At 40.2% G+C, this 109,600-nt stretch overlaps 5 protein-coding genes and 1 long non-coding RNA gene across 14 annotated transcripts; 2 read left to right on the top strand and 4 right to left on the bottom strand.

Moving 5' to 3' along the window:
* Positions 1–3,228: 3,228 nt before the first annotated feature.
* RAB3IP (RAB3A interacting protein) lies at positions 3,229–35,720 on the bottom strand. 2 transcript variants are annotated; one of them, XM_054080414.1, is made up of 11 exons: positions 35,606–35,720; positions 27,171–27,446; positions 26,702–26,963; positions 19,853–19,948; positions 17,222–17,299; positions 16,629–16,832; positions 11,789–11,917; positions 9,416–9,528; positions 5,937–6,036; positions 5,765–5,834; positions 3,232–4,563 (listed from the first exon to the last, which is right to left on the bottom strand). In XM_054080414.1, exons 1-11 carry the CDS (start codon positions 35,695–35,697, stop codon positions 4,481–4,483), a joined length of 1,503 nt encoding a protein of 500 aa, XP_053936389.1. In that variant the 5' UTR covers positions 35,698–35,720; the 3' UTR covers positions 3,232–4,480. The 2 variants fall into 2 exon arrangements, with proteins under 2 accessions (XP_053936398.1, XP_053936389.1); XM_054080423.1 differs by lacking the exon at positions 19,853–19,948 and having other exon boundaries at positions 3,229–4,563.
* A 5,566-nt stretch (positions 35,721–41,286) lies between these two features.
* On the bottom strand, positions 41,287–49,470 carry LOC128854184 (uncharacterized). Its single transcript, XR_008453154.1, has 3 exons — positions 49,126–49,470; positions 45,998–46,092; positions 41,287–41,390 (listed from the first exon to the last, which is right to left on the bottom strand). It is a non-coding gene; the product is annotated as an uncharacterized LOC128854184 (long non-coding RNA).
* Positions 49,471–49,605: 135 nt separating this feature from the next.
* BEST3 (bestrophin 3) lies at positions 49,606–71,140 on the top strand. Of its 5 annotated transcripts, XM_009566138.2 has the most exons (10): positions 49,607–49,756; positions 53,382–53,551; positions 55,166–55,260; positions 55,838–56,071; positions 61,446–61,600; positions 62,290–62,367; positions 62,766–62,918; positions 66,087–66,167; positions 67,488–67,639; positions 69,842–71,138. In XM_009566138.2, the coding sequence occupies exons 2-10, from the start codon at positions 53,400–53,402 to the stop codon at positions 70,746–70,748; spliced, it is 2,007 nt and encodes a 668-aa protein (XP_009564433.2). In that variant the 5' UTR covers positions 49,607–49,756; positions 53,382–53,399; the 3' UTR covers positions 70,749–71,138. The 5 variants fall into 5 exon arrangements, with proteins under 5 accessions (XP_053941185.1, XP_009564433.2, XP_053941204.1 ...); XM_054085210.1 differs by lacking the exon at positions 62,290–62,367 and having other exon boundaries at positions 49,606–49,756; positions 69,842–71,140; XM_054085229.1 differs by lacking the exon at positions 53,382–53,551 and having other exon boundaries at positions 69,842–71,131.
* A 3,416-nt stretch (positions 71,141–74,556) lies between these two features.
* On the bottom strand, positions 74,557–84,371 carry LOC104063965 (cathepsin E). Of its 2 annotated transcripts, none has more exons than XM_009566253.2 (9): positions 84,278–84,371; positions 83,925–84,102; positions 81,748–81,865; positions 81,160–81,278; positions 80,496–80,695; positions 79,669–79,791; positions 78,831–78,975; positions 75,809–75,907; positions 74,557–75,723 (listed from the first exon to the last, which is right to left on the bottom strand). In XM_009566253.2, exons 1-9 carry the CDS (start codon positions 84,331–84,333, stop codon positions 75,544–75,546), a joined length of 1,218 nt encoding a protein of 405 aa, XP_009564548.2. In that variant the 5' UTR covers positions 84,334–84,371; the 3' UTR covers positions 74,557–75,543. The 2 variants fall into 2 exon arrangements, with proteins under 2 accessions (XP_009564548.2, XP_053941219.1); XM_054085244.1 differs by having other exon boundaries at positions 74,560–75,723; positions 84,252–84,371.
* Positions 84,372–86,450: 2,079 nt separating this feature from the next.
* On the top strand, positions 86,451–93,269 carry LRRC10 (leucine rich repeat containing 10). Of its 3 annotated transcripts, XR_008447408.1 has the most exons (3): positions 86,917–87,883; positions 88,967–90,761; positions 92,910–93,269. XR_008447408.1 is itself a non-coding variant. In XM_054051542.1 (2 exons), exon 2 carries the CDS (start codon positions 89,072–89,074, stop codon positions 89,906–89,908), a length of 837 nt encoding a protein of 278 aa, XP_053907517.1. In that variant the 5' UTR covers positions 86,451–86,469; positions 88,967–89,071; the 3' UTR covers positions 89,909–91,598. The 3 variants fall into 3 exon arrangements, 2 of the variants coding, with proteins under 2 accessions (XP_053907517.1, XP_053907524.1); XM_054051542.1 differs by lacking the exons at positions 86,917–87,883; positions 92,910–93,269 and adding an exon at positions 86,451–86,469 and having other exon boundaries at positions 88,967–91,598; XM_054051549.1 differs by lacking the exon at positions 92,910–93,269 and having other exon boundaries at positions 86,909–87,883; positions 89,227–91,600.
* On the bottom strand, positions 92,361–106,648 carry CCT2 (chaperonin containing TCP1 subunit 2). Its single transcript, XM_054051532.1, has 16 exons — positions 106,528–106,648; positions 104,634–104,708; positions 104,109–104,174; positions 103,899–104,010; positions 103,002–103,078; positions 101,889–102,001; positions 101,142–101,344; positions 100,959–101,059; positions 100,745–100,872; positions 98,654–98,757; positions 96,860–96,979; positions 96,206–96,334; positions 96,012–96,115; positions 94,895–94,994; positions 93,288–93,429; positions 92,361–92,668 (listed from the first exon to the last, which is right to left on the bottom strand). Exons 1-16 carry the CDS (start codon positions 106,528–106,530, stop codon positions 92,638–92,640), a joined length of 1,608 nt encoding a protein of 535 aa, XP_053907507.1. The 5' UTR covers positions 106,531–106,648; the 3' UTR covers positions 92,361–92,637.
* Between the last annotated feature and the right edge of the window lie 2,952 nt (positions 106,649–109,600).

Raw genomic sequence — 109,600 nt, 5'->3', positions numbered from 1 at the left:
AAACAACATTCTAAAAAGTTAAATTAGTAATTCTAGTTAAAAGAGCTCATAGAGTTAAAATATCTGAGATACCTTCTACCAAAAGTATCATCACAAAAGCCAGCAGAACCTGGCCCCAGAACCCCAGCCCTGACTCCCCAGGGGTCTGCTATCAAGTCAGTCCCTAAAAAATTTTCTAACTATAAGGCTTTTTTATATAATTCGGGTCCAACACTATTTTGAGCATTTAACAGCTATACGATGCTGTACTTGAACAAACAGCCTGATGGAAACAAACATCTTCCTGAATGCAAAGTCAAGAAAGTTTGTTCACTTTGGATCTCCATGACTTAGAGTGAACTCAAGAAACGTGTTTTGAATTCTCTAACATCTATAAACACCATATTTGCTGTCTAGCAGCCCTAGACTGTGGTTCACTGATTAAAATTTCTTGGCTTAAAAACATTTCCTTGATCAATGATGGTGAATCTTTAATTTCCTAGTTTGAAATTAGAAATGAAAAGTTTGAGATGCCACCTCTCACACAGGCCACGGCACCAGGAAAAAAAAAAAATCACTTATTTAGCACAATGTAAATTAAAGGCACCAAAAGAAAAACTGTCTACGTTATCAAAAACAGAAAAAGTAGTTTTCCAAGTTACTTGAAGAGCAGAATCACATGAATCACAGGTAATAGAAGGAAAACAAATACAGAAAGAGAAGCTTGGAATTGAAAGGTTAATATATAGTAAAAAAGAAAAGAAAAAAAAGAAAAAAAGAAAAAATGAGAAAAGTGGGAGGAAGGGAAAGAAAGGATTTAGTAAAATGGTAATAAATACATAAACCTTTGACAGCCATTTTGAATCACATCATGGCAGGGCCTGAAAAAGTAGTTTGATTATGGAACCCATTAGAAAGTAAATTTTGTGATAAGAGAAAGGCAGGAGATTAACAGGACCTTGCTAGAATGTGAAATGCCTTTAGGAAAAAGGCAAAAGGACAGAGCCCAGCCAAAGGACAAAAAAAATAAAGAGTTGAAATTCTCAGAAGGATCCCAATGATACTGTCAGAATTACCATTTTCCTAATTATAATCAGGCCTTTTTCAGAATGATACTAGTGGAAAGAAAACCCTCTTTAGCCTGACATGATATGATAGAGCAAGGAGAGCTCTCTAACCTCATGAAAACCACTAAGATTTCAAAAGTGATAAATTGCATGGAGACCTCAGCTACTTCCCACTTTTTCTTCCTAGTAATTACCACGGCGCTGCTGCAGGCTCTGCTGGGTCCACTTTCCCATTGGTCTTCTAGTTGAAGCACAAAGAAAGAAGCATTGCAGTACCACCTGCACCATTTCATTCTGGTATCACCAGAATGTGATAAACAGAGAACGTGTAAACAGAGATTTAGGGATTTCCTTTCTTCTTCACTTAAACCGAAACAATTACTGTATTCTTGCTGCCACCAGAAACTGTCAAGACTTTCTCTTAAAACTTGACTCTTACCTTCAAAGAACTGCTGCAAAGCTTCATTTTCTCCTACCACATCCATGAAAAGCCAGTATAAGTGTTTTGCTTTCCTACTGCTTGAGGAGTCCCACCGAGAAAAATGCACTGTCTTCTGTCCTCCAGATGATTACTAACGTGCCAAGGAACACATTATGGTTTTGTCAGGGGTTTCAATGACTTTCTCCAAGCTGATTTCATTCCTTCATAACTAGAGACAAAGCTTTACTTAAACTCTGCTACACATAAAGGAGAATCTGACAAGGGTCCAGAGGCAAGATGAAGGTGACGTGTTTTCTTCCGTTCAGAATGTCTAATGTTCTTGTTTGAAGGACCTTTGGTCCCAGTTCTAACCACAATTACACATGCGCAAGAAAAAATGCAGCAATAAAAATTACTTATCTTGTCTCTGTACTTTCACACAGGTGATATAACTACTGCTACTGGTGAAAGCAACAGTAATCAAAAGTGCAAGAGGAAAGCCATCACCAGTTTCACCATATGCACTATCCCATTTAAGAAGCTGAGTGTCAGACTATCCAACTGCTCTAAAAAATTTATCTGAAAGCATTATAGGGAAGTAGAACTCCTACATCATCATCATCATTATTATTATTAAAACTAAATTACAGATTAACCCGTTTGTCTGTGGTAACATTGAAAAACATATAGGAAAGCTGAACACTGAACAAAGGTCTGTTAAGGCCAGTAGCAAACCCAATTTCACTTTCTTTACATTGATCTATGTATACTGAAAATTGCCCCTGTTCTGCCACCCCTACAAACAGTAGAAAAATATTCAGGTCCTTTAAGTAGGCATCTGTAAGAGGCATTTGGTTGTGAACAAAGCTTTCAATGGAGACAAGAAGTCTGGAATATGGCCATTTTTTAAGACAGTTATATTCAACAAATAAGTAATTGTTGCAAAAATTTTTAAAAACCCCAGACACTCACAGCGACACAAGATTCTCATGATGGGTAGCTTCTATTGAAAATAACAGAAAAATCATTTTGGGGAAGGCACCTGAAGACAGGAGCAAGCTGATTAATATTTACAAGATGTTGATGCAATGGAACCAAACGGTCATTACACCAAAATACATTGGGTACATTCTTTGTAGTCCCAAGTACAAGAAAATCACCTCAGCATAATAAACTTTAGATACTACTTGTCTTGACTATCACAACTAGAAAAGACCCCTTCTCCTGCTTGAATGAGCAACATTTGTAAAGAATTATTAATCAGAAGAGCAGCAGCTACCAGCTATTGGTTTACTACTGTTAGGTCATCCTAGAAATACTTTGATTTCATTATGTAAACTAAGGATTAACAATAATTTAGGAAGCCTTTATGAGCCTAACATAAACCATAACCCAACAAATACAGTTTGCTTTCTAAGAGTGAGTAAAACCAGACTTCCTTAGCATTACTGAAACAATCAACAGTCTTTTTAATAACTGAAGGTGGAATTCCAGGTTTCTACAGTAGGAATTAGTACCCAGAGACAGAGGACTGATAGAAACATTTCACCAGCATTGAAAAAGCGCAAGTTGGACATACTCCATTAGTAGGTAAAATACTTAGGTTCAATAGTTTGTTTAATCTTAACTTTTAAATGCCTGGTCAAAGCCAACATTTGCAAAGGGTTTTCAGGCACACACACACACAAGCAACGTATGATATTGAATATCACTGCTCCTTTATTTAATTTTGTAAAAAAATGGAGAACATTCTAGTAAGACAGTGACTGTGTTGGTTTTGTTCTGCATCAAAAAAAAGATATCTGTAGCCACTGAGATTCTTCATGTTACAGAACCACCTATAAAAACTTGCCTCTACTTTTAACGTTTGTCAGTTTACCTGCTAATGCTCTAATCTTATCTGTAATTGATAAATGGCCACCATTATCAAGACCTAGTGTTTTTCCATAAGGGCTTTTACCTAGCAAGTCTGCTGCATACCCACAACTATGTTCCTTGTAAGTAACCAACTGCCTGCTTTTGGCTTAGGCTATGCCCGAGGGAAAAAAGAATTACTTGAGCGACAGAAAAAGCATCTTCCTTAATAAGTCATGATCCTTTATTGGGTTCTCTTTGTAGCAAATTGTGTGTGTGAAGAAACTGCTAACATTATCTAGAAATTATCATCAGCTCGTTAAGAAATCACATAGTAGATATTTTACAATTTCAAGGACAGTTGCGGGAAATTTTATTTATAAAACAGTGGAAACTGGAAATCCCAAAAAAAAAACAGAAGAAAAAAAGACATTTAAAGGAATGAAAAAAGTCTAATGGAAGAAAACTAGAGGGGAAAAGAAAGTTTTTCATAGTCAGGGATCTCAGGACAGATTTCTAAACCAAGGAGTGACCAAAGTAATTGTTCGTTGACGTTTGAAAGGCACCCTGCTTCAGATAGAAGACACGCAGATTTATTGTGACTCTTCAGTATATATGTTTCTCTTCTAACATTGTTTTAAAAATTAAAACCATAGGAAAGCAGCCCTTCAAAGAATTCCAGGTTCCCCTAGCTGTCTGTTAACTGCACTGGCATGCATGAATAGAGACATACATACATGTACCTAAACACTACAATGAGGAGAATGTCAGGCATTTATTCCCTCTTCATAAAAATCATCTCAGTTTTACAATCTGGAATAACTTATCAGGGAGGTTCACATCATCCTGCATCTCAAAGAACAGAAGACAGACACTGCTTTAGACTACACTTTAATCAGAAGTTTTGTTTCTAAATGTAAATTACAATCACTAATACACCCGCAAGTGCTTACCACATTTGTTCAACTAAGTATTATATGTACGCATATACAGAATAAGTCAGTTTAGAACAATCACAGTACTTCTTAGTGCAATCTGCAAAAGGAGAAAAATCTTGGACCCACTTTGTGGAAATAAATATCAAGTGACAAAAAAAAGATTCAGCAAATTTAATTCTGTATATTCAATGAAGTTCATGCATGCGCAAGAGTAAAAAGATTTAGAGCTCTTCCTTATAATAGCCGAGTTTGGCTAGTGACATCTCTCTTCTCAGCTGCATAACTTCCCAGAACATCTGATCCACTAAAAAAGACAGAAAATATGAATTTAGTATGTTAATTATATTTATCTCAGAGGTATACAGGCTGCCTCCCTGTACATCAATTTAGGGGACCTTTAAAAGTAACAAGCATCTAGTAAAACCAGAACTAATATGTGTGAGGGATATTTGTGCTTGGTTGTAACAAAAATCAGTAAAAGTACTTATTTTAAAAATTCTAAATGATGGTCCTATAAAGAAATTCCCCAAGTTTTCGATTATTTCCCTAAGAATTGGGGAACAAAAATACATCAGAGTACTTCTTGTCAGCTCCAATTAATTGCTGTTAGCTGCTGATTTGGAAGTTAATTTCTTTATCTCAATAGCAAAGTAAACAATTTTAGTTAAAATTTATAAAGTTTCTTTTTGGTCATAGTAAAACTTTAACTATAAACTGAATTAAAACTTAAATTACACATTTTCAAGATCATCTGCAATGCTAGTATGCCTGTAAAAATTACACCTGAAGGCTTTATTAAATCTAACCTAGTGTATGAAATAAGTGAATTTGTGGTGAATTTCATGAAAATAACTCCCTTTGACAAGGAAAGATATGTTAACAGCATTATTGTTCGTAAGGAGTAGTCTCTCTATTACCCTAGGATGTTATAAATGGAAACAAAAGATTCGGGTGGAGCTAAAATACTGAGTGCTTGAAATTGGGAAACATCAGAAAAGATGAGTATAGGTGAGGCAGATCACAGTGGTGTTTAATTCTAGCCAAATTCTGGATAAAGCCAATTCATTCGAACTCAAAGTCTGGAGGAATGAAAAGCATTAAAATGCTGTTTCACTCTGATTTCAAAAATGCAACTGAATTAAAAAAAAACTAAAATATTAAATTTTAAAAGTGAAAGCATTTTTTTTCATTAACTATTGACACAGAGCTAATGACACTTCTTCCAATCTCTGTCCTTAGCAAATCCAGGAGCCTAAGTGACAGGAGTACATTTCAAAAAGACTTTAAAATAGACGTTACTGCTTTTCAATTTGTCATTCATAACAGAAACTCAAGAAACCTTTATTGGAGGGTGGGATATCACCAAATTCTTTTAATTAATACCTACCAACAGATAACTTTCCTGTATTGTCAGGTTGCTGCTATTGTACACAGAAAACAAGTTCTAGGCACACGCACTACATAAATTTATATTTATTCTATGTCAAATAGAATTGCCTACTCACCATCTTGCTGCTTCAACAGTCCTTGCTGGATGTATCGAATATACGTAAAGAAGTTACACACAGAAGTGATCTGAACCCATATAAAAATAAGGGTGGTCAATATAATTCTGTACAATGGTATGGAAAAATAAATAACTACTACTCAAAATGAAGTCACAGTAAATCTACTTACCCTGTAACGACAGAAAGGAGAAATGTAGTAATAGCTGCTTGAATCTCCTAATTTGATTCTATGCTTGCATGACTTACTTTGTCCACTGAGAGCACATTTCCTACAAAACAAAAAGTTTGCATGATTTAATAAAAAAATCTGACATTAATGTCTAAACACCTGCATGTGTTTAAGTTGTTAATGCAATTGCTTCATACTGGAACAGATACCTAAGTCTCTGCCTTCATTTTACAAGTCCCGATTACCACATTATGCTGTTAATTATTTTAGCTCCACAAGGACTAATTTTGTTTCAATACCAGTGCAGTGCATCATGATGAATTTCTGATTTTTAAAACGTTCTTCAGCTTTGGACATGTTAACCAATATTCACTAATTCAAGCTGGCCTGACAATGCCCCTGGAACAGTGGGATTTCTTTAACTCTTCAAATGTGAAATTGAATTCTGTTTGATGTTGCATTTCATTATAAAAGATATAAAGCCATACAGAATAGCAGTCACTTCTCTGACACATTCTAAGACCAGCTTTGAATTTATACCCAAATTGAAATGACATTTTATATTCAGAGTATAAAATAATTTGACACAAGGCAAAACAGGCTGTCTGGCAATAATTCTTTCCATTACCATTATAAAAAGCTATGGTAAGATAATCAGATTTACTTCTTCTGGTGTATTGCAAGTATGTCGTATTCAGGAATGAGGAAAGGTCGGTCACCACCATGAATCGTTCCCCAAAAACAATTTGGGAAACAGCAAAGAATTTTAAAAAATTTCCTCCAACATTCTTTCTAAAAAAGAAGGCTTGAATCTCTAGGAGAAACTGCTATTAATACAATCTTAAGTGTAAATAAAAGAAGAATTTATTTGGAATTTCTATATTGCAGCATCTCAGATGAACTGGGTTGTCATGGCATCCACTGTTTCATTGATGTTAAAAGCTGCTAGCTCTTCTCCCTTCCATTTCTACCTCATGGAATTAGGGAGCCGAAGAACAAGCAGCATTTCAAAACAAAAATTACTAAGCATCTATGGCTCTAAACAGGGGCTCAGAGGCCCTTTTAAATAGCCTGCAGCTGGTCCATAGAACCATGCAAGACAGGAGAAAATTGAAGACTGTATATGATTTTCCATAGCACTTTATGAGGACTGACAGCAATCCATTGATCCAAGAAATTCTGTAGTAGCTGAAGCAAGCGGATTGCAATTTCAGTCAAGCTTTTGTGAGAAGACAGGCAGCCTTTCAACACTAGGAAAATAAAGCCCTTTTTACCTTCTGGCTATAGAATTACCTTCTGTACATTATCTTCCATCACACCAGGCTAAATGCTGGCATGACAGTTACTACTAATGACTCAGTTCTGTGCTGTACAGCACACATGCAGCTTAGCACTTTGTTCCCCATGGGGACAATTATTTGAATCCTGTGGGGAAACCCAGCTGTCTTTTGTTAAGGCAGCACTTACTACACATCATCACAGGCACCATTCAATAACTTCTGTATATCAAGAACCTTTTTTCTATTATCACAGCTCTCCACCTTCTGCTCCTTATTTTACTGTTGGGCTATTGCATGCTATTTTATGCATCTGTTCCCCCACCCCTAGGCAACTGTACAATAAAATAACTCCCTTAAAAACAGTACTCTAGTTTTTTATTATTTACTTAGAGTTTGTCTGTGCTTTGTTACCTGTTTAAGAACATGGTTTCAATAAAATTAGTGCTTTACACTGTGTAAAAATAAAAAAATATGAAACTGCTATTCTGATCCAGTGAAAACTGGAACACTCGTTTCCCATCCAGTGCCAGTAATGACATAAAAGGCAAAGCACATTCGCTGCCAAATTACACTTAAATACGGCATATTCCTAACCTATTACTTATCTACATGAAATACCACAGAAGTTTTTGTTGCTACACGGCAGCAGAAAAAGGGAGAAAGGAGAATGCCTGGCTTTTTGGTACATCTAAAGTAACTAAATTACAATTTGTTCATTGTCATCTCAAAATATTAAACTATACCTAGCCAACTACTTATGGATTACATAAGTTTTCATTACAAATCTATCCTACACTGGAGAAAACAGGTTAAAAATCTCAAACTTTCGAAGGATACAAGCGAGTCTCTTGGTTTTGAGTAAATACTTCAAGTCAAGATATAAGGAGTTGCTTGAACCACAATGATTTTAAATCAGTTTGCCAATTGATCACATATGACTTGTTTCAGTAGCTTCTGGCTGCCCATATTGTCTACTGCATTCATGGAAGACAGCTTATAGCTCAGATCTTGGACTTGACATCACCACCCCTTGAGCAGCTCCGTTATTAGTTGTGGGCTCTTCTGATGAGGGGCTGTTAGAGCTCAAAGTGTGTCTTCTGGTAACAGGAGTATGCTGAAGAATATATGAATGCCTAAATTTTGTAGGCTAGAAAGGATCGAAGACTAAGTTCATAAAACACAATTTTCATTTTATACAGCTTCTTTAAAAAGAAAGTAAATGATTTTGTAATGTGTTAAATGTATTTTCTCTTTCATTAAAAAAGAGAATAAAACCAAGAACTAAACACGAATAGTGACAAGAAAGGGGGAAAAAAAAACACTTAAGAGCCAGATGAAAATACTCTGATGCAAGTTTTCTATCAGAAAATGGCACTGTCAAAACAAATATTACAGAGAGAATTGTCAACTTGCCTAAGAGAGATCCAACAGAAAAATCAAGGCCTTCAAGATTTTGAAGGCTGCAGATTAACACTCGCCTTTCTTGCCTAACCCTGACACACACTAAAGCACACTACAAATACTTTCCTTTTCCTCCACATCCATCAAAGCCCAGTGTCTCAGGCAAGCCCCTCCCATCCAATTTTAAGATCTGTACCTGACAACAAGTCTTGCTTCATATTCCTCTAGGACCGTTCCAAAATTTCTAAAGCAAACTTCCTGTCATTCAAGCATACTTCCTGCTTCAAACTCACCATCAAAATTCAAAGAATTTACTTCATATATTTCCTTTTAAATCCTTCAGCTACTTTTGTCAATGTGCTACACATGTCCTAAATTTCTTACACCACAAGTATTCTATGTCCAACTACACTACCTATACTAGCTCGATACCTCATTTCTTTCATGACACTTTCCAGGTGTTAGCTTCTACTTAAAAGCATCATTTATAAGTATCAGGATGGTCTTCTCCAAATAAGTGAATGTAACTTTTGCAGTCAATACATCATAAGTAAACAGGTCTCTCAAAAAGAGAATGTGTCTTAAAGGTTTGTTCTATATAAATTTTTTAAAGTTTAATTTATTAGTTCCTTACTTTCCCCATAAAATTTTGTAACAGCAATCCTGAAGTCTTAGATTTTAGGAAATAAAGTTTAAGATACACAAATTCAACTGAGGTGATTAGTTGATAGCAGTTTTCTCAACCCAAGAGGTATCTTAAATGAGTCAAGATTCCCCCTGTCTGTTAGCTTAACATACTTTGGTCCCCCACATTCAACTGCAGAAGCTTTCACAAATCGAACAGGTTGCAAGCCAACAGGTTCAATGCTCAGAGTGTTGTTTTCAACAGCTTCCAGAACAGCTGAGGCCAACTGCAAGAGAAATTTAGAAAGCAGTTAAAAACAGCTCTGCATTATCCAGTGCCTCAAAGCAGTGACATATTCCTTCTATGAAGTTAGGAAGATCAAAAAAAAAAAAAAAAAATCACCAAACAAACTCAATTACAAACAAAATTTGTTTCATCATGAGCAAGAGGTTCAATTTCCTTGCTCCTGTTTAAATTCTACCCTTCAAATAACCCTGCCCTCCCCGAGGCTAGATAACTGCCTTTACAGACAGGAATGCATTCAAGCACGTTTAAAATGCTAACTGTATTTCAGCCATTCCTCATAAGCTCAAATAGCATAAACATCTGTACACGCAGTGTTCTTGTCAGAGATGGGATACAGCACAAACTTTGTTTATTTTAAAAAACTGCTCTAATTTTATTGTGTTCTATGGAAACAAACAATGATCCAGCACACTTCCTTATCTTGCAAAAGGAGTAAATAGTATGTCACCTTTTCAGCCAAAGATGGCTTCAGAAAGGTGTTCAAACAAGACTGAACAATATATAGAAAAGCCAGCATAATATATAGAAAAGCTAGTTGCAACTTTCAAACAGTATTCTAGTTAAAACATCATCTTCATGAATCAAAATGCAACTTTCCTCAGGCTTATGTTAATTCTTTATAAACACACAATCACTAGAAATATGGTCACTTTACTTAACTGGACTCAAGACTTGCCTAGGACTACAGTTCTAGTACGGACAAGTAATAGCCACTACTTGATTTCAAAGCAAGTACAATTTATGTCATTAACAAAATCACTCTGTGCCAAGGTTAATTGTTACTGGGTAGAGATATTTTTCTGCTGTACTTTGAATGTTTAAAACCAGAATGTTACTATTAAAGCACTTCCTATGGATTATTCTTTTTCTGACACTTCCCAAAAGAAAAACACTACATGTGTACACAAGAGGCAACTAAGAATTAATGTAATATTTTAATCATGATTCAAAAACACAGCATGTGTATGCATTGCTCAGTTTAACTGCACATTAGTTATCAATATTCAAGTGAAAACAGAAGTTGGTCACTCTGCACAGCACCTGGAAACAATAATCTATATATCAATAATTGATATTATCGACAAGTGCTAGAAGCCTCATTTTTTCTTTAAGAGGAAATACAAAGCAAAAGTGATTATATCATCACTGAAGCAGAAAAAAACAAAATGAAGTTGCTGGGCAAGATAACTGGATGGCCTACTTACACATAGTAGAAAAGCAATTTAATTCCCATAGGAACTGAGTAAACTTTTTAGTAGGAGAGGTTCACATGGTGCTGTACACAAACTATAATGAACCGATATACAATTAACCAAAAGATCATGCATGCTTATGGCTAGCAAGCAACAGTAGATGAAAGGCATGAGAAAACAACGTAATACCTCATGGAAACTATAGATAAACATTATGAAGAAAATACAGCACTTTCTATATTAAGTGTTTAATTTCATTGGGGAAAAAAAATCAATTCCGAGGGCTTTAAAATCTGTTGTTCTTATTTTAATAGAGATTAAGAATATAGTCCCTTTCCCCTACTAGAGACATATATTACAACTACAGCCTATAAATGCTGCTTAAGAACAAAAACTAAGTAAAACAGCTGAGCTGGAATCAGTTCCACGTTATTCCCAGGATGGGTAAAACTCCTGTCTTTATTCTGTATGGGAGAGTGTGTGGGAAAAACACAAGGGAAAAAGTCTCACAATTCATTTCATCTAAAACCATATTCCCAAACTGCCCCTTTTGAACCATGTCAGATCCTGAAGTCTAGTTCTTGTAATTCAAACCTCATTTCAAGAAAACACTCAGACCATGCTTGCAGCCTGTTCCAACTGATGAGAAAAAAAATGGTCCACAAAACTGAATATACTGGTCTCTACTGCCCTCTATGCAAACAAGATACAGCAACAGGACACTCTTTCTACAGAGCAGTATATTTGAAATACCAGAAAAAAACACACCATCAATTCCTACAAACATCAAATTGCCAGACAGGAGCAACATCTGAAGGAGCAGGGTTAAAAGGACCACATCTAGCACAGCATAGATGAAGTAGTTAAAAAAAAGGATCATTTCAATACTCCAGACTGAACTTCAACACTTCTCTGTGAAATGTCATATTCTAATGAAACAAGAATGATTAAACTTCATATGAAAACATTTTTAATACAAGCTATTGATTTTATGTATCATATCCAAGGGAAAAGCGTCAATGATCACATTTAGATTATTTTCATTACCTCACTTTTTGAGAAGGTTAAACATGGAAAAATATCTTCCCGATAAATTTTGTCCAAGAAAGGACAAGTTCTGTCCATAGTAGGCTCATCCTTCCAAGATCTGAACTCATTGTACAAAGACAGGTCAGCCTAGAACACACACAAAGATTCACATAATTTAGTACTGTAATTATCAGTGTAATTATTTAGTGTCTAACATTTGTAAATAACCACAGGTAAATCATGAACATTAAAACTAAATGCTTTCTATGACACCATGAAAGAACGCTATCGTGCTCTAGCTATGAATATCCTAAATCCACTTGTCTAAGACTGTAAATATAAGCAAATCAAAACATATAATTTTCAAGACACAGAGGTAATGCATTCACTGGTCACCACAACACCAGGGACAAGCTAATTACCTCTCCCCCATTTCCTAAGCTTTTAGGGTAGCTTTGAAAGAGCTTAACTGATTGTTTAACAGAAAATCGAAAAAAAAAAAAATATTCTTTTTGATGCATCTTCACCATAGTATTTTAGTCCATAACTATTTCTTTGAGTTACAGAGAAGCAGAGAAATCAACTGCAATCTTAAAATTCTTATATATTCACCCTGAATATAACACAAATGCTAGAAGAAAACAGACATTTAACACACTAAGTATATTAACAAACAGGAATTCAATATACAAATCAAATAAAACTCTACTCTTAGTCTTCATTTTTCACCTGCATGCCCAAACTCTCTCCTACACCATGCTACAACAGGAAGGGAAGGATATTCACTGGGCATGATTTATGACCGTGCTCCCTCATAGCTCCCCTAGTCAATAGAGAAATACAAAACCAATCCATTAAATCATTCTAGGAGTAAACCATGCTCTTCTGTGCTACGAAGGGATGGGTTTGTCTGCTTTGAAAACACCTTGTTTTGTCATCTTCATGTCGAGACCAGCTTAGCAGTGGGAAGGCACTTATCTAGTTTGGCTTTCAGGAGATTACTTGTAGGTCACTTAAAATCTATGTGCGCACTACAGAACAGCCTGTCCCATGGGCTGGCTTCCCACTAACAGCGGAAGCAAACCAAGGTATTTATTCTCAGAGCACAATATCTGGTTTAGGGTTACTTGAGAAGGATCCTGCTCATGAGCAACAACATGGAGATGAGTGTTTCCAACACACACTTCTAATCCAACGTAAAAACTAATGCCAGCTAGCTGGGATATGCAGCTACCCCGGTTCCTCATACACCACCACTCTTGGACTTTGATGTGCTGCTGATGCAGACTTCAGCATCTCTCCCCTCCAACTCGTTGTTAAATCCCTTTTTTGTACTACAGCACACCTATAATCCTAAAACCCAAGCCTAAAGCTATAGGAAGGGACATACGCAGCAGGCCAAATTTTGTAATGTTAAAACCAAATAATATAGATGATATAAAGAAAAAGCATGCTAAAAATTACAAGGAAATCTTTTTTAATCCCATTAAGAAGATCAGTACACTGCTTTAGGTCTTTTGCTCTTCCACTATGCATTAACCCTTCTCCAAGTTCCCAGCACCTTGCCATCCTTTTACAAATGCATTTTGGGGAGTTCTTCTGTCATTTTTCTTGGGTTTGTTTTTTTTTTAAAAAAGAACAAAAATTAGACTGGTAAATTTGTTTTCCATGAGATCTTCTTGCCTTACACTCAGGTATAATCGGGAACAACCATCTTAATTAACCTGCTCCATAAATGTTCTGGTTGCTAAGCCATCAGCCTCATTGTACAAGTGAAATTAAATAAGTGTAACTTGCTCCCTAGAGGAACATTTCACATACCTTAAAATCCATCTCGGGTCTGGCTTTAAAATGAATACAATCAAGAGATACCAGCAGGAAAAAAAAAAAAAGCCATTTTTGGATTTCTACTATATACTTCTAAAATTAAGATGTATTTCTTATTAATTCAGTTATTTTCTAGATTTAACTCAATTTCCCCCAAACCTACAACTTATAAAGAAGTTGCCTTGAAAAAACTGTTCAGTGAATATAGCTTGTTGGTCTTCCTTTCTCTGTTATACATGCATCTCCTCCCTGTCTTTACTTGCATTTTCACTAGACGAAAGTTTTGATTACCTGCAATTAAATATACCACCAATTATAATAATTGTCATTAAATTTTTAATGTTTTCCTCTTACCGTAAAATACAACATCAGAGAAACATTCCACCTCTTTGAACAACACTGATGCATTTATTAGCATTTAGGCTGAGTGGACACCACCAGCCTGCCTAAGTTCCAGGCAGCTATTCAGCTTGGCTAGCTCTTGCTAAAATCTAAGTAAACATGTTCAATTAATTTCTCTAGAAGCTACTCCCACATGCTAGGAAACATTTCCATAGGATGTTGGCACCGTTCTGGCTCCACTGTAATTTAGTGTAGGCAGACAGCCACTCTAACCCTGTCTACATTCCACAAAGAAACCTGAGAGCACCTCTTTTGATGCAGTCACTTGGAAGAGTGGCATGCAAAGGGTAACCTAACTCTGTGGCAAGAACATTTAGGAAGAATGGGGCAGAACTATGGTTTCACACCCAGCTCCCAGAGATGCAAAAACATTTACCTTAGAGCAACAATAAAGAAAAGCAGTGAAGAAAACCACAAAGCACCAGGCAAAAAGCAGTAGGGAAGTCTTGTCTACACTGCTTAAAACAACGTCCTAACTGCTATGTCAGAGGCAGTCTTGGTTCCTTCACCTCATGGTGCACTCCATTAAATATTCCTACTTAGAAGACAGAAAGACTCAAGTCCTAGCGGACAGAAAGCTTGTGTTTCTTACTGATTCCCTTGAAGATGTCCCTGGAAGGAAGAGTCACGTGTTTTGAGCAGCTTCGATGTGTGTCCTTATGCAGCCAACAGAAAGGAGACTGAACTAAAGAAAAATGCCAGGCAGACTGGACCTCCTGCAGCATGTCCTTCACATTCACCACTTTCTCTCCACAAGAAATTGTTGCAAAACAGATTTTCCTCCCTTCTCCTGCTCTTGCCCTACACTCAAAAATTTCATTGAGTCATGACCTTAGTGTGATGCTTACAATGTAATTGGATTCCATCCCAGCTCTCCCCTTTTGTTTGCATCTTCCTGAAGAGCAACAAGGATTTGATTTTAATAAGGAAAACATGATGGATATCACTGAAAGGGGGAAGGGAGGATGTAAGCTTTTTTTTTTTTTAAGCCTAAGTATGAAAAAGAAACTGGAAAAGCCTTTATTTTCTAGATGTAAAGTAAAAACTGGTGTACTATAAATGCACTTAAGGATGACTGGCAAAACAAAGTATAAGAACAGCCACTGTGAATCACATTTAACTACCAATTAGCCTGTTACTCCTCAGACAATGGCCAGCAGTCACAGAGTTGGCTGCAGAGCAGTACAAGAGGAAAGACAGTGTCTTCATTTTACAGCTTCCCAACTTCTAGCAGTCTGTAGTTAAAGAAGATTCCCAAGTCAAATGTTGTATTTGTTGTCCATATACCTTGACAGGATTGTGTCACTTTGCATTACTTTATTTTGAACACATTTTTAATCTTGCTACCTTGTGACAATAAGTTGTGAAGTTCCCTTACATACTGACTGACAGTTATTTACCTCTCAGCTTCCAGAGGTTTCTTGTAATAAGAAATAACTAATATTTGTTCACCATTCATTTTCATTTTCCCCACATCATCTGTGACTGTATAGTTTTTGTTCTCTACACAGAAATACTTCCATAGGTTTGACCTTCTGTCTTACTTGCTCATATTTTAATTATGTCCTTTCTGAGATGAAGAAATCACAGCTGCATGCATGCATTCACACACACATTTAGTACATGTTTACAAGGCAGTACAATGCTCTTTCTTTTGCTGTTTATTCCTTTCCTAACAACTTGTAAGGCTTTGTGAGTCTTTGACCACCACTGAGCACCAAGATGGTGTTTTCTGTGAATTATCCACAAGTACACTGCTTTTCTTTTTCTCAGCACAATGTAGCTATTCCTAAGTCCACAACTGTATGCCTGCTAGAGTTGCATTTTTAGCTAGATGCCTCGTTTCTCATTTATGGATTCTGAATTTCATCTGCTGTTCTACAAACCACTCAGTATCATAAGATACTTCAATTCTTTGGTCACTTTTTGCTACTACCATTCCAAGGACTTGAGCACCAACCTGTCGCTTCATTCTGCTTTTTTTCAATTAGAATCGTAGAGTGTCCCGAGTTGGAAGGGACCCACAAGAACATCAAGTCCAACGCCTGTCCATGCACAGGATAATCCCAAAATCCACACCATGTGTCTGAGGGCATTGTGCAAATGCCTCTTTAACGTTGTCAGGCTCGGACCCCTCTGGGACTCCAGTGGTAACTCTCTCCCTGTTCTCTAATAAATCATTGATTCCCTGTTCTCTAATAAATCTTTTCCCAGGCCTCTTTCACACTTTATTGATCTATAAAGTGACTCTTCCTCTTTTATATGGGCTTATGAAATGTTTGTGAAATGTTTCTGAAAGTTTATGAACTTGTGGTGATACACTATGTAAAAAAACACCAGGACTTATCATTCAGTTACACTGTATTTTTTCATTTTTTTAATTCTCATATTTAAATGCTAGTATTTCAAATCTTATCTCAATTTCCCTTAATGATTTAATGGTAAACAAGACTTGGGAAAATGACCACCAATTGGTACGTAAGAAAAAATTTCTTTCATTAACAAGGGTACTTCTAAAAGGGTAAGTATTACACGAATATTATTTAATATATACTAGACTTGCTGTGAGAAAAAAACAACAACAAAGCCAGTTTTTTATCAAAAAGGAGGACAATCCTTATACTGTTACCTCTTTACAGTCTTTTACAATTGGCTGCATCATGGTAAGGTCCTGATGACTGCCACCCATAGCACTGCTTGTACTCTTGTTTCTTGCATGGCCTTTCTTAAAAGGAGTTTTTCCAGTAGACTGAAACTCCTTTGTTGGAGATGTCGGTGAAGTAGACAGTACTAGTGTTTTCAATGCTGCTACTTCAGCCTGGAGAACATCAATCTGGGGAGGAGGGGAAGAAGAAAATAAAGTCATTAACAAATAAAAATATGGTATTAGGCTACGAATATGTTAAAACATCTAACAAAATTTCCAGTTATCTTGGTTCAAATGAAGACTTCATCTTCCAATAGTACTAACACAAGTGCCAATGCAATTGCGTACTGTAGTAATGCTGGCTTCCTTCACTTTACTAGCTATGTGACATGATGCTGAAATACCAGCTCTGTGCCCAGAGGTGTTAGCTAAGAATATGCCAAGGTGACACAAAAACAACCCAATACACATTTTAATAACAGATACAGGTAATGCTCTATTTACATCTTCAAGATTGAACACTTTAGATTTATAACCAGGTGAAAAGACAAAGCAAGTCACAAAAAACACCTCACCTTTCCCTGTGCTTCCTTTAACTGTTTTTCTGCTGTAGCTTGTTTGACGTTAGCTTCTTTAACCATTTTGTGTGCTTCCTATAATAAATGTTAAGGTAGTATAAATGTTTCACACAAATTTACAAGAAGCAGTAAGAAATAAACAAACCACAAACAAACAACTAAGGGCATACTTTTTCTTCACAGAGTCTATTTGCGAACAGTAAGTTGTGCGACAATCTGAAATAAAATAGTTACATACCAAAAAATATCTACAAATCTATCATTTGGATTTATCACTGGCCCACCAAGTTTCTTCTCCTTGGTCTTCTCTCTTCAGAAATTCACCCAACCCACTCCAGCAGGAAAAATACCTGTCCTGGATGCCAGGCTCCAGTCACGCTTCGGTGGCTGACAATTCAAGTTCCTTGACCCCCAAGAGAAAGACTCCACCAGTAGCAACAAAAGCAATATGAGCACAGCAGCACATTCTAAAGAACTTCTCTGTTCTTCTAGCCAGAATAACCAGTTATAGTCAACTGAAAGCTTCTGCGTGGAGGAACCGGTCAAACAACTATGAAGTCTAAATTCTTACCATCAATGAAACAGACAAAGCAACAACTTAGAATAATTATGGATTAATAAATATTTCTTGAGTAGAACAGAAAAAGCACAAAAACCCAATCCAAGTAAATAAATAAGGCTAAACAAATAAAGAAGAAAGCATAAAAGGACTGAGAATTTTTTAAACATCCTTTTACCTCGTACCTCTAAGCCTTTTGTGTGGATAATGTATTTGTTTAGGCTCTGATCCAGCAACCTGGGTCTGAGATCAAATTACCATTCTTACTTGGTACTTACTGAAGGCAACAAAGACTGAAAGATCAGGGCCACCAACTAAATTACTTGGAATAGGATCCTTCTCATATCTGTAAAGCGCCTAGCATGTATCTGGAGACTATATAAATAAAACAAAAAAGTTCATACATCATCATACCAAAAGATCTGGCTCCCACTCACATATGACACAGCTGTATAATATGGATTTGTAAAATTCTGTTAAGTAACAACAGACACATGCAGAAATGGGAACATACACATTTATACAATGTGTACAAATACATTTAACATTGACCATGCAATTTGTGCTCAGTGATGCACCTTTGAAAGCAAAGCATGTTACAGTTCTATTACAGTGTAATAATGTAATATATACACCCAGCTGTGCAAAACAAGTCTCAATCCTCAATTGGGATGCATTAATAAAAGCTCCGGCATACCCATTTATATGGTCACTGAAATTAGTGGGATTCAAAACAGAATGTGAATTCAGTGTCTGTAGATCCCAGTGCAAAAACCAAAATAAACTCAACACTATTTTGTTAGGGGCTCTTAGTGAAATCAGACCACGAAAGAAATTTCAGGTGACATGCCTACAACAGTTGGGAGTTCTGAATAATTAAAATTCAAACAATTATTACTCATACTATACTTTAAGCATTTCTTTAAGAAATTGGTAATGTTGTTCTAAGTTATGTCATAAATATAAAATTTCACTGATAATTTTAATTTTTATTCCTCTACAGTTAAAATACCTGCCACACATTTTCCTCAGCCCTCCAACACACAGAAGTATTTATGCTAAAAAGTACCCTTCCAGTTTCACCCTTATTCTCTACACACAAACTGCTCTAATTTTGAAGTAGCTTTACCCTACCAGGATAATGAAATAAAATGTGTTGCCAACCCACAAAGCAGTTTGTCATTTGATTTTTGAATGTCAGTATTTTCTAGGGTTTCAATAGCATTTTTATACCAATGCAACATTAGAGGTTTAAATAATGTTTCTAAAACATACCTAATGTTGTATCTTTATGCATATGCTGAAAATCAATACTTACAATTTGGTAAATCATTCCTGGATTACAAAATTTATTCTCATAGTTATGGGTATCACAATTTAGCCTCTAGGCATTCCTATATATAATCCTATGATAAAATGAAAACTAATTCTGGTTCAAGGATGGATTTAAGATTTTCTTCTGTGTAATAACAGCACAAAATCTTTGCTGGAACTACTGTTGTTTTCTCAAATGAAAAGGTCCCACTTAAAGCTCAGGTTTCTCACTTGGTATCCAGGTTCCACTCTGGTGCATCACTCAGTATTGGTGTTTCTTTTCAAGTTTGTGGGAGTAGTATGCTGCTAGACCCAAAATGCAAAAGCTGAAAGCATGGTTAAGTTATGTACTTGTTACCTCTATTGATCTGGAACTGCATTATTTTTTTATTTAGTCTCCATGGCAACTCCAAATTTAGGTCTTATCTAGATAGCCTTGTTGTCAGACAGAGAAGTTGTCTCAAAATAGTCATCCCAAAAAAATACGCCTATATAAGTTTTAAGCTTTCTGATATATTTTCCTATTTTCTTCATTTTGTGTCTAAGGCAGACTGACAAGCTCAACATGACCTCTTTCATCTAATTGAAAAAGTCTACTGCTTGCTTTAAGCCTCCACCTTAACACACACAGGTCTTCAGGACACAAATCCTTTATAAACTTATTGCAGAAAAATTCAGCATACCACATACTGATTCTATATAAAACATCTGGCTCAGCTTCCTTTAAGTATATCACATCGAAGACTCCAACAAACCTCAAACAGACTAGCTGTAAGTTCTTCCAATTCCTGTCCAAGTTGATCTCGCACTTTAGAAAGCCTTTCACATTCTTCATCTTTTAACTCCAGCTCCTATGGAAAATTGAAAGTTATTTATTCTGATTTAGAGTAGTAATTTGGCCTTTTAAAGCTAATACCACAGAGGGGGGAGAAAAAGAGAAAAAAAATAATCAGAGGAACATAAAACCTTTGCTAAACAAAGCCTTTAAGAACATTAATCTTAACACTAGAAGCAAATAAATTAATGCTGCACATAGACATTACTATTCTTCCTACTACACAGCAATGCACCAGGCCAATCTAAAGTAGCTCTAACCTAGATGTCATCATTTCCAAAATTCTCTGGAGTAGAACACCCCTTTTTTCCTGAAGGGTATAGAATACTAATGGCACTTAAAATATAGACCAAATTAATTATTGGGACAGACAGAATAACAATCTGTTTACCCATTTCTTACTAGGCACTTAAAGAAAGCAATCTTTAAAAAAATAAAAAATTAAAAAAAAGCTTTGCTGCAGGAAAATTCCCAATTCTAAAAGAATCTTCAAGCATATTTTACTGTAGAGATTGTTTCCTATACATCTCCTTACAACTAAAACAATTCCAAAAAATCACACTGTAATTATATCCTCACCCTTGTTTGTGCAGATATATAAATCAAATTAAAGCAACTTAATGAAATTCAAAATGTTATTTGTCTACACCACTAAAATTTGAGCGAGGAAGGCCTGATCACTTTTACAGTAAGATTTTAAAACAGATTTGGCAGTATTACATATGCCGAATCTCATCTGTATGGTCCCAAGTCTGAGGGTAAATGGGGTAATTTGCAAAGCACGAAAAGTTTGACAAGGAATTTGAAAGAAAAGTTAGTTTCCCTTTTTCCAGCCATTAAACCCTAGAATCTTGCAAGAATGATAGGGAGAAAAAGGAAAAGAAACGCAGCAGACAGCCCATTCTGACCTTTTAAGCATTTTTTTTCCTGGCCATAACTTCTCTCCCACTCCTATCCAGTTCTTCCTTCTCTTCTTTTCCACCTGCTAAGCTAGCTGTTACACTACCATCACTCCTGGATGTGGGACACAAGCCTCTCACTGACTCCTTCAAGACTCCAAATACAATCTAGCAATGACTTGTTTCCAAAAGCCCCAGAAACCAGTAAAGAAAACAGCTATCTTCAGAAAACTCCAGGAGGCCAGTCTCTAGAGAGTCATAAAAAGGCCCAAATGGCAGCTTCCCTTGTGTTTCTGAGAGGTTAGTATTTCTCCCCAAAGTCTCCACGGCTGAGTAATGTACACAAGGTGGGACATATCTTGCCTTCTAGCATGCTGATATTAGGTCTTGCTCTCAATTTCTGCAGTGAAACTGGCAACAGATTTTCCTTTAAGATGAAGGGTCCTGTTTGACTGCAGCTCCCAAATTCAACAAGTGTTTAAGGACTGTTCTAGGCTTATTTAGTATCAACGGCATTATTTCTCCCTTCTTTTATTTGGTTTTAACTTTAGACATTTTCATTGACGTTTAGTCTAGCTTGCTATTTTGATATTTTGCTCTCCATATGCAAACTTCTAACTATTTTTAAGGTACCGCTTAAATGATGGGGTTTTTTTTCCCAAGCATCTCAAAATGCACTCAACTAGCACTTGCTAGCTACTACTCTGCATATGATCCCTCTCTCTCACAAAGAGGCAGGAAAATAGCTACAAATGGACGGAAGAGAAGGGAAAAAGAATGCAAAACACCAAAGAGGGAAAGAAAATGCTGGGGGGGGAAAACAAGAGGAAAGAAAGAGGAAATGAAATTTCTTTAGTTAATTTTGCACTGGTTTAAAGTATTTCATCTATAAAGCATGGTTCTTAATAAGAAAATGTAAGATTGATGCAAAATACTTAAAGCTCAAGTTACATGCATTCCTATAGAAGCAGAGATTACACCAATACATTTCCTTTAGTTTACTCCACTGATTTGTAAAGAAAATGCTACACACACATCAAGACATCTTAAAAGGACGTTATATTAGTATTCAAGTCAAGAGTTATCAAACTCTAAATGAAAGTAGAACTATCCCAAGTTCACTTTTTGGGCTACCGTTATCAATACACTATTTTAGGTAACAGGGTTACAGTTTTGGCTGCAACTGGAATGATTAGGGGGTTTAGATTAAAATTTAGGCAGACAAGTACAACTACTTAACGAAAACAAAAAGGAGACAACATCAGGCAGTCTACTACACATGGCTGCTTAGCTAGATTTGTCAAACACTGGGCAAGTTTCCATGACATGATTCAGGAAGAACATAATATAACACATTATTCTGCCAAGCAATCTTAATAGATCAGTTTTTTTAAGCAAGGCAGAAATAAAGACTGCCTGAAGCAAAAAGCTTAGCAGTTATTAGAAACATTATTATTGTCTGTGTCTTAAAGGCATTACTGGAGATTTCCCAGCCATATACAGTATAGAGGCAGAAAAGACAACTGCATGTGCTAATCATCCATGATGCAGTCCTTCCCACACTAATGCTCTGAAAACCTAACTACATGAAGGTGAGCTATTGTAAAGCACAGCGCACACAGTTACCAAAGTAGGTAATAAAAAAAAAAAAAAATTACTTGCAAGGAAAAAAAACTTTAAGTAAAAATAAAAAAAATTTAAAAAATCAAAGTCATCATTGCTTATTTCACTTTGATCATCACAAAGAGACTACAAGCTGAGACCTCAGGCAGAACCAGTGAGATAAGGAATACAAATTACTGCCTCAAAACCATTAGTATTTTGAATTTTAGAAAGAAAATAACCCTGCACTTAGTTCAGCAATTTAACCAAGTCAGAACTAGATGCAGAAGATGAGGAAAGAATGAATTTTTTCTACAGTCATCACCTCAAATCAGAACCGTGGAATACTGCTGAATTCTGAAGTTGTCAAAGAAGCTAGAATACATTTGAATGGCTTTTACTCAGCATCCAAGTTAATCAAGCTACCTAAAAATTAGCCCGTTGTAACCACATTTAAAAGGGTGTTTAATATGAGAGAAGATACAGAGTATCATTTCACAGACTGTTCATTAACTTGTAACTTTAAAATGTCATGTTTTACACTGGAAAAAAAAAAAAAAAAAAAAGACATCAAACTGCCAGCCTTAACCTGTGCAGAAACACTCCAATAATGGCAACAGCCTCTGCTACATTGGATTCTTTGACAATACAGGCAATGCTAACCAAAGGAAGTCGGGGGGAGGATCCTGTTTAAACACACAAGATCTGAAGACAAGGGATCAATTTTAACGCTCAGTTTGTTTATGAGATTAAGAACATATAGAAATTCAAGAATCACTGTATCAGTGTGGAAAAACTCTCAGTTTTTCTCTACTAGGGAAATACCAGTAATTCAGATTTCTACTACAAAAAGTCAAACAGGGTTTTACTTGTTACCAATAAGCTTACAGATCTTACTCTGAAGATTGTGGGAAACACGGAATTCATTCTGAATCCAAATATGGTATCTGCAGCCAACATCTCTGGTTGACTGCTCTTTCCTCATCACAGAAGGGGGCAAATCATCAGTGACAGCTGGTAATTTCAACACTCCAAGAGAAAATACATCAACATAGAAACCTACATTCCTCTCTGCAGTCATGGATGACATCATTATATTGACAGTCTGATTGATGAGGAAATAACTTCAGGGCCAAATCACACAAAAATTCAAGGAGAACGTGACCATCAACTGCCACAGCTCAGAAACTACAAGTGAGCTATCCAAAATACATGCAACACGCTGGTTACTTAAGATGAAAAGTAAACGAAAGGTATTCCTTTGCAAGGACCCCACTAAACTTGCACACCAAGAAATACCATATATCAAAATACCATTGCTGTTTTCTCAGATGCTATCTACATGGGGTTGATCTACCTTCTGTAACCACGGAGACACAGCTCAACCCAAACATGGCAGGAAAAAATGCAAACGCAGAGAGACACAAGGAGATAAGGTCCCAGGTATTGAATTCCTAAAGCTTTTAACACCACATCAATTTTCTTGACACTGCTTTAACAGGGTAGCTAAACAAGCAGAAAGGTTCAGATCATCTAAAGCAAGGACTCTTCAGCTCCACTTTATAGAATATAGCCAGAAATTAAGTCTACAGTCAAAAAATAAGCAATAATTACCTGAATGGTAACCAAGAGTGGAAAAACTATGTCATTTTAATTAAGGGGACATTTTGAGGCAAAAGTACATCCAATCTTACATGCTTCATTAGTAAGGAACAGTGCTTTGCTGCTACCTCTGACCCAAACTTTCTCCCAATCTCATGACATGATTTGGTGCTGCAACCAATCAAGGCTGAAGTAGAAAGTATATTTCCTCTCACTAAGAAACAAAATTTTTAAAGACTTTTTTTAAAAAAAAACAATTCTGTCAGCAACATTGTTCATTTTGAGAAATGAAGTCTGTAACCTTAGGAAATACAACGCATACACAAAGGAGAAAAGAAAAAAAAAAGAATAAGTCTTATTCTGTTCCTGAATTTCTTCAAGAACCATACTTAAATGTCTAACAATTACATGCCACACATTCTTTAATATAAAAAAATGAAAGCATATTCAGAAAAAAATAGTTGCACTTCAAGCAGAGACTTGAAAAATACTTGATAGTGGATCCCTAAGTTTCAAAATTCCTATTTGCTTTTTATTTCCTCTTCTGATCACAACTGCAACAAATTCAAATCAATCTTTAATGTATGTTACAATAAGCAAACAGTTTGGGCAAGAAATTTGGAAAAAGTGAAACATGCAAGACAGCAAAATAGTGTTTACTTTGTTCACTCCTGGAAAGTCTGTAAAATTTCTAGGCCTAATGAGCTCACAAAATTCAAAGCAAATTCTAATTCTCACTTTTCTCACTGTTCCTAACAAACAGTGGAGAGACTTACAGAGAATTTAGACCATGCAAAAAACAAAAAGCTATACACGGGTACTACCTATTAATTACATCTCTACGGATTTTTAAACTGAGTACTCATTGACGAAAGTGGATTTACTTGGAAATAAAAGTTTAAAGACTGCATGATATACTGAACAACCTGGAATTGTTAAAAAAATGTGGCATTTTGGGACATGGTTTAGTAGGTATGGTGTCTTCGGCTGGCGGTTGGACGTGATGATCTTAGAGGTCTTATCAAAATTGAATGATTCTATGATTCTACCAATATCTCAGAGTGCGCACAGCCCTATGCTTTCTTCCTAAAGTTGTGGCAGTTTACAATCAGAGATGTATTAGGGACAGAAAAAAACCTAGTCCTCATACAGGAAGTGGGAGAAAGTAGATGTTACAGAAAGGCTAGTGCTCATTGTTGTACAGTCTGTAACGACTCCTGGTCTAACTCCTGTGTAATCGAGCAATTCTGAAACAGCGTGAGTTTAAGAAGACAAAATAAGTTAATCACCCAGTACAACACTGGTAGGAATCAACCTGATGAGTTAAGAATTAGCAAGAACTTTGACTTCAATAGTCTCAAGTTAGTGCTGAATCACTATTGTTAAGACCAAATGGGTTTGAAAACACATAACATGCAGTTAGTATGTCCTAGCAGCTTTAATGTTGTTCCTTAAAAACAGCCTCAGATTCCAGAGTGAAACATTTTAATCTTTGAGAGACAAAATGTTACACACCAAAATAAGATTTTCAGATAATTCCAAGGTAACAGTAGCAGATCTGAGCTGTGGTTTTCCAGATACTACCTGTACTTTGGTATACTGTCAGGAGTCGAAAGAGCTTTTCTAAATCTTAAACTTTAATTTGTTCTCACTTTCTAAGATTTTAACTACTAGGATTATATATTTACATGCACGGTTCTCAAACTTAGCCCAGGTTAATGTTTCCTTCCAGTGGTCAAATGCTAAGCAAACAAACACAGTAGTAAAGGAAGCAACTACTCAGCAACAAAACAATCAACAGAAGCGATGACAGAATCCACGTTTAAGACTCACATTAACAACGACAAAAGCAGCTATGACAGAAATGATGACTACATTCAACAACATGAGGTAACAAAGAGGAAAACAAATTCAAACACAAGATAAGGCAAGCTTAAATCTAACCAAGAGTGGAATCATGGAGCAAAGGGCACAGATACAAAAAAAGCACAAAATCTACTTGAAAGTTTAAGCACAGTGGGATGTTAAAATGATAAATAATGGCTTTGCATTTATATAGCACTATTCATCCAAACAAGACAAAGCGCTTTACAAATATTAATTAATTGAGCCACAGTGTCTTCAAAGGTATCCGTATTCAATTTGAGGTGTGGCGTAACAGTACTCAAAAGAACTCCAGTGACCTCTTTATTGCTTATTTCCTATGTAGGCATTCCCCTATGAAACATCACAAGTACCCTTGTTCTAAAGCATTTCTATATTCCATGACACATGCTATACTTTTATACCCAAGGAGAAAGACAATTCGAGAGATATATAATCAGCATCTATAAATATTCATACAGTAACAATGGAATGACAGAAAATTACTCCTATTCTCAAATATCAGAAAGAAGGAATGCTCTACATTTCAAAGAGAAAGCGTGTTTAACCAGATATTGCAGCAAAAGCTTTTCATGGTTAAGTAGTAGCAGCACTAGAATAATTCTAAGACATTAGCACTGCACACATTCAGAATAACTTCACATAAAATAATTACATCCTAATAATTCTATTAGAAATGAGTCAACTCAGACTGCACTTTCTGGCCCACCTATTTCATTCTGCAATATTAGAACTACTTTGAAGAGAGAAAAGGCAGGAGAACACAAGACAACAAGCCTTACCCTCTGAGCTTTTGCAAGTTCTTCTTTCAATCTTTCATAGCCTTTTTCTCTTACTTCCAGTACAGATGGGCTCCGTAAGTGAGATAAACTGTCTGTACTCGACCCAAAAATATCTTCATTTCCTTCAGCAACATCTGCTACTGTAGCACCCTGCAAAAACTCTCTCTCTGCATTATTGCTCTCCTTTCTGGAATTATTGTGATTGAATGACCCACTCTGGGGTCCAGAGGTAGAACAAAGTACTGTGTCGCCAACATTGATGCTGTAAAGAGAGTGATATACTTTTTATTTATATAATACATTAAGAATAAATATTTTAGAAATGGCCATAGTGGCGTTGAATGTATCTTTATGGACACAGTTTTATACTACAACACAAAAAGTAACATTAAAATTACTTCTTCAGTAAAGCAAGCAGTTTATATGCAACAAACACCAGCAATTTAAATAAAAACAACACACAACTTACCTGACACCCGATGCTTCTCCACAATTCAGTTGTCTGGGAGATGAATAAACAGGTTGCGTGGGAAGGTCTGAAACACTTAATGCATTGGGTTGGATAGGTGCAGAGGACACAACAGAAGGATGTGGTCGGTAGATTACACTGGGTGAGGTAGTTTGCTCCTGAGTCCCTGGCTCGTTTACTCCAAGAAGATCTGGTGTAGTAGGCGAAGCAAGGTTCACTTCATGAAAGCCTTCCAAGGGGTCACTGGCCATAATAAAAGCCTCATCATATGAAACCCTGAATTAAACAATCACATTATCAGAATGCAAACAGGAAATATTTAGTTATACCTGGCAACTATTTGAATTAAAAAAAAAAAAACCAAACAAATATGTTTAGAATACTTCACAATATAATAGAAACTACAGACTAAACTTGCAAAAGTATCAACTTCAACCACCAAAAATGGTTTTTCCACACATTGGACTGTTGAGCTCGGAAGATCTGAGAGCAGGCTCTGCATCTAAATGGGGTGACAAAATCAAAAGCACTGTCTATATCATAAACCAAAGATGTTTTGTATCAAAACACAAATATACGACACTATTGAAAGAGAGGGAGACCTGGGAACTGGTAAGAAAAAATAACAACACTCCTTTTAAAACTTAAAGCTTCCACTTTTAATCTCAACAAAGCACAGAATCTAGAGAAAGAAATCAGTGAAACTGTAAACAAATTGTAATCCATAGCAGCTGGGGTTAAATTATACATCTGATCTTGTAAGAGTTCATTGAAATGACAGAACCAGCCAATAAAACTTCTCATGGAGTATGATGATGTCTATTTAGTACATCACATGATTAAGTGATGATGACAATCATGAATAAGTATCATACCAAAAATAAGTTACAGGCGAAAGCAATTTAACTGACAATATCTTTTTACTTTAATTCTATATGTTTTCCATAAGATGAACAGAAAACAAGTACAACACATGCCTTTTATAAGTCTAAATAGAAAGCTCCTATTTTCCAATGGTTTATCATCAGAGATCACAAAGGTCTTTGCATGATTCAAAAATATAAATTGGAAGTAGTATGGAGAAATCTGTGAAGGAATTATTTAGCAGTGACTATTCATTACAAAAAAAAAAAATTCCATGTTATATAAATAGAGAAAAGAGAAAACTGAGGTTTCACAAAGGTAATTAACATGCAATAAAAGAACCACAGCATTTAAATGAAATAACACATTGCATTTCACAGAAAAATCTGCTAGGATCTTACAATGGAAAGGACAAGGCAGAGAGAAGATCTAGAAAGGTGACTGTCGCAACCATGAACTGATGATGCCATCTTCTACTTACAAGTACTTCCAGTTCATAAGCTACTTCATAAAACACACTGAAAATACCAAGTAGTAAATCCCTCAAGTAGCATGTCCCATTACGTTTTAGTTACATCAATACTTTTTGGTCATCTAAACTCCAAGAACACTGTTCAAAACTGATTTGCATTTGAAGTATTGTACTGAAGATGTATACATCCGTGTTAAACAAGTTGCTTTACTACATTATCAGGTACACATGATTTAAAGAACAAAAAGGACCTTACATTAATAAAAAGGCATGTTCTGGGGGCTCTCTTTTTTCTGTTTTATGCAAAAAATTTGTTTTATTTTGAACTATCAACAGCAGTTGCACAAACATTATTTACACAGAAAAAGTCACAGTTTTGTGTTTTGGAGCTTTTCTAACATAACAGAGATGAACAGCTTATTCTTCAGTTAAATTAAGTTTGAAAAATATTCTTGCTTGTTTTCCCTATAGTTCTTCTTAACCCTTATAAGCATTCTAATTAGTTGCGCTACATGACAATAAAGCCTTTTGAGTTAACAAATTAAAATGAAGGGACTGTCAGAACTATAGGGCATTTCTTCCAGGTTAGATTTGAAAAACATTCTCAGCTGTTTTAACAGTACTGTTAAACAGCTGTTTAACAGTACAACTATTACATGTCAGTTTTATATTTAATAAGTTAAAATACAGCCATCTTGAAAAATTAAAGCTGCAGAAACAGTCCTTTAAAGTTTATCAGCCCAGCTGAGAAATATCCATCTGCCAGTCTCAAAGTTAGGCTCACATATACACAAACACATTTGCTTTCATTGTTCCCATCGCTCTTCTCTTTTTCAACCAGCAAGTAAGCCAGACTCAATACTACTGTACTGGCAACACTGTCAAGATGTCTCTTCACATTCCCAGTTCTCTAGATTCCAGTTTTCATAACTAACAGAAGACTCAGGCTTCTGAACAGAGATATAGAACGGCTGCCTGGATGCCTTGCCTTTTCTAAGCCTAGAGCACCTAGGAAAGTACACCAAAAACCACCCAACAGAAGCGAAGATTGAGAACATAGCTGAGACCAAAATGGGAACAACTCTTCTGCCACATCTTCACTTCTGTTGACTGGCTTCCATTTCAAGTTTGAAAGACACGTTCATAGATCCACTGAAAACACACTCTGACTTGATCTTCAATAGTGGAATGACAGCATTTTGCATCACTAGTACCAATGGTTGTTTTCAGTTGCCTATCTTCATTGGGCTAAAATATTCTATGAAAGTTCTTTCCTCAAAACCCTATTTTTAAAAAATACTATTTAGCCATTCCCAAGCAAAAAAAGCTCAGAAGAAACTTATTTGCCAGGTTTTAATGCATTTTACTACTTCTGTACAAATCTTTGGGCTGTTAGGATTTAATATTTTAAGTACATCAAAGAAGCGACACGCTCAAAGAAGCACCATTCCAGATCTTTATGATAATTTACACAAATTCAGCTACATTATGAAGTGCAGAGAGTCATGCTGGCTCACGGAGAGAAACATTATTAGAAGCCTGCTTATTACCTTCCAAATGTTCAAATGCATTGCTAGCTCCCCCTCTGGACCATCACATCAATCCACGATAAGCATAGTAGCATGTTTGTGGAAAAAAAAAATTCTACTTACCCACTCCTACCCCTATGAGAAAGGCTCCACTTAACTCCTTTCCTACAGCTTTTCTACCTGACTCGCCTATATCCTGCAGCATTTTTAATAGTCAATAAAAAGAAACCTCAAAAGAACATGGAATTTCATTTACAAACTCTACTTGTACGTTAAATGTCAATGTCAGTCTAAGCAATAAATCCATGCAAGTCTTCTTAGTTATTAAAAAAAAAAAAAAAGTTTTTTCTGATACAGAAAGTAAAAAAGTTGCACAAGTTATTCCTGGAAGAGCTGAAAATAAAGTCCCTCAGCTAAACTTTTCCCTAGTCTGTTAAATGGGCACTTGTAAGCCTGCCATCTGTGTAAAACACTTAAAACACTTTCCATTCACAACTTTTCTCTTTCCTAGCACTACTTCTCACTTAACAGTGAGCAGGCAGAAGCTGGGTACACCACCCATAAAGGCAAAGCACACATTAAATATCAAGTTTCAAGACTCACCAACACCATTACATTGTTACCAGGACGCCAACTGAATGCCCATTATGCATTAAGGAAACCAGCTGTACATGCAAAAAGCTGGGGGGTCCTAAAAATAAAAGCTCTATTTTGGGAAAGGGCTCTTCAAAGTAACCGTAAACAAAAGGAGGAACAAAAAGCACATTAAGGTTCAGTATCATTAAAGATTACAGGCCTAGTTAAAACTTGGTGGGGGTGACATTATTGACAAGGCAGAACGAACAGCCTTGCTGTGAAAGAACATGAATTCAGCGCATGGTAAGCAGAGGACTTAGTTACTGAGAGCCAAGTTGACAGTATGTAAAACACCACAGCGTTGGCACAGCACTCTACAGTAGTAATTCTGCTACTATGAACAAAAGCTGATATTCTGACATTTCAGGACAGTGCATTTATTAAATAAAATCATGATTTTTCTTAATATTTTTTCCTACCACATTAATACATGGTGAAAGCTTGGAAGAGCATTAGGGGCGACCAAATAGAATTATTTTTGTCTTAGTTGATAGTACACTGTTTGGATGATGCACAAATTCAAGTACTGTAATAAATCAGGATGAAACAACAAAATAAATTAGTTTCCTTATACTTTCGTCTAGAAACAATGCATATTTGGTGGAGGCTGTCAAGATGTTGCAGCTTTTTATAACCTTTCTATCACGGCTGACTACCCACAACTTCATGAGGGAACTATACTCATGTCTGTTGTTTTATCTAATATTAAAAATATACGACAAAGAAATCAGCTTAACAGTTTAACACGTTTCTGTAGCTTCTAACATGAATCAAGAACAGTGAATATTTTCAACAGCAGTCAAATCAAAACACCTAATCTAATTTTCCTATTATTACTCTAACTGGGATTCAGCTACTTCGCTGAATAAAAGCAGTCTCACTAAATACTAAAAAGCTCCCTGAAAAGTAGTAATTTATTGTGGTTTGTTTTCTTTGAGGGAGGGGGAAGTACTGTTGAAAGGGGGAAGCACTGTTGAAAACCACCTATTACCACCTCTGGAGTCTGTCTTAACCTGATGGCTTTGAAATACAAGACAGGTTGAAGATGACAACTTTGAACAATCTCCCAATTGTTAGAGCCCACTTATAAGTAATGCCAACACCAAACATTTCAATTTTAGGTTTAATGGTAAGAACACCATCGCAATAGAATGGTTACCTACTCAAGTGAGAAAGAAAAATCACATAGGGAAAAAGAAGTTACTGGTTCTAAGCACGTTAATAAAAAGTAAATTCTAGTCAGCATTTACCAAAAGAGGTGCCTATTAGCTACAGTGTTCTAACCTTCACACAGCAGATCTTTTGATATGTTACAAAGTCTCAAGGACATCACTTAGGCTCTAACACTGCTGCAGTTAACCTGGGAAAGTGGATTTTTTGTAGCTGTTTCTCAAAAGGACTGACTTTAGCCCACGACTGGGCTTACATCCTCCCCAGTGGGTTTGAATTAAAAAAAAAAAAAATTATATATTTGGCATTATAGTCTGTCATGTAATATATTTTAAGCTCCAAAGAACTCCATGGGGCATTAGAGCAGTGGATGAATAAATACCTTTTAAAAAAGCAGTTCAATTAAGCACTGCTGTTCCGTACTGATACCTATCAGATGCAAAGAGGCAGTTTAAAAAGTTACATTGTCATAAAAGGCACATAAGGACTTTAAATTAAAGTTCAAAACCAGTTCAATTACACCTATCCAGTATGAGGTATTCATCAGATGTTGGCATGGAACAAGTTGGGTGGATTTTTTTTTTCCTAGCCTATTTTATATTTAAGCTTAGCCATAGAATTCAAACAAGGTTAAACACTGTTATCACTTCCAGTTCACTGCACAAACAAGTCAAGATTCAGTACAGGAATTCCCTTAAGGTGTGCGAAAAACAATTCCACCTTTACAATTTTGCAATTATTATAGAACTTTCTACTTCAGGAGCCCAAATAAGCAAGAAAATTTATTTGGTAGCAGTAAGATGAGAGAAAAGAAAGCACTGAACTACTCCAGTCTTTACATATTCTATTTTTATTTGCAAGCGACCTTACACTACATGTTTAACAACAAATGGTAAATTAGGCAAGACGGTAAATAGGAGTTAAATTGTAAGTTAAGCAGGTCTACAGAATTAAGAGCTAGAAAAAACACGCTTGGTTCAACATGAGAATATTTTTCTATTGCATTCCGACTAAAATTGTCACATAACGCTACAATGATAATATTTTCTATTCTTTACTCTCATGTTAGGCATTCAAAATACTGACACTGTTTTAAAGAAACACGTAGTCTATTTGAGAGCAAGACTTTATAGAGTTAAAAGAATTTACGTTTTGCTGAACTGATGATTTAAAACGATCTCTTTTGAAAACTTTACTATAGGGGTGTCTGCAACTAGAGAAATACAGGTGCAGACAGCAAGTGTCTCCCTTCTAGAAAGAAGCAGCCCACGAGATTCAATGACCTGTATTTATGAAGTGCTGGTGAAACTTATAAATAAACATGGTTTAGAGTCTAGTAGATAGTATATCTCTTACTAGAGAGAAAAATTAGCACCTTGCAAGGTGGAATACTGCAAACTTTCATCCTAAACAAACATTCCAAGAACACTGCTTGGTTCACAATGACTTTCTAAACCACATTAATTTAACTGTAAACATTATTCTCTTTGCAGATGCTCTTCTTTTTAAGACAGAGCATTGTTCTGCCTTATCTTATAATCAACTTCACTATCCCGTCTCGGGTTCAAGCCTGATCACAGTGACTGCAGTGTCATTCTTGCCAATACTTGGACCTAAAGACCCTCTTATTTTCAGTTAACACTCAAAATATTCAATTAGTAAGCTTAAGTAAAAATTATAACATTTTCATAATACGTAAAGCTTTCTAACTGTATCTGCAAACACATTTAAAGAAACATTTTCTAAATTTCTGGAAAAAAAAATGGTTAGTACATTATTAAGCACAATTAAAGTGTCTAATACAAGTTTTAGTCAAGTTACACTAGGACAAGATTTTAAATGTCATTTAAAAGGGTCTTAAAAATAAAAATCCAAAGTAGAGATTTCTTTTCTGGGAAAATCCATAAGCATAAGTCGAACAGTGAGAGAACAGATCATTTAGCATTTTACATTAATTTTAAAACAAGTCAATAAAAGCTATGAAGATAGCTACAGTCCATAATCAAAAGGCTTATTGTGACTGCTTTCCTACAGAGAAAAAAAATTCCCCTTTCAAATATGGTGTAACGAGACAGATATTTCAGAGTCTCAGCTGTGAGGTGCACTCCCATTTGTTATTTATTAAAAGCATAATGAGAATGGTAAATTATTTATCCCTCCTTCCTCACTAGGTAACATTAACCAAGCACAGCAGAAGAATGTCTGCCATGAGACAAATACAGAAGGCCTGACTTCAGCCCTCCCCAGAACTCATTAAACAGATTTCTAATAAAAACAACAATAAAATATTAAAGCAACAAGACCTCAGGTTTTGCCCTATAGTTTACTGAGGAATACAAATATTTGAACAGATGGTAGCTGCCAATACATGCTTCTACACTGAATAACCTTACATCTGCTTCAAAAGAGAAGCTGATAATTTCAGTTACAGCAAAGCTGAAATAATTAATCTTCCACAGACATCTAGATCACTGGGTTTGAGACTTCCGAAGAACATGCTTACAAAAGAACAGGGTCAACAAATCAAGTGACCTAAAGCTCAGTACAATATCTGCAAAATAAACTAGACAATGCTGTCAAACTGATGAAGAGTCAGCACAACAAGCATCAAGGGTATCACCAAGGCTTTGGACCCTTTGTGTTCTCCTGCTTTCAGAGCCATGGAAATGAGTGGAACATCAGCACTCGGGCAGTGCAAATTACTGCACAGCTCATCACTTGTAATCAACTCGTAACCAGCATTTCCCTTTTGCACCTTAATTCTCCAATGTAACCGCATTATGAAATGAGGGTTAACTGAAATCCCAACTACTGCAGCTCACAAAGCTACTTACCAGCCACCAGGTATTAACCTCAATCTTGCTCTAAGACCCCTGAGCACCCAGAAGCGTCAGAGCAAGCGCAGCCCCGCAGAACAAACACTGTTGTGCAGCTCCAGGTGCCCCTGGGACCCGGCGGAGCGGGGGAAACCTGGGATCGAGAGGCTTGGGATCGAGAGGCACCAGCCCAGCCTCTCCTCGCAACCCCTTCTCTATCTGTCCTCTTTGGGTCGCCTTTCCCCACTGGCCTCGGAGAGGCCCCGCGACGGCTCCGTGTCCGCAGGAGCATCCGGCACATTCCGGGGCGAGCCCCGACAGCCGCTTTTTCATAGAATCACAGAATAGTTTGGGTTGGAAGGGACCTTAAAGCCCATCTAGTTCCAACCCCCCTGCCGTGGGCAGAGACACCTCCCACCAGACCAGGCTGCTCAAAGCCTCATCCAACGTGGCCTTGAACACCCCCAGGGAAGGGGCACCCATGGACAACCTGTTCCAGTGCCTCACCACCCTCACAGGAAAAAAATTCTTCCTGATATCTAATCTAAATCTCCTCTCTTTCAGCTTAAAACCATTCTCCCTCATCCTGTCCCTGCGCTCCCCAATGAGGAACCCCTCCCCAGCTTTCCCGTAGCCCCTTTCAGTACTGGGAGCCGCTCTGAGGTCTCTCCGAGCCTTCTCTTCTCCAGAATGAACAACCCACGCCCTCCCAGCCTGGCTTCGTACGGGAGGTTCTCCAGCCCTCGGATCACCCCCGTGGCCTCCTCTGGATCCGCTCCAGCAGCTCCGCGCCCTTCCCGCGCGAAGCAGAGAGGGACCATCACCCCCTTCCCCGCCGCTTTAGCCCGGGACACCGGTGGCTCCCAGAGCTTTCCCCGCTTCGGCTCGGACCGCGCACCTTCCCGGCAGCGCCGGTTTCCCCGTGGCTCCAACCCCGCCCCCCCGTACCTGCCGAGCCCAGCGAGAGCAACCGCGCCGCACCGCGTCCCCGCGGCCAACGCGGGGGGGGCGGGGCCGCTGGGCGGGGCCGCGCTGCGCATGCGCACCGAGGTGGGGGAGCAGGTGCGCGAGAGCCGCACCGCCCGCAGAGGGAGGGGGCAAGAGTATCGGCCTGAGGGGGGCGGAAGGGGGGCGCCTGGGGGGCGCCTGAGGGGGGCGGAAGGGGGGCATCTGAGGGCTTCTGCCTGCGGGGTGCGTGAGGGGACCCCGATCCCTGGGAACGCGAGGGGTTTCGGCCGCGGGGTGATTAAGGGGTGGCGCGTGAGGAGCAGTGATCTCAGGGCACAGGAGGGGTTCCGGGGAACGTGAGGGATCTCGGCCTTTGGGTGCCTGAGAGGGGCAGCTCCGGGGGTGTGAGAGGCCCCCGGCCCCAGGGGGCGTGAGGGGCCCCAGGGGGGTGTGAAGGGTCGCGGTGCCAAGGTGTGTGAAGGGCCCCGGTTCGCGGGGTGCTTAAGTGGTGGTGCGTGAGAAGCGGTGACCCCAAGGTACAGGAGGGGTCCCCGGCGTGCGTGAGAGGCCCCGATCGCAGTGTACGTAAGGGCTCCTGGCCTCGGGATGCCTGAGGAAGGCAACCCTGGCGTGGATGAGGGGCGCTGACCCCAGGGTACATGAGAAGCCCTGGCCGCAGTGTGCGTGAAAGGCCATGGCTGCAGGGTGCATGAGCGGTGGCGGGACACCCCACCTTCCTGCGGCCAGGTCAGAGGCTGTGCCATTTTGGAGGCAGCGTCCCATCCGAGGAGCTGAGGTGCAAGGCCAGCCAGTGTGGCCTCCTGTCAGTGGTGGGGTATCCTGGGCCTCCCTGTCTGGTCGCAAAACCACTAGTGACCCGACATAATTCCAAAGGACTGTCACAGGGAGGTTTTTCCTTCACACTGTTGGTAGGCAGCCACGCTGCCAGCAGCTGGCTTTCAGGGGCCAGAAGGTCTGGCAAGAGCAGGCCAGAGGCCACGCAGGTGGCTTACTTAGGCAGGACATGTGGGTCAGGGGCAGCCTCCATGCCTCCACCACAAGCAGGGCCAGGGCAGCCAATGGCAAGCACTCTGAACATGAAATAGTTGGATCATTTCTTTAGGACCTGGATGGAAAGATACTGGGGGCTCACAGCTGTCACAGCACAGGGCACAAGTACTGTCAGGCACTGTGTTTTGTGAGAAGGGTGGCTACAAATGGACAAACTGCAAAAGCTCATGGCTGCCAGAGATCACCCAACATTTATGTGCTGCCATTCATTGCCCAGAAGAGAGAGTTAAAACATTGCTTCTGTTCAAGGGCAGATGAGGACAGGACTATTAAAGTGTAAGTGTTTTGTTGCAGTGAAAAACACAAGGAAGTTAATAATTCTGTGTTTAATATTGCATAGTAACAAAGGCACAGGATTACACAATTACAAATGAGAAAATTAAATATATGCCAGATCATTATCCAGTGATTTTCATTGACGGGGCATGAACTGATCCAAATCAGGTTCTGAGCCTGTCTAATGCATGTAATAATTAAAGACTAAACTGTAATGAACAAGACTTGTGAAATAAGGCCACATATAGAGCTAAAATAAGGCTCAGCTGTTAAAAAGATGTGTTTTTCCAGCTCTACTAGTTTGTCTGATAAAGCGATACTACTGCCTTTCATCTTGGCTTGTCTATGTCCTTAAGCCATCATTACCACCACCCTGACACAGGTGTGGTAGGCTGGGACAATTTTCCAGCTTCTTAGAGGTTAACATGCAGCCTTCACTTCTTTCTTTTGAAGCCTTCATCTGTACTAGTTTGTGTTTCCTGTGACTTTAAAAGCAGTAGGCAAAATGTTGGAAAGCAACTATAAACAAGATTCCATTTTACCACTGGTCTGATTAGAGTGCAAAAAAATATTCTTCGAATAACAGCGGTCTTGGACAATGTGCTTTCCTCGTAGTGCAGCTCAACTGAACTGTGTGCTGCAATGATAAGGATCTTCAGCAAAAAACTAATATCAACAAGATCTCGTCTCATTAATCAGTTAAAGAATCTAGGCCACATTCCAGTTAATTATTGAAACTTTAATTGTCTTGACATCTTTCCACTGAATGTGAAAGTATCGTGTTTGGCTGGTCCTGCGGGACATAGCCACAAACAAATAATATTCTCTGTGGCACATTCACCATAGCATCCACCAAGCAAAACGTTTGTTGAGGGCAAAATGACATGGCAGAGAGTATGTCAAAAGATAAATGTATCAATGCCACCTAACATAAAGTAAATATATTACCTATAAATAGTAATATCTTCTAAATTTCTTTTCAGCATGTAAGTCTAAACTGACTATAATGGGGCTCATGCAGCAAAAATGGCTACCGAAAAGCACTGTCTACAGCTTTTCTGGAAGCGGTCTGAAAACCAAGCAGTGCAAAAAATGGAATATTCAACTAGCAGTATAATTTGAAATTTGTTGTGAAAAACCTCATAGAACAGAGATGGTCAGTTTGAAGAGCTCCTACATTTATTTAATTTGCTAATATTGACATGTAATAGAACGCAGGCAGTGCTTTCACAATAGAGATTTGCCAAAGCGGAAGATGCATCAGAATGATCATTAAAAACCTGATTGCAAAAGAGACATGACAAGTGGCATTGGAAGTTGAAAACAATGAATTAAGGCATAGTAAACTGACAGGAGTCTATAATTAGGATCTGTAATCCTATAGTTCTTAATCCTGTACAATGACTGTACTTGGCATGACAATCTGCTGTCTTAACCAGATTAGATGTCTTGCATTTCAAGAAATAAAAGCAATACCATTCCAAAGACATTTGACTGTGCTAAAATTAATCACCGACAGATTTATTTTGTCAAAGTACTCCTGTATTTTGCTGTATGTTATACTTTAAAAAAGTCAGGCAGCCACAAACCACAGAAAATATATTACTTGGTTAAAATTAAAAGTTCAAAGAATTTGGATTAAATCCAGAGACATAAATAACAGAAGAAGTTTTCTTGAAAAAAAAAGTATCATTTTAAAGTGGCCACAATAGTGGCCAAGTTAGCATGTTTACATGCTAACAACTGGCAGTCTTACTTGTGCAGCATCTGGTGCAAAATGTGGTAAATATCATTGTGAATGGTTCCTGCACTTCCCCCCGACTATTGCATCTGTCAAGTCCAACTTTACTTCTTTGTTTGCCTTAAACATTCGTCTGAGAGTTTGCGCCCTTGGTTTGTGTCACCAGGAGTAAGTGCTGCTCCCCCGGCCTTTGCCTGGCAGCGATGTCAGGGGAGGAGGTGCAGCAGTGGGCACTGCCCCCACCTCCCCACACCAACCTGGCTGCCCTGGAACGGCTGGACCCTCCTGAAGGAGCTTCTGCGCACACGTGGCAAGGCCAACCCTCACGTGCTGATGGGGTGCAGACAGGCCTGACAAAAGAACTTGCAAGGAGCCACACAGTACACGCACCCGTCACTCCAATCAGACCAGGCCTGGAAGAAGCTGCTGCTGGAGGTGCTGCTGGAGAGACCAAATGTTCCCAAGGAACTGTGGCTACCCATTGGAATGATGACCCCTTCCTTCCCTTTTCTTTTTTTAGCTCTCTTTCTTCTTTCCTTCCTGCTCTCTTTTATCTTACTGAGTTTTCTTGGCCAGTACCAGTGTGTGTCAGAACAAATCTGAATTACCCTGGCTGTGTTCAGGGATCAGATTGTAACCTGATGATACTGAGATCTGTTTTCTGCAACTTTGGGAAGTTGCCCCCCCTAATTTGGCTGTGCATCCGAGTTCTTTGGTCTGTTTTTTGTGGTTGAAACCAGAATAAATTTTGCTTTTTTTTTTTATTTCACCCTGAGAGTGACCTTGGCAGCATCTGGATCACCACACAGATAATTGAACTACCTTCTTCAACTGTGCAGGTTGAAAGTAGGCCCAAACATGAGTGCGTTGCTCATGGATCGGGGCATGACAGCATCTGTCTGTCCAGGACCATCCATCTGAGAGACTGCATCTTCAAATGTGGCTCTTCCCTTATAATTAATTGTTATAATCCACTGGACTGAAGAAGTCTTTTTCAGGGAAGGAAAAGCACAAAAGACAAAGGTGTTTCACAGAAGGTAGCCCCAAACCATGGCAGTCTTCTCTGTGGCAGGCAGCAATGGCTGCAGGACTTCAAAGAAGCCAAGTGCAGCATTTTTCTTTGATATGACTTTAATTAAAGTTTCTCATCTATACACACAAACACAAATGCCAGCTAATGAAATTTTCCCTCCTATAGGCTGGGAGGAATGAAAAAATGAGATGTTTGTTCTCTTAATAGAAGGTGTTTCAGTGTGTAGTAAGGGAGGATGTCTCAACAATTTCAAAGATAAACAAAGCAGATAAACATTGAAATCTCATTTTCTACTTGCCTGTGGTACTTTCTTCTATTACTTTTTTTTTTTACTATTGAATAAAATGTAATTATTACCTCCCTTTCAACGAATATGTCATAAAATAATAAACTCAAGCAGGCCAAAGGATGAATCTATTAACAGAAGTCACATATGCTTTGCAACCCCATAGACAGCACAGTGAAAAGAAACAGAGAATGATCCACTATGTACTAAAAAAGATGCAGAGACTGTAAATCTTATCTATTTTAGAGGAAATTTCTTTTCCTTCTAGTAGCTCAACTAAACCAGTGCTAGCAGTTTTGGGAACACAAGGGTATAAACAAGAATTCCGTAGTCAGACGTACTTCTTCAGCATTTAGTTAAGCATTTGGAAAGCGAATCTAATTGGTACATTGGCATAAATAGGCACCTAGCTTACGGGAATCCTAAAACTACAGCTCTTATCTTTTTGCTGCTTCTCTGCATCTCTGAAATGAGATGCTTTGCTTTAACAATTGGACATCCAAAATCATGGTTTGAATATGGTTTTCACATCAGTCTTCTACTGTCTTTCCAGTTGTTTAGGCTAGACAGCGTGTCCCTTCGTCTTTTATGTGATATCACAGGAGGGAGTTTCAAAAGCCTTACCAAAGTCTATCTATATCACATACATTGCTTCTTTCCTATTTGTCAAGGAATGATTTAATGCTGTGCTTAGATCACCTAACGAATCCATTGTAGCGTCAAAATCTCAAATGACTTCACAGTCCTTTTCTCTCTTAGACTTGGCAACACACTAAAGAGCTTAAAAAGATGTCTAAAAAGTGAATGCTCATTAAAGTCCTGTATTCTTTAATTCAAGGTCAAGGTTTGAATGCAAAACAATATTAATTGAAATAAATTCCTTTTATATGCAGCATATATCTATGCACAACCTGCAGAAGTCTTTGCACAATATACCAAGAATGGCAAATTCTTTATCATGTTAAAAAAAAAACAAAAACTTTTATATGACTACACAGAACACAGCCTAATCAAGGGAGACTCGAATAAAGAATATCAAGTGTCTATTAATTATTAAATGACAACTATTAAATGGCAAGGATTAAAAAGAAATTTCCCCTTTGAGCATATTAGTTTACAATTGTCCACTTTGACCATAAGACTGATTGTGCAGACAAGCCAGCCAACTATATATAAGCTGTTGCATGTAAAATTAATGCTTCTAGGTTTTTGAAGGTGATTATAACTGTAATTTAATACTAAGAGGAAGAAATAAAAAAAACTGAAATGGCCTTACCAGCTTATGTAAGGACTGACATGTGGTTTTGTTTATCTTTAGAATGAAGCCAGGGAAGGATCCAGAATGCAATTAAAAATAGTACAACATGTTCATCCGTAGCTGGAAGACAACAAGAGGTTCCAAACTTGAATTCAGAAATCAGAAAAGAAAAATACAAAATAAATTTTCACCTGAAAATTACCCCCCAAAAGCCAAGTAAACTTTTAGCCCTAGCAAATCTATAGTTAAAACTCAAGAATCTTTTTACCTGATTGAGACTACCTGATTTTTACCTGATGAGACTTCAAAAACAGCTCCAGCAAATACTCTGAATAATAACAGTAAAAAGCACAGGACGAGGATTCAGGAATCCTGTGTTTTATCCATAATTCTGCTTTGAACCTGGGTACCCCCTGTGCTTTAATTTATCCATCTCTAAACTGAAACTCATGAGGCTTCTTCCATATGTTGTCATGTGATAAAATTTAAATAATCATTTTCTCAAAGTGCTTCATTCTTTCAGACTGAAGGAACTATGAAAATGGAAAAAATTACAGATTTGTCTATATTTTTGCTCAATAACAGTCACGTCTGCCAATTAGTGCTATGTTCTGTTCTGCGAGGTAGAGCTGGTCTTATGGAAAAGTTTTTGCAGGTCCCAATCACTTCCCTGTGTATTAAAAATGTTATTTTATTTATGGAATTGTAGAATCATTTAGGTTGGAAAAGACGTTTAAGATCATCAAGTCCAATTAATGTCCACTGCCTCCCAGTTTAGAGTGGCCTTTTCTTCTCCTTGTCTCCTGAGCTGCCGTGCTCACGGTGTCAATGCTCCGCAAGCTCAGCACAGCAGAGTCGTTTCTGAAAAGTAACCCAAATCCTTTACTGGGTTGCCTGGATGGTAAAAAATGCTGAAGCGGTATTAAAACCAGAGCAGTCTGAGTTCCACAAAAGAGAGGGATTACTCTGTTACCCCTCACAAAGTAACCTTAAAAGTGACAGCCCCCAGGACCCTTGTCTCCACTAGAATTTACGCTTGTGTTACCTTGATTGGAAGTGTGCCTGCACTCACCGTGTCAGGAAATGAGTTCCCTCACCTCACTAGAACAGTCAAAACATGGATTTGCCCAGAGGAGTGTGAAGGATGAACTCCCTGACTCACACTATTTGATGCCCATGTGTGCTCTGGGCCATGTGCTGGCTCAGCAGCGACAAGATGAACGCAGGATTTGTTTCGTCCATTCCTGGCTCACAGACTAAACCTCATGTCCAGGGCAGCGATATAACTTTCGATTTTGAACCAAGGTAAACAAACACCGTGTTGTGCATATTTTGCAAAAGCTACCAAGGCTGTTTAGGCAATTTTTAAGTGAAAAGCTGCAGAAAGCAGAGAATAAGTGTTCGTTGCAATTCAGGTGGAAAAGATTTGGCTTGTCTGTAGAAAAAGTAAAGGCTGCTCTTTTTCATGTTTGGTTCACTAAACTCACCATTCTTTTTTCCTGGATGCTACTCCTTTTTATACTCTTTTTTTTTTTTTTTTTTTTTTTTCCCCTCTGGCTAAACAATATCTGTAAAGTGAACAAATGAATGTCTGAGGAAATATGCAAGGCAGAAAAGACAGAACTGGCTTTAATACCGGACTGGCAGAACCAGATGTGTCACAAAGTAAGGTCCTCATTTTTATCCTTTTCATGTGTGTATCAAATACTCTTTGTAATAACAGTAAGTGTTATGAGGGGGTTTTTTGAAGTAAAGCTGTCTAGATAAGAAAAAAAAGAACTTATTTAAGTTATTCCCTTTACAAAAAGAAATTGATGGTGGTCAGCCATCCTGATGTAATCATTTTTTATGCACAAATTCTAATAATCCTAATCTCACAAGCAGAACAACAACAACTATTCTAAGTCCTTTCCAGACAACACTTAGCTCAAAAGAACTTGCCTTTTCTAAACACTTTCTCCTGCAAATCTTTTCTGTCTGTTCTTAGTCTCCTTCTTGTTCTTTGAATCCCTTCTGTCTCATCTTTCCCTTTCTCTCATACAAGCAGATACTGCCACAAATCTCTCTGCCCGAGATATGATTCAAGAAAATCCTTCATCCTTACAGATCCAGTTGCATTTGGTGGTAACATGTCTCTACCTTTTGGTTTTGAGCCCCTGTTAATTTGAATACAGGTGATGAAGAGTATAGTTTCTCCCATCAGTTGCAACATGGTTTAATCACACTTCTAGCGGTGCTGTATACAGCAAGTTGCACCATCAGTCATTACTGCACAGTGTTATTCTCTTAAAACATTGCACTAATCTGGATCATCATTCTTACAGGTGTTTTTTCATACACACAAATCAAATACATTCATCCAGATAATTCCTTTTAAAAAGTAAGCAAAGCTGTCCTTGTTAATTATTAAGTGGGAAAACCAGAATTATTTGGCTGGACTGTTATATGTATTCTCCATTTTTATGTTTTATTGTTATTTTTTTTGTTATTGTTGTTGTCATTGTTAATATTCTTACATTTCCATGCAGGAAAAAAGTGTTCATTTGCTCCTTTCAGACATGTAACACTGCTCGCTGAAAACCTAACCTCTTAAACCATGAAGAACCTGAGTTTATGATGCTTCCAGTGATATCTCAAAACCCTTGACTGAGAACACAAACATGCCTGTTCTACAAAGACACATTATTAACTCTAATACAAATAAACACTTTTGATATTGTTGTAAAAGAAACACTCCAATGTGAGAAAAGATCCCTCTTTCTCAAATCTAACACCCTAAGAAGTGCAGAAGACATTAATTCACATTATAAGGCACAGGCTTTTTATCCACCATCAATATTTTTTAATTTCCACAACAATGCAAAATTCTGTTAGTATAACTTGTTCATTAAAAAAGTAAATAAACTACAGTTTTGCAGCCTCCTGCATGTACAAAAGGATGATTATGCAAATGGCTGTGCAATCAACAGTATTTTTAGGAAAGGAAGGAAATTATCTAATATAAAATGTTTGATATTTTGAAAGAAGTTTTGAAACCCTGATCATCTTGTGAAGCAGAACGACACTGACTTCAGAAGAGACATTCCATAAAGCAAAATAAAGCACCTCTCTTTCTGTGATTGCCCTTTTGACCATTTAGCTCTCACTTAATCTGAAGCTACGTTAGTATATATTCATTTAACCACCCAGCCCATCTCAGATGAACAAGATAAGTAACACTTTGGAGAGGCAAGTTTTGAGTCAAGAGAAAGCTTTCCCAATCAATCCAGGCTTTCGCTTGTCAACCCAGTTCCTGGACAACCTATTCCTGGTTGTTTTGTTGATCCTGTCTGCTGTCTGACAAGTCCCGCACTGTGACATCAATTTGCTTCTGTGTGTCTGTGCCTTCCAGCAATAAAAGGATTGTTGAGGCTGATAACAGTCACAGTAATAATAATATTTCTAATACCAAACTCAGAAGTAATGCATAATAAATTATGTTTATTTCATTACAAGGAAGTTGCAAAGCAAAGTGTTTCTGAATATGGTCTTACAGTACTTGGAGAATTAATCTGTTGGGGCAGCAGGCTTTATCCTGCAGACAAATTCATTTGTAATCCTCTGAAGTATTCTACCATGTGACTTGCAGAGATAAAAGAGCCTCCTTTAAAGTATATTTCCACAACACACACTGAGTGATGCTAAGTACAGTGGTATCTCTCCCACTAGATTAAGTTTTAATTATTGCAATTTCTCTCGTGAAAGAGACTGTAAGATATCACAGCAGTTCTCTACACATTCATTCTATGGGCAAAGGACATTTTATGTTAATTTACTCATTTGCTTAAGACAGGAATTCCAGCAGCAAGTGACAGCAAGTAGAAAAACGAAGCAAAATTCAATGTATTCTCATCTGAGAAAATCTGACAGCAGCTTCTCTAATACTGCCCTCTTCCCAACACTTTAATTATTCACATATTTTCAATAAGAAGATTCTTCCATGTTGTTCAGACCACACTTTAGCCTAGTTATTGTGGCATATTGGCATTATGTGTTGTCATTACAGATTCTGACATGTTTGCTTGAAGTTTCGCTAACACACAATATGAGTGAGTGTCTCTTCCAGAAACCTTCAAGAATCAATAGGCACTAAAATTGAGAAGAAAAAAGGAGCAGGAAGCACAAATAAATCAAATAACTGGTATTTAATGGATTTCTACCATCTGCTGCACTGTGCTCTCTCGTTAAACACCCTTGGATGATATTAGCAGAAACCTGTGTAGTTACATGGCACTAAAATGTTTCTGTCTTTGTGTAATTTATATGTGCCCAAAGCACATCAAGAGAACATGAATGCAAAATAACACCATTAGCAGTGATCATTAGCAAAGCTGTATATGCAGAGAAGGTTCCGAAAACTATTTTTGTAGATGTAACATCTCAAATTCTTGTCTACTCTGTAAACTCGTAAAGCAAAAGATCCTTTTTAGCGCTTATTTCATAATGAGGCAACAACATTTGCTAAGGATGTCCATCAGGAAAACTCAGAAAAAGGACAAGAAGTGGTAAAATTAAACTAGTGATTGCAAATGTGAAATACTATTTTACACAGCTTACAAATCCATCATTTTTGGTTACCTTTTAAGAACAAATAATATCTGCATGCTATCTGCAATACGATGCCTGTTAAAGACAATTGCACGTGATAAGAAAGCTGGGAAAGTCTTAATAAATTATTACTTACTTACTTATCATGGCTTGAAGATAGCTTCGTTTGGATTAACCATCTGCAATAAGACTCCATACAGATTTTAAAGGCCTTCCAAGATTTGCAAAACCATTTCTTCAATACAAAGGTGAAAAAAAATATCGGTTTACAGTTTAAAGAGCACTGGAATTATAGCAACAGTTTGAAGGTCCTTAGTCATTATTATGAGATTTTAAGAGTTTGCTATAAAACCTCATTTGCTGCAGTGGGCCCAGTGGGCTAATAAATGGTCATGACCACCCATACATCTTATGTGGAAAGAGTCACATAGCAGAGGAAAGACAATAAAAGTCTGAATGGAATTTTTTCTTATTTCTTTTTCCTTCCTTCATTTATTTATTTATTTCCTCTATAAATTTTATGCATCAGCTGCCTATTAGCCAGCTAAGCAGCTGACACCCTGTGTTTCTCCATTAAAAAATGTCTTAAAGTGCTAGGAGATTATTGAGATTGCCTAAGTGGCTCTTTGTAGCATAGATGGACTCATTCAACAAATTTGGCAGAAAGACAGGGTGATGAGAAAACATGAGGGATGAGTTCCAGTTCATAATAACAGGTCACAAACTACAGGTCTGCCTGTTCTTCAGAGTCTGCTCTGGGAACAAGCTCACTCTTTGACAGAGCAGTCTTTACTATACCAGCTTGGAAGAAATAATCAGAATTATGTTTTCAATTCTTTCTATGAACCTCTGGGCACTAGGCCAGGCTAGTTCCTTAACAAGACATACAACGCTCCGAAAAACCTCCATCCCTTTTCCTGTCAAATTGCCCAAGGCTGCCTTGCCCAGCTAATGCCTACTGGCTCAAAACAGCATCCCTATCCCCATCTCGTTGAAAGCTCATCGGCAATGAACAGCACGCAGCGATGGGGATTTATTGCTAGGCAAGTTGGAGAAAGGCTGCATGAAAGAGCCCTGCTCTAGGGGGTGATTTGCTGCAAGGAATCAACCCCACCCAACCTCAGCTGGTCACTGCCCCTACCTGGGAAAAGGCTGGGAGATAAGCAATGTCTGTGAAACAGCTCCCTTCATCTCTCTGCCTGCCAGCTCCATCTCTTCTCCCCAAAGAGGCCTTTGGGCACCCTGCTTCCACTGCCACCCTGGCCATGTTGCCTCTGACCACTGGAATGTGGTGGCCAATAATGGGTGGGAGGGGGATAATGATGTGGGACAGTTGTGCCCAGAGTGTCTCCATCCCCAATGCTGTAACATCCCTGTGAAACTGCAGCCCAGTGGTGGAGGGGCAGAGGAAGAGGCACCACAGACCTCCCTTTGTTCTGATGCTTCCCTACAGCTCTGCTTAGCTGTGTGCTCACTGCAGTGATGTCCTGCACGACCTCCTTGCCATCAGCCCTCTCAAAGCTCCAGCAGGCACTTCTTATACAGCAGAACTGTCGTGGTCATGCCAAGATCACCCAGAAGTAAAGCAGCGTGACTGTCATTAACCAATGTTTTCTCAGTCCTTAGCCTTAACTGACACTTCTGTCAGAGATTGGGAAAAGCATTTACTGCTGTTTTCTTCCTCCTGAGTCCCCATCTTTATCCTTGCCTCTAAAGCACCAAGCAGCTTCTAATGTCATAAGAAAAAAAATTTCTTTGCAAAGCTCTGTAGCTAGTCCTTGCTGAATCACAGACGTTGTAATGGCTTTCACAGCCCTTCCGTAATAAATAAGCTTTTGAAGCCCACCACCAATGTGTTGTTAATGTCATGGATTCAAAATACCAATATAAAGCTAAACTGAAGAGCTGAATCAAAATGTAACACAGCCTTAAAATTTATAGTAAAAGACTCCAGTCACTCACGCTAACGAAAAATTGGCATCAGCTAGAAATGATAGCAAGTTTATTAACTGGGAACATTGCAGTAGCAGTCACGATCTACCACTCTCCCTTTCTCCCACATTCAGGTGAGTCCAAGCAACCTATGGGTCTGAACAGCTTAAAATGGGAGGACCATTAGCTGCAGAAGCATGTGCCCAGACAAGTCAAGGGGTGTTGTGTAGCCACGTAGCCACACAGGGGTCTACACCACTCAAGTTTGCTTCTCTTGGAGATGCGGGAAATGGAGAAGAAGAGATAAAAATATTGCCTGTCTCTGGGAAAAATCCAGCAAGGACTTAGGGGCACCCTAGTAATAAAAAAATTAGTATTTTCTATGAAATCAGTCAAAATGGAGCTACATGGCTAGAAACACGTATCTATTTCTGCCTCTGAACACATAGGAGCTCTAAATCTTGTGTCTTCTGCAGAACAGCTCAGCGCTAGTGGAGCATTCTCAGCTGCTTCAAGCTACAGGAAGACTAAAAAACTGCCAGGAAAACCACCTGATACCCACTGTCTGACACACAGAGGTGCTCTTATTTGCTTCTCAGCGAGACCAGTGAACAACTATGCTCAGCAAAATAAAGTAGCTTAGGTCTAAATAATTATTTTACCTGTGACCTTAAAATATTTCTGTTGTTAGGAGTTTTCCTTGCAGAGGGCAGTGACTGTAATAGGATCAGGCAGTATGTTTCTTCGTGCCAAGTCACTGAATGTTAAAACGATTTGTCATCTTTTGCCACAGGGCACTGCCTGACACACACATGCCACAGTCTAATGTCTTGCCTGCTTTGACATCAAAGTGACTTCCTTCTGCCATTGCCAGTGAGAAGAAAGGCAACCAGTGGCAGCAACAGATTTTCTTTCCAAGAGAGTTTTAATTAAATACATGAGTTCAAATAGCTTAATGGAACTAAGGCGGGGGATATCCTTTCATCATAAAGTGTATTAAATCTATAAAGCTTGCTTACTCTCTCCCCCTGTATTTTTTTTTTTATTTATTTCACAGTCACATTATTTCATTCTCTGTAGAGATTTATGGCAACATTATGTGACATCTCCTGGGTTTTCACAGTCTATCACCTTTTACAGCTCTCTCTTAATGCTATGGGTTATAAAAGACTGGGTTAATCTCATTTTACAAAGGGGAAGGGGAAAGATTCTCCAGTCACAGAAAGGTTTTTACATACTGAAAGGTACTATCATGAATAGGTTCATTGAGTCTGATGGGACATTTGGTAACAGCAACTCTGCCTGTTTGGAGGGATGGGTAATTTCTGCAGCATACCTTGAAGCCTTGCTTTCCCAATTTGGATCAGCAGCATAGCACAAGTGTGCTCCAGGATGAGATCAAGGTGCAGTTGAGGCACATTCCCAAGTTTGGTGGGGTTGCCTCCAGTCTTCCCATTCAGATGCAGTGAGCACTATTCATCAATGCGTCTTTGCAGGGCTCACTCAGCAACCGTCACTCTTTTCAAGAGAAGTCTCAGAGAAAAATGCTCCCTTCTTGTCCATTCTGTTTCGGGGACAGGAAATAAAGTGTAGAAAACTGGAGGTGCTAGACAAACTATCACAAGATTCTTCATTCAAATGAAAGGGGTCCTTCCTATGGCAAGTGGGGTTATAATTATAGACTAGGAAAGAGCAAGATCAGCAGCTGCTGCTGCTGCTTGCGTTTGTTCCCTCTGTAACTGACAGGACTGAGTACTTGGCAAAAACAGACTTCCAGAAGTGGAAACACATTTTAACCCCTGTTCTTGTCAGTCCACTCCTCCTGCTCGGCAGGAGCAACCCCTTGCACTAGTTTAAGAGAAGTGGAAGGTGACTACCGCCGACCTGAAGGGGGCTTTGGGACATCTGAGAAAGAGGAAGGGTCTGGAATTTGCCTTCAGGCTTGGATCGACGAATGAAAATAGCAGGTCAGTGGTTATAGTATGAGCTTAATAGGCTTTTGTAGTTGGCTTAACTCAAATCGCTCTTGCTTACTTTCTCTGCTATGACATAGACCAAGAAACAAGGTGATACAATGACAAGGGGTAGGTCTGCACAGAGGCACGATTTATTTATACATTCTGTAATGTGCCTTTCAGGGTCAATTAGGAAACACTGATGGCTGTTATTTTTTACTGTGGTTTCTTTGTGAATCCTAATGCATCCTGAAAATCTCAGTCAGGCAAAAATCCCATTTACAGCTGGGGTCAATATTAGTAGGGGGAGAAAAAAAATCTTTTATTTTTAGGTGTTTATGCCTAAAGGCTTCTTGGTCTTTTCTTAGCAAAAGCAGAGTAATATATAACTCACATTTAAGCCTGTACTTGAGAAAGTATCAGAGAAAGAACAAACAGTGAATGAAAGAAAAAGCAACGTCATAGATTTGAGCCAAAGTCTCTATAGGCATGAAATGTGCATAAAATGGGCAAATCCATACTAGCAGAAAGCCTAGCCCTATATCTGCTAAGGAAGCTAAGGACAAAACAATTAATAGGAAAGTCTTCCATGATGCCAGAGCCTGTGGTTTCTAATCTAATGCTCTCTGTCTTTCCGCGTCTCTGGCCAAAACAGTGTTCAGGCAGGAATGTGCTGTGGGAGCTTCATTATGCTTTGCTTTTCCTGTCTGTCTCAGTTTTAGCTTTTTTATTTCCTGTGACCAAGAGTAATGTTGAAAGGACTTTCAGTTAACATGTCACCCATAAACCACGGGCTTGGGACCACCGTACGAGAACCAGACCTAGTGCAAAGCTTTACACCAGAACTTGTCATTGGGTGAAGAGAGGGGCTCTACCCAAGTGGTTGTAGTTTTTCCCAGAGAAAGAAACACAAGTGCAGATTTAAAACATACAATAATAGAATGGTTTGGGTTGGAAGGCACACTAATGATCATCTAGTTCCAATCTGGTTTGCTATGTTGCAAAATCTAATCAGACAGACATATGGCTGCCTTTCATAGTTTCATATAGTCTAAAGGGTTCTTAAATCACCTAATCTGACCTAATGTATATTTTAGGACATTAAATTATATTACCCTGAAGTCCCTATATGAACCCAATGATAAGTGTTCAATAAAGTATTTGCTTAGCAGGACGCTAGAACACAGTGCATCACAGGCAAAGCAGGACAAGGAAACCAAGGCATCAAAGGCTGAAACTGCTCTAACAGACCCAGTTTTCTGCGCCCCATTTCAGAGGCAGAAAGTAAAAAGCTGCAGGCATGCAGTGCCCCTCGAGCTAATGTGAAGAGTTTCTATTCAGAGCCCAGGACATCAAGTAAAGTGATAAGAGAAATGGCTGGATTCTAATTAAGTGAAATATAGTTACTTGAACCAAGCAGGCAAGTTGCACTTTATGGAGAAAACTCTTCTCTCACAGCCTAATGCAGAGGGGGGAAATATTCTTAATCCTATTATCATTACAGCTCTGCGATTGTGGTCAAAACACATCCATTAGGGCTTGCAAGACAGGATTTGCTGCAGCTTCATAGAAGAGTTGGACCTGTTTTGTCCAGCTCAGCTATTGGCCAGTTTCTGACACCATCCAGATGCCTGAGGGGGATGACTCATTCCTGAACCCCATATGCAGAAACTGGGCACCATGATTTTGACACTAATCATTGCCTTCCTGCAGAGTTGCAGATACTGTGAGGGTGCTGCAAGCAATCTCATTCCTTCATGTGACACACCAGAAGGGACTGGACAGAAAGTTTAACAGATACCCAGATACCAGGGGAGACCAGCAGAGCTGCTCAGCCCCAACCCTGCACGTCCTAGCTATGCAAATTATTCCCGAAAGTCATCTTTTGCCCAACTATCTGGTCTAATCTTAAAGATCCTAAACCACAGGGTGCCTACCCAGTCCCCTATTTCATTATGTGGTTGCCCCCACAGTTAGCATTGTGTGTTTTACTTCAGGTCGCTAGAGCAAGTTTCCATTACAAATTGGATATTAGCGTGGAGATAAAAGACGCTTCTTGACAATATGGCTTGAACATACATACTTCCCATCATCAATGGGCAAGGATTAAAGCCTCCTACAGCGATTCCAGGAAAATCAGTGTGTCAATAAGGGTATTTCTTACCCTATTCCTCCCGTATAGCCCAGCCATAGACTTCTCCTGTTGTTTATAAAGCCACATTTCTGCTGAAGAATGGAAATCTCTGCTTCCGTTTTCTTAAGCATTGCATCCTGACCATAGGCTTTTTAACAGAGAGGACTGAATTTCTGTATGCCAGTCAGACAGTTTGGCTTCTGAATTGAGTTTTTTGGAGTTCAACAACAACAACAAAAAATTTAAAGGCCGGTGCCAAGTCTCAGAAACAGGAAAACTGTCATTTGGATGCTAAAGAATAAAACTCATGCATCTTGAAAAAACAATAACAAAAAAAAAAAACTCTGAGCCCGTACTGGTAAACCTCAAGCAGCCATTCTGCAGACAAGTGGAGACAGTCTGTCAGCAATAGCAGGCTTATGGTGTTTTCTCCCTTCTGATTCCCTTGGTGACTAAAAGAAAAAGTGACACTTCTACAGATGAATTTTAATGCCTACTTTATGCTCTGAATCAGAGACACAGCCAAGTTGCATAAAATACTATCAAGCCATCTATTAACCAGGGGCTTAGATTGTTTTTTGTGAAGATAGAACCTACACTGGCACCAAGAAATATAGGCAAGAATTATATTTATGGCACACAGTAGCTACCCTGGGTCTTTGTTCTTGTCTTAGTTACCTCCTTCCTTGCATGCTATACAAAACATTCATCCACATTTGCAGTCAGGGTTTTTTTGTAAGTACATAAAGCTTCCTATAACAAACTCAGGGCAAATATTTACCTGTGTACTTTTAGTACTGCTTTAATTACACTGTGTCACACGCTGCCTACCTGAGCAGTCCCTGTGGGTTTCTTGCGTGGCCATGCAATGTTGAAGTATTAATGAGTACGTCTAGCTGCCAAGCTGAGAAATAACAGGCTTCCCCAGCTGATCTCAGCTGCTGTCATAATTGTTAATGAAAGAAGTGGTCTCCAAATCTCCTTTGGGTTTAGATAAGTATAATTACCAAAGCAAGCTAAAAATACTGTCTGGGAAGCAAGGTCCATTCGTGGAACTCGGCTTTGTTTCTCTTGCTGGAATGCTGACAAAGTTTAGAAATTAATTTCAAGCAAATTTACTTCCTTTTCATTGCTCACACCAGACTGGAGCAAACTGGGAGTAAACAGAGGTTTCAGAGGTGTAGCTTGCCCTTGCTGCTGCCACCCAAGCATGTGGCCACATTGGGCACTGGCTGTTGCTTTTGGGTGGTCTTTGATGTAAAGTCTCAATACAGACTTGCATCAATCAATCTGCAGGTCTCAAAAGGGCTTGTAACTGCAAGATTTTTTCATATCTGTCTCTATGTATAAATATACAGAACGTGTATTTATGTGTATATACGCCATTGCAAGTATGTGTGTGTGTGCATATGTGTATGTATCTGTCTGTACAAGAGTGCATTCAGGTTAGTATACGCTCTCTAAAATGTTGTTGGTTTCCTGCTTCTCTTCTACTGTTTCTAGGCACAGCCTGCCAAGACGATGACAGTCACTTATTCCAGCAAAGTAGCAAATGCCACTTTCTTTGGATTTCACAGATTACTCCTAAAGTGGAAAGGCAGCATCTACAAATTGCTTTACAGAGAATTTATTGTTTTTGCTACTCTTTACACAGCGATAAGTGTATTATACAGGTACCCTCTTTCCAATTCACATCTCATTAAATGTTATCCTGAAGTTTCACACTTCATAGTGTTAGGGTCATTAATAATGGTTGGCGGGGAGGTTACTACATAATGATTGCCTTTTCCTTGGACCTTTTCTAATGTCCTTTCCTTTCCAAATCTACCTTTGTATTGCAGAGAAAGCATGTAGGGTATAAATAAAATACTGTCTATTGTATTCAGCTGATTCTACTTCCAGCCCAGCGTTGAGCAACCATTCTACTGATGTTAGGATACATAACCACTCACAGCAAGCCTATATTACGTAACTTTAATCATTCTACTGTCAAGTTGGCAATAGCAAATGTGCCTCGCTGCTTACAATGATATGTATAGACGTTTCATTCTACAGAACTTATCTTCAGTTGCTCAGTGGCAATTCCTCCAACAACACTGAAAGGTAATATTTTGAAAGCCAGATTATAAAGTCAGGAAAAACAAAGTTTGACCTAAAGCTAAGACTACATGGCAAACTTCCTTTTCCATCTTACAAAGGGCCAAGTAAAACTGCATGGAAACCAGACATGGTTATTACCTGTGTGTCACCCAGCACCTGGGAGGGTCATATGAGAAGGAGAGTTGCTTCTCCCACCGCGGTGTAAATTAAACACCTGTATGACAGATGCAATGCATCAATTAGTACAGCGAAACTTTTAATTGTTGAAGGACACCAAACTGAAGTATCAAAATCACAATTCACCTCTTACTTTGATCTATAACTAGACCTCAGTGTCTGGATTTTATGTGAAGCAAGGAGAAAATGAGCTTCAGTTCATCCGTGATTAATCACTAATTTTCCAAAATGTTCAGTAATCTATACCTGTAAACTCAGAAAGAAGATTGCAGCATTAATATGTAAAGAAACATCAGTCACATATTTCAATTAATCTAGTTTTACTGAAATGCTAGGTGATGAAAGACCATGATAAATACACCATGGCAAGCCTTCTATAAACATTGCAGGTTTTGTTGCAAGCAAACCCCTCCAAATATCTATCCTGTCATCCTTTTATATTAAATCAATGGATTATTGTAATACTCACCTATTCAAATAAAATAATTGCTTATATTTAAGCTTGTTCTATTTCATGAGATAAATAGAGTTGTGTTTTCAGTCTTGTAGAAAAGAGAAATTTTGTAGGAGTAAGAGTTAAAATTGCTACAACACTGTAGCATTTTCAAAGGAAAGCAATTAGAGATCAGTAACCTCTTGCAATTCAAGCTGACTTTAGCATTTTTATTAAGTAGCTCTCTGAAAAATGAGAGCAAGCTCTACTTGCAGACCTACAGCTTACTGTCATCATTCGTCTATATGAGATAGCAAACTAATTCTCCAGGTGTATTTATCCTAATTAGTAGTTCCAGTCAAATTAATCATGAAACAAACCGCAAAGACCAGGGAATAATATTGTATACTCCTCCAGCTTCTTTATTACATGCCAACACTTTACCTTTAAGAACTCGTTTGAAGACATTAGCCAAGGCTACTCCTGATTACACATACCTGATTCTTTCTATGTATTTGCGCTTTATAGCTAGTGCCAGAATATTATGAAAGGATGTATACATTTTATTTTTCTGCAGATTTTTTCTTACAGGTAGCCAAAAACGGTTCTTTGAAAAATTATCAATTTACTGTGACAAATATGCTGAGCAAATCCCAGTAACTTTTGTGCTTGGTAAGTACCTTCCACATGTGAAATTATTCTATAACACTGCCTCTGTTCAGACATCTTGTGAATGTCAGCGCATAAAAACATTTCAGAGCTGAGGGGCAGATAAGAGGTTAGAGGCTCATCACAAAATCATTAGCTTCCAACATGTCTCCTTAAATTTTAGTTGTTTTTATCATATCAACATTTATGCTCATGTTCTCAACATAACAACAAAAGAGTAAAGTTTCCATATGTGTGTGTGTATATATAAATATATATACACACACATACATGCGGTGCCCACTAACACTGATACATTGTGCCTGATCTTTCAAAGCACTAAATCCCCTTGACATTTATCACAGAAGAGGAAATTTGGAAATTCATGACTATGAGATTCCCATCTGGAACATGCTGTTAAGTTGCAGTGTCTATTGAATAATTAGCATTGATTGCATCCTGGGTTTTGATGTTACTGCTTTTATTCTGGGAAATGTAGCAGCTTATTGATATCAATAACACTCTGCAAACTAAATCACTAAGTAACCTGAAGAGAAATTCTGACAGGGAGTGGTCTTTTTTTTTCCCTTCTAACCCTCAGGTTTCTATGTTACTTTGGTGGTGAATCGTTGGTGGAACCAGTTTGTGAACTTGCCATGGCCAGACCGACTGATGTTCCTCATCTCTAGCTGTGTCCAGGGCAGAGATGAATATGGGCGCTTGTTAAGGAGGACTCTCATGCGTTATGTGAATCTAACGTCCCTGCTGATTTTTCGCTCTGTGAGCACAGCCGTGTATAAAAGGTTTCCCACCATGGACCATGTAGTAGGAGCAGGTACTGCTGAGTCCATCTCGCAGAAATGGAGATGGACTTCCTTTCCTTCCGAGGTGGGGGCACAGGGAGGGAGGGATCTAGACTCATTTTTAGTTTCCTCTTTGTTCACATGTGTGCCTCATACTAACCTGGGTCAAAGCCACCGTGATTTTGTCAGTGGCTTAAATGCTGTGTCCTTAAGTATGCATCTTCAATGCTCTTAAAATCTTCATCTAGCGATACTGTGGAAATCAAATTAGTTTGAGGCTCTTGGGTGGATCTGCTCTCAGACATCATGGAGGCAGCAGGCCTGCCCTAAACACACAGGCATAAGGAGTAGGTACAACATATCAAAAGCATGAAACATAACATAGTTGTGATGTAGTATGATGCAATGGGAATGGTGACTTGATATATAGCATTGCCTTAATGTCTAGGATATAACTTTGTCTCATGTGTCAGAGACCGATCTCTGCAGGCGCTTCACAAGTACAGCTTTATCTCAATTTATTTTAAGTAGATTACACTTCAAATACCCTGCACTTTTTAAGTGTTGTGATACACTTAGAAATCCCCAAATCCAAGAACTTGTTTCTTTAAATTTACAACCTCGCCTTAAGATTACTTTTACCAGGGATAAATATACTAAGTATTAAGCATGTCTTTATTTTCTGTTTTTTTGGATAACACTGTGAGTGTGATCATGGGGAAGAGAGTTCAATCATGTAAGACTTTGCTTGTAGATGAAGGACTGACTGCTGAGTATTTAAAGGCAAGAGGTGATGCCATACTTTCTGACTGGCACAGTCAGTGTCAGGGGTAGGACACCAGCACAGAGATGGGGGCATCTGTTCCCACTAGGAGAAGTCGTATGTTTTTTACTGATCATCCAGCATTTTTTAAAATTATTCCTTTGGCAGACATCAGTAAGTGAAGTTGTAGCATGTTAAAATATGCAGTGCATATACACATATACACATTTAAAATGTGTGTGAGAAGCTTTGGATATGAAAAAAAATGCAGGCAGAATGCACTGATCTTACTGAAAAAAAATCATTTATGTTGGATTCAGTTGGATTTCAAAGTTCCCTTCCTTGTGCTGTTCAACAAAACTGTTTACCTGAGCCTGTGAGAGGTCAAGGAAGCTTCTGTCACTCTCCCAAGCAATCTGCTTCTAGTACACACTGGAAAATTACAACATTTCCAGAGGGCTAATCCAGCTCTGCCTCCCTATTGCTACAGGCAATCTGTTCCCAAAGAATCAAAATGTCACAGTGTTGTACAAAAATTGTAGACTGGAAAACAAGTGGGCTTGTTGGCTTTTTTTTTTTTTCAAATGGTGAAAAATATTCTACTATAAACTGTATAACTAAATATTGATAGTATAGTCAGGTCTGTGGTTATCAGTACTTATTCTGTAAATTTAAACACATATTGTGCCACAGAATTTTTATTGATGCAGTACTGAGCACTTAAAGGTGTATCTCGCTCCTATTAACATCAAGTGATTAAGACAGTACTCTGCAATTGTCCCCTTCTTAGCTCCCTACGGCTTTATGTATCAGGCTGCAAGGGAGGGCAGAATTTATGTTCATATGAATGTGAACAGCAGAATCTGATAGTTAGAGCACAGTCATCATTGAAAAAAATTGTGCCAATTTTGCATTTTGCTATCAGACTGAGAACTGCCAAAGCATAACTATTGCTACACATTTCTCTTTTCAGCAAATGAATTGCCTAAATTCAGAGGTATAAAATCTGAGAACAGTGTCATGATTATCTAGTCTGACTCATCCATAACACAAGGCATAAAAGCTTATTCACAACATCCTTTATCCTGTTGCAATTTCTGACTGAGCTATAATACCTTCTAGGACTATAACCAGCCCTCGTTTAGAATTGAGCTGGGTATACTGGAGACTTCACCACATCTGAGGTGAACTGACATTCATAACAGTGAATTCCCTCTTGAAAAGTGAAAATTTATTCTCAGTTTGAACTCGCATAGAGTCATCTTTTAGTCACTGGATCTTGTAACTAGTTTGGGTTATTCTTTTTCTAATTTGATGAAAACACCATTTTTCTCTCAGTAGTTACCAGAGTGCAGAAAGGCTTGAATAAACTTAGGAGCTTCACCACCTGTAGTCTCTCCTTACAAGATACAGTCTTCAGTGCTGGATCTCCTTTGTAACTCTTTCCTGAACTCTTTCTCATTTTTTAGCATTCTTTATGGAGCTGTAGGCAGTAGACACATGCAGATTCATGACATTATGGTGCTGAGTGCTGCAGCGTGTATGCCATAAGCATCAAACGCCTAGCAGGAGTCCTGAGTGTACCAATCCTGTTGGCTGCAAAGTGCAAGAAGGAAGTTGGATGCTTAAGAACATTGGTTTTAAAAAACATGAGTAATGTTTCAGCAGCTGAGCAGAGAGCAGCCCAAAACAGTGGAGAGGAAATGCTGAGGAGACACAGGAAGGGTGAGCCCAACTACATGAATACCTACAGCCAGCTGAAGCTTGCAGTCCCAAACCCCCTACTGGAGTGAAGTGCCTAAATGAATTCTTTACCACATAACACAGAAGCAGAAAGTGAAACTTTCAACTACTTGACCAATGTTAGTGCACTCTGGAGATGTGGAAGATGACCTCTTTTCAGTTTCTTCTTCTCTAACAAAAAACTAGCTAGAGTATTTGTCATGGGTGCTGTGAACCAGCCTTGTCTCAAACTGTTCAGTTTTAGCAGGAGAACTGAGTACTCCTTGAATTACTTGAGGGAGAGCACGAGTGACTTTTTCTAGCCAGACTTGTGTTCTCAACAATAGTTTCACCGTAAGACTACTTTGGCTGACACTGCTCACATTAGTGTCCTTGATACTTTATTGATTGCATCCCATGTGAAGCTTTAAATGCTTTCACAAGGATTCAGTGCCCTGTCATTCCTTAGATCATCCTTTTCAAGATCTTGGCACAGTATTTGCCAAATATTGCCAGTTTTCTGGAGCAGTCTTCCAGTGTTTTTCAAAACCAACAATCTTGTTTGGAGAGTTCCTCAGTTAATTCTTTGAAGACTCTTGAATAAAAATAGCATGATTGTATTTAGAAACCATTTAATTTCAATAACTAAGGTTTAATATTCTCCCTTGTATTTGATGGAATATAAAGCGTGTCTTTACCACTGCAATAATAGCAACTGGTTCTGGACTGTGTATTGTTTGTACTGCCATAACCTTCAGCAGCAGTAAGAGCAGTCCAGAATTGTTTAATATTTCCTGTGATAAGAACACTAGGCATCACTAACACCCATCAAATATAATATTGAATCAATATCAACACAAACACCTTAACTTCAAAAATTATGAAAATTTGAACATTATTGTTAAAAGAACAAGGCTTTGTTGAGCTTTTCTGGGTAAAAAGGTAGCCAGTTTATGCTGAGAGCTGAACTGATCCTTGGAGCCTTGCTATTATTCATGACCCCCTCAGGCTGTCTCCTTCCAAATAATGACTTCCCAGAGCCTCTCAAGTGACTTGCATCCAGTGTTTACTCCAGACTGTCAATTTTCTGATATTATCTCTGTCTGTTTCAACCTGATAGAAACGTCTTTTCCAGTGCTGTAATGAGCAGGTTGGCCAGTCAAAAATCAAAAGCAGCCTGAAAGACTGGCTGACTTTTAGGAGACAGGAATCATAACTAGCAGGTCAATTTGTCTCGTTGCCTGATTATTTCTGAGCAGATGATTATGAGAGATGGCTGCAAACTGCCCAAGGATCTTTTAAAAGCTATATCTTATTCTGGTCTCAAATTTCAAGATACTGCAGGAGTACTGTGTCTTGCAGCAGAACATTTCCACAGAATTTTCTGTCTTGTCCTTGTATTCCTTCTTAGTAGTTGCAGTATTTCATACCTCCAGTGCTGACGTGTTGCAACTACACAAGAGTGGCATTTTCCTCAACAACAGAATATTTAAGGTCTCTTCCCTTATCTTTTTCACATTCTTATACAAAACACAACTAATTTTGTGTATATTTATTTTTTTGCTTCTTCATATATCATTAGTGAGGTTAGTAACAATGGGCCAATTCTTGGTTACTAGTTGGAGACTAGAAAAAAAATCTCATCTATTCTCAATTCCCTTTTTTGAATTTTCAGCACTCAAAGTCCTAATTAATTGGCTGAGCCACTGGTTTTGGGGCTGCCATGTTACTTTGTCCTATTTTGAGGCTAATACCAACACAGTAAAAGAAGGCTTATACCCACCTGGGGAGGGGACACACACCTGAATGAAAACTAAGATCCTCTGAACCTGAAAATTACTCCAACCCCAGAAAATATAGGATTCGTACAAAGGAGAATGTGAAGTTCCCCCTCACAAATATTTCAAGGTTGTTTTTCTCAAAGACTGAGCAGAAGGAGGGCAACAGACCTGGGATTTCTTACCCACACAATGTCCAAGGAGGTGGAGGTGCTGCTCCAAAACCCAGCTGCTCCCCTGCCAGTCCCAGGCAGCGAGCTGCTCCAATGCAGGTTTTGTCCCACACATCCATGGTTCTCCTGCTAACTGACCTCGGACTTGGCTTGCAAGAGGGGGAAGCAGGGCTTCAAAAGGCATGGGGAACTCTGCAGGAAACCTAATACCTTCCCAGCACCCCAGCAAGGCAAATTGCCAGGCAGAGAGCAGCTTCAGCCTGCGGCCCCACAGCAAATCGTACGGCCCTGTGTCCCACAAGCAGGAAGATTTCTGTGCATGATTCCTTTTCCATCACTTTGCATGCTTCCATAATCCTGAAGAAAACATGAAACACAATCTGGTAAAAGATTTTGCTGGCAGAAGGCATGCTCTCTATTGAGTTCTGTTTCACATATGCATTCGTATCCTCTGTTGCTTCCTCACTGCTTTGCAGATTTACCAAAAAATTATCAGACTCAAAAGGTCACACAACTGCCCTTACAACATATGTTGATATGCTGTTAAAAACCATCTTTGCTGAAAAGTGATAGTTTCTTGACTGACATATCCGGCTCCTTCTTTTTCTGAAAGCAGAATATGAAACTAGACAGTAATCTCTACTTACTTATTGTACGTACTTATTGTACGTATCTACAATCTGTCAGAGGGCAGATACGAGAACACAGTAATAGCAAATTCTTGCACATAATTGACCAAGAGGGAGTTCATGTAGGTAGTTATTGCAAAAACAAGTTGTTTCCAGCAAGAAAAAGAAAAAACAAACCTCAAAACAAAATGAGGTGGCTACTAGAAATATAAATAGTATTTTGCATAGTTCTATGCAAATATCACATAAACAGATTTAAACATATTCAAAACTTACAGCATCAGTTTCAGTGACTGCGCAGAATCAGTGAAGTCTTTTTTTGTTTTTTTTTTTTTAAATAGGTTTCATGACAAGATATGAAAGAAAAATTTTTGATGAGCTTAAATCTCCTCACCTTAAATACTGGGTTCCATTTGTCTGGTTTGGAAATTTGGCATCAAAGGCACGAAAAGAGGGAAGAATTCGAGACAGTGTAGATCTACAGACACTGATGAACGTGAGTAGGAAAAGTAGATATACAGAAAACTACTCTTATATTGCTTTATGGTAGATTTTCACTTCTATAATTTGATTTAGCATGCACAACACTCCAGTGTCATCTAAATGTTGCTCAAGATTTATACCACTACTTTCTGTGTACCAATGTACACTCAAGCACACATAGCAGAATTGTGCAGGCAGTGTGTTTATATGACTGAGAAGGTATTAACAGAAGCAACAAATTGATGAGTAAAAAATTATTGTAACATGACATGTAAATTCGTACTTGTTTCATCACTGCAGGAAAAAAGAGATTAATGTGACATATTGAAGATTTTAGTGTCCGTTTCAGGGAACATATTTCATTAAGTGGTCAAACATACTTTTTGTGATATAATATATTCTCTTTCACATATCGCTAGACTGTGGATAAGATAGAAAAAAAAGACAATTTGTGAAGGAATACATAATAAGCTAAGTGTTCCAACTCCATAAACTAAATAAATATTTCAATAAGACAATGGGGTTCTGGGTATAGTTATGGTATCAATTTATATATACTACACTTTCTTATCTCACTGTCCTTCCACATGTGCAAAAAATAATTGTAACAAAATGTTCATCATTTAGAATTGAACCCCCTGTCCATTTTAGTTTGTTGGGGTTTGTTTTTTCTTTTTTTTTTTTTTTTTTTTCTCCTTTCAGGAGATGAATAAGTACCGGTCTTGGTGTAGTCTTTTGTTTGGCTATGACTGGGTTGGAATTCCACTGGTCTATACCCAGGTACTAAGACATTATCCTCTACAAAATTTGAAACACCATTTCCATAAAAGGGGAGTTTGGTGCAAAATGTCCATAGACTCAGCCAGAGTCTGAGCTGCTGAGCACTCATTGACTCCCACGGGATCATGGAGGCCTGACTAATTATTTAAGTCATAGTTAATGCAGAGACGTTTTGAAGGCCTTGCATAATCTGGGAGAGGGGAGGGAATGGCTGAAATGTTTTTATGTTTCCTGGGTCTTCTTGGCCATTATTATTCCTGTGGCCTCTCTATTTGTAATACCTCCATATGGATTTGTAAATCATATGGCAAAAGGCAGTCAGAGGCCTTTGGGTATGTGTTATTTCGTGCATAAGATTGTATTATTGCAAGATTTCAGCATAGTTTTGTTCTTTGCAGGTTGTTACTCTTGCAGTCTATACTTTTTTCTTTGCCTGCCTGATAGGGCGCCAATTTTTGGATACTGACCAAGGGTATCAGGGACATGATTTAGATCTTTACATTCCAATCTTCACACTGTTACAGTTCTTCTTCTACGCAGGATGGCTCAAGGTAAACTAGCTTTCTGGGAAGGTTGTGGGGGAACTCTCCCTGGGGTGGCTGGTGAAGATGTCAGAGCTAAAGTCAAGGTGTCAGATTTGTGGCATGCTGTGAAACCACCAAAGATTAAGGGAACTACACCAAGGACGAATTCAACCCAAAGTATTTGTTGTCCTAAAAAAACCATCATGCAATACATTTTTTAATTCCACTTGACAGATCTTACAGCAAGAAACAATCAGGAACCTGAAAGAGCCCATTTTAGTAGGACCAGTGCAGCTGCAACTCCCCAAGGGAGTATTACTCCAGCAAAATCAGGTCCCAGGACTTGGACTGAAAAATGACAGATGAAAGATTAAAAAACCAAACCTTTCTCCCACTCTGCTGTGCAGTGAGGAAATTCTGCTGCAGATCTGGCATGGGCTGAAAGCGACTGAATCATATTTTCTTCTTATGATCAAAGCCAGCCTTTAGTATCTGCTGTTAACTTAGTCAGATGCAGGCAATTAAAGATCTCCAGTTCTGAAGGACTATCAAACAGTGACAGCCAATATTAGCTACAACCCTACCACATAAAAACATTAATTATAAAGAAGACTTATAGAAGGAATAGGATGCTACCCATCATTCCACTGATGCCTGTTCAGGTAACGTATCACCACCAATCTGATGATTGAGTAATTAAGCCACATACCTCATGGCAGTTCTCTGCACTGAGTATCAAGATAGACTAACTGGAAAAAAGTTTCAAATAAAATGAAAACGTGTACATTAGGGTCTATGTGCAATAAGATTTCCTTTTGTGATTATTAATCATGTCTGGAAACTCAGAGCTACTTTTTCTGTTAGACTATAAATTGCACAAAATTGGCCAGTTTTACAGGCTTTATCTCTAGGTATTGTCTTCCAAGGTTTTCCTATTGGGTTGCAAAACTGTAAGCTGTTCCTCTTGACTGCCCTGCTGGTGCTTCTGAGGGGCAAATGGTTTCCCCTTCATCAGCATCCCAAGCTGTTAGTAGCATCTCTTCCAGTTAGGCTTAGGGCTTCCAGCGAACTCCTGGCTACAGCAGGTATGAGACGCCATTGTAACTGAAAAATCTTCTGCATAGGAAATGAAAGGGAGGAGAAGTCATTTTAAAAAAGCTAATTTAAGATTAGCAGTGCTTCCTCAGACCGGAGGTTTGTGTAAAACCTGCAGTGCCCCGAGTCAGGATATTTCTGTCTTGAAGGTTACAGCCGGTTTCCTGCTGAGTGTGTTGGGCTTTGCCTGCCAGGCTGCAGAAAGAGCTCTGAGCTATTAAATTCCAGTAACTTGGCAATTCTTCAGAAATGATGGCTAAACTGAGCTCATTCCTTGGCTTCGGGCCTGGTTTATTATACCTACAATACAGGGGTGAATTTTCCCATCACATGCAGCACTTCTAAATTCCCACTTTCATTGCAGGGACAGACAGATCATCCAAATACAAGGCTTAGCTGTCCAGCACTACCTTTCCAGAGAGTAAAGTCATGTCTCACATGCCAGGAGCAGGTCAGCCAAGCAGAAGGCCACTGCTGCTGTTCCCTCTGCCCCAACCCTGCTCATTCTTTTTGCTCGTGACAGGTTTTGCAGTGGATTTGTTGGGTGGTGATTGCCAAGCTTACACCAAACTGTTCCAGTGTCTTCACTGGAGAGTTGCAACGTAGTCTGCATCCTGGCTCATTCCTATTGGAACACTTCCATAGCTACACCAAAATTTAATGCCTCAGGCCAGGTCAATGAATGAAAGCAGAGTTATCCCTTGCCCCCTTTCTGTTCCTGCTGCCTTATGGATGTTTCTGTCACGTTAGTCTTTTCAGCAGTTCATTTGTTGCCTTCCACCACTGGTCTGGGAAGAGGTGGCCTAGGAGAGTCGGCAAGTGCTTACCCACTGGTACAACCTAGAGGCACATAGGGATAAATAGCACTGGAGTGACTGTCTTACTATTGCAAGTTATTTAGATCATAGCTGTCCTTCGCAACATCCGTGAGCAGAGCTGTTTAATCATACAATTGCTTCACCCATATCCACTGAGGACCTGGCTACTGCTCCTGTGTATGACTCTGGTGACCACCAGGAAGGCTTGGGAGTGTCAGCAAGAATGCAATCAGTTTCGAAACTCGGTCTTAGAAAGACAAACAGAAGGAGAACAGCATGAAGAGGAGAGGATATTTAACTTCAGTGTACCGAGGAACTGAAAAATAGAGAAGCACACTGGATTTCCTAAAACTTCTTTTTAAAAAAAAAAATCCTATTTAATCTTTTTTTTCCTCCCCCATCCTCTACAAGTTTTTTCCCCACAACGTACTTTGGCAATCATGGGAATAGGGGGCAGTCTTTGGTTGATTTTCCATTTATTTATTCCTTTGTGGGACACAGGACTGGATAAGGCTCTGGGCAGCCAGAGAGGTTTCCTCTCCCAGCCTAGTTTCCAGACTAAAGCACAACACCACAAAGGTGCCTGAGCTCACTGTTCCATTGTCTCCTCCACAGGATGGTCTTCTCCCCTGCGGTTTTAATCACTTCATTTATAGAACCCTAAACCACCAGACTGAATTAAAGAACAAGCTCAGATCTCATCTCTTGGCTTTGGCTAACATGATGCATAGCATCCATTTGAGTCAAGTCTTTCACTGGGCTCCTCTTCCTGAAAATATTCAGAGGAATGCCATCTCCATCACCTCCAATGAAGAAGCAGGGGCCACGGGCTGAGCTGGAGAAATGAGCTGTATTCCCTCTAGCAGCCTCCAGCTGCAGGGCTTGGGAATGCTGACCAAATGAGCTGGTGGAGTATTGTAGACCATCATGCAATACTAGCCTTTATTTGCTAACTCATTTATTTAAATCAGCCCAAGACAACCATGAGGAAAGGTAATGACTATCTTATGTGACAATTACCATGACCTAGACATGTCTCAATTCCCAGCAGGCCGTTGCTGACAATCATGATTGACAGTACCAAGAAAGCACTGAGGTATGAATCTATAAGGAAAGCAAGCTGTTCCTTCGCTAGGCTGGCAAAACCATCATACAGGAGTTCATGATATGATTGCAAGTGACAGGCAGGGAGAGAGAGAGAAAAATCAGATCCTATTTTCTCTGCAGAAGTAGTCCTGATATGGCGTGCCAAACTCTGTTCACTCTCCCATTTTTCTTTCAGGTCGCTGAACAACTTATTAATCCATTTGGAGAGGATGATGATGATTTTGAAACTAACTGGTGCATCGACAGAAATTTACAGGTTACTGTTCTTAATGCTTCTTGCAGCTTCACCTTGTGGTAGATTATCGTTACATTTAACCTTATTTCTTATATCATGGTACAAACTAAGGGCAACACGTGTTATCAAAAGAAATTCTATCCCCAAAGGAATATCTAGGACTGTGATCCCCAGATTTTATTTTACAAGCTAATGTACCCTGAGGTAGATATTTGGCATTTATCGATGCCTGACTAAACATGCAAACAGACTACCTCAAACCATAAGCTCACTTTACGCTTGGAAAAACACATAATGTAGGTCAATCCTGCAAAATCCAAAAGCCATCTATTCCCAGAGAGATGAGAACAGCATTTGCTAATCTGAATGTCTACAGGTTGCAATATTGTATATGAATCTTCTTTTTTAAGAAATGGAGTAAAGATATCAAAAAGATCAAGCAGGACCCTGAACTAATAAGCAGGGCCTGTACCGTGATTCACACTGGTTGGGATGCTGCCACCTACAACATCATCTATGGTCAGCACAGGAGCCAGTGTGAGGACACTGGCAGGAGCTATGAGATGGCCAGGGTACGGATTCATAACAGTTACCATCAGTTCCCCAAAAGCCCCTGTCTGTCATGCCATGAAGGAGCCCAAAGACATGAAAGAGCACCCACTGCTCCCCTTACAGGTAGAGTCAAGCAAGAGGTTGAACTGCTGTCAGGCCCCACATCTGCTAGGAACCACTAAGACTGCAAAGCAGAGCTCCAGAGGAAGCAAGGGCAAGCAAACCAGCATATTGAGGAAAGCAAGCAATGCAGGAACACAAAGGAGTGGGAAAGGCCTTCATGTTGCCAGGGATGCTCTCTGGTTTAACACCATTTCAGGGTACTCATGCTATCGCACTTTAGAGCCCTTTGTATAAAATATATTGGAAGGCCTAAGAACAGGGTGGTCTGTTCGTTCTGAATGTCTTAAACTGTGGACAAAGCCTATCAGAAACCTTCTCAACCCCTGGACATTTTAAGGACCACAGATAATACTCTACTGCCCATAGCACCTGAAGGATCCTATGTCTATTTATCTGTATCATGGATGAGGAAAGGACTTCAGTCTGATGCAAATAGATTGGCAATAGAGAGGATTCAAGTTACAATGAAATTGATGCTTTCATGAGTACAGGAGGGTATAGGGGATGTGTTTTATAATACTGAGTCTCTTCCCAATGCCCAGACCAGCATACACAGCTTAATTTAAAGAGTTTCTGAAAGAACTTTTGACCCAGAAAGCACAAAGCAGATTATTTCGTATACTGTATTATGTTGAAAGTGACATGATTTATACTGAAAAATCTAAGGTCTCACTTCTGGCGGTGGATGAGATGCACATGAACTTACCAAGGATGGAGAAAGATATTTACTGGAATGATTCCTCTGCCCGGCCACCCTACACAAAAGCAGCTGCTGATTACTGTATTCCTTCATTCCTGGGATCAACTATTGAAATGGGGTGAGTGGCCCTCGGGGACCTTAATGCCATTAGAAAGACCAGCACCCCTTCAGCCCACATTGACTGATGCACAGCCGGTGCAGGGCTGTGGGCTGTGACAATATTGTGAAGAGGGATGATGGAGATGGGAAATTATGCTAAGAAGAGCGACTGGACAGGCTGTCACTGGTGGGTTGATGTCTCCAGTGGTCCATGTGCTCATACGAATTGTGCACTCATTGCTGAAACTCTGTAGTTAACACACAGAGAATGTTTGCACAGAGGGTTTGTTATTAGTCTTTGAGGACAGGATGGTACCTGAAGGCAATGACTGATTTTTCTTAACAATTTTTTTATTTACTACAGCTTCATACAACCTGCTAGTTAGCAAAATAGCTGTTCCTTTGTGTGTTTTGTTAGCAGACGATGGCTAAAATCAGTCCATATTTTTAGGAAGATAAACAAGAAATTACCTTAAATGTTTTGTGACTTCTCATAGGCTAATAATCTGGGCAAGGAAGTTGGAGTGATCAGGTTTTGTGAAGAGATAAAAAAGAGAAGTTATTTGAAGAGTTCAACACGAGAACCATATTTATAAACAAACATCTAGAGGATAAAGAATTGCCCTGTATTGTCAGTACCTGTATGAGAAATCAGTGATAGGCCAGTCAGCTTAGAAGCTGTCAAATTTAAACACTTGTGACATGCTGTAACACAGAACAGGTCAGCAATTGTAAACACCACCATGTTTGAACAAATACCAGGGCAAGTAGACATTTTTATCCGAAAATCTTTTTTAAAACTTTAGAGTAACCTTTTTTTTTTAACTTTAAAACTTATCTCAAAATTTTTCAATTTTTCCAAAATTTCCCAGCCTTCATCAAAACAAAATGTGCTTAATTTTTTTGTCTCTTTTGGCCTGGAAGTTGTTGTTTTCTCATTTTTCTTCCTCTTATTTTTCTATTATTTTGTGTGCACTCTAGTACAAAGAAAGTTTATATCAGTTCTTTCTATCACATACAGACTTTTCAGAACTTATTTCCTTCTGGAAAAACTATAAAATGCCCAAAGGAAAAGTAAAGAAGAAAATAAAACAGTAAAGAAGAAAGTACCATAGAATGGAATATATTTTACTGTAATTGTTAGGGGAAACAAGGGGCAAAGAAAAGAAGAAACATAAGTCAGAAAAAAAATTTTAGTAAGAAGCACTCACTCAAAACTTGAAGGGAGAGCGAATGAAAAACTGCTCAATGTTAGCCCCCGTGCAATGCAAACAACTCTGATGTGTTGACTTTTCAATTAATTATTTTCTCCTCCATATTGTTTCTCTGTTCATCCCTCTAAAAAAACGGGGTGGTTCTTAGGCAGACTTCAAAAACAAGGTCTAAAGGTTCATCCAAGTCCCAAGTGAATACATGAAACTTGAGGCCAAATCCAAAGTCTTCTCCAGTGCCCTCAAGTCCATATTGTTATAAACGCTGCATGACATTCCTTTGTCCCTCCAGGTTAGCACAGCCTTCATGCGTTCCTTGCCTCACATTTGTCTCGAGCCCCTTTGCTATCCTTGCCTTTAGGACAGGTAATTGGGTCAATTTGACTTTTCTTCTGCGGTACACTGAGTAATATGTACTGAATTGCCTGGCAGATGAAGCAATAGCTGTTCTCCTAAACCACCAAGGCTGGGCAGGAGAAGAGTACCAGCTACGGGTGAGACTTTCAGACACACTGTCCTGCCCCAGAATAAGTGAGATTTGCCCATCTGACTAATTCCAACATTTTTTGAAACTGTTACACTCTGCTTCCAGGAGTACCTTTAGCACCGTGGTTATTTTTGCCTGAAGGATTCTCCTGAAAAAAGTATCTACAGCATAGAGCAGGATTTCTTTCTCTCTCTCCCTCACCTCAAGCACAAGCCTCACCAAGTGGAGCTGCTACAGAGAGTTGCAGCCCAAGTATGAAACGGGGCCAGCTGCCTGGCTGGATGCCCTCCCAGCATGGTCCTAAAGAACACAGACACCTGGAAGTGATGATCTAGATGATCTAGCAGGTCCAAAGGAGCAGTCAGTATTTCCTAGCACCCTCACTCACCCGTTTCTTGACCCTTCCATGCCTTTCCTTGGGGACACACTAGGGCTTGAGTTCCTGCTGAGACAGCAGGAGATATGTGCATGTAGACCACATGCTTCCTATATGTGACACCTGCTACTTGGTTTTCTTTGGCAGGCTGGCTGATACCGAATTCCTCTACGGGGAAGAGTGGCCCTGGGAGGAGGAGAAACACCAAAGACGATCGGTGCTGAGAAGAGTCAAGAGATTTCTAAGCGTCCATGAGGGCCCTTCATCCCCAACTCACCGGCACTACAGTCGGCAGACAAGTGAGAATTCAGTGTTTTTCCCAGCAGACGAAAAGGGGCACATCAGACGGCTGCAAGAAATGCACACAAGAGGGAGACACTCTACGTCGAGCTTCAAGAAGAAACACGAGAGAGCTGACAGAAGTAACAGACTTCAGAGTAGCAGGGATCTAGGACCCATAACGGAAACCTCAAGGAGCGAGGCACAGTTCGCTGAAGGTGGCAGTGACACTTCATCTGAGATAAGCAAGCCAGTTCCTGAGGTCATCATCTCTGAAGCTGAGGAGGAAACACCTGATGTGCTGGACAAACCAGATCTCCAGACAGAGCACAGCACAGGCATATCAGAAGAGAAGCTCCAAAGGAGCCTAACTGAAGCAAATGTGACACTTCTGGACCATCCTTTTTTCCCCCCAGAAATGACTACATATCTCCTAGGCTCTGAGGTGCATCAGTCACTTCCTACTGTCATAGGGGAACACAAACATGAACCTCAAGGTAGCAACATAGCTGGTTTCATAACAGATCCTGAGAGAAACCTTCAGCGATGGAGTTTACCAAGCTTCCATAGTCATAATAGAGCATCAAACGCTGATGCTGTGCTCTCTTCAACAGATTCTGAGACAACTTCACAACAAAGGACTTCCAGTGACGGGAAAAATGTAGCTGCTGCTGGTCTAGAGACATTTGAGATGCAGCACCTATGGGAAAACCTAGAATCTAAGGAAACAGACATAGTAGAATTTTCTAATGAGAAAACTGAAAGAAAACTTTAATCGTGCTTCCTGTGGGTCTGGCTGAATTTCCTATCTTCTCTTGAAAGTGGTTCTCACACAGGTTTGCTTAAAGTGCAGAAAGGCAGACACAATGCTCAGACAAGTCCTGAGGAAGATCCAGCAGAGCATCTGGGCACCTAAATAGGTGGCGATACACTTTAAGCCCCTTGGTTGCTGGCTTGAAATCTGTGACCCTGTGGGGAAAACATTTATGGGGAAGTCTGGGAGCCTCAGGGGTGGATGCAAACCAGTCAGCGCTTAGAGCAGTGAGCTGTGTAGGCTCACCTAGAGGAAACACTAAGGTTATCAGAAGAGTGGAGGTGGCTCTGTCCACTTTGGATCCACCTTGACCATCACCACATTTGGCTGCTCCTTCAGATTAAGTCTTGTGACATCCTTGTAAGACCCACCAAGAGCTTTGTTTTCTACCCAGATTGCTAGAAGGGGAAGTGTAGGCTCAATATCCTCCTCAGGCTGGAGAGATTCAGCCCACCATCTCTCACTGCCTCCTCATTTTTCAAGGAATGGTTGAAAAATCAGCATCCTTGCATGTGTGGGGTGAGAGCCTGCTCTGATTTTGGTGAAGTTATGCCACTACAGAGTGGAAAAATAAGAGGATTAAAACTTTAACTTTGGTAAGAATAATGGAAGAGGCAAAACTGCAGATAAATTGGGCACGGGAGGTCTCAGCTTGGATCTCTGCTCCTTGGAGTGTGTACGTGGCATGTACGTGCCATGAGTGGGTGTTTATTTTAAAATGCCATTCCGGGGTGGCCTGCCTAGTGATGACAGGGCTGTGGCACTCTTTCAAGCAGTGATGGAGCTGCATGGGCAACTGAGCTCTGGGCTCCACTCTTTCAGAGATCTTCAGCTGGCAGTGCATAGGCTGCGGTTGTCCCAGGGAGACACAGCAGTCCTGTAACTGCTACCAGAAATCATTCTCCGCTTCCTTCCACCATTCCTTTGTTCCCACGCTGCCCAGCTGTATTACATTCTCCATTAACCCAAACCCATTAGCATTAGGTGGCTTCTGCTGCTCCAGCAATGGCCAAGCCACCTTCTGGTAGCAGCCTGGCTTTTCAGATGCAATTCCTTCAAAAGTCTCAAAGCAGGCCCCAAAAGCTGCGGTGACTCTGTTTGCAGCTTTCACCCATATCTACATCAACACAGTCCAGAGTGTGATGCCAGCGTTTCCCCACAAGTGACTATCGCGTAGATAATGTCTTTAGACAAGGGAGAGATGAGATAGTTCAGGGAATGGGAGCAGAAGGGAGATGCAAAAAATAATGGGGGCTGCAGCAGCCTATTGACATACAACAATGGTGGAAATGCATAGTTTTCCCTTTCCTGCATGAGCAGAAGACAAAATATTTTCCCTCAGCATTCCCTCTTTCTTTCCTATTCACTATGTCTTCTTTTATCTCAAGTCAAACTTTTCAATTCCATAGTTTCTCAATATAATTACAATTGCAACTGAGAAAGAACTCCATTTACCAGTGAACTTAATTTTAACAAATGGTAAATTTTAAGTATCAGTCATATCTTTTAAGGATACTCAGACAGCTCCAGTCACACATCTAGACACAAAGTTAAAGTAACTGCTCTTCTCCTTGGGAGCCTGAAACACTCCGCCACAGCGCTTGGTTAAAGTCAGGAGAGCAACACAGGTTTCGAGGGATCTTGGCCATACTCCTCCCAGCTGCACAAGTATAGGAAGGCTTTTCAGCATCTGTGGAGAAGGTCTGACCTAGCTCTCTCCTCACGAGTGCGTAAGCTCGAGAAAGTGTGCTTCTCTCTGCAAGGGAATTTAAGGCAGAAGTTAGAGAAGACTGTAAAGTGTCCAATACAAATCTGCACTGAGGGTCCAGTCCCACCATGTCTCCTCACTCTCCTCCTTCATACAGCTTCCACAGAGCTTAAGGTGTTGGAGCATGGCAATCATCCTCCCCAAGCCAGACTTTAGAATGTTTCATCTCGACACTGCTAAGCCTGAAGAAGCCTTCCCAGCTTCTCATCATCCAGCTGTGCTTATCATCTATCATCTTCTTCTCAGTCTAGCTGTTACCTAGGATGCACATCGATGCTTTCCACCAGGACACTATGCATCTCATGAGCAATGACACTGCTACTTCTCTCACATGCTCTGCAAGCAGTCCCTGGCTCAGCAACTGCGTTCATTCTTCAACGAAGGCTAAAGGTGGCCACACAGTAGCCACCATGTACCACAAGCTTCATGGAGGTGTCTATTAGACATGTAGACACCTGTGAAATTACGAATTACAGCTCTGAAGTCCCACAATATAATCTGCAATACACAAATAGCATTTCACACATAGTAGGCCAACTCCAGGTTAGCTATAATACTCTGTTCATTGCTTGTAGGGAAGTTAGTGCTGGACCGAGTTATCGGAAAAATTTCCTCTCCTCATTTAGTCTATTATCTCACTTTTGCAAATAGCTGTGGGCTCTGATTTGTATTAAATTATCTTTGGGGACAATGTGCTCTCTTTGGCACTTCTCTCAGCAAACTATTTGCCTTAGCACAGTAAATGCACTATTTTAGCAAACCCAACAATTTACAGTTCATGTTCACTGGTAAAAACAATGTTGAATTATTGCATGAATAAAGGCACTTTGAGAAATACAGTCATCTTGACTGTATTGAAATGCCAAGAAGACTTCTGGCAAAGGTTCAACCTTGCACGCATGTCAACTTGATGTCTACCAGGAACAGCCAGGCAGACCTACAGAAGCTGGACTGAGGAGAGAATAGGGCCAGGATAGACAAACAGCAGCCGCTTGCTCCCATAGAATTGTGCTCATCCTTGAGCAGGATGAGATGTATCCAAGCAAAGAGAGGGACGAACCCTGGACATGCTGCCTGAATTTCCACTTGTTTCTAGGATCTGTTTACGCTCTGCGCTGGACTTCATAGAGCTGAGATGTCAGGGACCAACCAGCTGCAGGGACATATCCCACCACCCTTAAAATCCTCCATCATAAATAACAGATCTCTAACTCTTAACTACAAGCTCATGTTTGAGAAATATATGTGTATATACACGGTAACTTCATACTGCTACATCTTGTCTGCAAGAACAGACAGCTGGCAGCAGAGTCCCCATTGCTAGCGGCTGATAGCCTGCATGCCAAATGGGTAACACAATGTGGCTGCAAATAGAGACTTACAAAAGCATGCACCAGAGAGAATGAGTGTTTCATACTGGAAGGCAAGATCAGTATTTCAGAGATGCTTACAGGCAAACTGTCTCACTTTAGTAATACTCATTGAGTCTTACAACCAAGCTTAAGGTGTTGGAGCATAACAGTCATCCTCTTCAAGCCAGACTTTAGAATGTTTCATCCCGACACTGCTAAGATTGAAGAAGCCTCCCCAGGTTCTCTTAGGGCCTCCAACCATAGCATAGCACTGCCAAGGCCAGTAACAGATGTTGCATTTTGTCTGCGCTAAGCACATCCAGGCAGGTGGCAGCAGCAAGTCCCCCAGGGCCACCAGCCCCTGCCCCAGCAATGCCAATGCTGCAGCAGTGCCATTGTGCAGTTCCATGGCCCTGCCCTGCCTAGGAGGTGCCCGGGAGCTGCAGATATTTTCATGCTTTAGGGGGAGACGAGCAGCCCAACACTCCAACATGTCTCAACGCACCTCTCCAGGCTGAGAGCAACCTGATTTTTTAGTCACAGTTGCACCCTCTCTTCCCCCTCCTCCCTGGCCCCACTGCACAGAAACTGTCGTAAGAAAACATAAAATGAAACCAAAACAGTGCTGAGTCCAAACCAGATTTTGCTTGGTTAAGTTTTATTCACATTTACAGGGGCAATGTCAGCTCTAACAATCCAAACAAATACTCCAATGGGTATAATTTGGGTGAATCTTCTTTTGCCAAATCAGCACAGCTGTTTCACACCTCTGCCAGTGCTGAAGCTGCTGCCACTGCTGACAAGAAGTGGCTGAGCCAAGGGGCAGTAGATGTTTAGTGCTGGTGTGTCAGTCTTGTAACTCATCGGAGGTGGAGGGATGCTGTGGTATCCCTTCACAGCTCCCTTTACAATCCCTTTGGGCATTATAATGCAAATAGATGCTGCTTCTAGCTGCCCCCACTGCCAAGGGGCAGAGATGTCAGACACTGAAAGCAGCACCTGATCTAAGACACAGACAATAAACATCAAGACCCAAAAGAGGAAAAAAGCGTCAAGTGAGAATGAACCCAAGGAAAAAAGCAGGTTTGAGAAAGGGTGTAAGGAGCAGGAAATTGTGTGCAAGAAACAGTAGTAGAAATTATCAGCCACTGGCTGAAGCAAGTTCATATGAAGAGAATTTACATGGCACCGAGGAAACAAGGTGGAAAATAGTGAGGAATAGGAAAGCAGTAGGAAATGGGGTGGAAACTAGCATACAAGAATTAAAATGGGTACCCAGGCCAGATTGGGATTCTTTTTCCCCCTACTCCTAACTGTTACCTTGTCAGCCTGGCACTGTTTGGCACTTTTATCCTTTCTGCTCTTTTGCAAATCTGAGCACTGAGCTGTTTTCACTTCATCCTAAGACCTGAGCTGTCAATCAGTTACTCAGGAAAAATTGTTTCTCAGTTGTAAACATATAGAGATTGAACCAAACTATATAACTGGGACAAGGACCACTTCAAAGCCCTTAAATCCTGGGACCGGAGAACAGAACTGCATTTAGGTCCAGAGTTTCATTTAAAGCCCTTCTTGACATGTGCATTGAAGATCATTACATTAACATTTTGTTAGGCAGAATAAATGTTATTACAACTCAGTTGTAATCCTTCTTATGAACAGCTTTTGCAAATCCCACTCTGTCATTCCCACGGTCAAAAATGCAGTAAAACACAGACATGAAGACATCTCCTAAAATCCAGAGTGGGCCGTTACGAGTGGTGATGTCGAGGGATTGAAAGCCACTCATGCAAAAGGTTTGGTCTTCAATAGACTCCTGGAAGAGAAAGCATGTGTCCTTGTGGCAGCCTGCTCCAGCCCTGCCTTGGGGAATGGGAAGCAGGGAGCCTGCAGATACGCACCTTTATGATGTATTGCTCTGCTGTTAGTTTGTACTCATGGTGTCCAATTGTGAAGCTTATGTGAGGCAGGCTGGACAGTCTTCTGCAGTCTATGAGAAACTGTATGTGATGCATCATTTAAGATGGGATTGGTTCGCCTTTTTTTAAGTATTGCCCTTTGAATTTGAGATTTTCGCAGTAGGTAATATCGAATTTACTACAGAGAAGCAGCACCAGGCTGACTTATGGCCCAACACTGCCCTCCAGCTTTCCAGCTCCTGCACGGGGTCAAACCAGCCTAGCAGCCCAGAACACAGCAGTAAAGCCTCTAGGGATGCAGGGCTGATGAAAGTCCTCTTGAACCCCAAAAGGGATGAGGTAAAGGAGCACTCTAATGTCCCCTCTGTGCAACTTAAAAGTAAAACTGAGTGTGTGAGACCCAGTGAGCCCATGTTAACAAGGTCTGCTAAGCAAAAGTCCTCTGATCCTGCAGCTGGGACTGGGTGGAGGGTGCTGTCTCCAGGCCACACAGGGAGTGTGTGCACTACGGCTGCAGCTCACCCCACTCCCTCCCATAACATCATCATTTTAGTGAAAAAAAAACAGTGAGCACTTTATACTTATACTCTGCCCTGGACAGGGATTTAAAGAGCAGAGGAAGGACTGAACTCTGGCATGGTCATTAATTTCCATAAATAATACACCCACTTAGAGTAAAATGAAAGATGATTTCCTGGCCTTTCTAGTTATTTCATGAAACAACTGCTGTGTTAAATGCTCTGAGCCCCAGAGGGCTGCAAACTGTAGCATTGAAAGTCATTGTTTTAGAGTCTTCCTATAAGGAAGAATCTACTATTGCAGTTGTTAAAACTGCTTTATGAAAACATAGCCCTAAATCTTGTGCATACTTACCAGGTGCCATACTATTAGAACAAAAGAAACCATGGGATACAGAGGACAAGGGTAAAAAAAGCCAGAATAATGTTTTGTAGAATATTAAAAGCAGTATATAATTCATTTACATAGCTAGTACTTCCAGAATAAAGTAATTATTGCTGTAAAAGGATAAAGGTTCTGGTAAAATCACTGGTGGATGCACCCACTTATGCTGGGATAAATCTGAGCCAAAATATTCAGTTTGTATGTGGTTGCTACAAAAGCAGTCATAGAAAGCCTTATTTTTAGGATTTTTTTTTTCAGAATCTGACATTCCAGCTGAGTGTCCTTATGTCAGCATTGGAGTACACATACTTATACTGCAATGACCTCTTTCTTCTTTCTATTACACTAATACAAATGCATTGGAAATATATGTTTTATCTACACCCATTAGTACATACCATTATAAAACCAACTTGTTAGTAAATCATGCTGGTTTACATCTATCTGGAAATCTGAATAAAAATGAAATTTAAGGTTTAATTGAAAAAAGAATCAGAAGGCTCATGAGTTACGCAGACGTAACCCCAGGTCCTCCTCTTAAAAAAGCTGGCAGATTAAAGGTCCATTTTGTCTTTGATCTTTGCCCAGCGCACTGCGCAACCGTAACACTTAATTTTCTCCCAAGTACAGTTTTGTGTCAGGATCAAGACAACCATGAAGCTAACAGAAACCATATGCAGCAGCTTTACTTAGGGTACTGGAGCTGTGGCAATGTAGTAATTTTCCTGTGGGAGTCAGCCAAGGGCCAGCAATAAGGCATGGTAAAAATAAGCTGCTCTCTCCCTGGAGATGGGCAGGTTTAGCTGTCTCAGGCTTGTTATTTCAGCACTTTAAGCATTACAATAGTTCAGTCACGCCATCTGAAAATTGCCAGCAGGGAGATGTGAAAGGCAGCAGAAAGACATCCTGTGGGAAGGCAGTGGCAAAGCATAACCTACCTTGAGCAACCTCAGCTCACGCAAACCCCACACGGAGATGTAGGGAGACAGGGACCATGGGTGCGGAGCTGGAGTGGCCATGAAGTGATAGATCAAGGCCATTTTGGCCCACTGGAGGAGGTAGAGGAGTTCCTCAGAGAGCAAGCAGAGATGGGAAGGAGTAGTGGGGAATGTCAGCATAGAAGATGCAGGAGAGAGCAGCTGGGAAGAGAGGAAAAACAGCGAGGAGACAGAGGAATAAGGCTCAGGATGGAGAATAAGAGGCAGTGAGATGTGTCCTGCATCCCATGGTTCATCTGCTCCTGTCACTGACATTTGGTCCGTATTAGGACCAGTGCTGTTTAATCTTCACCAGTGACGTAGACAGTGGGATCAAGGATACCCTCAGCACGTTTGAAGATGAAAAGCTGTGCTGTGGTTGACACACCTGAGGGATGGGATGCCATTCAGAGGGACCTGAACAATCTCGATAAGAGGGCCCATGTGAACCTCATGAGGCTCAACAAGGCCAAATGCAAGGCCCTGCACCCAAGGCAGGGCAACTCGCAGTATCAATACAGGCTGAAGGATGAAGGGATTGAGAACAGCCCTGTGGAGGAGGACTTGGGGTTACTGGTGAACGAAAAGTTGCACATGAGCCAACAATGTATGCTTTGCAGCTCAGAAGGCCAACCATTTCCTGGGCTGCATCAAAAGAAGCATAGCCAGCAGGTCAGAGGACTGCCCCTCCATTCCACTCTGGTGAGACTTCACCTCGAGTACTGTGTCCAGCTCTAGAGGAGGAAATTTTTCACAATGAGAGTGGTGAGACACTGGAACAGGTTGTCCAGAGAGGTGCTAGATGCCCTATCCCTGGAAACATTCAGGCTCGGGTTGAATGGAGCTCTGAGCAAACTAATCTAGTTGAAGATGTTGCTGCTTACTGCAGGGGGGTTGGACTAGATGACCTTCCAACCCAAATTATTCTATGATTGGGAAGGAGCGCTGGGGCAGACAGACAATGAAACCAGCTGATCTCCGAGTTCCATGCTATCCTAGAAACAAGATTTTAAATTAGATTTTTCAGAGCAATTATTTTGGTTATTTTCCCATCCTATAAGCTCTTTCCACCAAATACCAGTTTTGCTTCCTCTCTGGCTGTTTTCTGGTTGTATAGTTTTTACCTCTCCAGTATGCGATGGACTTGCCCCAATATGCTCCTGTAATCGCCTGATTTGTGAAGAAGGGCCAGTGATAAGAGAAGTGCCTGAGTCAACGATGGCTTCACAGCCATGGGAACAAAATTCCACCCGGCCCTGGATCTTTATACTGCAAGTGAAAAACAAAGCATCTTTAAGCAAATGGTCTATACATTGTGACTGAAGCAGCAGATTATTGCTATCTAAAGTATCAGAGTAGAGTCTGAGGTTAAAAGTAGTTGCTAAGCTCTGCAGTCTTAATAGACAACAACATCTCTAAAAGACAAGAAAGTAAGAAAAGGAAACAGCATCAGGAAGACATCTATTTTGTAGACCCACTTTTCTTTCTCAGGACTCCTACAGTTCCAATCATTTGCTGCCTGGTGATGAATTTGTTCTCACCCACAAGTATGTGTCTTCATCAATTTACTCAGAAAGAGGAGGACCAAAGAGACACTAATTTGACCAACGTTAACAGAAAAGATGAGAACAGGACCTGGATTCAGTTCTAACCTCTTAACTGAATAGTCCACCAAGGATGGACTTGGCCATGGGTGTGTCATATTAAAGTATATTAAAATGCTCTCCCAGAAACCAGCTCCCCAATGTCACAGCACATTTAGAGAGCTAATAAATCCCAGTCTCTTCCCGGTAAACCCCCTCCTTGAGAGTCACAAGGGTGAAATATTGCAGCCAAGTCCTCCTACACCTGTATCGCTAGGTTTTTCTGCCTCTGCGGGTTTTACCTGGGGAGGTGAATTCCACCAGGTATTTCATACATACATACATAAACATACACACGCATACATACACACATACTTACTTGTTCAGGTGTATTTGCCAGTAGCTTTTCTCAGTGACTGGGACCCAGTGAATTGAACCCTTGTAGAGGGAATGGTCTATCCCCCCGAGGATCAACTCACCACCATTCTCAATATCATCTCCTCTGAAAGCAGAAGACAGTTTAACACAGATGTGGGAGTGTGCTAGTGTAAGTGGATGAGGTTACACTGAAAAAGCAAAAGACAAACTACAGCCATTTATAAATTCAGACAGACATGCATGGCTGAAAGGGATTATTTCTAAATTATAACTTAAATTATAACTGCATCTGCCCCAACTCGGGGTCTCCAAACAACCTCTGAGAAGGCTTACTGGAGGCTGTCAAGGGCTAAGATAAAATCAGGAGCAGGCTGAACCAGTTGCTGCTCTCACCTCTGAATTATGGGGAGATAAGTTGGTGAAGTTACAGTTAGGTCCAGATGAGGTTACAACATTTCTTTTCCGAAATACAGACACTTGGGAGTAACACTGCATTTCTGTTCATCTCCACTGGCCAGAAGGAAACCTCTGGCAACTCAGACACAGTGTGCCTGAGCTGAGACCTTTTCTTTTGTTTATGACCAGCTCCAACAAGACTAACTGTCTGTCCAAAAATTCATGGTCCTGCCTAGCACATTTTTCCTTTCCATTCCATAATTTTAGGTGTTAAATCGTAAAAAAAAATATTGGGGAAATTACTTTCTAGAACTGAAGATTTATACAGATGCATGGTTAAATTAAAATAGATTAAACAATTAAACAAATTAGCAATTAAAATGGATTAATAGATTTACTTCTTTTTTTGGCAGTGTCACTTTAAAGACTGACCTTTTCAGATAGAAAGAGAAGACCGGCTCCTCTACCAGCTCTTGATTCATGATGCTGTCAAACACGGGCAGAGCATTCCCCACTGCTAAAGAAGGGTAGCCCAAGCCCAGAACACCATCAAAGTGGGCAAGGGCAAAAGTCATTCCTGGCTCAAACACCGACTCACCAAAGTCCTGTCCCTTGATGGAGATGTTACTTATCTGTTCAGTCCAAAAAAAAAAAAAACCCCACCAAAAACAAACAAACAAACAAAAAAATTAAAGTAAAACACCATCAATTACAAGACATTAGCTACATTTACATTTCAGATTCATATCAATAGACTCATTCAATCAATAACGCCTCAATATCCTTGTGTGATTTGCACTAATAAAGCAGGTGCCCATTTGTCAGGTAGGCTGCACCAATTCCTTTTAATACCTTAATTCTGTGGCTGTTTCTTCATTTAATCAGGACAGGACCCAAGGAAACAAACAGAAATACAACAAAAAATCTTGCAAGTTTGTCTGGGTAGCCAAAAGCAGGAGCAGCACTCACACTTCTCAGCATCTATCTTGGTGGAAACCTCACCCTGCCCTCATCTACGCAAGGCGAGGTTTTCCAGGGCAAGTGCCCTGAAAACGGTTGATCTGGAGGTTGACACCTATTGTAGGTGAACACTCACCTGCAGCGTTTCTTTGCCAGCAATGCCCAGAAGCTGTCCCGTGCCGTACTGCAGGGAGAAGGCTTCCCCTCCGTGTTCATATGAATCTGACTGAAAGGACTTAAACTTCTGGTGCACTCCTGCACAAAACAAATTACACTTGTGCACCAATGGGGATCTCCTGGCAACACACCTGCTTCCTGATGCAGAACCAGATGAAACGCAGGAGAGCCAGATTTTTGCTTGTCTTACAAGGAAGGTGTTGATGGAGGTGGTCATTCCCGCACAGGCACCCCAGTTTTCCTGTACCTCAGAGGTTATTTGGGGTATTAGAGGCAAAACAAAACAAAAATAGGGTATTTCCACCACTATTTGCAGCCCTCTCAGGTTTATTTTCATGTTTTTCACCTCAAGCGCCTCATGGTGCATAAGGACACTTGGCAGCTACACGTGGTACCTGCCCAGCCAGAAGGGGATAGTGGCCCCCAGGGGTGCTCCAAATCCTCCCCTACCAAATCTCTGCTGCAGGTGAGCTCCATGGGAAAGGAGAGGTGGCCAAGGTACCCGAGACATAAGGAGTATAAGGTAGAGTAATGTTGTGTTTCTTACTGCACGCTTCACTGATGCAATAAGCAGAAGGGACCCAAAAATTGGAGGAGCCGGTGTCAAACACAACAGTGAACCTCTGCGGTGGCGTGCCAACACTCACAACTCCATAGTACTGTGCCTGGGGGAGGAAAAATTTGGTCAGCCCCTAGCTGCCTCCCACCGAGCTGTGCCTGAGGAGAAGGCAGACTTGGGAGCATCATGCAATGCTTTCTCAGGGGCTTCAGTGCAATTTCATCTAAACGTAAATGTACAACATGGGGAAGTATATCTGACTCTATGGGTGGCTGCAGACAACAGATTTCACTCCAGCTGCATGCATTGCAGTACAGCATTTTAAAAGCCTTTTATGCAAACATTCATTTGGGTTCTCCATGAAGTCAATGAGCTCTCTTGCACGACTTCAGTGGTGGCAAGGTCTGCCCCAAGATGAAGTTCCTGAACAACCATGCAAGCTTTCAGGCAGCTCTCTGCTGATGTCAGTAAGAAATCAGTGATACAAAGAGAGCGCGGCCCACCTCTGCCAGCATCAGACAGCTCCAACCAGCAGCAAAAATACTGTCAAAGGTGGTTGGCCTTTTGCCTTTGGCCATGTTGTAATTAGCAGATATTAGTAAGTTAAAAAAATGAATTCTGTTGCACAGACTGTACCCAGTGTACCGAACAAAGTTCATCCAGTGGATAGAGAAACCACTGACTATCCTTGGATATCCATTGAGGCTAGAGATAATCTGTGAACACGTGAATGCTGGAGTGTAGAGCTTTTCCACATCCCAAATGCAAGTGTCTAAGTGCCCCTATCTGGCCCTGGAAGAGCACTTCAGCACTGAGACCTATTTTTAGGAAGAGGCATTTATGGAATTCAAATGCAAATAGAAAAGCAATACCCAGTGCCAAGCCTTTTGAAGCAACACAAATATTTGTATATGTATCTTGAAGTGCATACTTGTTAATTAATACACTGAACATAGTTTCTGACCCCGGAGCCTATGGTCTGAGTGAGATAATAATGAAAATGTAAATATGCATGCTGTTTAAAAGAATATCCAGCTTTTCAGCAGGATTTTATTCCTTACTGTATTAAACAAAGTTTTATCAACAAATCTTTAAAGTGAGGCAGCTCTAAGATATGTTGGTCCAAAAAAATATCCAACCCCAAAAAACCACAAAGGCACCACAGTGAAACCACCCCACTACTGTTCCTGGTGTGAGCTGAGTATTTTAGCTATGTGGGGTTTGTTTTGTTATTTTGATATTTATCCCCCTTTGGTAAGCTTTAGAGCAGGCTGAAATGTTTCTGTCTCCTTTGTTCTTCTTCACACACATCTTTAGCACCTCCAGGCATATTTCTTTATGGCCCTGAAGTGTCAGGAAGATCCTGCTGACTTAATTTACCCTTCCCTTCCCTGTTCCGATGCAGCTTCCACAACATTTCTGCAATTTGGCTTTCTTTTAGATAGAAAAAAACAAAATAAGAATGAAATAAAACAGAAAACAGAGAACAACCAAATGGACAAAATGCTCAACCCAGGAAAGACACTTCCAAAATGTTTGACCTGCTGACTTGCCTGTCTGAGATCCAATGAAACTCAGATTTTTCTTTTCTCAGTTTAGGTGATAAAGTCAGCCAGGTTAGTGTGAGACCCAGGTCAGCCTCCAATATTTAATATACATTAAGCTCAGGAGATAAAAGCAGAAAACTAAAACTCTACTTGTGTCTTTGTTCTCACTGGTTTATAACTTCACATGACCAAATAGATGAGATTTGGGGGATTTATTATACCATGCAAATATCTACATTTCTGATAAACAGAATACAGCTAAATGAAATAATCAGATTCTGCTACCAAAACCCCAGTCCTGAACCAAGAGTGATATAGGCAAATCTTCCTCAAGTTCAATGCAGACCTATACAAAAATAAAACTAGTCACAGGACTACCACTGCTAGACTACATCAGCTTCCTCCGCAGGTCCCATGCCAATCTAGATCTATACATGCTTTATTTTGCAGACTCTTAAACTGATTTTTTATGATCTAGTATTTATAGCGTAGTGCAACGAGCCCTTTCAAGCCTTGTAATTTCATGGAGAGATTAGATTTGAAATATGCTGGGGAAAAAAAATCTGCCTTCGAGAGAACAAGGACTCCTTATGATTGCATTACTAAAACTGTACTTACATTCATGTAATCATACAGCCTTTCTGAAGCAGTTCCTACTGATAAAGAAATATCTTCTGGGAAGCAATGTAGGTACCTCCGGGCAAAAACATCAGGGTGGTGATTCCTCCAAAATTCCTCTAATTCTCCATTTTCCCTCAGCTGTTTCTTGATAGACTTGAATCGAATGAGGGGGATTCTATGCAAATAAAATGAACACACAAAAAAATTAACTAGTTCTCCATTCTGGAGCTCTCACACACTCATTTTTTCAAATGCATTTCTTTTTTTTTGAGATCTGGAGTAGTAACAAGTACAGGTAACCCCAGGAGCAGCTGAGACACATACCAGTGGTGCTAGACGTGTTTTCTTACCGTTCCACAGCCACGGTGAATGAGATGTAAACCACTGCTAGCAGTATCACCCTCATGGCTCTAAGCAGCTTGGAGTCCAATGACACTCATTTACTCAGAAGTCCCTTTCTTATACCCCGTTGTCAACAGAGGGCTGTTCGCCAGGTCAATCAATCGCAGGAGGTCAGTGCTTTGGCAGAAAACAGATTCATTTGCTCTCAGAGTAACCACTGGATTGTGCAAGTATCGGTGTCCAGTGGAGCTACTAAGGCACAGATAATCAGGGCAGAGTCTAGGCCAAACAGATATTTTACTAACAATCCTTAATCTCTTTTACATACATATAATAAATGAGGACAGTTCGGCTCCCATTAGCTTGAGAAAGAGGAGGTCCAGGGCTTGCCTGGTTTGCTATCAGCAAGCTGCTTTTTCAAGCTTGCTTCAGTGAGAAGTGGCCCAGAAGTGTCCAACACAGAGAAAGAGGGTATAATATATAACCATTTCACATTTGCATGGAGACCTTTCAGCAGGGCTGAGCAGACAGACATTTGACAGGGTTGTGACAAGTCATCCCCTAAAAAACTGAAGCGTAATTCCCTATTTATGAGAGCATTGCTGTCATAAATGTGATTCCCACCCAAAAAAAAATGGGTCTTAAAAGAAAAAAAATGGGTCTTTAAAGCAAAAAAAATCACAGGCTGCAACATACAGTAATAAAGAATCAGTGGTTTCGTACCAATTTCAGCAAGACATCTGGAAGTGCTTGCTTGGATTTATTTTCCTACGAGTTTCCTGGGGTTAGCAGTTCCCATTCCTGCCTGATCCCAGGGTTCAAGTGGGAAAAATAAGCTGGCAGAAAAATAATGGTGTCAAAAAAGAGACTGATCTGACAGAGAGCAACCCCAAACCCATTAGCTGCCTGGGAGGAAGCTCAGCACTGAGCCTGCAATTTACTTAGGAGACATTTTGAACCTTTCTTCTGCACAAGAAAGTGCAGTGAGCAATTGCAGACCGCAGCCTCGCATACATTATAGCTGAATTTGAATAATCAACCGTTTTTGTTCAAAAGACTAGACTAGGGTGCTGGGAAAAGAGCAGTAATGATTATTGCCCTGCAATAAGTTGCTCATTTAAAATAGATTGCTCACTAGTGAGGGTGAACTGGAACTAAGTAGCCCTTCCAAAAGACAGCACATGTGTGACAGTGCGTAGGAAAGAATGAATGTCAAGAAGATGGAGGAGGGTGTACTCATCATCTGCTCTAGCAGCAATGCTCCAGTCAAGCAAAAAGAGCAAAAAAAACCCCAAACACAAGGCATTTGTGGGCAAAGAAGAGGTCTAAACACCTGTCACAGACTTTAAATATATGTGAAGCTAATCATTATGAGCACACACTAAAGACATTCTTAAAAACTATTCCCTTAAGCCTCATTCCTTGCTATAGCAGCCTGATTGAGGAGGGGCAGGAGAGGCTTAAAATCAACAGGTTTAGGTCTCTTCATTAGTCCTCTGGATTTTGAAATACATGGTTTGCATTTTCAAACTTAACTCCAAAATTGTGAGGGCTGCACAGCCTGCCCTCAGCAAAGGCTGAGCCCGGTGTCATCATGCAGCTAGGTGCAGAGCTTTGGATCTGGAAAAACACCAGTGTCTCTATTCTAATGTTTTATTTTAAAAAAAAAAAAAAATCTCCAAAATTGCAGGAACAATAACACAGCTTTTATATTGATTTCCATTTTATTGTGATTTTTCTTTTTTTAATTCTCTAGCCTCAACAGTGCTCCCTGTTTCTTCTGAACTCACAGTTTTTATGCAAGTTCTCAACAAGCAACCACATTTTCTCTCTCGCAGCCATTCCAGCCACTGAGCTGCAGGAGCTAAGTGCTGAAAGCGAGAATGGTTGGCAAGAGCTGTGGTCACTTGTGAATTTCCAGAAAGCAAAGGCATTTCTCAAGGAGCCTGCACGTGCCAGCTGACGGGCAGCAGAGCAGATGTCATGCCCTCTGGTAGGGCAGTGTTGCTTTGACAAGAGCAAGACATTGTCTGTGCTGTGCGCCTTTATCTGTAAAACTTTTCCTCAAATGCCACAAATGCTTCTGGGAAGTCATGATTGCTCATGTTGGAGGGCATCTGGATAACTCTGAAGGCATAAGTGGCTTTCAAAACAGCACCCTGAGTCTACTGAGGGGACTGGCTCTGCCTTAGAGCCTCCGGTAAGTCACTGATTCTCAGAAGGATCAAGATTGTTCATTTTATTGCAAATGCAGCCCTTTATTATTTATATATTATCCACACAGAGGATATTTTTTCCCAAATACTCTGATCTCACAGTGTTCCAAGCATGCATTCATTTAACCAACAGAGGTACAAAATGCAGCAACAAAAGGTCATCGTGACTTTTTTTGATAAGCTGGAATAATGATTAAACTACAATGCAGAGGATCTGTGAGAAACAGTTGTCTGCAGCTTAAAAGTGCCACTAAGTAGAAATAATTCAATCAGTAAAAATATATACCTATCTGTGTCGATAGATTCAATTAGTAAAAATATATACCTACAGATAGACACAGATAGGTATATATTTTTACTAATTGAATCTATCGACACAGATAAGTAATTTCCCTCCATATGGATTATTAAGAAAAATATGTCTTAGCTGTATTATTAATATACTATTACGTAGGCTGTAATGTTGTTTTAATCAGCAGGATATCTGAAGAGATTTGTCTAAGGGACGTGTCTTTGCCATAGATGTAAATTCACTATTATTTACGCCAAATGCATTTGGTTTTCCACACCCGTAGCCTGCAGCGCTTTAACAGGGTGGGGAACTTTGCCTTTAGAAGGTGCCACAGCTGCTTAGAAATGGAAGGAAGTACAAAAAACTGCTGAGGGCCATAGGAATAGTTTCTTAAAAATCAGATCACATTCCAGGATAACTATTTGGAAAAGGATGCCCTGTGAAACCCAGGAATGACACATTCCCCTGACAGGGCACGTAGCGTTGAAGCAGAAAGAAGTGGTTGTTCTGAGGCACTCATTTAGCGTGCAGCGGCTCTCACTGCTGGGATGTTACACACAGCATCTTCCGCCTCCTGTCACGTGAGAGAGTATTTTCAGTGCCGCTTTTCCACAACACAGCCATGAATGATTGTGATCTATCTTTGTTCTCCAGGCTTGATACTCTGTTCAGCCTCTCTAACCAAAACCTATTTTATGGCAGTCGCAGCATTCACTGCTCTCCATCCTGCTGCAATACTGGTCCCCAGATGCCCTCTCTGTCGTTCTCCTCTCCCAGGAAACCCTCCATAGAGTCACTACTTCATGGCACAGTCACTCGTCTTGCAGGGAAAACACCAGCAAACATCTTACTCAATTGATAGCTAAGAACTGCTTTATTTTAGAAAGCAAGTGACAGTCGAGAGCTCTCTATTACCAGATTTAACTGAACATCCAGAGCCCACCTTAACTGTTTGACATTGTCTTTTTCTTAATCTTCTGTTTACTCTGCCTTTTGCTTTGCTAAGCATACGCAGCTCCCAGCAGTCACCTATTTTGATTGTGTAGCCCCTAACATCCAGAAATGGACTGCAGGCTGTTTGAAGAAAGTAACCTCCTTAAATTATGGTAAGCGTGGAAAACGATAGGAATGAGCTGTAAGACATCAAAGTAGAGAGCCAGCTGTCAGAAAGGATCTTTCACCTTAAATACCAGCTTTCACACACAAAGATCATGGTAGAGCCATGGCCAACACACAGGTAGGACAACACCCAAGAAAGCTTAAAACAGCAGCAGATCAAGAAGTCTAAGTATGCAGAGATGCCTACACATGGGAAAGCTCCTCCAAGAAATCAGAGGTGCTCCTGACCTGAACAGGACAGGTTATGGCTGAGAGAAGGAGAGAACATTTTACACTGTGACATCTAAACAGTCATAATTTTTAACATCGTATTTATCTCACTCATAACAAGTGAGAATCTTAATGGAATTAAGTCCATGGCAGTTTCTTGCCAAGTTTTGGTATGGACAGAGGAACGGCAGTAGCACAGTTGGAAGGCAGCTGGAGAACAGCCTTGGCAGGTTGCGATAGTGAGAGTATTAAACTGGGATTCAGACAAGAAGCAAAACATAGTGTAATGAAAAAGGCCCTACACAGTTAAGAGTGCCAGAGGCTAGAGTAAACACCTTTAAATTAGGAACATAAAGAGTAGAACAGCTCAAGATAGCAGTTTGCCAAGTATTTGTGTTAAAGGTTTAAGATAAGTACTAGGTGGCAAGTTACTCTCTGAAATTATGTATTTAGCACCTTGCAAAGTAAACCTCTAGAAGTGTCACTCATCTGGAAAGCCAGTCAAGTCCTGACTGGTATTTTAAACAATTTGATTACTTCCAACATTTCATGAAAGCTAAACATCTGACTTTAAAAATCTGGTCTTCTGTGGCGTTTGCCAAGCCCCGCAGCCAGAGCATGAGGAGAGGGGCTGGGCATTAGGGATGACAGTTTGGGGCAAAATTGGAGAACGTTTACTGTGTGCAGGAAGAGGCAAGAGGGATGGGTTTTGCAGAACGAGGGGTGAGAGGGACCGTGGGCGTGAGAGGGAGAGCTGTACTCTAAGTAGTCCTGTCCCTAATTCCCATCACCAAACACTCATTTGGTTATCAGAAACATTTCAAAGTCCTTGAGATTAATGGCTGGTGCTGTGTAAACAGAGCTTTATATTGGGAAGACAGAGTTACCAGCAGGCCAGTGCACAGAAGGAGAAGACTAAGGCGGGCCCCCGTGCCTTGCGGTCCCCAAGCAAAATAAGTTCTGAGATGGGCAACAGTCTGAAAGCCATAGTTGCTTTTGTTCCTTCTGATGAGTGCCAGAAGTACCTCCTGGAAGACCTAGAAGAGATGCCAGTGGATAAGATGGTGGATCTGAGCAGCAGTCAGCTGAGGCGGCTGCCTCTGCACATTTGCTCTTTCAGGGAACTGGTCAAGCTGTACCTGAGCGACAACAATCTGAATCATCTGCCCCCTGAGCTGGAGCAGCTGCAAAACCTGCAGATCCTGGCACTGGATTTCAACAACTTCAAAGCACTGCCTCTGGTTGTGTGCACGCTGAAGCAGCTGTGCATCCTCTACCTCGGCAACAACAAACTCTGCAGCCTGCCGCTCGAGCTCCGATTCCTGCAGAACCTCAAGACCCTCTGGATCGAGTCCAACTGCCTGCAGTGCCTGCCCGAGGTGGTGTGCGAGCTAAGCCTGCTCAAGACCCTGCACGCTGGCTCCAACGCACTGCGCACGCTCCCCACCCAGCTGCGGCGACTGCAGGAGTTGCGCACCATCTGGCTGTCGGGCAACCTACTCTCTGAGTTCCCCACTGTGCTCCTGGACATGCCTTTTCTAGAGGTGATTGACGTGGATCGCAACTCCATCCGGTTCTTCCCCAGTCTGGCTCACCTCCCCGGCCTGAAGCTGGTGATCTATGACCACAATCCCTGTAGGAATGCACCCAAAGTGGCCAAAGGGGTGCGCAGGGTGGGAAGATGGTCAGAGGAGAGCCCTGAACCCCGCAAGCGGTCTGGGGCAGTGATAGAAATCACACTGGATGAAAGACCAACATCAGCTCCCGTCATCAAGCCTGAGCCAGAAGCTGAGCCCTGTTGATGCTTATTTGCCAGTGCCAGCAAAGGCACAGTGCACCCACATCACCACCGAACCGCTACTTCTCTCTTGTTTGCTGATGTCCAGGGAGCACCACACCACCTGGCTAGTCTTCAGGAGTAGGTGCACCGGTTTAGACCTAGGTGAGAACAAAACTCTTTTGTACAGAAATCCCCTTTTGCACAGCACCCAGCGCTCTCTCTAGAGCAAAGACTTCCTCCCTTTCCTTTTCCTGCCACGCGGGGACCACTCAGAGTTTGCAGTAGAGATGAAGACACAGTTGAGATGCTTTCCATGGGTAGATTGTACAAAGCACGTATGGATCCACTGCTCTTCACCCACTGGAAGCCCATGGGCTTGCTCTTCTCTTCACCTTGCTGAGTTCTCTAAGCTCAGCTGGAAGCCACTGTTCAAGGTCACGATCACTGTGGGGGAATCACAGCTCTAATGTAACCCACCACATTCCATCTCAAATGACTGACATGAAATGCAGCAGCTTGAAGGTTTCCCTGGCTGCCATGTGGGAAGCAGTAGCAGAGCCCTGGCTGCGCTATTGAGGAAACAGCATGTACATATCACCGAGTTGTCCTTTTGGCATTGCCACCTTCTTCCTGGACAATTAGCAACGACTCTTGTTTTGTTATGGCCAAGTGGCATTTTAAATGATGGAGAGGAAAGCTAGAGGCTTTGCTGCTAGCTTTTACGTAATCAACAGGGCAGCCGTACATGCAGTTTTCATGCACAAGCAAAGAAAATTTCTTGACTAAAATGGGAAAACAAGAGCTGCAAAGATAAACTTGCACAAACGAAATCCAGGGCTCGGAGCCTGCTGTTATGGCTTGCACGGAATCTGAAGGTGAGGTGAACTTTACTTGGTTGACTTCAGCGGGGTATTTTTCCAGCTCATGACTCAGTTTGGATTCTCTTGGAAATGCATTGAACTGAATTATTTTATGTTTTGCTTTACTTGTGTAACACAGAAGTCTGGCTTTTGATTCCAACACATAGATCGCTGAGTTTGGTAAAAGAGTTTTTTTTAGAAAGATGGGGAGCCCTTGGCAGCCACTTCCCTCTGCCTCACTCATCGGTGCCTGCAGAAGTGGCAGTTGACTTCCCAAAAAACGTTTGATTCAGTGCCAGTTTGTGACTGCTTGATGTCATTTACATGCTTGAAAAATTATCTGGAAATTATTGTAGACTCTGCTAGCACTCACTGTCTTGTTAAATGAGGTCTGAATCTGGATCTGGCTGGCACCCATGTAATGTGCTCACCAGTTATTAAATGGAATAAAGCCTTTGAGCATCTCATCGAGTTAAACCGTCCTTCTTTGGAATTAACTGAATTCTCTTTCCAAATTCTTGATCTAACCCTGTTCCAACAAACTATTTCTTCCTACAAAACAAAATTATTTAATAAGACAAGAGTGTTTTAAAAAAGCCCCACACCAGTTCAATGTTGTATTTCCTATGAAACTGACTTGGTACCTATTAATCCAAGAGGTAGGGAAGAAGGCGCTTTCACCTGCTTGTGAGTGGTTTGTATTTAACACACCACTCTCTGCACCCTGTTGTCGGTTCTGGAGATGTGGAGAATCTGTTCGGAGAGTTTGGAGGAGGGTTTGTTAGCAGATTCTCTCCATTTCAGGAAACCTAAGGGAGAAAAATGTTTGCACAGACACTTTCATGACTTCCAATTAATGCTTCGCATTGGCAGACCCCCCCTGGTGCAAGGGTCAGAAGGGTCACACCACCCAGTGCCTCCACTTGGAGACAGCTGCAGGCATCATGGACTTCCTTCCAAGGTGAGCATAAAGAAACTACTCTAAGAAATACACTGCCTTTCCAGAAAGTACTGGAATAAAAAGAGAATATAAAGGTAGGCCACAGCAGGTATGAAAGGGGAGAAAGCAGGAAAGGGAATGCCATGCAGCTTGGCACACTTTCCACTAACTGCCCTCTGCTGCGTTTGTAATGTCGGCCCAAGTCCAGCACTTCACAGTAAAACACAGAGACCGTTTGGTCCAGGAGGTTGGTATCCCTCCTAAACAGCATCTTCCTCTTGCCCACCTCAACAGAATTCTGATCTACATAAAACTTGTCCTGTAAGAAGATGTACAATGCCTGAAGTTAATAGTTCTGGGCATTGATCAAGGTTCCTCTTTAGCTTTTTCTCTTCCTTTCATCATCAAAAAATAAGTAATACTCCAGCATCGCTAGAAAAGGGTGATTAAACTTGAGCCTATTTCTAGGATCACAACTCAAAACCTATACAGTCAGGACTGGAATAAACTGTTCACACTAAATGCACCAGGGCAAACAAACCAGCAAACTGCAGAGGCTTGAGAGGGCGTCATCCTTAGTGCAACTGCCTGGTCCAAGGACTGAGGATGTGGAATACAACTTTTCTAATGAAGCTGACCTTCTTGGCTCTACACAAAGACAAATACAACTTGGATAAATTTGAATTTATTTTCTTTATTTCTGTGTATTATAAGTGGAACCTGGAGAGAAACAGGAGGGTTGTATAAAACCCAAGTTTTGCTTGGAAGTGAGTCTTCCCCACAACACATATAAACTGAAATAACTTAAAACGAACTGAAGACAATTATTTCAGGCCATTGATGGAGATGCTCGCCTCAAGCTTCTGTTCAGTAACCTCACAAAAAGTAGATCATAAAAAAAAAATTACTAGGTGAGACCTGGTCCACATATCCTCAGGTACTGAAGAAAATTTAACATGGGCGATGGTCTGGTACGCGTTTTCTGGGGAGAGAAAGAAAAAAAATCAGAAAATTCCTCCCCATGCTGATATGCACCAGCCTCCCCACCCACCTTTATAGGTAATTTTAGTTGATATTTTGTGTTCAGTGTCAGCTTTATTCTCACAGCAAATAAGACAGTATCATCTCAGGCTACTTCACTACCTCTAACCACAGTAAAACCCTATGATTCATGAAACAGCTCAAACTGCCTTTTAACAAACGTGGTTTTGTTTTAATTGCAGATTTTACAGCAGAAGCAGCTGGGCATTTAACTACAACTCCTGCCAGAAGAAAAAAAAAAAAAAAAAGCACTACAATCCCTTCCATTTCAGTCAGCCACTTTTGCAGGTGTTTCAGTGCAATATATGGAGGAGCCAGTGACCCAAAACTAACTAGGCACTGTCCAGGCACACTAAGGACGCTGATGGCTCTAAAAGCCTGTTCATACCCTTAATGCGAAAAAAAAGTGTGACATAACATTAGTATGTCAGATATCAGTCTTCAATCCAAATAAAATACTTTTAGAACAAGACTTTTCTGCACAGTCACTTTTCTACACAGTAACAAAAGGAGGTTGCCATATACCACTGTAACTGACCAAGTAGATACCGAAATCATACCTTGGTGCTGCTTTGATAATGTCATCCACACGAAGAATCATTTCTGCTGCTTCAGCTGCACTCAGTAGAACGTGTCTCTTGACTTGGAAACTTTCTGTCACTCCCAAGGCTGCCATGTCTCCAATGGTACCCTCATTCATATCTTGAAAAACACACACATAGGCAGGTTGTTTGGGTTTTTTTAATTTGGCTTTTTTCCAAGGAAATGACAAGCAGCCTACAGTATGGTGACTTACCTGCTCAAATGAACCGTATGGATAGTAAGGGAAGTATTTAATCTAGTCTTTCACTTCAAGACTCCTGGTTTAAGACAGGTATATTGCACTTACATACAAAAAATTAACAATTAAACCTTTATACACTGGGAAGAGTAGACAAGATCCCAAAAGGACTCTGAGCATTATTTTTCTTAGGTGTACCAACTTCAGAACTGTCCTGTCTACAACTTTTAAGATTTTTTTCAGGGGCCAGGAAGGGTTTGGTCTTTGTTTATAAATCAATGCCTTTCTTTTTAAGCTTCATACATGTAGAAGGTCTGATTGAGTAGGACCAGCTCGAATAACAGATCCTCTGGTGTTAACTAACCAGGTGGCTTCTGCCAATTGCTTCTCCCAGCTTCTAAATGTGCCACTTCCAGTGCTTTTAGGACAGCTTTTAATAATCCACTATATCGCTCAATCTTCCCTGAGGCTGATGCATGGTAGGGAATACAATATATACATTTGACACCATGCTCTTTGGCCTAGGTGTCTACAAGACTGTTTTGAAATGAGCCTCATAGTTCGACTCAATTCTCTCTGGACTGCCATGCCACTAGAAAGTTGTTTTTCAAGACCCAGCACAGTGTCACAAAGTGTGGCACAGGTTATAGTTCCACCCATCCGGTGGTTGTTTCCACCATTGTAAGCACACAGCACTTATCCTGGCAGGTTTGAGGGAGTGTGATGTAGTCAATTTGCCAGGCCACCCTATACTTATACTTCAACCATCATCACTCATACCACAAAATTTTTAATCATTTAGCTTGTTTTATTGCAGTGCATATTTCACAATCATGGATAACCTGTGCAATAGCATCCATAGTTAAATCTACCCCTCGGTTACAGGCCCCTGTTCGCCCCTTCCTGCAGGTGCTACCTTCTTCACCTCTGACTTATTGCACTCTATCAGCTCAAGGATGCCCTTGGTTACTCTTGGAATAAGCAATGGCCTCTCTGCATAACAGTTCCCTGTGTTATCAGTTCTAGAGAGAACACCATCTGAAAAACACGCAGCTAACGTCCAGAAAATGAAGTTACCCAGACAAGACTTAGCTGAAGTTAGAAAACTGATTCTGCTTTAGCTCAAGACAGAACAATATAACTAGACTCAATGCAAATAAGGATAGGGGTTTTACAGATGGGAACCATCCCCTTCAAAACTAAAGCTTTTCACTCTATTATGAAAAGCCTGGTAGGTGGATAAAGGAATGTAATATTATATGCCTACACTCTATGCAAAGCAAATAGAAATCAACATACTCAATTCTTCGACCAGAATATATGGGTAACAAACAATCCCTCTACTAAGCAGCAATCCAGCAACAGAAGAATTATCAAGCCCCTTACCAAGTCCATAAGTAGTCTTCCCTTCACTGTGAGCAGCTCTGAGCTGAGCAACCAGATCTGCACTGTCATAGCCAGCATTATCAGCTATTATTGTTGGAATCTGGAAGACAAATGCAGATTGCTTTCAGTTAATGGTGGATTGATCCCTAGTAAACACAAAACATACTTTGATGAGTAGTTTACTATTCAGTTTCAAGAAAATGAAGTTTCAAAAACATGGCAGATGACCTGTTATAGTGATCAGAAGACAGGGAAAGTGAAAAAAGGCAAACTACCTCTCTAAGGATTTTTAAGACCCTGTAAGAAGAGTAGCTGACAGAACAGAAGTGTGTCAGGAGATCTGTTAGCTCATTTTAGATGGACAGAAGAAGATCCGTCTCTTTCTTATAATTTCAGACTACAACTGGAGAAATGGTTTGATTTTACAAACATAAGCTTTAACCACCAGATCATTCGGTTCATTGTTTAAGTGACAGCAGTGCTGACTTAAAGAGGTAATGCCAAGTCTTCCCACGCTCTTTAATTTTCTTGGAATAAATGTTTTCCTACTGCATTTTATTTCCTAAGAATGTTTTTTCCTAATTTAAATTACAGGAAGGTAAGTTTTTTCAAGCTGACAGTCTGTTAGCACAATACTACTCTATAAATGTTTTGGGTCCTATGTATTTCCTACTAAGGTGCAATCACCAGTGCAAGTCTAGAAACTTCCAGATAGTACTAGAACATGGATACAATCAAATAGCACTGGAGTACCAATAGAACAGAAGGGCTGTTCTTTTCTAAATCGGTTGTCAACTGAATCAGCTGAGATTTTCATACGCTATTTCTGCTGCACTTTTAACCTCACAGGTTAAGAGAAGCAAGAACAAACCAAAGAGGGCTAGCATATGAACATTCAGAATTCTGTAACATCAGAATTATTAAAACACCAATGCTTTTTTCTACAAGAGAAAACAGTAACTTCTTCCCCTTTGTTCACCTAAGATACATTGCTAAATTTCATTTTGCTTTCAGAAAACCAAAACTTTAAGAAAGGGGCAATTATCTGATGTTAGAAGTTAGCAAACCTAGTGAAATTTTACATCTACTGATCCAGCAATCTGATTCAGCCACTTACCATTCGTAAAGCCTTAGCAAAGGACTCCATTGCAACAGACTCTTTGCCAGGTGTTCTGACGGCAAGTTCGGCAACAGCGTTAGCCATCAGCATCTCTGAACAACCTATTCATTGAAGACACAGATGTTTTAAATCAGACTTGAACAGTAATACAAATGCCTATCATACACAAAGAAAAAGAACCTAATATTCACCTCCACCATACACAGTTCTAGTGTCCTTCACAGTCTGAGCAAGAACACAGAGAGCATCATGCAAAGACCTCTCTGCTTCATCGAGAATCTGCTGTGTGGCTCCACGCAAAACTATGGTACAAGCTTCACCTAAAAAGAGCAAATATGAAAAGATTAAAAAAACAAACAGAAGACATCAAAAGAGGCTTTTGTAAAGCATTTGCAATGGTTTTGCTATCACTCCAGTCAAGTTTCACATAGATCAGTTTGGGAATGAAAAGAAAGAGTGATGACATGTCAAAGGTAGAATAAAATGATGCACATTATGCTATTGCTTTTATCAATTATTTGTTCTCCAACATCTTATTTAATTTAATGTAATAGGAAATGAATGTTATCTCTACACAACCCCTCAGAAACCTAACGGTATTGAAATTTACCAGAACAAGTTCTCTAAGTAGGACAGATTGCTACTTTTCTTGTCAATTTAATCTCTCAAAGCAGAAATTTTGGGTTCCATCCTTATCTTTGCAGGACTTCTATGGAAGAGCCAGGCTTTAATAAAAATGGTTACACAAATCATTACAACACTCCTGTGCCACCATGGTAACCACAGAGTGTTAGCGGAGAGTTACCACTAACATTACAACATGACATTAGTGTTAAAACACTTACCCATTGCCACTCCAGAGAAATGAATGAGTTTATCTTCTCCAATCATGACTTCTTCAATAAGCTTGCAGCTTCCTAGTTTTACAAGCTCAGGGTGATCAAAGGTTGATGCAATTTCACCACCTAAAAACACAAGATCATACAAAAGTCAAAGAGCCGACGATGAAAGAATCTATTCAGTCAAGATCTAGTGAAGGGGGAAGGAAAAAAATAAAAACAAAAAAATCATCTTCATAATTGCCCCAAAATGAACTGAAATTAACAATACTGATAAGAAACACTTCTAAAATATCAGCATTTTGCATCAGAAACTTTCTACTAATGCTGGCAAGTCCTTAAACACCAACATTTTTGTTTGCATCACGAGAACTACAATAGCTGTAACGCTTTTGAGTTCTGTCTGGATAAGACACTAAATGTCGACGTTTGCCTGGTGATGGCCGAGAATCACAGGCCACCAATCTCCTGAATCATGCAGAAGTCTCATGGCAGCAATATTGTCCACTATTTGTAAACTTCCATATCATAAACAAAACAGATATTACCAAGATCAAAATGCCTCTGAAGGGAATATTGCTCTCGTATTTCATTCTTCCCATTAGAAAATTATTTACAAGTAACTACCAACCTATGCTCAATTATTCCACACCAGCCAACAGCATTTTTGTAGCTGTAGCAGTACAAGAGAAGACAAGATTTGCTGTAGAGTTTGAGCTTACTTGATATAAAACAGCTTGTCTTTATTAAACTGAAATAGCTTGTCTATTTTTTTCAGCTATACTATTTGATCCAGTGTGGTCAGATGTGATGCAGTTGCTCTGCCTACCAAATTTGATTGGTTCTGTTCCAGAACATAAGCAATGTTCCTCTCAATCAAACGCTTGCCTGGGTCAATCTACCTACACACAGTTATAACACAACAGCTACTTCAGTTTTGCTAAGCTCAACAAGCAAGTATCTTTCCCCGTCTCCCTGCAAAGCAAATTCTGGATTCTCCTGATCACTTTCACCATCAACTTTTTATGATGTTCCAGTCAACTACCTCTAACTTCAGCAATGAGAATCCATTCCGGATGTTTTATTTCCATTAGTTACTAGAGTCACATATACACTGACTGCTACTAAAAATATCCAGGTTATTCGTTCTATTTGAGGCCCACCACATGTTGATGCCTTAGGCCCACATTCTTAAAGGATGACTCCTTAGACTTCTCTATTATCACAATCAAGCAACAGTTATTTGTAATAAGTTGGTATCAACCTGTGCATTTATAACCTTACTTTTTCTAGGGGTAGGTGTCACCTTTTCCCTACAGGCCAAACATTACAAAATCTTATCAAGTAGTCACTTAATTGAAAACATTTTTCTTGAAATTGAAATAAAATTAATGACTGCCACTAACAGCATTATGATCCTTTACTCACAGTTGGTAGAGGAAAAAAAAGCATGTGTAAATCATCATGCAGGAAGGATTCAAAATCAAAACTGACATTTTACATGTGAAGTATAACATTATAGACAAAAACTATCTGCTTCTGAAAAAATACTGAGAGTTATACAGGAGTTGATAAATCAACAAAGTAATTTCAAAGTTAATTATGGCCAGTTTCATAGGGTCTTCCATATATGTTTGTATTTAAGTACTGTAAAACAGAGCTCATTTGGAGTACTTTTCACATTCACAGATCTGATTAATAGCAAAAAGTACAAACTTGGTGATCAGACATTAACATTTACTAAAGATCAAGCAAATGAAGTGTACCTCCAAGTTTCATATGACACAACAGTCTACATACCTGTAACAAGAGCCAGACGTTCTACACCGGCGAAGTCTGCATGTTCAATAGCCATGACACCGGCAGCTCCAAACAGCTGTTCAGGGTAGTTGTAGATCAACTGCCTACAATTAAACCACAGGCACATCTTCACTACACAAACAACAATCCTTTCTAAAACCAGAGTAACAAAGTACACCCGATTCTCAGTAGTAGGGATATGGTCACATTTCTGAAAGCTACAAAAGCAGTCAGCATGTGAGGCACCTGCCACACACAGAATGTTACACCACACAAGTAAATGCAGTTGATGGGAAAACATACAAAGTTAAACCCTCAACAATTACAAACTATTTCAGCTCTTTGAAACACCCTTCCTCTGAACACATGCTATCAATGCACAGGGACCCATATGCTTTAAATTCTAAGTCCTTTGAAACTAAGTGCCCACTGGGCACTTAACTGCCTATTCTAGAAGGTAAACTAGACCTACATGTGAAGTAGTTCCTTCACCAATACAAAATCCAAACAGTACACAACTCTACGAAAACAATAAATGACCAGTCTTGAAACATATACAAATAGCAGGCCACAGAGAAAAGAATGTGCTCTCCTATTAACATGTTCTCTCTAGAATAAAGTAGTTATCCAAAGCTGAACGGTCACTGACCAGTCAAGAGTGCTATGCCAAACTCTTTTTCCCTTCCAAATCAGAGATTCAGTGTTGTAAAGATTCAGCATAAGCTGGGAGATGCCGTCTCAGCAAAAGATGATGTTTCTAATCTATCTTGAAAAGAGACAATTGGTGTTGCTGGGTATGCAGAGAAAAGATTCTTCCACCTCTGGATAGCCTGACAAGCATCTCCTCAGCCATGCTTAACTAGCTAACACAGTCAGACGTGAAGTAGATCTACAGAATGCCTATAGGCTGTCGTCAATTTTATCAGGGAATAAATCTGGAAGTCAATAGTCAATCCTACTGGAATACCACTAGCCTGGTTACACTGACAGACTTGCTAGGGCAACTACCTGCATTACAAGCAGGTAAAATGGGGGTTTTATGAATACTTCAAAGGATTCTTCCACCAGTTCCCCAACAGGACTCCTGACTCTAGGACTTTTTATTTGTCAAACACCCACTGAACAGAGTACTCATTTTGCCTACATACAAATGCCATGTATGTGAAACATGACATAAACGGAGGGAATACAAGATTCATCTGTCTGTCAGTGGTTCTTACAGATGTTTAATTTTGTAGGCAAGTTACAAGATCCACTATGTTCTCAAAGACTAAATCTTTGCTGCTGTGGAAAACAGTGCTACTCTTACAATTCCTATCCTTTGGTGTAGTTAATCAGCTTCCTCATACATGATGCACTGAACCACCAGCTGTCAAGCTGCTCATACATATGGCAGTTTCACTCGAATGAGAATTACTGAAAGGCAGAATCATTTTTCATCATTAAAAAAAATTACTTTTTCGAACTGTCACAGTTTAAGAGAGAAGCACGCTGTTAACAAAAATAAGTAACTCTGACTGTGACATCTCTTAAATGGAAACAGTTATCTTGCATACTTTCAAATACATGTATAAAAGGCTCAGGACAGGGAGCAGAGAGACCTCTCAAACACTCTTTAATTTGGAGCAGTACTCCAGCACCAGCATTTTAATGCAGTAAAAAACAGCTGGTTCAATTGGAGCTAAATGCATTCAACAGCACAGGTTTTTTCAGCTCTTATTTTCTCCCAAAAGGGGAACGTGGATATGGACAATGTTACTGGTGTTCGTAACTAAATAAATCTGTTACTATAAAGGCATAGTGTCATTGCGTAAACTGAACCGAAACATGGATCCCGGTTCAGTAGCAACACTTCTTTATCTTGAAAATAAAAAAAATAAAAAAAGGGAGGGAAGCAGAAGGGAATGCTACACAAGGGGAAGACAAGAAGAAACACTGACCTCTGTGAAGCGAATAAATTAAGCATTAGGTAGTACCATCTAATTTTACAGATACAAACATGAACAACGTTCTTCACATTCATACAATATTAAAATATGGTACTTCCTAACTGCATTATAAACTCTACTCCTTTTCCAAGAAAATACATACCTGTTAATAAAGCAGTTTATTCCATGCTTAAGAATACGCTCCACCTTCTCCTTCATTTTTTCTTTTTCTGCCTGCTCTATTTCTGCTACCTTTGCTGTGGAGTCCACTCTAACACGTGAGCCAAAAATCTAAATCAAAGAAAACAAACAGTTCAGCCTAAAAAGGAATTTCATTTACAAAAACATCGTTTCACAGCAGTAGTTCTGTTACATACCTTAATCTTGTCTGTATCCATACCAGTATTTGCAATAAGAATCTTTGCATTTTCAATTCTTTTTGGCTGATTTACTCCAATCTTCTTGTCAAGCAAAAAGCCTGCAGTAACAGAAAGGTCTTCTAAGATCTCATATTAAAAAATGAGAACAAGTGTACTTACAGCCAACATACAGAGACTTACCTTCATCTAAGTAGGAATCAGCCAAACTTCCACCAAGTTTCTTAATGACATGGATAGCCTCCAAATTGCCAGAACCTTTCAATCTAAGAACAGCTTCTACAGCTAGCCTGACAAAGTGATCTTTATGATGAGTAAGTAATTTCGATGAAAGAGTCGTTCCTGCAATGTTCATCAAGTCTTCATGGAACTTCACTTCATCATCACTAAAATAAAGTCAGTACAGTTAAAGTGAAAAGTCTGAAAGTCTTAACTATGGTTAGCCTATTGCCGCCAGCCTCTCTCCACTTACTCTAGTGTCCCTCTGTGTATACCATGTTCCATTCTGAGGGATTATAAACAGAATCCCTCCAGTGTTCAACAACACAACCTTCTTTTTGAAACACAAGCTCAGTTAGGAAAGCCTTTGCATTCAGCCTGTGCTCGCAGAAAGTATTGCATAAAGAAAATAGTCACATTTAAAATCAGAGTATGAAATATGAAATAACAGCTCAGATTTGTGTTCCAGGGAGCAAATTATTGCTTGTATTTTGTTTCTGCACAATATAAGTAATTTTAAGTAATTGCACAAAGGATCTGTAGTTCATCTAAAGAAAAAGCAGGCCTTTCTTTTCTTAGTTGTTAGAATTCATATATTTAGCCTTTACACTACTTAAAACAGACGAGGAATTATCCGATGGCATATAATTCTCACTGATGTTTTACTCTTGAGTGATTTATAAAAAGTTACTGTGAATGAACATTACTAACCCATGATCCACGGCTGCATTCAAAAGTGCCTCTCTCGCAGCATTTGTGGCTGCTCTCCAGCCTGCAATGATGGTCTGAGGATGAATCTTCTTTGCAATAAGTAATTCTGCCTCCTATTTAAATGAAATTAATGATTAGTTCTTTCTCCAAGGTACATTTACACTAACTATGAAAGATACTTCCAAGTACTCAGAAAATTCTGAACGGCAGTAAAAGCCAGAGAGCTGTAACAATGAAATTAAGGTCACTCTACTGGCAGCTCTTTTTCCAGTCTAGGCAAGTATTATTTGCCCTTGGTACACTGTCACAAAATCTCATTTAAAAAAAACCCCACCACCTTAACTCTAGTACAAACAGCAACCAGACACAGGCTTCAAAACAGCCATCTTACACTTCATGTTTGAGATCAGTATCCTGTTCACTTACAGCTGCAACTTAGAAGTGTAGCTGGGAAAAAACCCATCTCCAAGTTGCCTTTTGGTGAGGAACTCAGCAAGCTGCAATATCATTCCTCAGATGCTTTTGATCAGTTACTAGATCTGAGATGATGAGATTTACTATCAGCTCAGTGAACAAGAGTTCCTCATTTTTGAGGTCTCTTCCAAACTGATTTCAGATTTAGAGCTTGGTAGTGTAAACTCTGTATGCATAGCTTAAAGGAACAATATGAATTCAGGTTTTGTGCACACAAGAACAGAACTGAACACGCTTTGTTTTTTCCTCATTAATGCTCTGAAAAGGATTTCAGAGGACTGAACCTCGCAACTAAGCAGCACTGCTGTCCAGTGATCACTTCATCCTTCACCACTTCCACTTCATCCTGGAACTGACCTGTGACAGTGATACTTCCCTGTTTCACTCGCATAATGAAATAAGAGAAAAGAATTCTCTAAAATGTAGCAAATTAAATATGTGAGCATTTATTAATAAAAAAAAAAAAGATGATGCAATATCTAAGGTGGGTTTTTTTCCCTATCTATTCCAACAGCAACAGAGTAAGGTATCCTCATACTTTCTGGAGCCCTCTTATTGCATCAAATAACACGTCCCCTATTGATATTGCAAGACTACATTGCCAAATAAAAACACATGTGAAAAACTGTAATACGTCACCCTCAGTAACTCAGCTGCCAACACTGTGACAGACGTAGTTCCATCACCAACTTCATCATCTTGAACCTTGGACATATCTGAAGAAAGAAGCCGACACATTAATGTTTTGATTCAAAATACCATGCTTACCAGCACCAGCTTTACATACAAATATTTTTATTCAGCATTAGTTTGGAGAAAAGGCAAGACTCATACTCCTCAATGGTTTAAAGAGGTCATTCTAAAGTCACAGAAAAACCTGAGGTGCAAATGAAATTTGGCATCTTTCAAATTCCTGATCTGTATTTGCAACCTTGACACCAGTTCCAGCCTGGTGGTGGTCAAAAGCTACTCTTCTCTCTCTTCATTCCTAAAGACAGTCATCAAAAAGAAGTTGAGACAGCTAGAAACTCTAAGCTATATGCACAGGATCACAGACTATAATAACCAAGTATGCCTCATGAACCACTGATAAACAAGGACCTAGCAAACACAAAACGTGACACCAAATTGTTCAGGGTCCTGTTTGTGACTAGAACTGGGCCTTTGCACGCTAAGACAATCGATCCTAGAGGTAAACTCTGTTCACAGTACAATGTCAATCAAGTGATAAAAACAAATTTAAATCAGAAGAACCAGAGAGATCCTCTGTATCCCAGTAGATTTCTGTTCCCAATTTTCCCGGTGAATAAAAGAGGCACATCGCTGTCTTTTGTCCCTTCTGACTTCTGGGACAAAGTAGAGTTGAGGAAATCTGCAGAGTTCCACAATTTCTGCAACACCTTGGCCTCGTTACTTCAGGAATTTTGCTCCCCTTCTATTTGAGGAATGCTCTTCCAAGAACAAATAAAAAACACATAATAAAGTTCCAGGTGAAGAAATGCTGAGTACTCTAATGACAAGCTGTTAAAAACTCACCAACCAAGACCTTGGCAGCTGGGTTGTCAACTCCAACAGCTTTCAGGATGGTTGCACCATCATTGGTAACCGTTACCGTGCTATCTCTTCCAGTACTGAGAAGAATCTTGTCCTACAAGACATAATGTTTAGAATACTGCTTAGATACATACTGTAACTATTAAAACTAAATTAAAGGCTATGGCCATTGAGAACTTTTAACTCTCTTACCATGCCTTTAGGCCCCAGAGTGCTCTTCACCAGGTCACCAATAGCAATGGCGCCAACAAAGGATGACTGAAATGAAAACAAACAGATCTTAGAAAAGGGCTTATTTCTACTTTAATGCAAGAAATAGATGCTAGCCCGTAACTTCCAAAAGGCAATCTTAACTCAGCCCTTCCACGACCACACTCCTTTCATAAGAGTCTGGGTCGAAGTTTCTTAACTGCTACATTTTGATAACCTGATCAAATATACTTCATTGTCACTGAAACCATTAACAGTCAAGAGAAACGCCTTCCAATTAACATCAATCTCTTGCGCTAAGGTACTTTGGTTTTGAACACTCACAGAGAGTTTCTCTATTTGTTAGTATAAACCTTCCTCCTATCTTCTGTTTGCAGATACGCACCATGAAAACATAATGAAAGATGAAGTTCCACATCACCATAAACTGAAAGTACATTTAACAGTAGAAAGGAAAAAAGGTTAATTACTGCACGTATTAACAGTTTCTCAGAAAATGAAACTTACCAACCGAGCTGTTTCAGCTTTTTCCTCATCTGCACCTGCCTTGAAAATGTTCACAGGAGCAAGGGAAATGGATGCCTGAAACGGAGTTAACACAAACACATTCCCTTAGTTTTAACAGAACGATTCATTTTAAAACCAAATCCCTAACACTAGCAACCTAAACAATCTTTTTATTATTAAAATTACTTATTTCTACACTCTATTTAGTTTTGATAAAAAGCATATTCAAGGTTATTTCACCTTAATTTATTCTTAAGAACCTATCTTGCAATCTCTTCATCATGTGAAGTTTGCAGAAAAGATTCAATGTGCTCCAAGTGACTGCATACCATATTCTCTGATATGGTCTATGAGCCTGAGGCTGTTACCGGTACCTTGGTACCTCACTTTATGGCAATGTTTGTGTTGCTGGTCTGCATGGCTACCCATTAAACCAGACAACCCAAAGGCAGAAACAACCCGCAGAAACTAAAAAAAACTGAATTATTGAGCATGCTGGGGCATTAATATTTTGATATTTGTGTTTAAATCAAGTATTTTTTTGCATCTCCATGCAAATTAATTATAGCAGAAATCACAGGATCATAGAATGTTTTGGGTTCAAAATGACTTTAAACACCACCCAATTCCAACCCCCCTGCCATGGACAGGGACACCTCTCCCTAGACCAGGCTGCCCAAGGCCCCATCCAGCCTGGCCTTGAACACCTTCCAGGAATGAGGCATCCACAACTTCCCTGCGCAACTTGTCCCAGTGTCTCACCACCCTCACAGGAATTTTTTTTTCCTAATATGTTTTCTAATATCTAATCTAAACTTGTCCTTTTTCAACTTAAAACTTGTCCTATTGCTGCACTCCCTGATAAAGAGCCTCTCTCAGCTCTCCTGTAGCCAAATATACACCTTTAAAAACTAATGCTTGCAAAGGACTCATAGCCTTAACTGAGTTAGGCTCAAACCCCAACAGAACAGATGTATCAGCCCTCTGAATAGCGTTCCCCAACTTTTTACTCTGCTACATGACCATTTTTGCTGAAAGTTTAGCAACCCTTACACCTTACGCTTTGACAGGAGAAGTCAGAGGGGCTCCGTGGCAGACCCCACACGGGGTGACAACTGCTCTCCTGGGGCCACGCCAAGTGGCGGCTCCCTCTCTGGGCCTTGGCACTTTCTTTCATAGAATCACAAGGTTGGAGAAGACCTCTTGGATCACCGAGTCCAACCATTCCCATCTGCCACTAAACCACGTCCCTAAGCACCTCGTCCACCCGTCTTTTAAATACCTCCAGGGATGGGGACTCAACCACCTCCCTGGGCAGACTCTGACAGTGCCCAATGACCCTTTCTGTGAAAAAGTTTTTCCTGATGCCCACTCTGAACCTCCCCTGGCACCGCTTGAGGCCATTCCACCTTGTCCTGTCTGCTGTCACTTGGGAGAAGAGGCCAGCACCCTCCTCTCTACAACCTCCTTTCAGGGAGTTGTAGAGAGCAACAAGGTTTTCCCTCACCCTCCTCTTCTCAAGGCTAAACAACTTTCCAAGTCTTGTGGGAGATGAAGGGAGGGAAGAAGCAGCCTCTTTGCCTCCCGGCAGCCGCGGACGCGCGAGCAGGCCGAGGCAGTCTCTCCCGCGCGGCGGGGAATCCAGCGCCCACCATGGGGCCGGGACCGAAATCAGGACCGGGATGGGGAACAGGACCTGGATCAGGCCCCTCGCTCCCGCTCTGGAACCTTCCAGGCCCGCCCCGCCCCAGGCCGTCCCCCAATACACGCGGGCGCCGCCGCCACACAAAGCGCGGAGGGGGAAGCGCGGCCCTCGCAAGCGCTTCTGCTGCCGCCACCGCCCCACCCCGCCGCAGCCCACCCTCTCTCCGCGCAGACAAGCCCCGCCACCCACCATACTGCCGGTGCCGCCAGACGCCGCCTCAGCCTGAGACCGAGCACGCGCCCCCTCACCGACCCGCGAGACCCGAGAGGAAGTGACGTCAGCAGAGCCGTCGCTTCCGGTGCCGCGCGGCACGCCGGGATCCGCAGTCCGGCCCGCCGGGGTGGGGCTGAAATGGCTGAAGGGGTTGCGGGAGCCGCTTTGGTTTTGTAATGAGTTACGTGCCTCAGAGAATCACTGGGTTGCAAAACCTTGGAGGTCAACAAGTCCAACCATGCTTGTCCACTGCTAAACCGTGGAATCATAGAACAGTTTGGTTGGAAACGACCTTAAAGATCATCCAGTTCCAACCCCCCTGCCATGGGCAGGGACACCTCCCACAAGATCAGGCTGCCCATGGCCCCATCCAACCTGGCCTTGAACACCTCCAGGAATGGGGCATCCACAACTTCCCTGGGCAACTTGTGCCAGTGCCTCACCACTCTCATGGTAAAGAAATTCTTCCTTATGTTCATGCCTAAATCAGCCCCTCTCCGGTTTATACATGTTCCCCCTCACCCAGTCACTGCAAGCTTTTGTGAACAGTCCCTTGTACGCTTTCTTCAGGTACGGAAGGTCACTGTAAGATCTCCTCTGAGCCTTCTCTTCTCCAGGCTGAACAAGCCCAAAATCTCTCAGCCTGTCACATCCCTAAGCTCTTCATCTACCTGTCTTTTAAACACCTCCAGGGATGGTGACCCAACCACCTCACTCTGCCAGTGCTTTATAGCCCTTTTAGTTGTGAGAATTGGTAAGTTTTGCTGCAGCTGCTTTGTATGTTTAATTATCTTGTTGTATAAATCTGTCTTATATCAAGAGATAATATGCAGACAATCTCCGGACATGGATAAATAACCTGAAAGAATAAACACTCTCTTAGAGTTGCAAGAATTTAGTGATGTGCTTAATTGACTTGTGAGATGTAACTGTCTTGGGTCAGGAGGTAACCTGAAGGAAGTCTCCAGACATGGTTGGATAATGTAAAAAAAAAAAGAACGTTCTTCAAGGAATTACATGGTTCTTGGTCTAAAAGTAGTAAACATACCTACTGCTTTTGTAAGATTGCATGCCTTTTTTATAAGGGCATCCAATTCAGCGCTGAATTGGAAAATACAGATATTATTGTCTTTACTTCAAAGACTTTGTCCTTTTCAATATTTTACCAGTGAATAAGTGTTTCTCACAAGCCCAACCGTACCTGTCCACTACTAAATCACATCCCTAAGCACTTCATCTGCCTGCCTTTTAAACACCTCCAGGGATGGCAACTCAACCACCTCCCTCGGCAGCCTCTGCCAGTGTTTGATAACCCTTTTGGTGAAGGAATATTTTTCCTAATGTCCAATCTGAACCTCCCCTGGCACAACTTGAGGCCATTCCCTTTCATCCTGTCACCGATCACTTGGGCAAAAAGACCAACACCTGCCTCGCTACAACCTCCTTTCATATAGTTGCAGACAGGGCTGTTGCCTGCTCCTCCTCCATCCTGTGCAGCGCCGGCCTCATGTACGACAGCACCTGGTTCCAGCCCATCTGGCAGTGCCCTGCACAGCAGCTCACCAGCCTGTCTTCTAGGTACTTATTTTCCACTCTACTTCTATACGTTATTTCTGCTTCAGCAAAGGAGCTTTCCGTTGCCCCAGGTCAATTTAATCATATTCCTGGAGGACTCTCTGGTCCAAAGCTGCCTGGAGAAGGACCTGGGGGTGTTGATTGACAGCCAACTGAACATGAGCTAGCAGTGTGCCCAAGTGCCCAAGAAGGCCAATGGCATCTTAGCTTGGATCAGAAGCAGCGTGGCCAGCAGGTCCAGGGAGGTTATTCTGCCCCTGTACTCGGCACTGGTGAGACCACACCTTGAATACTACGTTCAGTTCTGAGCCCCTCACTACAAGAAGAATGTTGAGGCTCTGGACTGTGTCCAGAAAAGAGCAACGAAGCTGGTGAAGGGGCTGGAGCACAAGTCTTGTGAGTAGCAGCTGAGGGAACTGGGGTTGTTTCACCTCGAGAAGAGGAGGCTGAGGGGAGGCCTTATTGCTCACTACAACTCCCTGAAAGGAGGTTGTAGAGAGGAGGGTGCTGGCCACTTCTCCCAGGTGTCAGGGGACAGGACAAGGGGGAATGGCCTCAAACTGCACCAGGGGAGGTTCAGGCTGGATATCGGGAAAAAATTTTTCACAGAAAGTGTCATTGGGCACTGGCAGAGGTTGCCCGGGGAGAGAGTTGAGTCTGAGGTATTTAAAAGACGGGTAGACAAGGTGCTCAGGGACATGGTTTAGTGGCAGATAGGAATGGCTGGACTCGATGATCTAAGAGGTCTTTTCCAACCTGGTGATTCTATGATTCTATGAACGCCATTTTAAATTGCCACCCTTGGTTTCCAGTGTGATCGCCAGATCTCTGCTATTGTGTCATCCATATCGCAAATTAAAAGCAGTGAACAGCAGATAAGCCCAGCACAATCCCACTCCATACAGTCTTCATTTCAATATGTTCTCCTGGCAGCTATGCAAATGGGTGAGATCCCATCCAAGCCTTGTTCTTTCTATGCAGACAGGTGAGATCCCATCCAAGCCTTGTTCTTTCACTGCTTTTCCTCCCCACAAAAAGCCTGTTACCTGGTCACATAAAACCAAAAATGAATTGGTTTATAATGCTTGTTCCTCAAGCATTAATTCCGGTTGGTATTCCTCTTCTTGCTGCCAGATACAGATCTCTCAGAATATATGCAAAGCTGTTTGTTGTAGATTCAAACTGGCCAAAGACAGGTATCTACCCCAATGAAGATGGCAAAAAAGAACGTAACTAAAACTGTGCCAACTTTCATAACCTTCTGTGGAGTTTAGTATATCAATACCTGGTTAGGCTTTTTTCTTTGGGCTTTTTGCTTTATTTTAAGAATGAAATATGTTTTCCTCCTATCTTTGCTCTGAAAACTAGAGTACCAATTGAATTTTAACATTTTTGGTTTTTTTCTCGTGGTTGTAGAGAAAAGTATCTTAGGTTTTAGCTAGAGCTAATAATGTAACTAAAGCAGCGCTATTTT

Source organism: Cuculus canorus, chromosome 1 (genome assembly GCF_017976375.1).
Source record: "Cuculus canorus isolate bCucCan1 chromosome 1, bCucCan1.pri, whole genome shotgun sequence".
NCBI classification, from domain to species: domain Eukaryota; kingdom Metazoa; phylum Chordata; class Aves; order Cuculiformes; family Cuculidae; genus Cuculus; species Cuculus canorus.
The sequence above is the reverse complement of the archived record's forward strand: the minus strand, read 5'-3'. Positions and strand labels throughout refer to the sequence as shown.

Coding starts and splice junctions, on each gene's coding strand:
- RAB3IP (XM_054080414.1), bottom strand. CDS start 35,697: ATGCGCAGCGCGGCCCCGCCCAGCGGCCCCGCCCCCCCCGCGTTGGCC. Junction 26,964..27,170: donor GGAGAAGCATCGGGTGTCAG/GTAAGTTGTGTG, acceptor CTCTCTTTACAG/CATCAATGTTGGCGACACAG. Junction 5,835..5,936: donor CTCCTTTCTGTCGTTACAGG/GTAAGTAGATTT, acceptor ATATGGGTTCAG/ATCACTTCTGTGTGTAACTT.
- LRRC10 (XM_054051542.1), top strand. CDS start 89,072: ATGGGCAACAGTCTGAAAGCCATAGTTGCTTTTGTTCCTTCTGATGAG.
- BEST3 (XM_009566138.2), top strand. CDS start 53,400: ATGACAGTCACTTATTCCAGCAAAGTAGCAAATGCCACTTTCTTTGGA. Junction 53,552..55,165: donor GCGATAAGTGTATTATACAG/GTACCCTCTTTC, acceptor ATTTTTCTGCAG/ATTTTTTCTTACAGGTAGCC. Junction 62,919..66,086: donor TCTACGCAGGATGGCTCAAG/GTAAACTAGCTT, acceptor TTTTTCTTTCAG/GTCGCTGAACAACTTATTAA.
- LOC104063965 (XM_009566253.2), bottom strand. CDS start 84,333: ATGAGGGTGATACTGCTAGCAGTGGTTTACATCTCATTCACCGTGGCT. Junction 79,792..80,495: donor TTCTCTTTCTATCTGAAAAG/GTCAGTCTTTAA, acceptor TTCTGCTTTCAG/AGGAGATGATATTGAGAATG. Junction 75,724..75,808: donor CAGAGCAATACATCATAAAG/GTGCGTATCTGC, acceptor TTTCTCTTCCAG/GAGTCTATTGAAGACCAAAC.
- CCT2 (XM_054051532.1), bottom strand. Junction 104,011..104,108: donor CTCTGGGGCCTAAAGGCATG/GTAAGAGAGTTA, acceptor TATGTCTTGTAG/GACAAGATTCTTCTCAGTAC. Junction 93,430..94,894: donor GAAGACTACTTATGGACTTG/GTAAGGGGCTTG, acceptor GTGTTTTTCAAG/ATATGAATGAGGGTACCATT.